Here is a 125,817-nt window from a genome sequence, read left to right on the forward strand (position 1 = left end):
GGGGTGAATCAGTCCTGCACCATGATGCCCTGCTAGTGGAAACCAACAGAGCCCTTTTAGAGTGAACTGAGAGTCTACGAGAGGTGTGCAGGCTCTCCTCTCAGAAGACAGAGTAGGGAATTCACCAGAAAGTAATAGACTGGAAATCAGGACACTGCTTCCAAACAGGGAGGGACACATCCCGCATGCTGGGGTGCAAATGAAACACTCCAGTGTGTCTGAGGCTCAGAATAGCACTATTTGTTTATTTATTTATTTTCATTGTGATGGCTCTGGTTTTGCTTGGAAGCAGCTGCAGTGAGGTCTTCCCAGCTCTGAGGTCTCCAACCTCAGCTGTAGCCCAAAGGAGGGCAGAAGGTTTGGAGACCATCCAAGAAAACATTTGAAGCTTGTGAGCCTTGCTTCGCACTAGCATTAGGAGCCCCCTTCACAGTCATACTTCATTAGCTGTAGGAACCAGTGCAAACAGACTTTAGCCTTTCCTGGAACCACTGTTCTCCATGAATGAGCAGTCAACATTACCAGTCTCTGCTTTTGCTTTGTTTTTCCCTTAAGGAGGAAAATTTTCCTACCACTTTCTTAAAAATAAAGAAATGCAAAAGCAACACACATTTGGGGGAAAAAAAAAAAAAGCAGCGCTTACCCTCATAAAGCAGCAAAGCCTTTTCATTTTTCTCCCAGAATCCCACAGGAAGCCCAGAACAAATCCAGTCACTTTTTCTTAGGAAGCACATCTCCTCTTCCTGATCTCATACCTAGGCAAGAGCAGAAAGTCTGTATTCAGGCTGTGTCAGCAGCATGGGGGTGGCTCGTCCATCTTCCAGCCAAGGTGCCAGCCAGTGACTCATCCACCACGGAAATCAGGGCACATGAAGCAGAAGAATGGAGAAAGCAGCGGTCCATGTCATTCCAAGTGCATCACTTTGCCAGGAGATGGGGTCACAGGTTCCAGCAGGCCCCATGGGCAGAGCTGGACCTCAAGCTGTGGGGAAAATTATGAGGAAGATTTGTGCATGTGAGGGCCATTGGGAAAGAGAGCATTGGTGGGCAGCTCTCCCCTGAAAGGCTTTCTGTGAGGCTGCAGAGTATCTCTTGGAGCTTTCTCTTTGCATTAGAACATCTTGAGTCAGAAGGGACCCACAAGGATCATCGAGTCCAAATTATAATCAAGTGTTGAGTATTGAATTTTTTATTCTGCTGTAATAGCAGGCTCTATATTCTGCAGGGAGCTTTTACCTTTTAGTACAAACCTGAACTCCTGAAAGCTGGGCAGTCTGGCACAATGCCCTCCCTCTTCCAGGCCTTCACTGTGAAGAACAAGGGCTGTCTCCTGGTCCCCAGGTCCTGCCCTACCAGACAATCCCCTGCCATGGAGACTCCCATTCAGCACCATGGCCATGCCACCGCAGTTTGTCAGCAGGGCATTGTGGCACACAGTGGGATCGGTGGTCCAGCTAGGGTGCTGAGCCTGCAAAAAGACAAGATGGTCATGAGCTACCTGGACTGTAGCGCCCAGGAGACAGAGCAGCGTCGATACTAGGTCTGTGTTTTAACCTCTCTCTCTAGAGGAAGGCTGGGCAGGCATCCAAACTGGGGTAATCCTCAGGAACTGCACAACCCCAAGTGGCTTTCACAGGAGCATTTGGCATCAGAAGAAGGACCAGATGAGATTTGGCTGCTGAAGTCCTTCTGCCCTCAACTTCTCCTCCACAGGGTGGCTCCTGACAGCTGTTTCTCCATCTTTTCAGCACAGCACTTTCAGTTTTGGCCAAGCCGAAAGATGAGCCTTTCCAGCCTCAAAGCTGGGAATCTGCCGAGGGAGCTAGACTTTAGCAGAGATCATTTGCCTCACAAGTTGAACTGAGAGCTTCTCCAAGGGGCAATGGCACTGCTAACCCACCATTTCTCTCCTCCTGCATATCCACAGGTGTCTGCAGAGCTGTCAGACCTGCGATGCTCAGCAACCTCAGGCGTCTGCTCCACTTTCTCTGGGAGAGACAGCCAGGACACTTAGCTGAGCTCGAGCAGCTCCCACGCAGCGGGCCAGCGCTCAGTGCCAGGGGATGTGTGTGCAGAGCCAGCCGGAGGTAGAATTTGAGCCTGCTTTCTCTGAGACACTCAGGGCCAAGTCCAGAGGAAAAGGCGAAGAAAGGCTTTGCTGTCAGAGTCAGGGTTTACAACCAGCCGTAAATGGCCTTGGTCCCTAAAGTTCCCATGGTGACAGCCCTGATGGGAACAGAGCTGTCTCCTCTGTCCAGTCCCCACCAGCCCTTCCCAGGTCAGGGGGTGCAGCTGCCTAGCACAGCCTGGGTGAGCTCACCCAACTCCGGTACCCCTGAGATGGGGAACGAAGTGCAGCCCCAGCTCCAGGGGAGCAGCAGCCAGGGCACCTTGCACAGCACCCCTCTAGGTATGAGCTGCAAATGCAGCAGCTTTGGGCCTTGATGTTTCTCCTCCAGCTGAGTACAGGGTGTGCTATTCACCTCCTTCCACTCAGGTTCCAACAGGCAAGAGACTGGAGACAGCAATGGATGGACCATCTCTCCATTGGACACAGGCACAGAAGACCTTCCACCAAGGTCAACAGCAAGCTTTCTGGAGAGAAAGGCTGTTTGCAACACATGGTCTTTGCTACAAGCTTACTAGCTAGTTTTCTTTGCTGGTGTCTGGCCAACTTGACTTATAATCTTCCCAAAATATGATATTCTTTGCTTGCTATATCAACTTGCTTACATAATGCATTCAGAAGGAGGAGAGGCCCTACAGAGGCATCAGTGTGCAGTGCAGATCAAGGTTTGCCCCCAGGGAAGGCTCTCTTTGACCTACTGGGAGGCCATGGGTGAATCACTTGGCTCTTCTGTGTCAAAGACTCCTGTGCATTAAAAAAAGACATAGCTTTTTGCCTGCTCTTGCTCTGTCTTCCATGCTCTTAGAGAAAAATCTTGTGGAGATAGATGGATGGACCACATCCCACCACGGGAGCTCCTCTAGATTCCCAGCAAGTGTGACTGCTCCCAGCAGACTATCCCTGCTGTGGACACTGATGCCTGAGCCTATTACCCCTGACTCCCCACAGAGCTGATGGGAAGAAAAAGCATTTTGAGGATTTGACCAAGAGATCCTGCTTGATTCATTTACTTGAGGATGAAACAACTGGTGCCCTGTAAGTGCTACTGGTTGTTCATGAAGTCCAGGACATCTTGGTGACATTAGGTGTCTCCACTGCAGAGCCTGAGACGTGGTCAGACAACTCACGCTGGCCATGGCAGCTGCAGTTAGGATGCACAGATGGTGTGGCTCCGGTGAGTGAAAGAGCTGACTTTCCCCAGTCATCTCTCTGTGTGTAATTCCTCTTAAGGCAGAAGGCCTTGCCTTGGCTGGTTATGGCATCACTGTGCAATGAACATGAGTCACTGCTCTAACAGGCTGAATTACGACTCCTTGCTCGCCGAGTTTAAAACAGAGGAAGGCAGCTTAAGCAAATGGAAGGGCCTAAGCATGTGAAAAATGTTCCCTTTTCAAAACTGCCATTAGCCAATTGGAAATCTCTGTATTTGGGTTGCAAGTCTATGCCAAGTCTGTGTCTGAGGCTCAGTTCAAACACTCAGGCTATATAATCCCTTCCAGTCTGGGCTCATAATGGAAATGCCAACAGACCGTTAAGCACAGCGGTATTGCCAGGTTTTGCTATAATTAAACACACACAGGAAAAGGTATAAATAACCAGGTTAAATTAAGGCAGGGGGCTGTGACTGAAGGGATCTCCGGGAAAGCCTGAAACCTGGTTGTGCCTGACTGGTTCAGGGGTGGTCCACAGGGGACTTGGGATTTGTGCCTGGCTCAGGTGAACCCTCTCTAGCAGATGCTGTGTATTAAAGTGAAGTCAGCTGGCAGCAAGCCCCTGCAGAGAATGATGTTGCAGCCCCCAGGTCTGTGCTCCTGCCCTTGAGGAGCAGCTAAACCTTGTCTTACAGAAAGCCAGGTGAGGGGGGGAAATGGGAGCCTTGCTGCCTTCTGAGTCACACTCGACCTTGCTGGGTTTATTTGCCCTGTTGGGGGCCCGTGTTTGTTGTTTGCCGGCTTGTCCTCATTTCCACAACAACCAGATGAAGTGGCCTGAGGAAATTATGATGCAGGAGCCATAGATAGAAAAGGTTAAATATATAGCAAAGAAAGAGTGGCAGAGGAGGCAGAGACTTCCTTCTGGGATGTTGGCTCCTGCAGACCACTCAGTCCACAGCCTGCAGGTCCCCCAAGGGAAGCACCTCTCTGCAGCACACAGGCATCGCAAAGCGGCCAGCAGAGACACGGCGGGTTCTGCTCTCTCCTCTCTGCAGAATGTTCCCACTTTCCCACTGGTTTATTGCCAGCTGTCTGGCAATAAACCCTGCTGTATGTAAATGCTGGGGAAAGGGGGAACACCCCCAAAGAGGACACTGGCTTAGGTGTGCCAGCAGACAAGTAAAGCTAGAAAAAAGGCAGATTCACACTCCCAAGCCAGCCTTTTTCCCTCTGATGATGTGTGTAAGTAACACCACAGGAATGCTGCAGGACTCTCAGGGAAGGCAGCGTAGGCTGCAGGATGCACCAATGCCACTGCACAGTCCCATCCTCACTCAGGGCAGCAGCGCCAGGTCCAGAGCTTTTCAGCAGAATTAGCTGCACGCACACATCCCTCATGGTTTTCCTCTTGTGACTCTAACTCAGTTTGAATGAGTTTTCTGGGCCAACTCTTCTAAATTTGTATCAGTATCCAGGGAGCTTTAGTAAATAGCACAGTAAATATTTGTTTTTGATATTTGTTTTTCAAAAAGACAATGAGGCAGCAGCCACACACCAGGACACGGCCACGCGGGCGACCTCAGGCGATCGCAGAGCTCACCCCGCATCCAAAAACCGAGGCTCGCTTTTCTGTCTAAAGAAATAACTTCCCTGGGATTAATGTGAAAAAGACCTCCTCCACTGAAACCAGATCCATGCATGTTCTAGCACATACACTTTATTGTGTACGGTCTTATATCTTTCTGACCAGAGTCGTCATGCACCAAATCTTGCACTTTCCAAAAAAAGAAAAAGCTCATTTCCAGCCTGTAAGACCAACTCTGACCTCAGCTTGTGCTTTCCCAGCTGAGCTAATAACACTCCCAACCCCCAAAATATGGAGTCAGCTCAGAATGGAAATGTTAAAGAGCCGTAATTCCAGAGGATGTGAATGGCTAATTCTGTACATTCAGATGAAACAGAGGGGAAATATACTGAATGGAGCCCATGTATAAGATCATATGAAATGTAAAAAGACTTGTTGTTCAGCACACACACTGCCTCTTCAATCTAGTTCTGTTTAAATGCCCATTCTTTTCGTTTGGCATCTCCTTGTCCCTCGATGGCTGAATCAAAAGAGGAACGAAATAATGACACAAAGATTTTTAAAAACTCAGCTCCAGCTGCAGCAGGGAGAAGCCTGAAGCGAAACGTGAGAGCGTACGGCTCTTTGTTAAGGCTTCCTTGGCTATAGAATATGGTATATGAAACGCCTGGCGGATCCCGTTTGGTCCTATGGAGGGAGAGCTCTTAAGGTGGCTCTCTTGGGTTTGGGGAGGATTACGGGAAGCCTTCCTCACATTTGCAGGCAGCAAGCGTCCCACCTGCAGAGACCCTAGGGCCCAGATGGTTCCCCCTCCCAGCACCCCGGGGGCCCAGGGCACTCTCTCCCCTGACAGTGGGTGGTCCAGCCTTTTTTTGTCTTTTTCTTCATTGTAGCTGCCACTTTACATCAGGAAACCAAACTCAGCACTTCTTGTTGGGAGATGGTTCCAATTTATACAGATTTCTAAGAAATAAATACGTTCTATTCCGTGCCTCTAAGGTATTTTTGCATGCCCAGCTGGCAGAGCCACACATACAACTGCTACAAAGTGTTGGTGCCAGCGGAGAGCAGCTCACAGTCCCCAGCCACAGCCTTTCCCAAACTCTGCATTTGGAAGTCGGTGGAACAGTCGATGCCCTGATGACTGCAGGGACCTCAGTGTCACCATCCCAGCAGGGCTGGGACCGAGCTGGTGGAAGGCTCCTGTCACCTCCATAACTCTAGCAGCCATGGGAATGTTTGGCAGGTCCTTCACCAGATGGCTCACCATGGCCTCCTTGCAATTGCTGCCTTCTGGGACAGGGCATCACCCAGAGCATCCACTTCTGGAAAGGAAAACCACCATTGCCTCAGCCCTCTGGCAGATGAGAAACCAGGGAGAGATGGTGTGGTGCAGAGGAGGAGGCTTCCAAGGGTGGAGCCAGCTCTCCTCACCAGTCTGCCACTCAGTCCCTTGGCCAGTGCCATGAACAGCAACACCAAAAACATCCAGTAAGTGCTGTGGTGACTGGCTCCCCACAGCTGAGAATCTTGGAGCCATATTGCTTAATCTAAACAAATGTTCAGTGAACGTCAACAATAATTCATTTTCCGTGGGCTGAATACTTTTCCTCTCCGAGGCTCTTCCAGCAGCTGTGGCTGATTTCTGCTTATGCCCAGCATGCCTTCCCCAGGACCCCACACCTTCATGGTCACCACGGTGGTTCTCAGCATGTCCACTCACAGGCACCAGCCCTTGGCACACGCTGGGAGTGGGCTCTTTCCAGGGGTTCCCTGGGGGAAAGCCCAGTGATGCTGGCATGCACTGAAGGCCCAGTATGCAACCTGTGCACCTGGATGGGTATGAAAATCATCCATCAGCATTGAAGGATTCTCGGTACTCTGTGTTACTTGGGAAGTGGAGTCCCTGAATGTTGTGCCTACCCCACTCACAGCTGCTGGCACCACAGGGACAGTACAAGCAGAGTGCCTTGCCTGGACAGGCAGCAGGACGCTTCCCTGCTGCAAGGAGCACAGGTCTGCCCTGCTCAGCTCTTTGCCCGGCACGAGGATCCAAAGCACCAGGGAGAAATTTCCAAAGGCATTTGGTCGCCTGAGTGCCCCTGGCTATCTTTACTGAATCCCTGAGAGGAGGGGTGCCGTGACCACTGCTGCCTGCTGCCAGGGCTGCACCCCTGGCCACGTGTGCTGCTGGGGGACATCAGGAGACACGTCACCTGCCTGTCCCGGGGCTGGTAAGGAGGAGCACGTTCCTCCAGAGCCACTGAAGGCACCTCATGACGCCTGCACGCGTGGCTGCCAGAAGGCTGTCATAGTGCAGGGGAGGACAGCCAGAGGGGCCATGTGATCCCCTCGCTGCTATTCCTGGTGCCCCGTGAGGCTGGAGGACTGTCACACGGATTGAGGATCACCCGGCTGTAGCGTACAAGCCAGGTGAGTCCAGCTGTGTTGACAGCAAATTCCTAATTAGTTCATTACATCAGACGGCCAAACACTCAGAGTCATTACAGTCATTACCCGAGGATGGCCTACGTGCCCAGCAGGGCATACTCCCCTGATCCCTGCTTCCCAAAACAGGACTGGGAGAGCCAGACAAGCTTACCCTGGAAAAGGGACATGCTGTGTGGTGTGCCCGGCAGGCCAACAAGCTCCATGTCCCGCAAACCACACCGGGAAAACCCAGCGAGACAAAGTGCCAGGCACGCAGCAAATGGCCTGAGTGTGGCCGTCCTACACGGCAATGTCTCATCCTGCCCGTGCATGGATGTGGAGCGGGTGTCCCTCAGAGCCACGGGGACCTGAGCGCAGGACGGTGCACAGCACACCAGCCGCCCCATCCTGCTCTCCTCCCCCTGAGGCTGCAGGCAGGCATTATCCCCTCCTTTCCAACCGCTGCCTGAGGACAGAGATCTGGGCACGCATTTGATGCCCCTCAGCAAAGGGGTATCAGGGCAAGCTCCCTGTGTGCAGGTTTGCAGAGGGATCCTCTCGCCGTGAGCTCGGCCGGGCACCGCGTGAGTGCCGGTCGGTGGGTCGGAGCCCTGCCGCACACCCACTCCTGCAGCACCACGGAGCCGTGGCACTGCTGCCTCAGAGGTAGCACAGGCAGGTTTGGCAGGGATTTATGTATCTTGGAGTAGCTTTCCCTGTGGTGGTAGCTGGAACTGATTCTGAATACTTAGCTGGTTTAATATGAAAACAAAAATCCCTGGATTGACAGCTTGTCCGAGCAAGGCACCGTTTGAGTGCCTGGCAGCCAAGCAGTGGGAACTAATGGTGGTCACAGGGTGGAGGTAGGAAACTGCAGGCCCAGCTGAGCAGCTGGACTCTACTCCATGCTTCATCTGGAGTTTAGATGCTCTTCTTTCCTCAAGCCAGGCTAACACAGGGTGGCAAGGTGTGCCCTCATTCTCCCAGGGCTTGAGACCCATCAAAGCCTGTGATGCCAGTGGCTTGGAGGTGCTGCAAAGTGCAAAACCAGGCAGGAACCTCCTGCCCACCACAATGTGGAAGCATCTATGTCACTACAGGCTCTCCTGTCCTCCTCCTGCATCCCCTCACGGCCCCAGGGGCACCTCACTCCACTGGATGGAGAGTTCTCCTCTTGCCTGCTCTGTGGATGAAGGATTGTGCAAGATCCAGGATGCCACTGAAGCACAGACACCTTCAGAGTAACCACCTCCCAGCAGCAATCCTACCTAACTGGTTCAGACAAGGGGTGAGGAAAAGCCCTGTGTCCTGCTGAAACCCCTGTGGGATTTAGGTCAGGCAGGTGGGATATCCAGGCTAGAGCAGGACCAATGTGCCTCAACCGGTGCCCAAACAGTTCCAAAGGCACCACCAGATCTGCATGACATCATTCCTGGGGCACAGCTGGCCATGCTGAAGGGGTCAGTGCTGCAGCACCATCCTTGCCCATCCCCTAAATAACATGGGTGCTGCTGAAAAATGGGGCCCAGCCACTGCAAGCACTGTTCTGGCACTTCTGTGGGGTCCCACACCTGAGGACAGCTCTGCTCCTGCATAGTGCCATGGGGGTGGCACATGGGTAAGTGCCCCCAGCAGGAACGGGGTCAATGTGCTATCTGGAAAAGACCTTCTCTCCTGAGGAAGCTCCTCTCTCCGAGTCTCATCCAGAGCTCCCCCTGAGTAGCTCTGCACCTCCAGTGCTCCCCAGAAGGCAACTTCACCGATGCAGGCAGACAAAGCTGACTCTGAAGGAAATTTCATTCCCCATGTGACAGAATGAGCAGGGTGCATAGGAAAGCAGCGATTGCCCCAGCTCACTCCCTGCTGGGAACAGCAAGGGCTGGTTCCTGGTGCATTGCAGGCATGATCCACACCCGCCCCAGGGGGAGAGGGAAGCTGTGGGGCCGTGCTCAGTCACTTCTTCTGCTCAGTCACCCGTCCCAGAGCTGTGCCAGTGAAGCTATTGCCCTGGTCCCTACAGTGGGAAATCCCAGATCCAGCTGGAAATGAACAACACATATAGTCCCAGGTGAGCCTCGGAGGCCCCAGAAACGAACAAAAAAAAGGGGCTTTTCCTCTCCTTATATCAAAGCACCAAGCAGAGCTCACTTCCTGCCTCTGTCAGCAAATATCAGGGAGTTACTCAGCTTCTTCTCCTGGATTTCCCCACCAAAGGATCTCTGATGCAAGTGGTGGGCCATTGGAGAGCAGGATGTGGGGCTGTGAACATGCCCCAGGGCACAAAGAAGCTGCAGGAGAAGAGGATGTCCCGGCACTGCCCTGCGAGGCCGAGCATGGAAACGGGCAGCAGGGAGTTTGCGCACCGCACGGGGCGGCTGTGCCCCCCAAAGCCCAGCCTGCTCCCGGCACCCACCCTGGCAGTGCCCACAGGGCACCGAGGGGCCCGTGCCGAGCAGCGCTGCGCCACGCTGGGGCCCCAAGTCACGGGGGCAGTCCGGCGTAAAACCCGTGCGGTCCCGCTCGCCCGGGGCGCGGGCAGCCGGCGGGGCGGCGGTGCCGGTGCCGGTGCCGGAGCCATCTCCATCTCCATCTCCTCGAGGACACCTTAACGGCGGTGCCCGCGGGCGCCTCCCGCCGCCCGCCCCGCTCGGCTCCCGCCGCTCCTCGCGGGGAAGCAGCTGACTCGGGGCGGCTGCCAGCGCTGCTGGCTGCTGGATCCGGCCGCGGCAACGTGCAGCCCGACATGTAAACCGGGCAGGCCTATGCTAATGGCGGGGGGAGGGCGCCTGGCGCAGGGGCGAGGGGGACGGAGGTGGAGGCCGGAGCACAGCCAGAAAATTCCCCCCCCTCTCCGCCCCCCCGCTTCTCCATCACCACCTCCCCGCATCCATCTGCCTCCCCTCCTCCTCCTCCATTCATAAAATCCGGGCGGCACTGCCACCTACCGTAGCTGAGACGGCCGGCCCGCCGCTCCGCTCGGCCCGCGGGCAGCCCCCAGCCCGGCCCCCTGCCCCCGGCACCCAGCCGCACCCCCGAGCCCTGCCCGCAGCTCCCGGCCCCACCGCCAGCCCCGTCCCAGCAGCGTCCCCAAAGCCCACACCAGACTTCCCACGGGGCAGAACGGCAATCCTGTCCTTGCCCTTAACACCAAGTTGGGGTCTCTCCGTCCAGCCCCTCACCCCAGCCTCAGGTGTGCCCCAGCTGTATTTGGGGTGGTCTCCTCCCACCCTCGGGGTGAGCACCGCCGAGAGCTGAGCGGTCAGCCCCACCGCCGCCCAACCTGCTGGAAATCGGAAGACAGCAGTATCCTACCTATGCTGTCTGGTTTCCCACCCATAGGGAAACCCCCAGCTCCTGTTTTCAAGCACCTCCTTAAAACCACAAAGCCCTCTCTCGGCACGGGGGAGATAGAGGAGATAAAAGCCTGAGACAAGTCATGGGCCTTAGGTTTCAAAAAAAGAGATTAAAGTAGCACATACCCGCCAGGAGAAGGGTGAGTGAAGCCGTCAGTCATAGTTCCTGCTCAGGAAGAAACCCTCCCAGGGCCAAGCAACCCCCTCCAGGAAGAGACACTGAGGGGCAGCCCCTTTTCCTCGGCAATCCCTTTCCAATTCCCCACTGGGGAGGGCCGAGACTCCCACCGCCCTCTCCTAGTGGCGTTCTACTCTCCCTTCTCAGCACACAATGGGGCAATCCCTGCTTGGGTCGTATTCCACATCCCTTACCCCAACACCCACAGGAATAAACTCCTGTGCTTTCCCACACCAGCAGACTCTCCCCAGTCCCGCATGACTTTCTTTTCCTCCCTCTCCCCTAACAAAGGATAGATATCCCCAGTCAGTAAAGATGGCAAGCCCACAGGCCAGTGGGAAGTGAGCAGCCCTGCAGGGCAGCAGGGGCCGCACCTCCAGGCTCATGGACGCATGAAAAGGAGCAGCAGGCTCTCTGGCCAGGTGTCCCTCCTGGCAGCATTTCAGCTCACACCAGCCTCCCTCTTTGTTCACCACAGTCCCCCCCGACTAGGACTAAAGCCTTGATGAAGTGGGAGAAAGGGAAGAGGGGGAATTTGGACAGGCCCAACAGAACCTGCACGGGGGTCAGCGTGTGCAGTGCCTGTGTAGGTGGAAGACCTTGCGCTTGAAGCTGAATGGGGAACACTGAGCATCTCTACAGGGAACAGAGGGAGGGAGGGAGGGAAGTAGGGAGGGAGAGAGGAAAAAAAAAATCTTGTGAGTGCAGAGTTTGCAAAATGAGCTGGTGGTAAATAGCTGGAGGATAGACAGCGTCTCTGTACGTGAGGCACAGCACGGAGAACTGCACCTGAGCGAGGCTGGGCCACTGCTCGCTCCAGCATCACACGTCACTCACTGATGCATCCTCCTCCCCAGCCTGCTCTCTCTCTGCACCAGCTCCCCCGCCTCCACCACGAAAATGCAGTGGGAAAAATGGGTTCCCCCCCACGCTCAGTGCAGCCACAAAGCAGAGAGCAGGGAGAAGCACAACTGAACTTGATTCAAGGTCCAGCAGGTGCCTGCCAAGGGAGATTCAGTACCACGAACCTCCTGATCCCTTTTTCCTACTGGGAACCCACAGCCCCTTGAGCTTAGTGTCTCCCCACACCCCCGCTCAGCTGCTTTCTTCCCTGAGCAATGGCAGCCGTGTTTGCCAACACTCCCTGCTCGCTAGTGCTGCTATCCAAGGCCCTTTGTTCCCCTCGTCGTGCAGCCTTCCTTTGCATTCCGCGGCCAGACGCTGAGGCCCAACACAACTCATCTCACCTGGGGTGCTCCAGACGGGAGACCGCCAGCTTTCCCCTCCCTCCTCTGAAAGACCAGGCAGAACTCACACAGCACCTGGAAAACGTGTCTCCCTCCCTACGCGGGAAATGGAAGAGAAGCCATCCTTTCCCTGGAGCTCAGGGGTGTCGGTGACAGCACACCCTGCCCCTCGTTTGCAGTTTTGCCAGGCGTGCTCCCCAGGCCCGCCGGGATCGCGGGTCCCACGGGCGGCAGCCGGCGGTCCCGCCGCCCGGCTCCTCGGAAAGGCAGCCCGGCACCCGCCTGACACCCTGTGGCCGCCTGCCGCCTTGCAGGGACGCGGAGCGGGACGGGGATGGGGATGGCGATGGGGATGCTGAGTGGGAGGGGGCACACAGGGTCTCTTAGCGGAGCAAAGTTGACAGGAGCAGGGAGGATCCACAGACCGGGCACATGCCTGACTCCTGCCACCCGCCATGCAGGGATGAAATGCTGCATACTTTAATAAAGCAGCACACACGTGTCCCAGCAGTTTCCATAAGTGCCCATGGATTCAGCCCAGCACGTCCAGGAGGAAAAGAATTTCAATTTACTGCTAGCCGATGCCACAGGCTCATATGAGAGTACAGGACCTCTTGCTCTATGGCAGCACGTTACAGCAGGGGCTGCTATATAATAATGCCCCAACAGATGGGAGGCTCCTAAGAACATCCACATGGGTTTCGAGCCCCTCAGAGAGTCTTCCCTAATGCACAGCAAGGCCTTTTCCCTGCTCCTCCCTGGCTTTACTCACCTCCTGCCAGAAGGATGAATTTCTATTTTCCAAAACACAAGAAATGGAGTCTCTGCAGGGGCTGCAGTAAAACATTGTTATTTGCACACCACCGACCGCACAGGGCGCGCACTTGTTGCAGCCGCATGTGAGGTGTGAGGGTCACAGTGACCACGTGTGGCGTGTGTCCTGCCCAGGTCGGGATGGGGGACACCCTCGTGCAAGAGTGCCGCACCCTGGCGATTCCCATTGCTGCAGCATGGCCGAGGCACCAGCAGCAGCTATGCCGCTGCAGGACCCCAGCCCAGGGAAATTCCTGCAGCAGCTGCGGGTGGAGCTAGCACTCACCCTTCTTAGGGAAGTGGGAGGAATAGCTCCATGTGGTGCTCCAGGGGAGTTAGTGATCCTGAGCAGCCTTCTCTTTTCTCATCCCTGGAAAAGCTGCCAGTACACTGGGGGCAGGGGGAGGTGAAGCTGTTTTTCTTGAGAGCTAAGCCTCCTTGGAGCAGGGGGCCCTTGCTCCAGGTGATCTCCTAGGTAACCCAAATGAAGCCCTGCAACCTTGATAGGAAAGCTTGTCTCCATTTAGGAGGGAATCCTTTGTGTACTCTTACTGACCTGCCTCCTGTCTCCGTTTTACAAATCCCAGTGGAAGTCCCACACTTTCTCCTCTCAAGGCCTTGGAAGGACTCCTCTAAACCCCACCAAGCATGGCACATGGCTGCCGGCTTGATTCTCCTGCAGGAACATCAGGAACACCGTGCCCAGGGAGCTGGTGATCCCTGCTCATTCCCGGCCTCCCCTGGGCATCCACAGCTCCGCAGCCTCTGCAGGAGAAAGGCCGTGCCTCATTCCCAAGCCTGCTTGGGGCAGACCTCCCCCTTGCTGAGAGCTCATTGGCAGCGGGGCAGTGAAGCCATCAGCTGCTTTCTCTGCCCTGACTTTCTCTGGCTACAGCTTGGAGAGATTTTGACCTGATACTCTGCCCCCGCGCGTCTCTCTGGCTGGAACCCAGCGGGAATAAGCGGAAACATTCAGATGATGCATCGCAGGGGAACCATTTTAATTAAAAGTGATGCTTTGGTCAGCGGGGTACAGACTTCTTTGGGAATATAGGGAGGAGAAGTGAGCTGGGTGAGTGATGGGGGGGGGGGGGGGGTTGAGGAGATGTGCCTTGTCAGGGTTAGCTCTGAACTCGGCAGCTTTGCCAGGGAAGTGGAAAGTGGCAGGGCGAGCTCAATCCTCAGAGGCCTTACCGTGGGGCTGGTGCTCTTGGCAATGCTTAACAGTGTCCTGAAAGCCTGGTGCATACTGGGGTATGGCCTCCCCCCAAACTCAAAGCATTTGCTGCTCCCCAGATACCAATCCCTTTCCCAGCAGAGAAGGAGGATGCCTGTGCACTGCTTACAGATTTTTAGGGGTACTCCTTGGTATATGTTAACTCTCTAGCTCTGCCAGAAAAGATATCTAAGAGCCCAGCAGGGCCCTGCACCAGGTGGATTAGTGCAGCAAAGTGGGGAGCCACTGCAGCCAGAGCCACCTCCTGTAGGTGGGAATCACCACAAGGCCCAATGTCCCACTGCAATCTCAGCTGCTGTGATCACAGCTCTGCTGGCAGAGGGGATCCATCACTGCTGGAGTGTTAAGACCAGAAATTACTTGTGAGGGTTCAAGGAAGAATTAGGCAAGGGGATTCTTCTTCACACAGAAGTGAGGAATCCCCTGGGATTGGGAGGCTTGAAAAAGGGCCAAACCCTGGTCTCCATCCTAAAAAGCCTCTCTTAAGCTGGTTTTCTAGCTAGAGTCTAGTCCATGCTGGGCATCTTCCTGCCTTCAAGAAGCATGCTCTGGGAAAAGCTCCCAGACACCAAACCACACAATTCTATATTATCAGGAATGGTTTTCCATTCAAACACCTACTAGGTCTGTTTTCTGCTCCTGGGACAGCCATGGTAAACCACATCCAAGCCCTGCATGCTGCACCTGCCCACAGCCATATCTCTGGAGGAGTCAGAGGTGGAGCAGCCTCCAGCCTGGCACAGAGGCAGGTGCCATGATGGTGAGAAGTACCACACTCCTGTCCCAGGAAGGATGTGTCCCACCACCTTCCCACCTTGGCTAGCAGTAGCCTGGCCATGCGGCCAGCACTGAAGCCAGCACATAAACCACAATTACATCTCAGGTAGCATGGGGAACATTTCCAGCCTGCACTGCTGGTTGTTGTGAAGAGCCGTATTTACCAATCAGCAATAGCAAGACAGAGGGAGCGTGGCAGGAGGATGGGTGGCATAGGATGGAGGTGGGGAAATTATGCCACTGAACCGTGGCAATCCCTGGTGAGACAGTGAGGAAAGGGTGGAGAGCGACTACGTGATGCTTCTCAGGGAGAACTGATCTTATTAATAAAAGCTGCTCCTTCCCAAGGCCTTGATAATCTCTCCTGCTGCAGATTATTTACAGCTGTGGAATTTAATACTCCAATGAACAAAGCTGTCTGAAGCACAGAGGGAGCAAGCAGACTGTTAACCCTTCTGCATGGCACCAGGGGCTTTTGGCTCAGGTTTGATGTCTCAATGCAGCTGAGCCACAGGCTGCCACAGCCCCAACAGATCTCAGCACCTATGAGACCGGCACCCAAGCCAGGCTGAGACTCGGTAGAAAGTCAACTCAAAGGCCATTCAAACTCCTGGATTCTGTCAATTAAAAAGGCAGACCAGTGAATAGTGGTCAGAGGCAGAACTTGGGCAGGGCTGGGGGGCTGTGTTGCCAATTAGGTGCTGCTGCATTCCACCACCAGGTAAGCACTTGACCTTACAGGTACTGGGTCAATAAACTCAACCCCAGGGTGAGGAGATTGTCAGCCCTAGGTAAGTTATCCACCCCTGACATTCAGTGTCAGGTGTGTGAAACTGAATCAGCTGAGACCTGGGAGCCTTGCTGCGAGTCTGCAGCACTGCTGGGGACACAACTGCAGCACAGCTCTCCTGCTGCCTTCCCTGGGACCACAGAGCCCATGGCTAAAGTAGATGCTAGTAGATGCTAGAAACTAGTATATGCTCTGCAATGTAACCCCTTCCTCGGAGTGTCTTGAAATCTGGTGCATCTCAAGAGGAGGGCATAGGAACCATCACCTGCCTTAAATACAGGTGATTTGGAGGGGGAGATCATAGGGTGGGCTTGAGGCACAGCCTGGCGAAATCAGAGGTGAGAGGGATGTACAGGAAGGACTGGGTAGTCCCACCAGGGCGTGCTCCTGGTTTGAGTGTATGCATTGCTGAATGGGATGGGCACAAGACAGCAGCTAGGGTAAGGGGTGGGCTGACAGATGGGGAAAGAAAGGCTAACACCAGCCTCACATGCATACTAAAATCCTCTGACCACCCATAACAAAGTGGCAGGTTTTGGAGCCATGAATGGTCTCCACCTCTCTTAGCATGCCTGTACTTCAGACATTCCCCAAGGACCCCACAAATTGTTGGTCTAGTTCTGCATAGCATCCTTTAAAGGGTAACAGTAGCATCCCTGCCATAAACTAGGTAACTATAATCCCTAGACGTGATAAACAGCCCCTATCCACCCCCCCTAGCCCATGTAGGAAAAAGCAGAATTCTTGTGGGATCTTTCGTCCCCACAGTCAGTAAAAGCCTGGCTGCTGAAGTGCAGGAAACACAGAGCTTGTGCACCAACTCTGGAGTCCTTGGGGTGGTAGTTCCTTTATATCTCAGCAGCACTCAGCCTTTGCACAGCACCAGAGCAGCACAGAATACCTGCCCTATAAACCTCAGCATATGCCTCCCAGGTTATGCAGCCCCATTACTCTGAACTTGAACACCTCTCCCTACAGTTCCTCTCCCTGCCCTGTGATGCCATCTAGCCAGGATTCCTCAGAGCTCTTCCCCATCCTTCAACCACCCTCAAAGGAGTAGCTGGAGGTTGTAGAAAGTAGTTTAGCTCAGCCTCAGGTGGCCCAAAATTTGCACAGGAAAGCCCATCAATGCTGCATTTCCCCATTCTTAAAAGTCTTAATGTTTGTTCAGCTTCCCACAGAAACACAAGGTACTGCCTGCCAGCCATCACTGCATTGGCAGTGTTTTGCCCTTGAGTTTTCGTGCAAGCAAGGCAGGCTGGCAAAGTGGAGACACCAGCAGTGAAGGGAGCACAGGGAGTAGAGGAAGGGTGTATCCCACCCCTCCAGAACCTGATGGGTGTTTGGAGATCCTCCCCTGCAGGCAGGAGGACAGCCTGGCTTCCCTCTCCCCCGGGTTCCACTGCCTGAGCTCTCAAGCCTTCATGAGGAAACTGCCACTGCAGGGCTGCTTTTGATGCCCTGGAGGTCCCCATGCCCTCAGCCCACCCCACTGCAGGTGAGGCCTCCTGGGAACCTATTCCTCCTCCACAAGGCAGAGCCGAGGCAAAGTGTGGGACTTGTGAAGCCAGTTAAACCAGCTATTTACAGATGTCAGCATTACAACACACGGATTGGAGGCTTCCTGGAGCTGTCTAGAGCCTCTGGAAGAATGTCCAAGAGCCAAGAGTCAGGCCCTGGAAACAAGGGCAAAGATAATATCTACCACCCTACCACTTCCTCTCCTCACTTTCTACTTCTCCAAGCAGAGTTTTCTGCTGCCAGTGAAATGGAGCCTTTCCTACCCTTCTCCAGACACCCACAGGGAATCTTGAGCATTGTTCTGAAGAGGAAAGTAAACATGATTAGGAGTAAAGCTCAGGTGGCTGGGCAGCACACAACCATTGTCTTTGCTCCAGTCAAGCACAAATACAAAACCCCAAAATCTTGTCCTGCAGAAGTATAGGTTGGTCCTCCTGCACTGGAGATGGGTACCACCTTCCCAAGCCTCCTGTGCATCCCAGGCAGATGCTCGGGGTGAAGTGTGACAGGTCAGGACAAAACAGCACCTGAAGGCCCTCAGCAAGGCTCCCTTAGGGATGGCCTGAAGCACAAGAGTTAAACACACATTCTGCTCTGTTCAGCTTTTGCCATCCCTGGTGAACCTAGGGCGGTCTGGTGTTGTCAGTGCCTCCAGGGAACTGCAGCTGCACCATCAGAGTGGACTGGGAATCTCTCACCCCCCTGTACCTCTCTGTGCCCCATCCCAACATGTGGTGCCTGTTTGAGTGAGCAGCACCAGGCTTGGCAGGACCAGGACATCAGGGAACACCTGAGCTCCTATCCCCTGAACACAGTGGGTGAAACATGCCCCCCAGCAGTACATGCCACCCCTAATGTTTGACTGCTGCTTTCCCAATCCATATTACTCATTTTGGAGCCAAGAAGGGAGCACCATGACTTCCAATCACTGCATCATATTGCCCCAGAAATGTGAGGAAGATTTACCTCATCCACGCTCAGCACCCAGCCTTACAAGCTAGAGCAACAAATCTTTTAATCCCAAGAGAGGTATCTAACATGGGAAGCCACACTGTGGTGCCATAGTCACAACTGGGGGCCGTCAGAGGAAGACATTTTTGTCCATGTCCTGGCCTTGGCCCGGGGGAATGACCGGTGCCCCTCATACTCCACACCCACAGCCATAGCTATGAAGAGCAGCTCATTTGAGCTAGAGGGCAAGCTGAATATGAGGTACAGCCTTGTAATAAAAGACCTTGGATGTCCTTGACAGGCTCTGCCTTAGGCCATGCTGTACCTTGGGGCTTGCATGTTTATTTTTAAGGAACTGCATTTGGTTCATGGAGTTTATCAGACACTTGCAAAGCAAGCTCATATTTCCAAGGGCCAAGGGACAGCCTGTCTTTGGTGTCTATGCCACAATAACTGGGCACATCACTGCCCAGTCTTCTGGGGAGGGTGTGTGTACTACTCACTGTAGCCAACATGGAGGTCAGCATCCAGGCTCATTTTGAGCTCTGTTGAGCAGTGAAGCCCTGGAGCAATGAACTTCATGAGGCATCTTGTGTTTTGGGTGAAAGGAAAAATGAAAAAAAGGTAATTTTTTTTCCTCCGACAGCCTGTTTGATTGAACACTGCCTCTACTGCACTCTCACAGAAGGTGAATGGATGTGCCTGATGTGTTTTCTCCACATCCTTCTTTTTATCCTTCTGTCATGAGCCCTCATTAATCTTTCTTCTTTCTAGGCTAGACACTCCTGAGCTTTCCAATTCTATTTTCTTGTTAGAGGGTGCCTCTGTGGCAGACCTAGGAAAATTTCCATCCTCTATCCTTGATAAGTTCTGAGATAAGCTGACTAGCCTGGCATGCTCACTTGAGGCTCCACCACTGCAACAGCATTCAGACTAGATTCAGTGTCATTCAGCACCCCATTTCTTATGCTGTAGAACAGGAGAAACTACTCAGAAAATGAGGTGGCGAGGCCGTAGTTTATGCTAATGCACTCAGGGGAGAGCCCTTTGGGCAGTGACCACACAAGCTGTAACCTTGGGGCTCTGCCCTAGCAGCGGTGCCAACCCCACCCCCCTCCCCTCACTCCCAACTCTCTGCCCCCTTTACCGCCTCTGCATTTCCCAGTGCAAGTATCCAGCCCATTGATTTTCCCTGATGGACACTCTTCCCCTGCCCTCGTCTATCTTGAACAGTAGCTGCATGATATAAACAAGTGTCCAGCTGTTTCCCTGTCCTTTTTGCTCTTCCTGGGTCATGTCAATCCTAGACAGCACAGCCACATTCAGATGAGATGCAGACACCTTAAAAAATGACAGTCCTCACTTGTCTCCTCAGAAGGGCTCAGCAGGGTCCTGCCACAGCTTCTCTGTGCGGCTGGGTGGAAAATGCTGCTCAGCCTGCAAACCTGAGGCTTGGCATGCCTTCCCCTCAGGGAAAGGGATCTGGCATCTGTCTCTAGATGGAAGACCCTAAGCAAGGCCTGACAATGCATTCTGAGGGCTTGTTTTGCATCAGGAGGGTGGCTCAGCTCAGGGCTTCGCAGGAGAGCCAGGCTGTGCCTCCCTGCTGCCCACCCCTGACTCCTGTTTTGCGGCTTCCTGCAATCCATGAGAGCATCCTGCTGCTGTCCCTCCTCTTCCCAGCCAGCTAGCAGCCCTACGGGAGTCAGAATGCTGCTCTGCACACCGATCTTCCCAGTGATCTCCCTAGACCCTGACGCCCCTGGTTACCCAGCAACCTTCCGTGGAGACAGGGCTCAAAGGCAGTGAGAATTCCCTGGCTCTCCCCTGCTCTTTTCCCGAGGGAGCAGGTCAGGCGGGGTCCCCCCAGAACCTTCCCGCGGCCGGCCGGAGCTGCGCTGCGCCGCGCTGCCCTGCTGCGGGCGGGCGGCCGGGGAACGCGCTGACCCAGGGGGATTTTGTGTGCGGCGATTCGGTGCCGTCAGTCAGGCTGAGGGGCCCGCGGGGCACGGGGCAGGCTGCCGGGCACACGGCCACATTGCCATCTAGCCTCCCGCTCGGGGATGTGCAGCTCCCCGCCCGCAGCCCTGCCAGCCGAGCGAGGCGGCCCGTCTCCGGCTGCATCACCCCCGGCTCGGCTGGGGTTTCAGCTCTCTCCCCCTCCTCACAGCCCCCAAAGTCACCAGCTGCTCCTCCCCAGCGCTGGGGTCCATCCATCCTGCTGGCACAGGGCCACGAGACGGGGCCGCCTGTCTCCCAGCCTCAGTCTCCGAGCAGATGGAAGACATCAGCTCCCTGCCGCATCCCCTTCCACGATAATCTGTCTCGCCCGCTTCCTTTCAGGGACACCTCTTCTCACGGCCAGTAAATCCCCAGTGCTTGCCTGTCTTTTTCCAGACCCCGGCCTCATCACGAGTCTTTCATGGGTAAGCATCTTCCCAAAGGCCATCTCTCCCTACCCATGCAGGATGCCCTAAAAAGGACACCTCTTCCCCAACTCCCATGGAAGAATGTCTGGGCACAAAGTCCCCACCATCACCAGCAAAGAGACACCCTCTTGGGAGCTTCAGCTGATGCAAATCTTATATCCAAACACATGGGAATGTACAGTAACCCAAAGACCCAGTTGGAACTGAAGGGGGGGCACATTTGTAATGAGGCAAGAAGACTCCAGGACTCTGCCTTTGGCTTCCCCTTCCCTTTGCAGCAGGTGGCAGCTCCCCCAGAAGCTGCACAGGAGATGAGAGAATTCTTCCTAAGCATGTGTCATCCTGAATTTTTTTTTTCTATTGTTATATAGAAGCACATTAATGCCAGAATAATAAACAGGGACCAGGGGAGAAAGTGACCTTCTGGCAGCAGCTGAGTTAGGAAGCGTTTTGGTTTTTCTTCCCTCCTCTGAGGGACTCATTCCACCTGCCTGTAGCCATCCTGTAAGAAAAGAACCTGCAGGAAGAACTGCTACACAGGGAGGAAATCACACCTGCTTTCCTAGTAGGATGAATGCAAAAGGAAAAGCCTCCCATAGTAGGATGAATGCAAAAGAAAAAACTCCCACTGAGTTAAGCCTCAGTGGACCCCAAAGAAGGATGCCCCAAGCCAGAGACCAGGAAACCCAGTAGCTGCTCCCAAGACAGCACTGGCTGACTGCTCAGAAGACTCTGGAACAGAGCAGAGCGCAGCCTGGAAGTTGAGAGCAAGCACGTATCATCCCCTGCGCAGAAACTAAAGAGGGGACCTGGAAATGAGGATCCTTGAGCAGGGTCTGCTCAAAGGAAAAGATGGAGAGCCTGGAGAACCCACATCAGCAAGGCCCCATCTGCCCCTGCCTGCACAGGCTCTGCTGCCAGAGCAGCAGGGCTCACTGTCCTGCAGCCCTGGCAGGGCCCACAGCGGTGGGATGGGTGGCAGCTGGCTATGAGCTCGTCCACAAGCTGGACTCTTTCCCCCTGGAGAGAGACTGCTACAGGCAGCACATGGAATTTGCCAAGCACAGAGCTGTCCACATAGGCTGGGGATTTCTGCTGAGATTGTATTCCTCATCAGGGAAGACAGGTAAAAACTGCAGGAGACGCACTATGGGATATGCTTAGCTTAGCTGTCTGCATGCCTGCTTATTAAGCTCTGAGATTAAGGATTTCGTTCCACACGTATCAGTTTACTTAGAACTAAAGCATCACTTCACATTTTAGTCTCAAGTATGCTGCATTGTCTTGCCCGCTTCCTCTCGTGCCCTCTCCCCATGACCTCTTCCTCAGCAAAATGCTGGAAAGTTATTAGCAAATATTATGTGAAATGTTTAATATCCAAACAGCAGGGTCTGGCATCCCATGAGAGATTCATAGCCCCTATGGTCAGGACAAGAAAAACAAGGATTGTTTGCAGGCGCCCAGGTCCTGCTGGGTGATGCTTTGAGGCTGGAGTTGTTGTTAAGCAAAAATCTCACAGTAAAGTGTCCCTCCAGACCAGCTATAAACCAGGCTAGGCAGGAATGAGGTATTCAGCTGGGGTGAACTCCGCTTCGGCTCTACCCACACACTGTGCACAGAATCAAAATACCCCGTACAAGTGCTACTTCAAATTCTATTCTCCAGCACTGTGTTAGTGGAAGGCATTTTCCTCTTCTGTTCTCAAAAGCACTTACATTAAGGAAGGCTGAGCTCCTTCTGTCTGCAGGAAGGCTGGATCAGACCTGCCAACTGGCTTATGATTTATTTTAAAATTATAAAAGTATTTGTTTATATGTTTATCAGGGTTGGAGGAGTTTCAAAAGTTGCAGGTTTCCTAAAGCAAGACGTCAGAGCAATTGAATGGCATAAACACTTTCCCTAGAAATGCATAAAAGCATATACCCTTTTTCTACTCCAAATACAATCCAGAAACAAATCTAACCACAAAAAAAGAAAAAAAAAGGCAAGGGACAATGTTTGAGACATCAGGTTGTGCCATGTCCTTGTGACACTGAAGCAAACCCTACCCATGGGAGGGAGGACAGTCACACTTTTCACTGTGACTGCTATGCAAAGTTTGCTCACTGTCCTACTTAGAAAAACAGCATAAACATCTCTGAGCACGCAGAGTTCCTCCTGGAAGTTGACTGCACTTAGATTGACTGGAAACACTGACTTCAACCAGGCGAGCATCTGCTCTGCTGCTGTGCCATTGGGCAGACACCCATGGAGGAGGCAAGCCCAGGGCATAAAGACAATGCCCATGGGGCACAGAGGACTTGGACCAGCAGATCCAACGTTCCCCTGTCCCCAGACAACAGCAAACAAGGAACATGCTGCCAGCAGCATGATTCTGCTTTCCCACAGAACTGAGTTCACAGGGAAGTTTTACTAAATGGGACGGTGTCACTACTTAAAGGTTAATATTGAAATTAAACCTATAGTGCAATCTTTTGTGTGTTACCTGAAGTAATGAAGTTGGAGGGGATCCAGGGCTCACTTTTTCCAGGGACAATGTGGATTTCACAGTGAGGACCATGGAGCAGATACATCTGCAAGGAGTAACTGGAGTGTGTGATAGCTCAGCACTGCATTCTTTAGATCTTCACAATAAGGCAATGCAGAGCCAAAGTAAGGAGCTTCCCCGGGAAGAGGAGGCAGAAGAGCAAGGAGCAGCCAGCCACCACTGCCACCTGACCTGTGAGGAACAGGCCTAACTGCTGCTGACTGCACCCCCTGCACCCTCTTCCCCAGCACTGCTATGTCTACAAGTGCCCTGCACTGATGTCCCTTCACCAGTCATGAGCACCAAGTTTCTCTGCTCAGCTCCACAGAAAAGCAGCTCTTTGTCTCCCGGATCCCAACCAATCCTAAAAGCAACAGAGTAGCATATGCCCATTGCTGTGTCTAAACTTAGGAAATTGGACAACAGCCAACCTCACCAATAGCCCACCAAAGATGATGTCTGACAGTGAACCCAAGAAGCAGCCCAAAAGGAAGCTTCTTTCTGTGGACCTTTCAACCTGAACCCAGCCCTTGCATTTATCTGAGAACACAGTTTTCAGGGGTTGGTCAAGTGGAGAGCACAGGCTGCATCTCAGCTCACCCTTTGGTTCCCCCTTCAGCTCCCCTTCCTACTTCACTTCCCCTTCCTACTTCTGCTTCCCAGTCTCTGGTATGCCCTGTTCAAGCACACACCACTGACACATGTTGCAGGCCAGCATGCCCTCCCGATGCTAATTGCTCCTAAATACTTCTTTTAGGCAAAGAGAGAAACTAGTCTTTTTATTGAATGTGCCAAAAGCACCCATAGTTCATTATGTATCTCTCCTACTCTATTACTTGTGAATCCATTTGGTAGACCCCCACTATCACTGGGCCACAGACTGAGTCTTGAGTTCCTGGGGAACTGGGAAAGGCAGAAAGAGGGAAAAGAGAACATAAGCAATACAGCACAAGGATTTTCATGTTCTAACTTTAATGATGACACACCAGATTAACACCACAGGAGAAGTAAGGGTGAAGAACCGTTTCCCAAACATATTGCAGGTATTCTGTGAAATAAATCACCTTCTTTTGGAGAAAAAAAAACTATTTCAATATTTAAATAAGTTGCTTGAAATTCTTATAAGGGAGGAGATATTCTTGATGAACATCAGCTTTTTCATGTTTCACCAGTTTCTGGAAAAGGACCAAGGAACAACTACTGCATGAAAGGATATAGAAGGATCGCTGAAGACCTCTCTTAGCATTCATACAAAGTTGCGGGCAATGGCCAATACTTTGGAGAACTCGCCTTCTCTTCTTCGCAGTGTATAGGGTATTGGTGTTCTTATTCTAGTCCCTATTGGGTTTCCATTATCTTCTATGAGTACCACATTGTTGGAATCAAATCTAGGCGTCATGGTGGGGCCAGGCATCTTGTGCCCTACAATTAAAGCCTTCTTCTTTTCTCCTTTGATAGCCAGAAGGATCTTATCTCCAACTTTGCCAACTCCAGTCTTGTTATACACATGGATACATTTTGGTGGCCGGTGGTAGGGCGTGTTCCCCAAGGCACTGTTGTCCACCACTCGCACACGGGTTAGTTTCTGTATTGCTCGGCACACTCCAGTGATGCTGCCAAAAGACAGGAGAGAATTACAGACAGGTCTCCTCAATCTTTGGGGAGCAAAGGCAAATCCAGAACAGAATCTTGTCATTACACAAGCCACTCAGAAGGCACCAGCAACGAATATATACCATATGGGTGACACACTGACTGCATTCAATGTGCTCTTTGAAAGCCAGATGCTACTTGGGGCTTTGCACACTCTTTACTAAATGTCAAATACAAAATGACCTTTCTACTCCAAAACACAACTAAAAGATGGCATGAAGAATGGCTTGCATACCATGGGCTTTTAACAAGTGCAGATGATGCAGCTTCAATCTACAAGCAAAAGAAATGCGCTCACTTCTGTTTCAAAAAGCCTGCAGGAAGCTAAGACTCAAGTCAGGCTCCTTCAATCTTGCACACAGTACCCAGCACTAAAGACTTTTATTATCAACCTTCCTTTCACTGAAGTCTGTGAGTCTTAGAGGTTTTTTTTTGTTCTCAGTAAGACATCTGAGGTCCTGCTGTGGCTGTCCTAAGCTGTTCCCAACTAGAATCTAAGAGATCACCACCTTCCCCACGTAGAAGGAATCCAGAGAGACACACTCTCTTTTGTATGCTTGCTTTGTGGAAATAAGAAACAACATAAATAAACTGCACAATACTAGTTGTAGGTCTGACTCTGAATATTCTCGGGAATAGCAGGAACATACTACCTTATAGAAACCATTATTCTTTTATTCAGTGAGCTCAAACTCGAGTGATTTATTGCTTGTCTTCAAATGACACCCAAACACAGCACTGGAAAAGAAGGAAGATCCTCTTTGCTGCTGAACAACTGCTTTGCAATGAGGTACTAGAAACATGCTGGCCAGAGCTGTGGGAATGCAAACCTCCTGCCAGATGAACTACTCAGTGACAGCATATGAAAGCAGCCTAACCATTCATCTTGTTTTTCCCAAGTGTGTAAAGTAAATAGGGACCATCATCCCTTGAAGGGGAAAAGCCTGTATTTGCAAAGCTACCTAAAAGATGAGCATGCACACCAAATGTGGTGTGGATGGACATCAGTTGAAGCAGGAATTTTTACACACAGCGAAGAAAGACAGTGGAGTCAATCTGCATTAGTCCAACTACCCCAGAGGTCAAGCTCTGCCTTTCAAGATCTATTTCCCACAGTAGAGGCCTACTATAGCTTTCATCTCTCTCTCAGAAGTCATTGATCTCTGCAACCAGGCCATGCCATCCTGTCCAGTCCCATCCTTGGCAGGGACTGTGGTACACCACACTCTCTCTCCTCTACCCGCCATCTGTGGCTGCACAACAGGGAAAGCAGAAGGGAGGAGGCTGGAAAAAGAGAAGGGTTGCCACAGGAAGGAGCAGGGAAAACCTCAGTGAGACCAAGTGTACAACACAGCAGTAGCAAACAGATATAAATGTGACCGTCCAGGAACCACTAGTCAAAAGTAACAGCACTGGGAGAACTTTTCTTTCCCTTTTTTCTTGATTTCTGCCACAGTCTTGGAGGAATACCCCACAAAGAAAAGGTCTCCCCATTAAGTTTTCTGAAGTCCTGTTCACCTCTATGGACTGGACTTCACCTCCCTGTCATTGTCACTTATACATGCTTTAAATGTATGCTGGCCAATGCTCTCATGCAGCCCACTTAAAGAGAAAGCCAGAAAGACCTGGATACCTCCTTGAGACAGCTCCCAGGACTATCACACAACTTAGCCCATATCTTAATCTCTAGGTCACTATCTTGGGAATGACTATTCTCATCCTTTAAACTGAAGCCCTGACCCTTCAAAAAGTTAGAGATTCCCCAAATTGGCAGAGCATACTGTGGGATTAAACTCTAAGATTTGTGCAAGGCATTGTAAAATATGAAGTCCATAAATTAAAAACTTTAAATGCCTAGAGCCTGGAGCAAGAAACAAAAGAAAAATAACAAAATAGACACTGTAAAAATATGAGAAAGTAATTTTTCAGATTATTATTATCTATTCTAAATAAATGATAAACTCTTGAATAATTTTGAGCATGGTAATTGGCTGTGCATCAGCAGGGGCTCACTGTTGGGTTTTTTTGCACTTGCATGAGAAACACAGACACTTTCAACTTCTACTTGCAGGCCCATGTATTGCTGTCAAAGGCCTAAAAGCCTCCTTACACACATATGAAAATGCAGAATGCTAGGAACCTGCAAACGGAGCGTCTGAGCTCACTTTTCAACCTATGAAAGGACAAGTGTAAGATTTTTTAAAAAATTATAACCCTTTTGAATTACAGATGCTGTATCTTATTCTTGCTTAATTTAACAGCATCTCTTCCAACCATGAAACATTCTGAAGAAAAGCAAAATTTGAAAGTTACCTGAACTGTCGTTGGATTACAGCACTGCTTAGATGGGTTAAGGATAAACCAACTCGTCTATTCAAGAGAGCCATTTGGTAGCCAACCCTGCGTAAGAAACAAAAGAATTATTAACTCTGGAAAATGGACAGAATTTGGTTTGCTTTCTTTCCTTTACATGAACCACACAATAGGGCCTCAGCACCTATTTAGATGCTGCAATCCACCGGACACAGAGTAGTAGCAGCAGCTGCAGCACACTACAAGCAGATCTACAACCCCTGCCTGAATTCAGGAGACAATGTAATTCAGACACATAGACTACAAAGCTGGATTCAGTATCACTGCATTGCAGTTTCCTAGACACAGAGGTAAGGGTCCTTCTGCCTGCACTGTGAATCATGTAACAAGAAGCAGGTGTGAAAATTTCAGATGTGAACTGGTTTAGAGGCTGCAATGCCCAGAAAAAGCCATCATGGTTACTTGGAAAAGCTATCAAGGTTACCTACAAAACCAAGCAAAAGGCCAAATAACCTACAGACTGGCATCACAGCTTCAGGAAACAATATGCCAGACCAGAAACAAGTCAGAGCTCCACTGGTGAGAGTATACTCTCTCTTAGCATAGAGAGGTGTAATCAGCCTGTTATGAGACACAGTTACACCACTGCCAGTCTTGCTCTGTTCAGGCTGCCCAGAGAAAAGAGTTCCCTGTAGCTTTACAGTGCTCACTCACTCCATGCCGCTGCACACCGCACACCACCCTGACTGCAGCAGAGGTGGGTTACAAGGGTAACCTCCGACTGAGAACCACACCCTCTTCCCTGCCTACGTCTGTGGCGGTTCCCTAACCTCATTCTGTCAGACTGACTGGGACCAGCTTGCGTGCAGTCACAAAGGCTTATCTGAACCCAGATCACTTTCCCAAACACCATTAGGGAGCGATGACCCAGGTGGTTATGCCGGCAGATCCAAGTGAAGGAAGGAAACAACACAGACCTAGAGCCAGGCCTCTTTCAGGCCAGCTCAGGTACAGCTAAGACTTTCCACCTGACTGCAACTACTACCATGTGACACAGCTCGCTGTGACCTTGGCAGTGTAACCAACACTGCTTCTCTCGTGCTCTGCTCTGCTTCTCTCCTTTCAAAGGCAAACACTAAAAATCCATTGATCTCATCTCTCTCTAACAGTTCTGATGAGTTTTGGGGCAAACTATAGTAATACACTGTAAAGTCATTTTTTTAAGCTTTATTTTTAGAATAAAGCTGAGCTAACTTCTCTAGGGAAAAAAAATACCCACAGAGCCTTCAAACAGACAATGCTACAGCTCTCAATACAACCAAGTAAAGTCCAGCCTAAATCTTAACTCCCTCTTTTATTATTTTTTTCTCCAATGTGTTTGCTTACTTGGGGATCTGAGAGCATGATGAAAAACACAGGACATGCACCACAGCAGTTTTGAGTGGTGCCACCTGAGCACAGCACAGGCAGCAAACCAACTCTGTCAAACAGGCAGGTTTGGAAAAGAACAGCAACAGCAAAAGCTTACAATTATTTACCAAAAAAAACACCCAAAAACCAAAAAGGCAAAAAAAAAAGGCCACTTTTTCATGGGGTAGATGATCATCAAATGAGTCGAGGGCTTGCCCACACTGTCTCCTCTCTGAAATGTGACTCCAAAAAGTCTGTGTTTATGCCACATGTCCTTACCTGTGTGATCCTAATGCCTAATGACAGCAAGGCCCTGTTGCATTTACAGTGCTGCTGGCAATCAAGGTCCAATACCTGGTCTTGCTGCTGCTGCTCAGATTTCTAAGCCAGTTCAACTATACTGACTTGCTTTAAGCCCACCGTCTGCCTGTGTCCTGTTCTGCATGTGGGCGTGCTGTCTCCCCATGTGAAACAATCACAATGAGCCTTTGGATCCCTCTACAAAACCCAAAAAAGCAGCAGCAAGTTGGCCTCTCTGTTGTCTTTCATGGACACTTCTTGGGGAGTTCAGACAGCACTGTCACCCCCATCACTATTTCCTAGCAGGCATGTTAGCCTTGGTGGATAGAAAAGGCATGTCTGCTTATCCTCACCACAACGATGTAAGACCAATAAGAGAGGTCTAGGGGTTCATGACAAGGCAGGCACAGCTGCAGGCTCTGCCTGCTGTCAAAGGGACGGCAGCATCAGGACCAGCATAGCCAGATGTGCTTGAAGCACATCTAAAATGTGCTGAAGTGTTATATAAACTCTGAACTCATCACTCCCGGGAGAAGTCACTGTTTGTTTCTACCCCGTGGCAGCAGTGAAGGTTTGAAGTTACAAAACTACCAGCGGAAGCATCAACAGCATTAAGTGTCCATGGACTGTTTATTTTTTCAGATGACTCAGTATCCCCTTCTCAGCTAAGAATTATTCCTCAGTACATTAAGATGTGTCACAAGCTAAGAAATTTCTCATGATTGATTATTTGGTATGAAGCATCCTGTTAGCAACCGAGTAAACAAGGGGGATGATGCCTCCAATTAGCAGGAGGGTTCAGGGTGGAGGGAAAAGAAGAATGCATCTGTGGCATGAAGAACAGCATTCAAGGGTGCAAGTGTGTTCACACACTTGAAGAGTGAATCACAACTTCAGCTATTGTAACATGGCAGCTTCCTTTCTAGAAAGGAACCGCCAATAGTCTGGGTCTGACTCTAGGTGCTCCTCAACCAGACCCAGTCCCAATTTGATCCCTCTGTGGCTGTGAACTTCATCTCTCCTGCCCTCAGTTTCCCCCTATGGAGTTGCTAATTACTAAACAATTAAACTTTGAAGGGCAGAGAAGACGTTCACTCTGGCACACTTGGCGCCACCACATGAACACTCCCAAGCTGGTGCCAAAATTGAAGAGCTGCTATAAATCGATGACAGCCATCAGCCCCAGTGCCCCCAGCACTTTTCTCCTTCCCAGCACACGTTGCCTCACATCAGAGGGCTTTAAAAAGGCTCAGAGGAAGCTGCACTTAAGCACGGGGAATGTATATGATCCAAGTTTGCTTCTGAAGGTGGCTCTCCCAGGTGTATGGGAAAAGTAACCCCATAACCTTCAAGCACAGCAAAATCTGTAGGAATTCCCAGAAGTGTGCCATCGGTACTACCCAACTGATACAGGCAGGAGTGCACTCCAAAATACCCTGGACAGACAAAACACCACCACTTGCTTAGTACTTAGTCACTAATACACTCCTGACCAAGGATTTATCTTTGAAGGGCATTTTGGAGGTCATCTAGTCCAATCTCCTGCTCAAGCAGGATTAATTTCCAAGTTTTCCATGCTAGGCAAGAGCAGTATTTAAACAGACACTATCCTAAAATGAGAAGCCTCAAATGCAACTATTGGCATAACATTGACCACTCATAGCTGCACCAAAGCAGCAATGAAGAACCATGCAGAAGAATCTCTTGCTGTTTCTATCCTGCTGCCCCTAATTTCTAGTAGTGGCTCTATCTCATGAAAATCACAGTCACCGAGACACTTTGCCCCTCTCCACATACCTGTTAAAAGTTATCACAGACCTCAGACAAGAGCTCAAAGTTAGATTCAGAAAAGGGTGAGGAATTTGTTAATCAAATATTCACTAAAATGACCCTATTTCTACTTCACTGAATTACTTTTGAGCATGCAGTAACTGGCTACTGCAAATACTCTTCTCAAGGGCCCTTCAGCCCTACCCCATTCAATGCAGCAGACTGACACAGAATTCTAACACTGCTCAACAAAGAAACTCTTCACCAGTTATAAATGTATGGAAGTTATTTACCCACTGCACCATTTCTAGCTATCACCTTCAGTGGTTTCCCTTGATATTAAAGAACTAACTCATATTTGCTGAAATCTTGAGTGGTTTTTGAATGGAGAAATTCTGGAAAGTTTCATCCCAGCTAATAAAATTGGAAAACACAAAAGATACATGTACAGTATTTTCATCAAATGCATGCAAACGCATGAGCAAACCACCTCAGGGAACTGAGACAGAGCAAGGACATGTGCCAGACAAGGAAGAGAGGATTACATATTCACTATAAATGAACATCAGGGCACACAGCACTAAGAAAGGAAGCCCTGCATCCCCCCAACACACACTTCCATCACCTCCCTTAAGCAGGCTTTAGCACTTATGTAAACCAGTCAGTTTTCAGCTAGCTCAGCCTAAAGGCACGTGAACACTGCTGCAATGGATGTGGTGCAACACCAGACTGGGACTTCTCCCACTGGCAACCCAGCCTTATGTGGTGACAGTATCTCCAAAGAAACACCAGGAGACTTGGACAAGAAAAGACTCTCTTGTCATTTCAGCAAAAACATCGGTGTGCCTCACAAGAATGGCCAACATGAATCTGCTCTACCAATAGAGCCATGGGAGCACTGAAAAGGTCTGCATCTGAACACTCCAGAAGCAAGTGCAACAGCTCTGACCAAGTTCTTATCAGTAGTGTACACCCTAAAAAACAGTCAAGGCACCATTCTTACCCTGCCTGCATCCTAGAGCAAATGTTATTTTAAAGAGTGCTGTCACCTGGCAATCCAGGAATACTTTCCTTTTTAAGTTTTGGAACTAACCCCTCCTCCCTATATTCCCAAGATCTCTATTTGTATAATCATTCAGCTATTCCTTTTCCTTCTCTCTGTTGGCAACTCATCCACACAGACAGGCCCCATGGAAAACCAATGGATGTTGCAAAGCAAATGCTGAGGCCAACTATCCAAAGACTGTTGTCAAAGCCAAAGAAACCAGGTAAAAATATTCTTTACTTTTATGGCAGTGACCTGATCTGCACAGTCAAACAGTGGGGACCAACATCACCTTTATTCTTTTAAAAGATCAAAACCGACCTGCTCCAGGCAGCATAAAGATTTGAACTGCATCTGTCATCCATCAATAAAATACAGGAAATAAACTCAAGACAGTACATGCAACGCAAATGCCTAAACCCCTACTCTGCCACTGCAGGTCTATTTATAGACTGTCTGCCACAGTGAGCTGCAGGAGCCAGCTGTGAACTAGGGGACTCAATCTCTTCACAGCTCTCCTCCTGAAGGAAACAATGTGATTAAGGGCTGTGTGGTTAAAAATAAACAAGATATTCATTACCAAGACATAATTGGTTTTACATTAAAGACAAACAAAAAGACGAGGATTCTCACAGAGGAATTAAGTCTTTTAAAATCTGTTTATGAATAGGATTAGCTATTAAACAGGGTATTTACTGATCCAAGTTACCAACAGAAACTCATTACAGGTACACCTGTTAACAATTTTGAAGCAAAACACACATCTTTTAGACCATGATCAAAAATGGCAGATAACAGAAGAGCTGCATAAAATAAAACTTACTTTTAACATTTTAAGTATCCAGAAGTCACAACTCTGAAGTACTTATGGTACTTATTATCCCTATATCCGAACACCTAAAATCATCCTACATATTCATATTCACAGCACTGTACTGAAATAGGGAGGGGTTATTCCCAGTGAACCAGCAGAAAACTAAGCTACAGAGAGTACGAGTATCTGTGTAAAGTCAACAGAAATGAGCAGTAGGGCAGGTACTGGATTAGCCCCAGAAATTCTCTTTGGTGGGCCTGTGGGGTTTGAGGTGAAGCCAAGAAAGGTCTCTCTCCTGTCTCTGCCTTTTGGGAATCATATGTGAATTCAGAGAACTGCCCACACCATTGTAATTTTACACTGCTATCACCTCTCAAATGTCTCTTTACTGGTTTTAGAAGTCTTGAGGTCTCAAGAGCAGGACAATGGTGGAAAGCCACAAGACGATACTTGGTTCCCAGCTCTGACCTAGGTGGCCAGCCCTCAACCGGTAAGGGCAATCACAACCCAGATAGCGGTAACCACGCTGGGGGGAGCTGTGGCAAGGAGAACAACACAAACAAGAAGGAAGAGAAGACGTGTAGCTGTGTCTCGACCATGAAAAAATGTCAGGAACAACTGACCTAGACTAGCTGTTCACAGAACAAAAAACCATAGTGGTTCTAGGTCATCCTGATAAAGCTGTACCAGAAAAGGATGCCTAATGCTATTGGAATTCTGGCTTAAGAGAAACATGACCTGGAGACAAAGACATGCTCGCATCACAAGGCAGTACAGAGCTACCTGTAGCTTTGGTGGCATGAGCCTCATCTCTCACGCAGAAACTTCCCTTAACTCACTCTCTCTCTGTCCAAAGAAGACCCTCTCAGGCAAGCCTGGAGCTCTGGAACCAGAGAAGGCAACAGAATTCAGATGAGTATCTGTGTCCTGCTGTTAAAAAGGCTGGCTTGCCAACCTGTTTTTGCTATTAATATTTAAGTTATTCATGCTTTTAAGAAATATGTCATACAGTCTTTTCCCCCAATTGCCTCCCCTTACTCACTGGACCTCCGAAAGAGCTTTCTGGAGAATAACCAGGAAAGCACAGACTAGTGCCCACACTTCCCGAGTCCCCATGACACACGCGAGTAAATGCCACGCTTGTCAGGACGCAGGAATTTTGGTCTAACTTTGCTGCATGACTACTCACACCCACAAAAGCCTAACCCCAGCATCGCAGCCCCACACGAATTCTGAGCAAAGATACTCTCTGAACGCGCAGGAACTTCAGAAGAGCGTTTTCCCTCTCTCCCAGGCCACGCTGCGGAGGCACGGACTGCACTCCAGTGGGAGCACAACGTGCAAGCGACACAAAGGCTCCAGCTCCCAGCTGCTTCCGCGCGATGTCACCACCCTGTGCCGCCCAGCGTGCCACGCCAACTCGCGCCGCGCATCTTCGGGGACAGAGCAGCAGCTCATGCTCAGGCCTGACACCTCCCGAGCCCTGGGCACAGAGCACCAGGGGCACCTGCAAGCGGCTCCCTTCAGGGCACGGCCGGCAGGCCCGGGACCCCGTGGCAGGGAGGGCCCAGCCAGCCCCGGGGCCCACAGGCGAGCACGGCAGCGGCACACCCCAGCGCCTGGGCGCTGAGAGGGGCCGTCCGCGCCCCGAGCCGCTCGGCCACAGGGCCGTGTGAGGGCCCGGCGCCGTGTCCGGGAAAAAGCCAGCGTGCCAGGAGCAGGCCGGTACGGCGGCGGAGCAAGGCCGGGTACCAGCCCTGCTAGACGCTGCGGTACCGAGCTAGGCTACCCTGCACTCCCAGAGTCCCGTCCCGTCCCGTCCCGTCGCTCGCGCCCCAGGCCCCGCCGCGCACCCTCGCGTGGAGCGCGCGCGTCCTACCGCCCAGCGCAGCCCCCGTACGCACGCGCGGCACCGCGGCCCCGCCTCCCGCCGTTGTGCAGAGCCAGCGGCTGCGCGCCCCGCCCACTGCTGGGGCCCCGCCCCCTCGCCGAGCGCAGCCGAACCCAGCCGAACCGAGCCGAACCCGGCCGAGCCCAGCGGTCGTCGCTCTCTGCCGAGGGCGGCGGAGAGGAGCGTGGTACCGCAGCGCCTGGCCCGGCCCGGCCTGGCCCAGCCCGGGGAGAGCCCGTCCGCGCTTGACACGGGGTAAGGAGCCGCCGGTAAGCGGGCGGGAGCTGGGGTACTGCGGGGCACGGCAGCCGCGGCTCTTCTAGGCCCGGAGGGTTTTTGCCGGCAATGGTGGGGGGGGTGTCCGCGGTGGCGCCTCAGGCCGTGCTGAGGGCGGGCCGGGCCGGGCCGGGCGCGCGGCGGAGACGGCCGGGGCCGGGGGCGCCGCTGCCATCTTGGGGCGGAGCGGGGCGGGGGGCGCGCCCGGCGCGGTGCCCATGGAGCGGCGTGGGCCGCCCGCCGCCCCAAGGCCGCCCGGGCTTTCCTTCTGTCCCCCGGGCGCTCGTCCTTTGCCATCCCTCGCCTCGCCTGCTGTTGGGTAACCGGGTTTGTCCGGCACCTCGGGGGTCGCCGGACCCCTGCCCGCGGCGCGCCCGTCTCTTCTGCGGTCGGCGCTTTTGTGCGTCGCTCCTGCAGGCACTGCTGTGAAGCAGAGCAGCAGGGTGGCAGGACGGATGTTCCGAGGGTGGTGGGAGTAGCGCGGAGTTTTCTGATACTGCCTTGCTTATCTTCCCCTGGAATACTTGACAAAGGGCTGTCGGATACAGCTCATGTCCACGGCCAGATAGTCAAGCCTTTTTGCTCTTGTCTCAATCGCCAACCGCTCCACATCAGCAAGCCATGTTTTTTTCCTCCGGCTGTAGAGTGCACCCTTTATGTAGCTATCTGCTGGAAGGGGCATCACGCCAAAAATCTGCAATGTGGCTGCAGTTAGCCCGGTGTTCTCAGCAGGTTTGGTAGCTCTCAGCTAGATGGAGAGCAGGTGTTTTGGTGATTTGAGGTTCTGGGCACCTCCCTCCCTTGCTCATCTCGATAGTAGAAGTTAGAAACAAAAAGCCTATCAATGTATGCTCAGGGTGGCTAATTTAGTTGTGCATAGTCCTAGAGGAATCTCTTCTCTCCTGGATTTGTTTGTTACTGTGAAAGTGTCCTACTCCATAGTGTCATTCTCTAGAGGAAGCACACGCGGAAGGCCATGGGCTGTGGGGCAGGAGGATCCGATTAGTGGCAGTACAAAGCTACCTTAGGGTTGCATGGCTCGGGCACCTTTTGGGTGGTGCCGCCGATGCCCCACCTGAGTGTGGGACAGAGCCTTTGCAAGTGCATGGCCGGGACCTGTGCCCTTCCCCTCCAAACAATCACACCGTACAGTCCCTAATAGCCTTTATTACTATTAATGCTTCTGAGAGAGGCAAAGCTGACTACTCAGCTCCTAACTGACTCCAGGAGGACTCTATTCAACCAGAAATAGCAAAGCATTACTTCTAATGACTGCAATTAGCTGGTATCTACCGAGGAAGGCCTTTTTCATCTTGAGCCTTTTAGTAGTAGGAATACGCTATCTTTATGGGGAGAGAAGTCCATTCTGCAGTCTTCACCGGGATACCATAAGAGCAAAATAAACATGAAAGAGCGTGCCTTTGAGGGGATTGGGAAGAGGCTCTGGTTTGACTCATAAGTATGTTTTGTTGCAATAAGTTTGCTCTATTTTTGTCTGTTCCTGTCTTTGGTAACCTTGGAAGGAACTAAAGCTACTGTATTTTCTGGGGGTGTCAGTTTTCATGTCAAGAAGGCATCGCCATGAGGCTTTCCAATGCTCCATTTTCTTGCCCTTTGACCAGAGCATAGTGTAACTGTCCTGAATTGTTCTGAAGCCATGAGTTGAGACAAGAAGAATCCTGAGTGTGCTTTGCTTCTAGTTTGCGTGGGGGTTTAAATTTTTTTTTTTCTTTCTGAGCTTAAAGTATCCTTGGTTATATTTTTCAGCTTTCTGCACTAATAAAGTGGGCTAGGAACTTGCTTGGAGGCATTTTTATATTGTTTACATGGAAAAAAAAAAATCTTCACAAAATCTCTTTATTCTGGGAACTAGAACTTCCAGAAAATCCCAGGTAGCCTGAGATTTCAATAAGAGCTTGAGAGCTGGCAGTGCCCAGGCCCTGTTTTTTGTCTGTTGCTACTTACCCTTCGTGTGAGCCTCTGGTCACTGGGAACAGGAGCATCCTGCCGGCAGCTCCTCTGTCACCCGCCCATCCACACCGAGGTGCAACCCCCTTTCCGTAAGCGCCCCAGCTCCATCCTGGTGGCCAAAGTGAGGCTGTGTGCTGAAAATCCAAGGACTGCAGGCGACACCTCCCGCTCCCACCCAAGACAGCTGGGACCTGTGTCGTGTGACGTGAAGCCTGCGCAGCCGTGTGGTTCTTGGGGAGGGAGGAGGCCCTGGGTGTAGGATACTCCGTGTGTGCTGTTAATTCCAGACAGCGCTGGTTATGGATCCTGTGGCTGATTTGCATATCAAAGCATCTGAGAGCTCTGCCGTGGGTAGGGATGGGCAAGGATGATAAGACTTGCTGGAGGCTGGGACTAGATCTTTCCCGTGGCTTTTTTTGGTGCACAGACAGATGAGACAAGATGATGGGAATGTTTGGAAAATGGAGTTTGTCTCCATGTCCTTGAATGGCAGGACCATAAAGGCTTTTTTAATCTAGCAGCTGCATTCCAGAGGGTGGGAACCAAGCAATTCTTGGTGACAGTCCCTCAGGCTGCTCCTTTCCTGCCTCCTCCTGCCACTGAGAGCTTGCTGGGTAGCCCTCAATGTTGAGCCCTGCAGATGCACACACACACACAACCCCCTCCCTATCATCCAGCGGCTCCTGCAGGAAATGGCCAGTATGCCAGCCTGCTGCTTTTTCTCCACACTGCCTCTCACACAAGGAGGCAGAGGTCCTGCTTGGAGCCTCAAAGCAAAGGGGCAGATTTCCTACTGCCTGAACTGGCTCTGCAGTGTTTCAGGTCTTTCGTGATGGCTCAAGAGGTGTTGGGGAGGGGGGACAGGGAATGGCAGAGCCTTGAATGGTCCACGGCCTCTGAGATACTGAATGAGTCAGAGGAAGGTTTGGCGATGTCTAATCTCAGTAAAGCTGTCTGTTCTTCCTCCTGACTCTGGAAATGAACCTGGGGAGTTTCAAGCTTGCCTGCAGGCTGAGCTGGAAACTTGAAATGCAGGTTTCCAGGAAGGGAGAGAGGTGGGGGTCCCTGTGTCCCTCTGCCACTTTGATCTCAGCAAGAGTGTTGCTGATGCTCTAGCCTCAAAGGACCACACCGTGGGGCAGGTGGCCTGTCCGAAGGTAGTTCTGTGTTCATTGTGGGAGTGCATGCTGCCCAGAACTGCAGTCCTCGTCCTCTTTCCTGTGCCCTGTACAGCTCAGGCTCTTACTGTCATGGACTCCTCACCTTCCTACTCATAGGGCAAGTTGATTTGTGCAGGACCTACCTTGAGCACAGCCTTCTCAGAAGGCACCTTTCTGCCTGCAGTCATCAGTCAGAAGCATTCTGGCTCGTCCAGGGTAGTGAGTTGGGGGGCAGGCCTGATGCATTGCCTAGAAAGTTGGTTAAAAGGAGAAAAATAAAGATCAAGGAATGAGAAAGAAATGCATCTGTATGTATGCATTCTGCAACAGAGAGAGAGTGAGATTGGCAAAGTCACTGCCAAGCCTGTAGAGCAAAGGCTTGCGGTATAAAATGGCTTTTCTCTGAGCCTGCAGGCCTGTGGTTGGCACTGCCTTCTCACTTCATGTCCTTCCAGCATGGAGCTGGGTGTCTGCCCTCTGCTCCAAATACAGATTAGCTGCAGGAAGCCTGAGGCTGGCTTGCTATGAGAGATGCAGAATCCTTTCCTCCATTTTTCTCTGCACAGTGCTCACTGCCCTTTACAGTGCTATGTTTGCATGCTCCCTATGTGTTCCTTGCACATGATTGCTAAACAGCCTTGGAAAGGCTTCTGTTCTCCCCATGGCTCTTGCATGTTGAAATTGACTGCCCGCAGTTCTCCCTCTTCTGTTTGCACCTCCCTTCCTTCGCTCCATTTTAAAGCCAGGTTGGGGAATAGAAACAGTTTCCCAGTATCCCAGTGCTCTTGTCAGGCCAAACTCTTGGGGTGGCTGCACAGTTTATATGGGCAAGATAGGCATCCTGTTGGTATAGCCTGCTACATTTGGGCAAGGTCTCCTGTTCTTGATGTGCTTTGGTCTAACTGTTGATGCCAGCAGCCTCTGCCCACATGGTTATTGTGCTGGGAAGAGAGAGAGCTTTTATGCTCGCTGCTTTTCCTCAGAGAAATTGGCTGTTGGTAGTACAGGTCTGGCTTAAAGCGAGGTTTTGAAGATTTCCATTTCTGTTGGCTGTTTGTGCTGTTGCATTAAAGAAAGGGCTGGATCTCTTAAAGAACTGTGTATTAGGAAGGCGACACATTGCATCAGCACAGGCAAAAGCAGTGACAGGCAGGATTCATGCTGCCTGTTTTCAGTGTGTTTTGCTATTGCTTTTCTGAACCACCACAGCCATGCTACCTCTGAGCACCAAGCTGAAAAATCTTCCTGCCTTTCTCTGTCTGGAAGAATGACTGCTGCAGACCTTTCCTGTGTGTCTGTTTGCCCTCACTCCCTGGAAGGACTGTATTCCCCCAGAGCTACCTGCATCCCTTCCCTGGGTGTGCTCATCACCTCTGAACCCCTATAATTTTATGTGCAGAGAAGTTTCTTGCTTTGACATCCCCTTCCCAAACAATGCTCTCTCATGTTTCTGTGCAGCTGCCACCAGTGATATGACCTCTGGTTCTGTCGCCGTGTGGTGTTGCCTGTGGGGAGGTGTTGTGCTTTCTCCTGTTGACCTGCGTGGAAGAACTGTTCTGATGGGCTCCCTTAAATCATCCACCTGTCCCCTGATGTGTTGCTGACATGGGTCAGGGGCAGCGTGCTGTTCTTACAAGTGTAATTTTGCACGAGAGTGCATTTGGTGGGAGAGTTGTGTGCTGGCCTGGCCCTTATCTGACTTTTGCCAGATAAACAGTGGCCTTTAGTAGACTTTGTTTCAGAACACTTCAAAGTTAGAGACAATCTTGGCATGATCTTGTACTTAGAGGAAACTCAGATGGCAGCAGGCCTTGTCTTCTGCTCGAAGTAATTATCACATCTCATGATTTCTGCTGGAGGGCAGGGAGCACATGGCAATGACACTGACTGGGGAGGGTCTCTGAAGATGGCCTCAGGATACTTGTGCTCTTGAAACAAAAATTTAATGCCTTTGGGTGCCAAGGAAGATCTTAAAAGGGATTCATCCTTCATCTCCTTGTGCTTATGGCGTACACTGTGAAGCCATTGAGTTTTGGAGGCTCTCAGGTGATGCTGGTCAAGCTGACATCAAGCATATACAAGTGGGTGGTTTGGTTTTCCTGGGCTCTAACTCCATGCTTGAGGCATAGACCTGGAAACTAATTATTGTTGTGTGTCCGCTGAGCTGCGGTTGCTGCCCAAGGACTCACTATTACTCACAACACAGAAAAGGCAGCTTGAGTTGGCATTAGTCACAAAGTTATAAATCTGGGAGGAAGGAACTGGGTTTGTGGTGGATGTGGAAACTTGGTGCGAGCTCCCAGCTATGGCAGAAGGAGCTGATGCAGCTTTTGGATAGAAGGACTTAGTTTCTGCAGGCATGGAGAAGAGGAACAAATAAAGTGTGACAGTAAGAGCTTTGTCTTCACCTTGCAAAGGAGATCAGGGTGATGAGTTAATTCTAAAAAGCAAATCCAAGCACAAATCATAGAATAGGTGACATGACTATTTTGGTAAATTGGATGTGGTCATATGGGCAAAGCATTATGAAATTTCCCTGACAGTACTTCCAGACTAAGGCAACTTTTGCATGGTGAGCAGCCACCAGAGAAAACATCTGGTGAAGGGACTGTCCAAGGTTTGATCCCTTGAAATACAGGGGAAAAGAATGGGACTACATCCAACCTGTCTTAATAAGGTAGAATAAACAGTTAGTGTTTATTCTGTTAGGGAGGTGGGAGAATATGCCACTTAAAAATCACCAGCATCCATTTGTCTGGAGCGTAGTGCATCAAGTTGGTCAACACCCCTGCCTTAGAGGATGGCCTGCCTGGTAGGTGAGAGGGGATGACAGATAAATGTAATAGGTCTTGACTTAAGTCAGCCTGTGTCAGTGACCCAAGTGTAAGCCTTGTACACAAATGAGAAAGGAGTAGGAGATAGGAAGCATGCCCCATGTGGACCCTCAATTAATGGCAAAACTGTATTCAAAAGAGTTTCTATCTGTTAAAGGGACCCTAGCTAGGCAGGGGGAAGATATTGGTATTGCCAGAATTTGAGGATTAGTTCTCTTCTGGGGAGCAGGAAGACACAAGGAAATCCTTGCGCCAGGCTGTGTGAGGAATGACACCTCTAAGGTGCAGGAAGCAATTAGTGCTCTGCAAAGCCTTGTGCCAGGCTGCATTAGGAGTGATGCCTCTAAGGTGCAGGAAGCAATTAGTGCTCTCCTGAACAGAGATGAGATGTTGCTGAAGGGACAGGCTCAGATATAGAGGCGACTCTTGGAGAAGGATGTGTGCAGGCAAGAGACTATCCAGCAAAGCAATAGAAATTAAGGTCTTTAGAAATATGGTGTGGGAGGAAGGATGAGAGCTGTGAGAAGGGCTGTGTAGCCTGAGTAAGAAAAAGGTGGAGGAGGGAACTTCATGGTCTTTAAGAATGTACAGCAATGTACATTTTTAGAAGACTGTAGTTGTGATGAAGATGGGGCAGGAAGTCACTTTACCTGTAATTAGGGAGTTCAGACTTTATGGTTCCCTGTAATATCAGTTGGGATAGTGAAGCAGAAAGGGAGGCTATCTTGAAGGGCTTTTTGGGGAGTTGGGGTGTGTATGTTAGTTTTGGAAGAAATTGGCTAAAAGTCTGTAGATGTGGAAGACTTGCAACTGGCTGTGCCTCAAGTAAAGAATCTTGAGGACTGTTAAGGCCCCTTCAAGGCTGGCAGTTGTAAGGAACATTTTACACCTGGAAAGGCAGCAATGAGTAGCCCAAAGAATGAGACTTTATTGCTGTAGATTATGCTGGGGAGATTGATACTAAAATACACTGTCTAAATCCAATGTTGATGCCCAGAAAAGGCTGCTGAAAAATTGAAGAAAATGAAGAAAAGTTACAGTATTAGTCTGAGGTCTGAAGAGATAGATAAGGAGATGAATCTGTTTATCTAATCAAGGCAAAGATGAAGGTGAGGCTTGGTTATCCTGCTTAAGCATAACATATCTTATGACATGTATCATTAGCTTGGTAGAGTAGAAATGCCAGGCTATGAAGAGTGGCAGAAAAAACTGTGGTGAGATGCTGGGATTGTGGTCACCTTCAGAGCCGTGCAGCCAACTCTGCCTTCTCCTCTTGTACATGTGGAGGTCTTCGCCTGTTACTTTTTCAGTGCACCTCTGTTCTCTGTGTTTCTTCTCCTTGCTTGTTGCCCCTTAGTATCTAAGGCCTTTTCTTGAGACTCCTCTACCTTATGAGCAGACAGCTCCAGTAAAACAAAGCAGAGACAGCACATATGCCTATCCATTTTTCTTTTCACCTGGCATTTACAGTCACTCACCTGGCCCCAGCTTATGTAGAGCTGTCGATGCCCTGACAAACCTGCACCCATTCTCTGTGCATCCTGTTATCTGCATTCTTACTGATTTATAGCATCCCTTCTCCCGTGATGCCCAGCTACTTTGCCAAACAGGTATTTGGGAACAGCCAGCACCTAACAACTCTCCAAACTCAGCACCCTAGCTGGTGAAAATGATTAATGAAACCAAAGATGACCCTTGCCTCTGGTTCCTGGCAGTCTGTAATGCAGTGCTTTGGCACTTTGAGCTATTAGTTTATTTAGGGTCATTATGCATGTTTTCAGTCTGTGAGGTGATGTTTCTTCCTTAGTCCAGTGAACAAGCCTCGAAAGGGAGACTGGGTGAGATACTGCAGCAGATGGCTCACTAAAATCTTGCTACATCCACAATTTCCCTTTCACCCACTAACACTGTAATGCTGTTAAAAATAAAAATGATCCAGTGAGCCTGACAGGATGTATCCCTTGTAAATCCCTGCTGCATAGTGCTCATGGAATTTCATGTTCTCTATCTTCATGTTTTATTACTGCCTGGGGTAAGAGGGGAATTTCAAAGCTAGTAGATAGCTCTTGACTATGGTTTCAAGTCAGGGAAAGCAAATGCTTTGATGTGCTTTAAGCAAAAAGGAGGGGAAACCCCCAGCATTTTACTTTTTTATTTTGTTTTCTTCTAAGCTTTGTTCCATTTGATGAGAGCAGAGCTCTGGTTTGTAGGAAATAACGCCAGTAAGCCTTTGTGTTTTCATCTGGGGAGTTGAGTGCTACAGGGGGAAACAGCTGAAGTTGCTCCAGGAGAGTCTTGTGGAGTAGGAGCCATAGCTCAGCTTTCCTCTGGTGGATATGGAGTGAGAGATGCACCTTTGCAAATCAATGGTTTAAAACCATGATAAGGTGGCAGTATTTGAGCATGGTCTGGGCCATGTCTCTGAAGTGCATTAGGTGTCTCCTCCAAAACACCTGCAGCTTCTAGCCTGCTTGATGTGTAGGACTGCCTGTTTTGATTGCTCTGCCAATACGTTATTTTAGTATTAAATGCTCCTGCTTCTAAAGTCTAGTTTTATTCCACCACCTTAAAACGCTGAGAAGCAGTTTTGCCAGTATAACTGTACCTCCATCAGCAGACTTATGCCTGTGGAGACATGTTGATTGCTTGGGTCTTTGCCTCTGTGTCTGACACAGCTGTGCTTGCAGATGTCTCTGGGGGTGGCTAGATGTGAAAGATCAAATAGAATCTTTAGATGAAACTTGCAGATCTGGGGAAGAGAAGAGATGGGGCAATCTAAGTAGAGCAGGTGGGTAGTTTTGTTGAGCCTCTTTTCAGAATGCATGGGAGTGAGTGGAAGTGTGTGTCTGGTAAATAGAGAACAAAGCAGGCTTATTCCGTCATTCTTACCATGCTCCATCCAGCTCCTCCTTGGAGCAGGAGTTGGATAGAGCAGCATTGGCTGTATCAAAAGGGGGGAAATGATGCTTTAAGTTTTAGCTTTTATATTTTTCAGATTCTGTGCTGCTTTAGTGTATAGTTCTGAGCTTCGTATTAAGCTTCATGTTAAGCTCCCTTCACAGAGTAGCTAGGCAAAACAATTCCTTTTCTACCTTGGGACCAAGGACAACCTATAGAAGTTTCAGGCCCAAGAGCATAAACAATGGTGGATTGAAGAGAGAAAACAAGAAGGATGGGACTTTATAATATGAAGCTGTAATTGGACAATTAACTCCAATATGCAAATGGACCAAAACTTATAAAAGTGTGAGACCTCATGATCAGTTGTCCATTTTGTGACCATTTTGGGTTCATCTCGGGTGTGGCCCTGGCCAGGCTCTTGTACTGCCCAAGGTGTATCCATTGAGGCCTTTTAATAAATAACTACTTTATTCTTTAACTCTCTCTAGCCTCTGTTCTTGGTCAGCCTTCTCAAGGTATCAGGACAGTGTAGGCAGAGGTGTCTTTGCTATTTGAACTACAGCATGCATACCCTGTCTTGTGTTGTTTGCACTGCATTTCTTGGAGCAAGAAAAGAAATTTTTAAACCCGTTTGGTGAAAGTAGACTCCAACCCTTCCAAGCAGTGGTACAGGTAGGGCTGCATGTTGTAGCTGAATAGGTGTGTGGGCTGGAAACTCCCAGCCTAGTCCTGAAAAACTGCTGCAGGGTGGTGAGCCTGTCTGGCCTGGGGCAAAGATGCCCACCTGCTCTCCCCTCTATTTCCTTCTGTGCCCTCTGGTTGTCTCCATCCTGTCAGTCATCCTTATCATCCTGTAATTGCCTCACAGCCTGCTCTAGCATATCAGAGCATCCTTTGACTTGCAAGGAGCATTTCTGATTGCAAAACCTGTGCTTTCTACCAACTCCTCCTTTCTGAACTGGCTCTGGAGACTCTGGGCCAACACCCTCTCCTTGTATCCCAGCACCAGCACTTTGCTGCCTTGTTATTCCTGCTCTGCCTTCCTGTTTAGACAGGTGTACATTTTCATACCCTTTTTGCCTGCAGGAGTCTCGTGGCAGGTGGATTTCAGGATAAGAGGGTTTGAGACTCAAATGTGGCTGGAGAGCAGTGGTTTGGTGTTGGGATTTTTGTTTCTTGGGTTGTTTTGTTGGGTTTTTTTATCTGCCTGTACTTCTTAAAGTATATGTGTTAGAGATGGCAGGACATGAACAGCTGTCCCCTTGCTTGGTAAGTGAATAGGCAAAAGAAGGTCCAGGAGGAAGACCTGCTGGTACATGTTGCTGCCTGCAGTGCTGGGGGAGGAACCTCCCATTTCTTTCTGTACTGTGGTACCAAAGCAAATACCAGAGGGAATAGTCAAGATATGGTTTCCACTCTTCTGATCTGGTGACTGTAAATGCCAGGTGAAAAGAAAAATGGACAGGCATATGTGCTGTCTCTGTTGGCATCCCCCAGGGAGCTGGGGACTGGCCTTTCCCTTACATAAACTTAAACCCTACCTCTCCAGGCAGGAGAGAACTAAAGGAGAAAATGTGACATGAAGACAGGTGGCAGATTGCAGGAGGAGACACTTGAGAGCTGCATGAGGTGTAGAATGGTGCCCATTGGTGGGGAGTGGCAGCTGGGGGCACTGGGCTGAGCAGCCTCGCTCCACCCAAAGGTGGATGCTGCCTGCAGACAGGAGAGGCTGTGCAGGGGCTGGCATGGGTCCTGTGACTCAGACTGGAGATGGATGAGGAGTGTTTTAGTTCTTCTTTCTCATTTTTTTGTGTTAAACTTGCATCTTGGTGCCACTGCATGCTCCCTGGAGGGCAGAGAGCATACCTGTTCCTGGAGGGCCTAAGCACTGGCTTTGGATGGAAAATTAAACTAGCAGTGGCAAAACTTTGCAAGGTGCACTGCTGCCCAGCTGGGCATCTTGCTGTCTGCTTAGAGCTGACCAAGCTGGCAGGGGCAGTGTGAAGCTTTTGTTCTTGCAGTTACTCTGTCAAGCAGGTGGGAGACCATCCAAAAACATCTTTGGTTTTAATCCTGTTGCTAATTCCAAGACAGGTGTTGCTCATCCAGGAGAGGGGTAAATTCACAAGTCAGAGCAAATAGAAGACAGCAGGGCAGTGACAGCTCCCTGCTGCTTTCCTGGACCTTAACAATGGGAGCAGAGGTCTGTCACTGCAAGACATACCCTTCGCTCCTAGTAACTCAACAGGGATTTCAGCTGACTGTGGGGGAGAGTGCAGGCAGCAACAAGTACTTGTGTGCTGCTAGTATTATCACCTGGAAAGTGGATTGTCTTTCCAGTGGCTGGAAATTAGCTGTGTTATCTCCCTGGGAGGAGCTATATGTGGTTCTGATGAACAGAGGCATGAGGCATATCAGCAGCATACCTGTAGTCATGCAGCTGTTCAGGGTGGGATGCAGAGCACAGGCAGGTTCCCCTGTGCTGTGGATCCATGCCGCTTCACTGCTACTCTCCAAAGTAGAGTGTTGGTTCCTCGCCCTGTGTCTCGGAGTGGTGGGGATGCCAGAGGCAGGCTGGATGCATGGTTGGTAGCAGCAGGGAGTGAGTCAGTGCTGGGGCGAGCGAATCGGTGCTGGGAGGAGCAGGTGGGTAGGGGTGAGGATGGCCGGGAGCTGCTACATGGATATGTGGGAAGCTGGCATAGAGTGGGCACCCAGCAGTGGGTACAGGGGGGAATCAGGAGGATGAAGGGAGCAAAGGATCATCCTAGGCATGGGCAAAGTTGCTGGTGCCTTCACCTCTGGTGGTGCATGGAGTGCAGAATCCTGCATCCCTGTTGATCCGTACTGAAAGGATGGTATACCAGGGTAAACTGAGTGGATGGCTTACAGCCAAAACTTGTTACACAGTTGTCCAGCAGTTCCTGGACCCTATGTGTCACAATGTCCTGTGCTCCAGTCATGCCTCTGGACTCCAAGCCTTGGCTGAACATGCCCTAGAAGTCAGCTGAGGCTTTCTGGTAAAGCCCCTGACACCAACCCTGCCTTGTCTGTTAGGAAAGGTTAAAAACTCAGAAATTGATCCAGCCCCTTAATGTAAACATCCATTCCAGTCAGCCCATTTGGGACTGGTAAGTGCAGTGGCATAGAAGACAAATGTGGGGAAGGGAGCCAGGAGGTCCATTATGAGTTTGGTAGGGTGGAAGAGATGTTGGCTGTTTGAGGGCAGGAAAGCAATAACTTTCTCCAAGATGGAGAGGAAAATGTGAGGTTCTGAAGATTAGCCTGGCATCATGAGATGGCTGGATGCAGCCAGGAAGGAGAAATGGAAAATGAGGTGGTGGCTCTAGAAAGAGTCAGGGTCTGGCACTGATTGTTTTGCCTGGAGGGGCTTCAAGAATCTGATCTGCCACCATATGGGTGTGCAGTTCAGTAACATCACATGGGATATGTTTCCAGCCATCCAGGATGGGATATAGCTTGGCACTGGAGAAAGTCTGCAAAATTCAAGGAGCCCTAGAAGGCACTCATTTCTTGCCTTCTCTTGCTCAGGAGCATATTCTTGGACAGTATTCCACGTGTGAGATGGTGCCTTGGGGAGTTGGGGTTGTAATCCCTTTCCTTCCCCTACCCTGCTTTGAGACCCATAGCGAACCTTGTCATGCTCATCTCTGCCCACAACTGAAGGCTGGTGTCACTAGTGCCTCAGCAGTCAGATATCCTTGCAGATCTTCCCAGGGGCACTGAGCAAATGGAATAACAGAGTGACCATCCAGAGCAGGCTGGGCAAGGGTGAGTAGTGGGGATTACTTCCCCAGCCACTGGCTGGAGAGGTTTTGTTTCCTCTGGAGATGGGCACTGCCTTAAGAGGTCCTGTCAAAGCACTGTAGCAACCAGCAGTGCTTTATTGAGCTGCTGCAAGAAGGTCTCAGAAACTGGCAGAAGATTTTCGGAGCCTTCATTTTAAATTGGTGCTTCAACACCTGCTGGCACTTAGTGCTTCTCAAGCCTGGAGCAGGCTGCAAGGGGATGCTGGCACAGTCCTTTGTGCTTGATCTGATCTCACACTTTCGCAGGAAAGTGTTCTCAGAGCTTAGGAGTCTGATGTGAAAGAATAAGTGTGCCCTTGAGTCTCCTTGCATTGGTGAGGGAACTGCAGGTGATCAGCTGATTCTGCAGCACCCATCCCTAAGTAACCCTCCCACGATCCCCTCATCTTCCCACGACAGAAGAAAGTTCCCTTGCTCATGCTTCCTTGACTCATCTCATCCTCCACTTCCAACAGGAGTGTGTTTGGTGTTAGTAAACATCATGTTATAAATAGGCAACTGATGCTATATTGGGAGGAGATTTCTGTGGCGACCTTAGTGGGGCCTGGGCCTGGAAGCTGGGAGTACAGCTCAGGCATGCAGGGGCATTAGTGATCCCTCATCAAGGGGCACCTGTGGATGTGGCTGAGGGGATGCTTCCTCTGCTCCAACTTTTTTACCTGGCCCCGAGATGTTATCCAGAGCCTCCCACCCCTACCAGCCCTGCTCGGCTTCTCACTACAAGGATGTTGAGATGCTGGAGCATGTCCAGAGAAGGGCAGTGGAACTGGTGAAGGATCCAGATCACAAATCTGGATCCTTCACCACACAAATGAAGTGTGGCTGAGGGAGCTGGGGATGTTTAATCTTCAGAAAAGGAGGCTCATGGGGAACACGTACCTACCTGCAAGGAGGTTGTAGGCAGATGGGAGACAGTGTCTTCTCCCACCTAACAAGTGATAGGACTTAGGGACATGCCTTTAAGTTGCACCAGAGGAAGTTTAAGTTAGATTTTAGGAAGAGTCAGGCATTGGAACAAGATGTCCGGAGATATGGTGGAATCCCTATCCCTGGAAGTATTCAAAACCCATATGGATGTGGCACCTGGGTACACGGTTTAACGGTGGATGCAGCAGTGCTGGGTTAACAGTTGGACTGGATGATCTTAGAGGTCTTTCCTAACATTAATGATTCTGTGAATCTGTGATATGAAGATTGATATTAGATAGGTAGGATTGAAAGCAGGTAGGATTCAGGAGGAAGGCGCGAGATGCAAGTGGCTATGTAAGGCTAAATTTAGCCCTGAGGGTCTGCAGGTGCTCCATGTAGGGACTAAAATACTGCTGGCCGGCAGCAGTGGAGTAAAATGGGAACTTGGTAGCTGTCAGCTTGCTTCTGTTGAGATGATCCCTGACTCAGAAGGTCTACAGCGAGCATCTCTGTGACTCTCTAAGATGAGCAGGTAACAGCCCTGGGATGCTTTGCAGTGTCCATTGGGTTGCCGAGTAGAAGGCACCAAGCAAGGGGATACCTCTTTGATTGCTGAGGAGTCGCACGTACACAATGCCTGTGCCACTTGGAGAGCAAGTGTTGACCCTAAAACACTGCTGGGGCTGTGGATTTCTGATGAGCTGCAGTAAACGAGTCACATGCACACGCCCAGTGTGAGTGCATGAGGTGGAGCCCAGCAGAGATGCATGTGGCAAAGCAGATCGCAAAGCTCCCAGGGTTGGTTCTGACGGGACATGTCCCTGCCACCCAGACCTGGCAGTCTGTCCCCAGCAGCCAGGGCTGGCGCCACAGCCTCAGTAGAGACTCAATTTCCATATGTGGGGATTCTTGAAGACTTTGACTGGGATGCTGGTCAAGTGGCATAAGCAGAGGTCAGGGTGCCAGTTGTGAAATTCCAGCCTCCTCACTTACAGAGCTGTGGCAGGATTACTGTGGCAAGTGGGCATAAACAGGTGGGCAGGGCAGCAGCAGTAGTGGGGCTAGCCACCCAGGACAGGAGGCTGGAGGAGTTGCTGCTCTCCTGCACCCTTGTGCTTTCCCGTTTCAGGCCCTGGAGGACTAAGCATGGCTGTCAGGTTTGCTCTGCAGGCTGCTGGTCACTGTCTAGCCTGGGATGTATGTTTCCAGCACTAGCAGTGTAGGGAGGAGATACAATGTACCCTCCTCAGGAGGCTGCGATTCTAGGAGGAGCTGTAAGTTGGCATGCCTGGGTGGTCTTAGGCAGGGGACAGCTTACTTTGCAGCCTTCTCCCTTACTAGATATGAGGGGGGCTGGGGGAGAGGAGCACCAGGCTTCCCTGGGAGCTCTAGGGAGGTGTGGTGGTGGATTGAAAAGTGCAAACTGAATCTGAAAGCTCTCCAGTTTGGGGGGAAGAGGTTTTGCTTGGTCTGCTGCTCAGGTAAGCAGTGTTGTCTGGCCTTACTCTGCATTGTCCAGGTTGTGTTTTAAGCCATGTAAACCTGAGGCTGCCTAGGGTTTTCCTGGGCTTCCTCCTCAGAGCTGATTGGGATGTGTTGGAACAGGCTTCCCAGAACAGCCTGATTGGCATGCAAAATGTGGCAGTGGGGCTACACTTTATCCATTGATAAAGAGCAAAATGTGCTGTGAGAGGCTTCTGCCTCATCTGTAGTGTGTAGCACATGTCTTTTCATGCCATAATCTAAAAAACAAATGTTAGGAAGCCTCCATTATGCATTAATGGAGTTTGTCTCTGCCGTTGGTATCTGTAGGTTGCCTGCCCCAGTAAGAGTGCAGGAAATTCTAGATCATACTGCTTGGGATTACTCTGAAGGAACTTGAGTGCTTCAGTGCAGGAGACCTTTTCAAAATACCCTGTAAGATCAGTGGAGGTAACAAAGGTTATGTTGTGTGTTTGCGTTTGCCGAGAGCTGATTGGCAAGCCGATTGATGTTGATGATCCACAGCAAGTCTGGTAACAAGGATCAGGTGTTTCCCACTATGTAAAAATGGCACAACTGGAATGTTTTAATGTTTGTTGATATAAATGGGAAAACTGAAGTTCTCCTTGTAGCAGTTGACAGGTATCAAAATACTGTGTTTATTTATTTTTTTTAATCAAAAGATAAAAACAAACAAACTTACTTTGCCCTCCCTCTGTGGACAGTTTGGGCACCATGGGAGGCAGCTGTGCCGGAAGGAAATGGGAAGTGAGAGGACAGGCTAGGATGACAGAGTGCTGGGATATATGTATATTTGGCCACAATGTGACTGAAAGATAACCCTTTGGCCTGTGCCTGTCCGGCTCAGAATGGGAAGGAGGTGTGTTGCAGAGCAAGGAGACTGCAGTACCACTCTTCCCTCTGTCCCTAGCTCTATCTATGCTTGGGGTGTTTGGGCACAATACATGTAGAAAGATGCTGACCACACAGAGAGATATCAGCTGTGGAAACAGTCCCACTGGAAAGGCGTGCTTGGAAAAATGACAGATGTACAGACTGTAGCTCGAGGAAAATGGAGACAGGTAAGAGATGTCTTCTGTCAGCAAGGAACCTTCAATCCCCTTGCTGAGAAGGGAGAACGGTATTTTTTTAAGAAGCAGTGAGAAGCAGAAGTAATGAAATTTGGAAGCAGAATCTGGAGAAATGGCATGCTTTTCAAGCCTGCCAAAACCATTTCCCCAGGAAGAGGAGAATGATCCTTCTGGTCTAGGATCATTTATTTAGCTGGTTGCTATGAAGTGTATTGCAGGAACCTATTTGTCATCATTAAAGAAAAATTCTACTTAAACTTCTTGGTCTTTGCTGCCTCTACCCTGAGGTACCCAACTGGGGCTAGGTTGGTAACTGCTGCACATAGCCAAAGTCCAGAGAATGGTCTTGGAAAACATCTGGTGCTTGAAGCAGAGCACAGTACTTAAGTTTGTCCCTTTTTGGGTAAACACTTTAATTCAGCCATGTACTTATGATGACTTCAGTAAAAGTGTTTCAAGATAAGTATGTGCTTGGGAGCTTTCCTCATATCTTTTGCAACAAGATCATTGAAGAAATACCTTAACAACTGTTACCCCACACAGTTGCTGAAGATTTGCATTAGGAGAAATACTAAGCAGTAATCTCATCTGGGTTATTAATTAGTAATTTATCTCAGAATGCCATAGTCTACTAATCGGGGTTTTTTTTTTCCTGCTCTTGTGATGTGTTTGGGAAGGCCAAGCAAACTTCATGCCTATAAAGAAAATGCCTCAGCCACTGTTTTGGATGGTTTCTTTTCATGCCAGACATGTGGTCTGTTGTCCCAGTTCAGAAATGGGTTATGGAGCAGCATGTTCATCCCTGTGAACCAGCAAAGAACAGGGGTTTTGTCTCTAGGTATCCTGAACCTTTGGAGTCCACTGGCTCCTTTTTATTTCGGTGATGGCCCCTCCTGCCCCCCTCTGTGATGCTGCACTTCACTTCAGTCCAGCCAGGCAGGTGCCCTTTCCATAGAAGGTGAACAGTTGGGAATGTGATTTCTTGGTAGAAGCCCATGGCATGTTTTAGTGCATCCTGGCAGTGTTGTGCTCTGTGCTGGTAACTGTGCCCAGCAGATGGTTAGGGTTGTATGGGGTGACCATCAAACGTCAAGACTTCACATAAGGATGGAGACATGAAGTCAAGAGATAGATGTCACCTCAGGTCTGGGGCACCTGGACCCACCACACTGTTTTCTTTTGACATTAGAAGTCATCTGTGGAAACGTGGAAATTGAAAGGCTTTAGGAGGGAAAGGTGGTCTCAGGAAATACAGTCAGAATAAGGATTGAGGTGGAAGGGCTTAGCAGCAGATGTGGTGGGATGGGAATAGCACAGCTCTTCTGAGCATGTCTCTTTCAGAGCTAACTGCTACAGCTCCCCTGAAGCTGTTCACCGCTGCTTTTTGCTCTTTTTAGGGCAGTGCTTTCCATGGAAAGCAGCCTCCAGATGTGCAAGCTGCCTTACAGCAGCTCCAGGCTATGATGCTTAGCTGCTCCTGGGTGTTCTCCAAACCCATGCCCATGGAATGCACCCATGTCTGTTTTCCTTTCAGCACCACTGCCTAGAGCAGCAGAGCCCAGGAAAGTGTGGCATACCTCAGGGGCTTGTCAGGTGTCTGCTCTTACTCCTTCTGTGTAATACTGGTCTGTCTGGGCTAGAGGGCCATTCCTGCCTTCACCTCCAGCAGAGAGGTGAAGGCAGGAATGCCTTAGTCCAGTGTTTGGTATGTTCCACATTGTTTTTTGAGGTGACCTCGAAGCCATTTCCTTCATATCAAGTTAGGATGTTGTTGGTCTTAGTAGATGTGAGCACATTGGCTTGAGCTGGAGCTCTGGGCAAGAGGAATTCAGGTTACTAAACTGCAGTCTTTAATGGACTCTCATAGGCTTGATATTTGCTTGTGTGGAGCTGTGCTCCATGGATAAACAGTGACTCAGAGCAGCTTCATCCAGTTAAAGTACTATTTCTTTGTTTGCCCTAACATTGAGATAGAGCCTGCATGACATGAGGCTCATGCTGCCGCGTCTTACCAAAAATGCAGTGCCCTCCTCCAAGCCCAGACAGCCACTTTATCTTACACGCCTTTATCAGTGGGTCTGGGAGCCAGGCTGCTTACCTTGAAGTACCACTTCAGTGTTCCTTGGTCTCTGCTGGATCTCAGTGCCCAGCGCCCAGCTGGCGCTTTGTTCCCTGTGTTCCCAAGCCAGGTCCAGATCCTCTTGCCAAGCCCAGTGGGGTGGAGCGAAACCATTGAAAAGAAGAGCCCGATCAGCATCTCTCAAGTGCCAGTAGCTGGCTGAGGGCCCAGCCTGGTGCATGCCAGTGACTCCTGCCTGCAGACCCCAGCCCCAGCAGTGAAAAGCAGGCAAGAGCTGCCCTGGAAACTCAAGGAGAGGTAGGTGTTCAACAACCCTCATTTTTTCCCAGCAGGTAAAGGTTATTGGGCACCTGTCTCCAGATTAGATCTCTTTGGCAGCATGAGAGCAAATATCACATAAAAATAGGAGTTGGGATATCTCTAGGTCCTGATGTGTTGAGTGAGGTCCAACAGATCTCTCAGGCTTTGGAGCAAGGACAGTCTCACTGCTCTGTTTAATGTCCATTTACCTCTGCTGTGACCTTTGTTATTTATTCAGGGCCCAGCAGGAGGTCAAAATTGGTCTCTTATAATATCTGTCTCTCTTACGGAAGTGAGTAGCTCCTGGGACAGAGTGCAAAAGGGGAACTGTGTGCTGTAGGGCCTCAAGATTTTTCCAGTGGCACAGTTGTCCTAGTTTGGACATGTTTGGGGCCAAGGTTGCCCTGCTGCACTTGGTTGTACTGGGTTCCATGCCAAACCTGTGTGTAGTGCGCTGGTGCCATGGGTTGGGTTGGGCTGTGCTGCTGTTGCTGGAACCCTGACTCTCTTGAGATTTCCCCAGTCGATGCAGAAATCGAATTCCTAGATGGTCTCCTATAACTGTCCTGGCTTGCTGGCCACATCCAGACCTCTTGCTGTGAGAGTCCTTTGCTGATATCTTCTGTTGTTGAGGAATAATTGAAGACTTTTCTCCTTCTGCTGTGGCTGCCAAATCTCTTTACAACTCAGCATGAAGTCATACAGGGAGCTCAATTTTGCTTGCTGCAGGGCTGTGATTACCTTGACCTTTGGTGTTCAGCTGTGCTGTGGGTCCTTTGTAGACCAACTCTGCAAGGCAAGCACTATCTTAGGAATGCTTTAAGGAAGGTGGGAAAAGGTGAGAACACCCTCAGCCTGCAAATTGTAAACACTTGAAGCTGCAATCTGCTGAAGGACCTTGGAAAAGAATCAGCTTTTATCTGTTACAGGAAGGGTGCCAGTGCCAGAATTTGAAGTAGATGTTCCTGTTTTAGGAGCATCACTGAGGCTGCTCCTGCTGAAGCTCATGCAGTACCCTGGCAGCTTGTCCCTCAGTGCCCACGAGGGAAGAGAGTTCCCTCTAGGCTTCCTGGTTCGCATTCTGGGTGTCTGCTGCTGGATGACAGAGCCAGGCTGGTGGGCCCTTCCCTGCTAGTGCCAGGCTTCTTCACCAGTATGTGAAGGAGGATTTTTTCTATGTGCCACTAAGCACCATCTCCAGGGATGCTGCTCTAAGCACATGGACCCATATTGCCACTTGTTCTTGAACTGATGCGTGGTTTCAATTTTCACATGTCCCTGTGGAGCAATTGCTCAAGAAGGGTGTAGGTAGTTGACACTGCCTGAATACCTGGCACCCACCAAAGCCACTCTCTTGCTCCCTTGCACAGCTGGACAGGGGAGAGAGAATGTAATGAAGGGCTCCTGAGTTGAGGACTTGGAGAGAGCACTCATCAAATACCATCACAGGCAAAACAGGCTCAAATTAGAGATATTACATTATTTTCTTGCTAACGAAATCAGAGCAGGATAATGAGAAATAAAATAACACCTTAACAACACGTTTTACCTAGACCTACCTCCTATCCCAGTAATGCAGGGAAGACAGGAAATAGGAGTTTAGGCTCAGTTCATCACCTGTTGTTTCTCCTGCTGCTCAGGGAAAGGAGTCATTCCCCTGGTCTACTGTGGGATCTCTCCCACAGGAGATAGTTCTCCATCAACTTCTCCAACGTGGGTCCATCTCATGAGCAACAGCTCTTTGTGAACTACTACTACGTGAGTCCATCCCATAGACAGTAACACCCCTCAAACTGCTGCAGCATGGGTCAGTCTTCCACAGGGTGCAGTCCTTCAAGGACAGGCTGCTCCAGCATGGTTCCTCTCTCCACGTGTCTCTTGCAGGTTCTCAGCCTCCTCTCAGGCATTCACCTGCTCCAGCGTGGGTCACCTCCATGGACTGGAAGGTGATCTCTGCATCCCCATGGACTGCAGAGGCACAGTTACTTCACCATGGTCTCTACCACAGGCTACAGAGGAATCCTTGCCCTGGTGCCTGGAGCATCTACCCTCCCTCGTTCTCCACTGGCCTCAGTGTCTGCATACTTGTTCCTCTCACATGTTCTCACCTCACTCTTCTCTGACTCCAATTTCAACTGCACAATAATTTTTTCTTTCTTTGTTTTACATATGTTATTGCAAAGGAGTTACCACCACTTCTTATTGGGCCAGCCTTGACCAGCTTTGGAGCTGCCAGGGATTGGCTCTGCTGGAAATGGAGGAAGCTTCTGGTAGCTTCTCACAGAAGCCACTCCTGTAGCAGCCCTTCTCTGCACCCCCCTTCCTACCAGAGCTTGGCCATGCAAACCAAATAGAAAGAGGCAGGAAGCTTTTTGAAGTACCATCCAGGAGAGGTAATGCCCCAATCCTGTGCATGCCTAGTTTGGTGGTGTCAGTTTAGGACAGGAGGACCAGGCAAGAGAGAAGTTTACCCCAAATAACTTCTGGCTGCTCAAGCAGCTTTCACACTACAGAATAAGGGATAGGGATGCTCTCAGGGCTGATGCACTAGGGTGTTCTGCCAGCCTCTGGTGAGGAATCAGCTGTGAAGCCCTGAGAGGTGGCTTGGACTCCTTAGAGCGATGGTCCTTGCCACTATTTGGTGACTTGTGTCACCAGGGAGTTTCCTTGGTGGGAAGTGCTGATCATACTTCATAGGCAAGTGATTGTAATTGCACCCAGTGAACAGAATTCTTGTGTCTTTGAATACTGTGCTGCAAGGAGGTAAAGATTTCTGTCATGCAGAAGGGAGGAGGAGGAAACAGTCAATGTGACCTTGAGAGACTAGATAAAAACACCGTTTTATGAGACACACACACATTTTTCACTCAAGAGGAAAAGCTGGGTGTAGATAAGAATACCCAGTCTGTGACTGGCCGGAAACAAATACGAGGCCTGAGGAAAGATGAGTGTGTGGTACTCCCCTCTACACAAGGGGATTAAGATCAAAAGCTTTAGAATGAGGTGAGGTTACTAATAAACAAAGGAAAAAGGAATGAGAGCTGCAAGAGTGCAGAGCTCCTGCTAAAAACATGCCCCTGTGCAAAAGGGATAAGATGGTATTTAGTCACTTGAGAAACAGGAGAGACGTGGAAAAATTCAGCGTAAATATGAAATCACCAGGGAGATTGGTTTGTGTTTATGCCAAGCCAGATGTCTTGCACCTGAACAGCTCTTCTTAATGCTTGAAAACCAAAGTGGTATTTGTGCAGTAAAGATCCTGTATGAATAGTGACTCTCACTTAAAAAATTAAGTATGGGAGAGCTAGCCTGGGGCAGGCCTACAGGTTGTAAGGAAAGTGCAGGTCATATGCAGGTAGTATAAATGATGATAATAGTCATACAGGAGATAATCAAGATGGCAAGCCACGAAGAACAGCCATTGTGCCAATGGAATCCATAAACCAGAAGCTGAAAACTACTGGTATTGTGAGGTTGTGAAGTCTCCATCCTTGTTTTTGCCAAAAGTCTACTGGGAATTGGTGGAGTTGCTACTGCTGGGGTGTTGAGTGACAGGTGAGGAAGCCCTGTTATCTGGGACTTACTCCCAGCCATATGATTCGGTTGCCATATGGCCACTGCTCTGCAGAATATACCATGGGTAGTCCAGCACCTCATCAGTCTTACTGCTCTAATGTTTATTTTTTACTGGCTCACTATCAGTGTATGCCTACAGGAAACAAGGGAAGCCAAACAGTAAGTGTTATTCCTTTATAAAGTACAATCTGGCAGGCAAACTTGATTTCTTTCTGAGATTTATAGCCTAGGAACTTGAAGGGAAAGTGACAGGTAGATATATTTGTAACTTAAGTATTTGATTTGGTAACTAATGAAACACTCAAAATTTACTGTAAACCAGGGTGATTCTGCAGTGCAAACAGAGCTGATTGATGTGGAGAACTGTTTGATAGATTGGGCTTTCTCTTGATGGCAGAGAATGAGTCCCTTGCCATGAGCTGGGATGCATGGATAGGTTCCTGTGAGACACCATTGAGGGTGTCTGTGTTATTGAAACTCCATAGTGTTTGTCAGTTAGCAGACAAGATGGGGCTGGGGACCTCTCCTTCATGGTACAGGAATGCCAGGTACCATGGCCATGTTGTTCCTTGTAGCCAGGTGGAGGCAGTCGAGCTGCCTTGGCAGCAGAACTGCATCATGGTGTTGTGTGGGTGTCACCGTTCCACCAAACCTCTTTGGAGGAAAAGGGGCCATCATCAGCCCTTCCCTGATGGCCAGGCAGGAACAGGCACCCCTTGCTCAGGAGCACCAAAGGGATGGGAAAATTGAGGCAGGAAGACAGCAGTGTGGGATGTGCAGCATGGGGGCAAAATGCAGAGCCAGAGAGCCCAGATTGCCCTTAGGCTGAGGACAGATTAGCCAGCTCTGATGTGAAGAGCATGAACCACAGCATACTGGGTTTCAGGCTGTGGTACAGCCCTTCTTGGCATGGTACATTATGTTCAGGGCACCATATGACTCGAAAGCACTACCATCAGATTGAAGGGAGTTCCTGTAAAAACGAGGCATAAAAAATACCTAGCTGGTTGGAGCTCAATCCATATCACTTGGCAAGGTAGAGAGTTTCCAGTGGGTGAAGACAGTGTGAAGTGTTTTGCTGCGGTTCAAAGGCAAGGCTTTTGTTATTATCCTGGGTGATTTTGAAAGGGACTGAGTTATGAAGTGGACAGGTTCCTGACCTTTGTGAAACTCAAACCTAGGTTTTACATGGGTGCAAATTCTCCCCACTGTTATAGTCTACTACCACTACCATCCGTGCCAGGCACTGTCCCAGCTCACGGTTACTTTTGTGGTTTGCAGTGCTTACAGTTGTGCTGGGAGCAGAGCCGGAGTTGCATGGGTGTCACTGTTCCACCAAACCTCTTTTGGTGGGCTCCTGAGCATTGGGATGTACACAGTCAGCAGTGTGCAAGCCACCACAAAATGGTGCTCTGAGCAGTGGCGTTAGGGCTGGCTGTGACAGTGACAGTACCTGCCAACACCAGGACTGGGAGCTGATGTGCACTAAAGAAAGGTGTGATGCCCTTTAGTGGTAGATATTTGAGGCCTGGTGCAAAGCCAGTTGGGAGGACTTCGGACCCAGGGCAAAGGTGCACTTAGTTTTTGCTTTGAAGAAGCCAAGCCTGCCAGACCAAAGCTTTGTAGGCCTGGTGTCTAGTTGGCTTATTCATAGAGGTGAAGTGTGCAGGGGGCTTTGTATTGACTGAAGGAGATGGAAAGGAGACAAAGAGTTGTAGGGTTTTGGCAGGCCCTCCTCCTTTCTGCTGATACAGGACCGTTCCCTGTTGTATGCTTGTCAGTGCTTTGCCCAGGCTTGTCGGAAATGCACCAGTAGCACATTTGCTTCTTGATGCTTTTTCCCTTGGCCTGCAGATCATGTTTCTCCTCACTGCATCCAGCATGTCAGCACTTCTCCAGCCCTCAGCTGCCTGAATGCTCTGTGCCAGGTCTGAGGCACAGTGCAGGACAGCTTTCCCACTGCTGTTTCTGCACCAATAGTGCTATTTTCCCTGTTTAACTGTTGTACTCTGGGAAAGGCTTTCAGCTAACTTGTAAGCCCCTTTCTCCCCATCTGTCCTGAGGTTATTCCCTACTTGCTTAACTGCTCTTACTAATAGAGTCAGACTGTTCTTCCTGTGGTCTGCTTGTGGCTGCTAGTAGTTTGCTCAGAGCTCTGATGGACTTAGCCACTTAGGTGCAGGTAACCTAGGTGGCTCTTTGAGGGGATGAGAAGGCTCTCTCAACCTTGGGTGACAGCTGCTGTGGAAGGGTCTCCAGGTGCCCAGTGCAGGCAGGTTTGTACTGGCCTGGCAGGTAGAGCCTCAGGGTGGCACATCCTCTGGGCTCAGGTCCCTGGGGTCGCAGTGTGGGTTACCTGTGGTACTTGGGAGACCAAGGGAACCCCAGAGGAGCAAGTCTGAAAGGTGCAGGCCATGTCCACAGCACCCTCCGTGTTTGAGAACCAGAGCACACCTCAGCTCCCTGAATGCCATTCCCAAGACATTTAAGAAGGATTGGGTTTCTTTTTTTTTAGTCTGGAAATTTGGAATTCTAGCCCCAGACCTGCTGGTTTCCAGTTGCCTGTCTCTGCACCTCCAGCCTGCTATGAGACTGTCACATTTCCATAAACAAATGTGTCTCTACTAGAGAACAATCTCGATGTTCTAATTGCTGATGGAGTTGTTAACATTTACTGGTGAGAAAACAAATGAACGTAGCTTGTGTGCTTACGTCGTTTGGTCTGTGAGCTCAAGCATCCGCTTTATTGATTTATATTTTTCTGCAGGCATTTCTCAGGTCACCTCCTCGTGTCTGGCTGACATCAGTGGTGTGGCTGGAAGAACACAGACACTTGCCCGTGTCAGTGCATCTGTCTGCCGGTTAGCTGGCTGTCCAGCTCCTGCGTCACTCCTGCCTGAGTCCCAGCACAGTGCTTCATCTTTCTTCTTTCCCCCTGGTGCCAGGGGTTTGACAGAGGATCTGAATGCTCAGTATGAGGGGCAGAGACTTCAGGGTGAGCTGGTGAGAATGGGAAATGCTCTGTTTGGGAAGACCCACAGTGCTGTTTATGTTGTCTGCCCTGGCCTTACAGTGCTGCAGCAAGAGTTCAAGGACAGGCAGCATCCTCAGCAGGCACCTCCCAGTCCCCTGCCTGCAAGTGGGATGACTCCACAAGCATCCTGATAGACACTTTGCAGCCACAGTCATAGCTGAGAAGAACCAAGGCATGTAATCTTGGCCTTACCAGCCTCATTCTGCATTCTTTCTTCTTTCTCTTTGTAGTGGATAGATGGGAGCATAGAAGCTAGCCTGGTTGCTGTTTGGGTCCTCATTTGGGTGCTGACCTGCAGGCCAGGGACAAAGACAAGGAGGAGGAGAAGTCCTACCCTGCTCTGCCGAGGCCACCAGGCTCTCAAAAACAGCAGTTCTCAGGGCTGAGTTTGCACAGGGCTTAACAGGCGGAAGCTGGGGCTACAACACCAGGCGGGATGTGCTTTTAGGGACTTCAGGTAGGAAGCTGTATGCCTCTGCTCCTGACACGTGTTGGTGAAAGCAGGGGACACTGTGGACATGCTGGTCCTGCTGGGGATGTAGGGAACAGGTTCCCTGCTGTGGAGCAGGGAACAGGTTTCTCTGTGGATGGGTAAAGCTGCCTCTCTTTCTCCTACCTACTGTTAATAGAGAAGGGGATGGAGTCCAGTATTGCTGAATAAGAGGGGAAAATGCCTTTCGGCAAGTCTGTCTTTGCTGTTTTGAGGAAGTCAGCATTAATTAGGCAGAATGCAGGAGGGGAAGCCTCTGGGCTTTGCATGGAACCTGGTTTGATGTCCTGATCTTACTGTGGCCCCACTATATTCTGTGGTGACAAGCCATGCTTGTGGTCAGGAAAGGGCTTGGTTCCTACCACTCCAGCCTCACAGCAGCTTCCCACCAACTCCCTGCGCCTTGTCTCTTGATGCTCAAGAGCTCATGCTGATGCTCAGGAGCTCATGCTGATGATCTCAGCCCAGGCTGCCCTGACCTACAGCCGTTAGGGAGGGGGAAGGAGGGACCAGCAAAGGCCATGTTCTGGTGCAGCACAGTTTGTGTGTTCAAAGATGCTCCTTTACCTGTGGTGGCAGCATAAGGTATAAGGAAACATGCAGGGTCCTTCCCTAGAGGGAGACCCTGGGTTCAAAACAGAAAGCTTTGCCTGCCTACCTCTCCCTTCAGTGTGTATTTGAGTTGGGGAGAGCAGCTGTTGCTAGAAAAATCCCCTTATCCCTCCCACACTGCTGGAAGGGATTTCCTTTCATAATAGGGAACTGTGCTTCCGTACTATAAGACCATGCATGCTGCAAGCACCAGCTTTCCTCCCTGCCTGTGCTTTGAGTGAAACGCCCAACATCAGCTGCCTGCAGGGCTGGCCCTGCACCTTGCAGTGCAGGACACTTTGGAATGTGCCCTGCCTGGCTGAGGATGGGGGCAGAGTTCCCTGGAGTGAGCATCTGAGACCAAGGTGCAAAGCAAATGCAAGGAAAGGGTATTGCCAGGCCCATGGGCTGTACTGCACTGTGCCTGGGAAAACCAGCCGGTCTCCTGCTCAGCTGAAAGACTCCTGGGAAAGGCCTTTGGTGAAGGGTACTAGCTCGGCACTATTGATAAAGACTGCAGAATTGGTTGCCAAAGCATTTTTCTTAGTTGCCTAAATGGTGTTGTAACCCCAGAAGAACCCTGTTAAGTCTTACTGAAATTGATACAATGGTAGGTCACCTCTAGCCTGCTGCCAGATATTCTTGCAGCTGGGAGAACTAGAAGGGCAGAAGTGTTCTGAACATTCCTGTGAACTTTACCCAGCTTCCCACACACCTGAAGCACCTCTGTCTCCATGGGGAGTTCCTTGTGATTACCAGCTGGGTGGGAGGTTACATAACTAAGGATGATGTGGACTGCTTCTGTGCCTCTTTACTCAGCTCATGAAAAGGCAGTGTAAGCCTTGGGCATATGCCACATCTTTTCCATTGCTGAGTGTTCTGGCTGGGTCACTGAACACTGAAGAGGCTAGGAAGGTTTATATCCAGTCCATCCTCTAGGTTTCAGGGAAAAAGTATATCTCTGGGACCTGTCTCTCTGAAATGTGTCCTAAATTGTCTATAGGCTTGCAGAACTTGTCTTCAGTATGTAATGGTTTGTATAAATAATGTTTAGATAGGGTTGTGGGCAATCTGAGCATATGAGCCTCATTTCTTTTAAGAAAGACAACTGGAAAAATGGGGCTATAAAACTTGCAAGAATGAGGTAAATAGTTTGGTGTCTGCATAGGAAAATCATAGTTCCCTCATCTGTTGCAAGTCTTTCAATACTGTGGTAAAATAACAGCATCTGGCAGACTTGTGTAACTTGCTTGGATGTTCAGAAAACCTCTGAAATTTCTCACAGAAAACTGTTAAGAAAACTGTCTACTGGAGTAGATGTAGAGTTCTGGCTCAAAAACTGGCTGAGGTTCCACAAAGTCAAGGAATGAACTAGCAATTTTAATATGACAAGAGCAGAGGGATGAGGTCCTTTGCTATTAATGATCCAGAAAAGGTAATGTGCAGCAAGGTTCCTAAAATCTGCCAATATCCTGGAGTCATTCAGATTTGTCAAGAGGAAGTGATTCCAAAGTGACACCATATGTAGTGAAGTGGTGTGAGAAGTTGAGAAGCATGCAGCCAGGTGTATTGAAAGTAGTGATTTGCTCTGGGACATGGCTGGCTTCTAATTTACCTTGGCTACTCAAGGCAGTGGGATTGCAGGCTGATGACAGACATGCTTTTCTTCAATTTGCAAAGATGCCATCAGAGAAGTAAATTGTGCTCTACCATGTGAAGAGCAGTGTAAGGAGAGATGCTGAGAGCATCAGAGTGCTGTTCTGACAATCAAGGTAATTTCCTTACCCAGGATGGAGTGTGTGGTTCTGGTCACCTTTCCATCGGGGTCAGAAGCGAAAATGTGTTAGGAATGTGTGGGTGAGTGGTTAGAGCTAGAAGACACCTTGTGTCCTGGGAAGGAGACAGTGCTTAGGAGTGTACTTAGTAGGTCTAGAAAAAGCAAATGCTTCTCTTCTGTCTTTTTTCACAATAGAAGGAAAACTCAAGGCTGTGGTGTTACAGTAGGATTGTAGTCTTTACAAAATCTGGAAGTTATTGCTAAAAGTTTACAAGGTTCCCAAAAAGAGGGTTGAGAGATATTTATTTTTTTCGTTCAGTTCATCTAGATTGCACTTACAGAGGGGTGGAACCATTCACGCTCCAAAGTGTGTGATATTCCTTTGAGTCTCATCCCATCATTTTTTCCCATCATTCCCCTAGAGCTTCCGAGTCTCTAGTTAATTCAGCCAGGATGTGTTATCCTGTCTTCCTGATTTATTCCCAACTGTGATCTCATGTCTTGGCTTGTTTTTCTCCTGCTTTTCTGCTCCCTTGTTCTGCTCTGGGCAGCCCTGCTCCACCTCTGTACCTGTGAATTATGTCTTAACAGGCTGCTTTGTGACTTTTCCAGTTTGGCTGACCCCCTCTCAATGCCTGTACCCAGCTGGGCTTTTGCTTTGCAGGCTGCCCTTTGTCATCCGTGCTTCGGCTGGTTTGTAGCTGTGCACCCGTTGGAGCTGAGCTGGGAGGGATCACTTTGTAGCAGAGCTCTCTAGGTCACCGCAGTGAATCGTTTTGTGGTCATTATCCAGCTAGCATTGTGCTGCGATGCTGATAAATCTCTGCAGCCAGGCAGGAGATGGCCAGGATTATACCCGTGAGCTGGAGGTAAGAGCCCTGCATCCCCTCTGCTCATGTCACCAAACAATGCAGAGCTTGAAGGACAGTGGTGCTGGCAGCTTTCTCATCCTTTGGGCAAGCCAAGGCTCTTTTGCGTAGCCCTGAGCAATCCTGGGGAGAAAAAAACCCCAGGCATTGCCCAGAATTGATAGTGTGCTGTTCATCCTTTCTGTATGGTTCATGGCTGTAGTGAAGGATTTGGGGTGGTTTGTGAATGCTGGATTAAGAGGAATGGTTTAGGGATCAAAAGCCTGTATAGATCTTCCTGTTATCACTGTTCCTTCTGCAACTGATGGGATTTTCTCAGCCCTTTTCTAAAAAGTGGTTGTGTTTCTGCTGTCAGCATGTCCTTCTCTGAGTTATTTAGTTCTCATTTTTCTGTTGCTACCGTAATCATCTCTGTCTTTCTTATGGAGCTGCTCTACACAGGAGGAGGACCTCCCCATGTCCAAGCAGTGATGCTGACCTCCATGCTGCTGTGGGTCTCGTAACCGTTTGGGGAAGGCACTGATATAAATAAAATATTTCACCAGCTAAATAGTAGAGTCTAAGCCTCCTTTCTACCCTGTGTGCTTGCATCTAAATGGTTTCCAAGTCAGAGGAAGGAGAAAAAACAAGCAGGGGGTGTGACCAGCCCCTGATGGGTGCCCTGGGAGCTGGAGGCTGAGGCCCGCAGTGAAGAGAGGGTGATGATTCAGCCTAATAAAGCTAATGGCTTTATGCAGCCAGGCAAAGGAAATTGTGGGATCATGATGCAGCAACTGTCCTATAGCAGTTTGTTTCTATCATCCAGACGTGACTTCATGCCCCATCCACTCCACCCTTTCACTTTTTCCTATACCTAAATGCTTTCCCTGCTGAGGAGTGGGAGCTGAGACACCATGTTCTCAGGAAGAAAAGCAGTGTGTGAGACCGCTGCACCTAAGTGGTGTGAGAGTGGGCAAACAAGGAAGGGAGTTCTGGGACTCCATGGTGGGACAATAGCTGCTGAAGCAAATGGGTTCTTCTGGCACCATTGAACTCAGCAGGCTTCTCAGATGACCTTGTCCCTAGACCCTGGTCCCAGGAAAATCCTGTAGCACAGAGAAGCCCAAGCTGGCAGGCAAGGGTGGCCCCCAACTCCAGCAGGGCTACATTGTCATTGAACTGGCGTGCATCTAACTAGCTCTTTTTCTCCTTTCCGCAGGGAAGACGATGAAGCTGTAGAGATGCTTCCCTACGTCATCGCCACCCTGGGCTCAGTAGGGGCCCCCTGCAAAACTCCCACATGCAACAACAACAACAGCACTACCAAGGACTACTGCTACAGTGCACGCATCCGCAGCACTGTGCTGCAGGGGCTGCCCTTTGGTGGGGTGCCCACTGTCCTAGCCCTTGACTTTATGTGCTTTCTCGTAAGTCTACCTACTGTCACTTCGACACTTTCTCCTGTAATTAACCATGAAACGAGGACAATGATCATATGATTAGAGTTGAGGGCCCTAAATGCTATCCCTGGCTTTGCTGCTGGCTGGCATTCTGGCCCTGATCATGTCTCACAGACCCTGTGGGCTTAGCCACTATTGGCTTAACTCCAATAACACCACACTGAGCCCCATGGAAGGGTGTTGCGGTATGGGAGTGATGTTGGGTGAGTCCTGCATCCCAAAACACCCACTTACATTGCCAAGTCCCTGCAGCTTTATCCACCCAAAGGTTTGCATGTTTCTGCTTAGAAGCTATGGGACCACAAATCATATAGCCATAATTTTTACTTACAGGAACCTCAGGGCCTGTGGGGCTACCTTAGCTATTGTGTGTTGCATCCTGGACCTGTGCTTCCCACAGCTATCCAGATAGTCTGATTTAACAGTCCTGGGGAACTTGTGCTCTCCTGTGCTCTTAGTGCGCTCTTAACTGAAGACTCTGTCCCCTCCTACCCTCCTTGTTTCTGTGGCTCTGTATGCAGGGGACAAGGACAGAGTTGGACAATGCCTTTTCTCACAGCTTCTTTTTTGGTCTCTTTCAGGCACTGTTGTTTGTCTTTTCAATTTTGCGTAAAGTTGCTTGGGACTACGGACGCCTGGCCCTGGTGACTGATGCTGACAGGTAAGCAAGGGAGAGTGGCAAGGGAATAAGATATGAGTAGTGCCCCTCCTTGCTGTGAGGCAGAAGGGATAAATCCCATTTTGTGTGCCTGAGCAGCTGGAGAGGAGAGGCAGATGTTCCAGTTGCATCCCCTGAGTTCCAGGAATAGGAAGAAATCCCCTCTTACTGGCTTTTTTGTTACAGCATTGTTCTCCCAACACACGGAGTGGTCCCCGCTGTCTCCATATCAGTTATGGTCCCTTCAGTGACAGAGATGTGCAGGGACCCTTACAGAGGAACAGCAGATGGAGGGAGGAGAGGAACAAGAGGTCACAGGAAGGGTGAGGGCTGCCACAGTAAAGGCTTTGTTAACCCTCCAAGGTGTCTTTGTGGCTCTGCTTGATGCAGTTCTTGTTAAGAGCACTTGAAAGTAGTATGCTGCTTTTCCAGGTGTGGTACTGCTGTGCTGATGCGAGCTTAGCTCCCATCCCAAATGCTGATGAATTGGTCTGGGAGTGGATCCTTCCTGCCCAATGCATTTGTGGGCTACCGTGTCTGTCAGCAAAAGCCAAGGCCCATTGGGGATGGCAGCTCCACAGCAGAGGGAGCATTCCCTGCACAGCAGTAGAAAAAGTTGTTTTTTTCCAACATCAAACCAGGAATTCTGGTTTAAATAAGTGGTCCTGGATAGGGTTAGATAAGCAGCTGGGTCCCTGTGGCTCCTCTGCCCATCATTTCCTGGTCTGGCTGGGGAAATCAACTGTACAGAGGTAGTGGAAGGGAAACAAGGAGAAGGAATAATCATAGGAGGTCTCAATGTGTAGAGGGCAGCAGGGTTAAGCAGTCTGGATCCAGGTGATGGCAGGAAGCCACAGGAACTGCTCTGTCCTCTGCTGGGGAGGGAGGGCTGGATTTTCTCTGAGGCAATGCTTGAGCACCTTAGGTGCAAGGGAGTGCCAGCAGTGGCTGTAGGCGGAAATGCAGAGGGGTGCCAGCTGTTTGGAGAGGGAGAGCTGGTGAGCACAGGGAGAGGGACAGAGTAGCTGTAGATCAATGGGACTGCTGTTGCAGGGAGGAGCCCATGCTGCTTGGCTCCTCCATGGGGTGGGATGAGATTTTCAGGAGGGGGGTGCATGTGTGTTTGTTGCCTGGGTGAGGAGGAGATATATGGAAGGGGAGCTCAGACGGCCACCAGGCAGTCACTACAATGTGTCCTACTCCCCATCACCCAGGAGCTCCCTTCTATGTCCATTGTCTGGAGCCAGGTCACCTTCCCAGTGAAGCTAGCTTCACTTCAGCTGGCAGGAAAGCATTCTGCCCCTGGACCAGTGGGTATTCCAGATGGCTGTAACTTGAGGTGTTGCTAGGCTCTGGAAGGAAGGTCTTTTCCAGCCTGACCATTGGCAGGTTTCTTTTCTTCAGGATAATGAGGAGCCATGTTGGATGCACAGTTCCCTCCAAAAAAAAAAAGGAGAACTCAGCGCCTACTCCCATGGTTGTAACCTCTCCCTTTCTGTTTCTGTGCCCCCAGGCGCCGACGCTGGGAGACGGAAAGAGAGGAGCGGGAATAGTATGTTGTTTTTTTCAGGGTCTCATCTCTTCTCTCTTCCTTGCTCACAACCTCTCTCTCCCTTTTTCTTGCAGCTATCTTGCTTCTGAACTAATCTAAATGGCTGAGAGTTTGGGCATGAATTTATGTCTCTCAGTGGATTTGTGCTCTTCTTTCCCTCCCCTTTGTGTCATCCACTACCACAGCTGAATGCACTCTGGTTTTCCCCTAGTAGCCCTTAAATGCTCCTTGAGAGCAGCAGTGCCAGGGAGCTCTCAGTCCTGACCAAGGCAGAGGGTGCTGTGTCATGTGCCCTGCTCTATCTGCTTGTGTCCAGCTATCCTGCTTTATGATGGAAGTAAACAAACTTGCTTGTCTGAGCCCATAGTACACTCAGGTCACCCAGGTGCAGGGGAGGCTACTTTGCCTGGTCCTTCTTGTGCCAGATTGCCACAAGAGCTGTTCCCTCACTATCTGAAAAGGTAGGCAGATGCACAAAGAGGATCTGGCAAGAGTACTGTCTTGCCTTTTTACCCCATGAGGCTACTGGGACCAAGGCAACCTTTGGCCCTTGTCCCTTGCCACCTAAACCCGCACCCAGCAAGGAAGCACCCTTGATTTTCTCTCTTCCCCTCTGGAAGAAACCTTTTGCCTCAGTGCTGTTGAAAGCATCCTTTGTCAGCTTGCCTGGTGGTGCCCATTAAGCCCTGCCATGGACTGTCCTCCCTGTTTGTACCTCTTTCTTTCTGCTTTTGTGCCTGAGAAAAGACCATCACACTTGCTGGCTGGTTGGGTGGTATGTGCTGCAGAGAGGATGACCTGCAGGCAGTGCACAGCCTGCCATGGTCACTCCAGCCACACTGATTTGTGTCTGAGGCCAGGACAGCAAGCTGCAGCCTCCTTTTCCCACTTGCAAAGCAGGGGCCTGCTACTGCCTTAAAGGGGGTACAAGAATCTGCCTGATTTTTGTAGCTGATCCTTGTCCTTGGGAGCAGAGCAGTTAAGTTGTTAAAACAGAACTAGTGGTCACTGTGGTACATGGCACAGAGGGGACCTCTTGCTCCTGCTTGACTGCTTCACTAGTGGTTGGCCCTGCTTCAGGTGTGTCTGGCAACTTTTCACTGCTAACATCTTGTGGGGGGAGTAAGACAGAGGTAGTAGAGCCATCATGCTCTGAGGACTTTTTAGGGGGCCACTTCGTTTATCCTCGCAAATGCTTGTCTCTCTCCAGGGGGCCACTTCTTCCTCCTCCTGTTTTTCATTTGAGCTTGCTGGAGCCATCTGTTCCATACATACCACCTCTAAAGCTACTATATGAGCTGGGACAGTCTTAGCAGCCAGAAGCCTCCAAAAACCTGCAGAACTCAGTGAGGAAGTCTCATTCTCTCTGTGCTCCTTCAAGGCTAATGGCACATTCCCATCCCAGCTGTTCTCTGCTGAGTGCAGTGACAGGTGATGGGTTAGGAACATGTATGTGTCATCTGGTGCTCTCAGCCCCTGAATGTACAACACTGTTCTTTGTGGGAGAGGGCATCCTCCTCTGATGTGTTCCCTTTCCCTGAGAACCAGCAAGTGCCCTTGTCCTGCAACTTGTCAGAGCTTGCAGTAGCCATCAACAGTCTCAACTGGCAACTCAGTCTGCACTGGGAGGTCATAGCAACCCACTTGCACCTCTGCGTATGAGGGAAATGATCACACTGCTCTGTGGGCTTGCCACCTGTGCAACCACCTCCAGCTTCACACCCCTGCAAGCCCTTTCCACAGCATGCTTGGCCTGCCCTCTTGGAGCCTGTGATTTCTTCAGCCTGAGGCTAGCTGTGCCTCAGATCCTGTATTTCTCCTTCCCTGGCAGGGCCTGCATCAAACCTGCATCATGCAGGGTCCCACCTTAATCTTAATTTGAGGAAATCTTGCTTTCACCCACTTGCCCTGTCAGTGCTTTGCTTTAAAAAGTCTCCATCCAGGTGCACTTGCTGTTGGAGCTCCCTATTCAGCTTTCCATCTTTGGCAGGGTTTTGCATTCTCTGTCTTCTAAACACTTCAGGTCATCTTGATTAATGTCACTCCATCCCCCTACACGGAGCTGAGGTATCCTGGTTATCCAAAAGCTCATGGTGTCATCATGCTGGGCTTTTCTCAGGACAGAAATTTCTCTTCAGCAGAAATTCACCCTCGCTCCCTGTGCCCAGCTGCAAGGCCTCTGTAATTATAAAGAGCTGAAGGCTTGGGAGCTGGTCAAAGCAGTTGCTGTCCCTCCAGCAGAGCAGACTGTGGGGCTGCACAGTGGCAAGGCTGCACACCACTGCTATAGTCCCCTGACCTTCAGCTAATCTTCTTTCCCCCGTCTCTATTACTTCCAGCTAGGAACTGGGGACTCAGCAGGTGCTACTCTGCTCTGAGAGAGGCCACGTGTCATCCACTTTCCTTCTGAAAGTTCATGAGGATCTCTGCTTGTTCTCTTTCCCATGGTGTCATCCACCTCCTCTCGAGCACTTGTCTCTCAGCAGCTGTTTCTCTGTGTTTTTGCTCATCTTACCCTCCTTGAGCCTGTACTGACTATAAGGAGACCACATTTTCATTTGGTTTTTTCCCCTTTCTTTCTAGCCTTCAGATCAGTCATCTCTCTTCTTGCACCTCCGAGATCCCAGCCTGCTGTTGTCACCTTGCAAGTGCTATTTAATTTAGATCTCTGGGCCATTTTCTTGCCTCCTTTTCCAGCTGCCCTCTGCCTCTGTTTGAAGTGGGAGCTGTTTTCAGCCTTGGATGCTTCTGCTGCAGGTTCTTCATCTAGGTCCCTGCCTCTGGCTGGAGAAAAGCAGTTTTGTGATATTCACCCCTTTTGCTTTCCTGTACTTTAGCATGGAGACATTCTGTTCTAGCTCTCTGTCCTGCTCCTGCTCAAGGGATTTCCAGGCTGGAGGCTCAGCTGAGGCTGGGAAGCAGGTTGCATTGACCCTGGCTCCAGGCAGGTGAATTTTTCCTCCTGCACTGAAGCACTAAGGATGAGGAGGACTGGTGTAGCAGGATGCAGCCCACCACATTCCTTCCTTCCTCTCCTGAAGATGAGCGAGGTCCTCCAGGACAGGATCTGCTCCCAGTGCCTTTCCAGCTATGCCAGAGCCAGAAGGGCTGTGGCAGCCTCCAATTCTCACTTCCTTTCTGCTGTCTAAACCCTGTGCTAAACAGACCTCACCTCTCCTCTGTGGCAGCCTCTGCCAGCCTCTCCTTGCAGGGACTGCCACGTAGTATAGGGTGCCTTTCAGAGGGTGCCTAACAAGTAGCATCCATGGGCTAAGTCCATGGGCTTTGCCTGGCTCAGCATGCCATCTGAGGAGGGTTCTCTCTTTACTGCTACCTCTGATCTTACCTCTCTCCATCTCGCCGGGTGCAAACTGACCTGAATTAACCTCTCGTCTCCTGGGTGCTCTTGGTTCCTGGCCAGGCTGCCTCTTCACATCTTCTAACTTTCTCCCTCACGTCCCACTTGTCATTTTAGCGTAGCCTCCGCCCTGCATTCTGACAACCATGACCGCTACGAGCGCCTCACCTCCGTCTCCAGCTCTGTGGACTTCGACCAGAGGGACAACGTGAGTAGCCACGAGAGTCAAACGCTTTGTTTTTGGGGGGTCAGGAACCCACAGCTTGGCTCAACCAAGGGCACTTCAGAAGAAACACTTTTGCCTGTTCCTGGGCCTTAAGTCCCACATCTTGTAGTGTGTGAGTGTGGTATAGAGCTCAAGGAATTATGCAGCTCTTAGACACGTGCTTAAATAAATAGGTTCTAGACCACTGTGGCTTAACAGACATCTGTCCAGCCTATAATGTCAGCATAACAAACAATACTTACTTGCCAGCTTTTCCTCATGCTGGGGCCTTCCTCTACTGGCTTTTTCCTTGCTGAAGGGGAGGATAATGGGTGTAATGGATGGGGGGTGAAGCCCCCCCAGTTGTCCTTTGAGGAGCACTGCCTTGGCCCAGCCTACCTTCCCAGTCCTTACAGTTTCTCTTGTCCAGCATGATGGCTGAAGTACCTGTATGCTGAATTTTCTGGGTGTGCCATGGCTTTGAAGAGCTTCCATATTAGCCAGAAGCCCGTGGGTTGCCCGTGGGCTGCCAGTTGGTAGGGGACAGCCACACAGCAGGGTCCAACCTGTGTTGTGCTTCATGGAGTAGCACTGTCACCTTCTTCACCTTAGCCCTTCTGTGGCTCTGCACATCTGGGTGCTTGTAGTCTGCCCCCCCCCCCCCCCCCCCAAAATATGTGGAGGTGCAAGGACACCAGCCTGATCCCTGGAACCTTTGAAGGAGGGAGCTGGGCTAAAGGAACACAGAGTGTAGTGAAACTGTCCTGTTTTCTTTTTGCACAGGGTTTCTGCTCCTGGCTGACAGCCATCTTCAGGATAAAGTGAGTGTCCCAGTACCTACATGGGGGACCCACATGGGGAAGGAGGGGCAGTGCAGGGTTGTTGGGACACCCAGTGCAGTACAGCTTCATGAAGTCACTGCCCTTGCTGCAGCCCCCTCTCTGAAGAGCACAAGTGAAATTTGTCCTCTGGAGACAACAAGCAAAGACAGGACTATGTGAGGAGTCCTAAAGACAAAATAAGGTCAGAGAGTCTGTGACAGAGGAGAGAACCCAGGCCCATGGCTGCCTCACCTCAGTCCCATCTCAGAAACTGTTCCCTGCTCTGCAAAGATACTCATCTCCCTGGCACTCTTGCTAGAGGCTCTGCTGTCGCAGGGATGGCTATGAGGAGGATGCAGGGAGACACCCTCAGCTTGATGAAGCAGAGGAGTAGTCTCCCAAGCACTTCTATTCAGAATGCTGTGGGGTAGCATCAGCATTTGTATCTTAGCAGGAAAGGCAAGGCCCACCCAGAGGGTATAAGGTGTCCAGTTGCCTCTCCTGGGAGACAGAGAGCAGGGCCATAGGGAGCAGGGCTGGGTAATCATTGCACAGGCAGGTTTCTGCCCAGGCTGCTTCAAGGCTGAGTGCTGGGCTCCCAAATCCAGAGTCTGGCTACAGCTCTGTAGGGCAGAATAAGGGGTGCTGTGTGTGCTCAGATCAGGAGGGCAGCTGGGACCCTGTACTTTTCCCCAGCACTTGAGGAAATGTAGAAAATGGCCTGACAGCTCTTCTCTCCTTGGCAGGGATGATGAGATCCGGGACAAATGCGGGGTTGATGCAGTGCACTACTTGTCCTTCCAGAGGCACATCATTGGGCTGCTGGTGGTTGTGGGCGTGCTTTCTGTGGGCATCGTGTTACCTGTCAACTTCTCAGGGGACCTGCTAGGTGAGAACAAGGAGCTTTTGGCTGGGCTGGGGCATCTGCTCTCAACACCATGTTCCATGTTCCGGACCACTGGGTAACAGTGATGGGCAGGACAGGACTAACACAGACAAGCCCTAACTGCTGTCTCACTTTGACTGTAGTGCATCCACAGCATCATCCTATGTAACTTGGGTTTTTAGGTATTCTGCAGGTGATACTCTTGCTGTAGCTCACTCTAGTGGTGCTCTGTCCCACTCAGTATAACTGAACACGTTTGTGTCTGCCTCTTTCTCTCTAGAAAACAATGCCTACAGTTTTGGGAGGACAACTATCGCTAACCTGAAGTCTGGGTATGTTTGGGCAAGGGTGGGATGGGTAATTGAGGCCCTCAAGGGGTGTTTTGTAAATGTTCACTTGCTGCAGAGCCTAATCTCCTTTAAGGTTGTATTTCTGCCCTTGCTGTGAGGCTGCTGTCCCTGCTCCAATTTCCAGGCTGAGCTCCTGGAATTTGGTTGTAGGGCATCTGTGTGCTATGCTGAATGCACTCATGCCCTCAGTGCCTTCAGGGCCTAATCAGCCATACACAGACTTGTAGTGGCAACTTTGCATTGACCTTTGTGGTCTCCCTTGTGACAGGAATAACCTGCTGTGGCTGCACACCACCTTTGCTTTCCTGTACCTGCTGCTGACAGTGTACAGCATGCGCCGGCACACTTCCAAGATGCGCTACAAAGAGGATGACTTGGTGAGCGGGATCTGGCCACTCTCCCAGACACATTTTCCCATGCCCTGTGGTCAAGCCAGGTAGCCTTGGAGACAATGCGGAGCACCTCAATTTCCACAGCTGTCATGTTTTGGCTGTTTTTATTCTGCCTGACCAAAGGCAGATCACCTCCAGAGCAGCAGCCATGACTGCCTGTGGGGAAACAGGAGAGGCCTCTGCTGGGTAAACATGTGGAAGGACCCCGTTCTTCCTTAGGGCTTGTTCCAGCTGCTTTTACCTTCTTCATTTCTGAAGGGTAGCTGTGTTTCTGTTCAGGTACCTGCAGTATAAGTCCCTAGCCTGTCAATCTGCTGTGCACCTGAGTGCAGAATGACTATAACCAGCGGAAGCACAGGAGAAGGGGAGCCCTACTAGCTAGAATTGATGGGGGCCACCCTTTTTCATCACTGACGCAGTCAGTGATGAGGGGGTCTTGCTGCAATCTGGTCTTTTACACCATCCACACCTACCTGTCTTCTCCCTTCTCTGTTCTTTCCAGGTTAAGCGTACTCTATTCATCAATGGGATCTCAAAATATGCTGAGCCAGAGAAGATCAAGAAGCATTTTGAGTAAGTCTCACTGTGTCCCTAAAGACTGCTCTGTAACAGGGATGTTTTTATTAGGGTAGTATTAGTGTTATCTGGAATGGCAATAATACATTGAGAGCAGAGAGCTAGGCAAAATCAGTGAATACCTTTATTTTGGGTTGCTCACTGTTATTTTTCTGCTTCTTATCTGAATTTGAACTATCCTTTGTTTTGTGCCTTGGGAAAGGCTCAGCCGTCTCTTGCAGAGCCATAGGGGGTCAGTGTGGTAAGCAATGAACAGGGCATTTCTTGAGTTGTAGTTAAGTTCACAGATGAGATACAGGCAGGAGGTGCTCAAACAATGACAGTGGGATGTTGTGCTGCTGCCCTGATCACAGTCCTTAGTGTTTAACAAGAAAATTAAATTCCTCTTCTGTCAGAACCTCACTGTCAGGACCATGTTTAGAAGCACCATGGTAGAAAAGAAATGCTTTGTGCCCTTTGGGAACCCTTCTGCCTCTTTCTGACCACAAGTCTGTGAAGGCAAAGGGGGGAGTGTGGAGTCAGAGAGGCTCCTAGCTGCTACAGGGCAGAAGTCCAGAAAGGCTCCTTGTTCCAAAGCATACAGGATGTAGCGTTTGCCCTGTATTTCACATCCGCTGTAAGGGACAGAACCTGCAGGCTCCCCTGCAAACTCTTGGTATGTATCACTGTACTCAACCCAGAACACTCTTCTCACAGCCAGAGAGAAGTCTTGAACACTTGGAGTTTGCTTGAGGGGTACTTTTGGTGCCAGTTGTGATGAACTGATGCTTCTCATCCACAGGGAGGCCTATGCCAATTGCACTGTCCTGGAGGCCCGTCCCTGCTATGATGTTGCCAGGCTGATGTTCCTCGATGCAGAGAGGTAACCTCTGTTTTTGGAGAAAAGGCAGAGTGGGTTGATGTTCCTGATACCCCCTCAAGTCTGATGCCACAGAGCTTTTATGAGTCACCCTCTTTCTTTCCTTTCTTCCTTCTCTTCCGCTCTCATGTTTCAGGAAGAAAGCTGAGCGTGGACGAATCTACTTCACCAACCTGCAGAGCAAGGACAACACCCCATCCATGATCAACCCCAAGCCCTGTGGCCACCTGTGCTGCTGTGTCATCAGGGGCTGTGAGGAGGTAGGGGAGTGCTGGAGGTGTTGGGGAGAAGTTGGGTGTCCAGTGGCTTGGGTCCCCAGATCATCTCTCTTCTGACCTCTGTCCTCCTGCTCAGGTGGAAGCCATTGAGTATTATACCAAGCTGGAGGAGAAGCTCAAAGATGACTACAAGCGGGAGAAGGAGAAGGTTAATGAAAAGCCTCTGGGAATGGCCTTTGTCACCTTCCACAATGAGACCATCACAGCCATGTGAGTCCAGATGGTCCTGCCCTCCCTGAGGAGGTGGCTTGTCCCAGGCTTTGCCTTAAATCAGAAGAACAGCAGCGCTAAGACATCCTCTCTTTTGTGTCAGCATGTCCTTCTTTCTCTTGTCCAGAATCCTCAAAGATTTCAACGCTTGTAAGTGCCAGGGCTGTGCATGCCGTGGGGAGCCCAAAGCCTCCTCCTGCAGCGAGTCCCTCCATGTCTCCAGCTGGACTGTCAGTTATGCTCCTGACCCACAGAACATCTACTGGTGAGCAGCTCTGTAGAGTTCAGTGACGCTACCAGTGGGAAAGGGGCGCACCCGCCTTTTCTCCATCTGCTCCACCAGGAGCTGAGTGAGTTGTTCTTGGTGAGGCCCAGCCTGGCTGAGCTAGAGGTCTGATCTGACTGGGAGGGAGAAAACCTTGGGCTGGTACCCCAAGTGCTGTTCAGCAGTCTGGGCTGTGGTGTGCATGCAAAGCCCCACACCTGGTATTCTGCCCTGTGCAGTCATCCTGATGTCCTTTTTCTCCCTCCCAGGGAACACCTCTCCATCCGGGGCTTTATATGGTGGATCCGCTGCTTTGTGATTAATGTGGTCCTCTTCATCCTTCTCTTCTTTCTCACCACTCCTGCTATCATCATCACCACTATGGACAAGTTCAATGTAACCAAGCCTGTGGAGTACCTCAATGTAAGGACTTTGGAGACTGGTGCAGGGTGGGTAACACAGGAACCACCCCAAGGCACAACTTCCCCTGCAAAGCTGGGGATAGGGAGAGATTGTCATTGTTCCATGGGTCCTGTCAACTTGACCATGAGGGAGATGCTGAGCTGGACAGGGTGTAGTGTCAGTCACAGTGCTGGGGCCTTGGCATCAGCAGAGGCAACTGTACCTTTGCCTGGCACAAGAGCTGGCTCACCATGTAACATGTGATTTCTTCTCTGCCTTGTTGCAGAACCCAATCATCACCCAGTTCTTCCCCACCCTGCTGCTGTGGTGCTTCTCTGCTCTTCTGCCCACCATTGTATACTACTCTGCCTTCTTCGAAGCACACTGGACCAGGTAAGGACAGCCAGCAGCTATTCTTACCTTCTTAGTGAGCTGATTGGCTGCTGGATGCTTCTGACTACATAAAGCTGTGGGCTGGATCTTTCTGCTTGAACTTCTGTCTTCCACTTCAAGCCTGGTGTTATGTTGCACCTCTTGGGCACCTGGGGACTGCTGTGGACAGTTATTCTGCCAGTCTTTAGCTGCTGTTGTGCAGCATGGTTGTCTGAGCAGAACTTGACAGGTCTACAAGAAAAAGAAAGCTGGGAGGAGTTGGGGCTGGTCACTAATAGAAATGCTAGTAGCGAGGGTGGTCTTGGCTCAGGTGAGAGCAGGCAGGGGTGGTATGCCTGTACCATGTGTAAGATGCAGCAATTCCAAGGGAAAATAATTTTAGCTGCCCTGGCTTCTGGCCACAGGGAAGGTACTTGAAGGGCAGAGCACTAGAAGCCTGCTGCTTGTGAGGCACATTCCCCACAGGACATACGATGTATTTGTTTTTTGTCTATGTTGCAGGGACTGGGGGGGAGGGTGTCACCAGCTCTCAGGATTACAGGTCAGGGAAGATGATTGCAGAGCCTATGAGACAAGGGGAAAGGAATAGAGACCTGATGACGGATTTCAAATATGCTGGAGGGAAAGGGGATGTATTCGTGTACTAGGAATGGACAGGGTGGGATTTAGATTAGACATTGGGAAGTGCTTACTGATGGAAAGCCATTGGGAGGACAGCTTATGTGGCTGGTGGGGTGAAAGGTTAACAGCCTCTCTGTCCTCAGGTCTGGAGAGAATAGGACAACCATGCACAAGTGTTACACCTTCCTCATCTTCATGGTCTTGCTGTTGCCGTCTCTGGGCCTGAGCAGGTAGGAGCTGTGGGAAGGGATGGCAAGTACAAAGATGTGGAGCACAGGGAGGGTTGAGGTGCATGCCTGATTGGTCTCTTCTTTTTACATCCTTTCCTCGCTTCACTGGTGCCCTGGCTGTCATCCCCTTGGGAGACTGGTATTTAATCTTAGTTGAGGAAAAGCACACCAGACCATACATGTCTGGGTCTTTAGGACTTTACTGACTCAATATACAGATGCATTGACACGTGCCATGATGTTACAAATAATGCAGCAAAATTTGGCACGATAGATGAGTACATGTGAAAAGTCTGCTTGATGTCTGGTGAAGGAGGCATTCTTCAGCTCTGTCCTCAGTGTGCAGTCCAAATTTTGCACAAAACTAGTGAATTCCCCCTTTAAGCCAGAACTTGAATAGGTTATGCTGTTTGGCTGGGTGGGGTAGTTGGGTACAGAAGTGCTCATATGTTTGAGTGTATGCCTCAAATCTTCCTGCAGAGTTTATAAATTGCTCTGTAGGAAACACTGATGCATCGCCTGTCAGCCATTGGTGTGAGCTCTAGCGCTGAACAGGGGCCAAGTAGGGGAACAGTGTGAGGAAGAAAAAACTGAGGAGTGGGTGAGGGAGAGGGAACTCTTAACTGTGCTAGTTCATTCTTTACACATTGTGGGTCAGGGATCTTTAAGATCCCACCTGAATTCGGTATTTGAGATACAACCCCTCAGTGATGATGTCAGGTAAATCCTGAGAGCAAGACAAACCATCTGATAGTAGCAGAACAATAGTCCTTCATCCCACTGGGTGACTACATGTTTGCAACACAGATAAATAAAGCCTTGTTGCATGTAAATTTGCATCTTGGGCAGGTGAATGCTCTCAGAAGGTTTGCATTTTGACCACACAACAGACCACACTTCCTTCTGAGGAGCTGATCTTGCTGTTGTCTGTTGAGTTCCGTACTCCACCTGTGCCAGAGGATTGGGTAGTTTTATATAAAAAAACAAAATTGGGGAAAATGGGATTTGTTTCTTCTAAGGGATTTTTTAAATCTATTGTTGGAGGGTACCTTGTACCTAACCAATTTCTTCTGTAGAGTCAGTCATCTATTTCTTACGTGGATGTTGTGCCCAAACAGAGGAGAGAGGAAAAATATTGAGATGATGAGAGTAAAGGGCTAAGAACACACATGAATGGGAAGCTTTACATCCCTTTTTGAGTGTTGCATTGTTTTGTTCCGTTTTATTTTTTTCCAGTGTCCAGTTTACATAATTGCTGGTGACACACTCAACAGGGAACAACACAGTCTATGGTCAGAACTTTGGATCCTTCTAGAGCAGCTTCTACATATGTGCATTTCTGTCTGTTGCTGCTTCTGATGGTTCATCTTTTCTTCTTGCCTTCTTCCCCCATAGCTTGGATGTATTTTTCCGCTGGTTGTTCGACAAAAAATTCCTTGCTGAAGCTGCCGTACGATTTGAGTAAGTGGAGTTGAGCATAAAGGCTTTGTTTACAATGGGAGGTGGTTCTTGTTGGCATCCAGAGATTATGGGGACTCTCAGCTGCTGCCCTGCACGGAGGGAGCACCCCTTGCAGCCTGCTCTTGCTGCATCTCCCCAGGTGTGTGTTCCTGCCAGACAATGGGGCTTTCTTTGTCAACTACGTTATCGCCTCTGCCTTCATCGGGAATGCCATGGACCTGCTGCGCATCCCTGGTTTGCTCATGTACATGATACGCCTCTGCCTGGCCCGCTCGGCGGCCGAGCGGAGGAACGTCAAACGAGTATGTAGCGGGGCTGAGGGATGGGTTGTGGCCTGCACCCAGGGAGGGCAGTGCTGCAGTGGGACCCTGATGGGGCTCGCCTGGTGCTGTGCATACAGCTGGGTGTGTTGCATATACCCACTCAGCTCTCAGGGTCCTCCTGCTGATGGGTCTCCATTCCCTCCCACAGCACCAGGCCTACGAGTTCCAGTTTGGGGCTGCTTACGCCTGGATGATGTGTGTCTTCACTGTAGTCATGACATACAGCATCACCTGCCCCATCATCGTCCCTTTTGGTAAGCGATACCCGTCTGCCTCCCTGTGCCAGAGATGGAGGGGAGGCAAGAAGACTGATGTGGGAAAGATATTCCCTCTCAGTCTTGCAAAGAGGCTGATGCCCCACTTCTCTGGCTTTCTTCTCCTTCTCCCAGGGCTCATGTACATGCTGCTAAAGCACCTGGTGGACCGATACAACCTGTATTATGCTTACCTGCCTGCCAAGCTGGACAAGAAGATCCATTCAGGGGCTGTGAACCAGGTAGTGGCAGCCCCCATCCTCTGCCTCTTTTGGCTTCTCTTCTTCTCCACAGTGCGCGCAGGTGAGCACTGGGCTGGCATGCCAGCCCTTAGCCTCCAATTGAGCCAATTCCCTGGCCAGGCTCTGACCCTGGCAGCCTCCAGCCACAGAGCATGGTCACAGTCCTTTGACACTGACACTTTGGTTTTCCTTTGCCCCAGGGTTCCTGGCCCCCACTTCCATGTTCACCTTTGTGGTCCTCGTGATCACCATTGTGATTTGCCTGTGTCACGTCTGCTTTGGGCACTTCAAATACCTCAGCGCTCACAACTACAAGGTGAGGCAGAATGGCTGGGTGCAGGACCTTTCTCCTTGGTAGCACAGCTCAACCACAAAGCAGCAGGGGCTCTGAGGGGTCCCAGCCTGCTCTTCAGCAGAGCTTGTCAACCCTGACTTCACAGAAGGGAGAGTCCTGAGGCTGTCGCTGCTGCCTGTATATTGCTGAGATGGGACTGCAGATACGTTGCCCTGGCAGTCTCAATTTCTCCTTTTCTCTCCAGATTGACCACACAGAAGTGGACGCCATTGACAACAGGCAGAACGGGAGACCTGCCACCAATCTGCCGGCTCCCAAATCAGCTGTGAGTCACTATCCCCACCTTTGTGCCCTGGCACACTCCTTGCCTGAGTTTGGAAAGGGGGAGGTAACTCCCTGTCTGAGTACCTCACTCCTCACTTTTCATTTTTCTGAGTCAGCACCTGGATCCTCCCAGTGAGGGTGGGAGGCAACTGTTGGGCACTGTGCCCCTCACCTGCTCTCGGTGAAGTGTAACCCCCACACACACACCTCTTTCCTGCTGCTCCTCAGATGCTGTGCATTTACTTTCCGTCTCTCTTTCGGCTGGGACAGTGAATCCAGCCGGGTCAGTGTCCCTTCTCATTCTGCATCTTTGCACGCTTGCACGCCAGCAGAGTCTGTCACCCACCAGGCTTGTCCTAGTGCCAACACAAAGGCATCTCCGTGGACATTGCCTTGAAGGCCATGGAAGTGCTTTGGGGACTCTTCTCTCCCCTGTCCAACGTTCTGAGACCCCCAGAGTCGGTTTTTGGAACTTCACCTTGGCTCAACTGGCTCATTCCAACTGCTTCCTTCCACAAGGTTTTTGTAGTGGGGATCTATGCAGGGCTGCAGAGATGGTGTAAAGCAGAGCTTCCTGCTTCCTCAGGAGAGCAGGATTGGGTTGTGCACATGTAATCCAGGCTCCCTCCTAGGCTCCAGACAGCGAAGAGCAGCAACATTTTGCCAAAAGGAGAATCCTTATAAGAGGCAGGCAGAGCTTTAAGACACGTCTGCTAGCAAAAAAGGAAGCGCAGTCTTCCAGTTCACATGGGCTCCAAAGAGCCTGAGAAGTCACATTCTTTCCTAGCCCAGATGCCCTGTCCCAGGCGGCTGGGGATTGAAACACATCCAGTGTTTCAGGGCCAAGCCCCACTCCTGGTATATTCCATGGAGGCTGGACACTTCCTTGCCCTCCCAGCATATCCCCACGCTCGGCCTCGTGCATGGTGCTTAGTGTGTTGTGCTCTGCTTCCTGGAGAAGTTCCCTAGACTCACGTGTGTTTCTGCTCTCTCCCTGCCCCTGACAGAAGTACATCGCCCAAGTGCTGCAGGACTCCTCGCCGGAGGGCGAAGTTACAGAGTCGGAGGAGCAGGTATCGCAGGATGAGGAGCTCATCAACGCAGATGGCATGAATGACACAGATTTCCAGTCGTGTGAGGACAGCCTGATAGAGAATGAGATCCACCAGTAGGGACCTCAAAGGGCGGGAGGGGAAGGAGGCCCAGGAGCAGGGCAGGCTGTGCACATGGAGACCTGGGAAGAGGCACCTGAGGGTGCTGGCTACTGCCCTCACCCTCCCGCCCCTAGGGCTGCTGCCTTCAGTGAGGGCAGGGGCCCTGCTGCAAGCTCTCCATCTCCCTGCCCCTCCACCCCTGCGCCAGCCCGGCTGCTCGGCAGGCATGCTCTTTACTAGCTACCTTCTTCAACGCATCCCTGGACCCCAGACTCCCAGAGACTGGGGAGGAGGGGGGCCATAACTCCTGTGGTGCTGCCCTGGACCTGCAGGGAGGAGGAAATCTGGGTGCTTTGTGGGAAGGGGCATAAGGGGAACATTTGGGGTCTTCTGAGCAGGCAACTGTATCCCCTGGTGAGAAACACTAATAATTTATTAGATTTACAGGAAGGTGATAAATGAAAAACTTCAGTCAGTTTATTGGAAACCCCACCCAAGGTGGGGTTGGCTTTTGTTGCACCTTCTCCCTGTGCCTGCGTGTGCCCTTTCTCAACTGCTTCCAGCATCCAGTTGGTGTGGCATCCCAGGAGCTGGTCCAGGCCCAGGGGTGGTGACAAGCTTCCCCCTCACCACAGGGATAGTGATAGCGACTCTGACTTCGTGGTCAAGGGTGGCATCACACCAGCGAACGGGCACTGGGTGACGTGAACTAGATAGGCCCTCACGGGGTGAGGGGTGCTGAGGGCATTTCTCATGAGCAGGAGGAGGCGCAGGCAGCCTCTCCCCCAGGTCCTGTTCCCTCCTCCCCCAGGGGCACAGGCAGGGGTTTGCAGCATCATTTAAAGTGGCATTTTTCTTTGCACATTTTACTCCCCTTTCAAACAAATCAACCTGACCTCCATGTGGTACTGCAGCCCCCCTTTTGCTGCCCTGTGTCTGCACAGCAGGTTCAGGCTTGGGGGTGGGGAGGCTGTGTGGGGGTCTCCTGGGTGCTAGGGAGAGGGGAGAAAGGGTCTCAGGCTACAGGCCCTCAACACCCTGCTAGATCAGCACTGCCTCGTTGCAGTGAGGCCCCATGGGCTTCCTTCCCTGAGCTGCTGCAGGGTCTTCCCCCAGCTGAGGTGGTGAGAGAGGGAGGGAGCCCTGGGAGAGCAGCCTCTTGGGACTGTGCTGACTTTCTTCACCTGCCCTGACTGGTGTAGGCTCCCCTGCCACACCCAGCCTGAGAGGGGGGTTGTTCCTCTCCTACCTCTTGCTCTTGCCCCCTTCCTGTTGATAGCTGTGTCCCAGAGGCAGGCAGAGAACAGGATGGGTGGGAGAGGTGACTGGAGCCCCTGGCACATGGAAGGACTGACCCTGTTTAAAGACATTTTGTGAGGTTGTTTCTGGTCAGTATCAGTTGCCCTCAATTGCTTCCCCCCTCCCCTTGTGTAAAATGTAAAGGAAAATAATAAATCCCTCTGCTATTTAGCTATATTTATTTCCCTCAGACCCTGCCACCATCCTGTTTGGTGCTCATTGCGGACACTATCACCCTCCCTTTGCCTGTCATCTCTGGGTGCTGTACCAGCTCCCTGGGGCTGTACCCTGCGGGGCCAGGTGAAAGGAGACAGTCATTTACCTTTTCAATCACCCCTGCTGGCCCAGGAGCTCCAAGCACTTTAATCGACCAGAACAAGCGAATTGTCAGCCCTGCCCACCTCAGCTGCCAGGAACGGTGGTCACATCTTATGGCTTTTCTCCCCTGTGCCTTCCACTAGAGGAAGGGAACCAGACCCACAGAGAGCAGCGGGGGGGACTGCTCCCGGGAGGACATAGCTGCCTTTCCTGTACAAGACCTATAGAAATCCCAGGCCTGGACAAAAGGGTGGATGGAACAGAAGAGGTGTAGGTCTTCAGTGCATAGGGAGGGCAGGTCATACCAGCTTCCAGGGCTCTGCTGGGGCTGGAGCACACATGGGTGTGAAGGGGTATGGTGAGAGTCACCCATCCCTTCCAGGTAGCGGCCAGGAATGACATGAGCATGTGAGCTGAGAGTTCCCGGTCCACTCGCAGGCTGGGCCAGGGGGGATGTTGATCCTGCTTCCTTTCTTCTCACACCCACCTACTGCCCTTGCTCCTGGTCCAGCAGGTGGGCTGGGATGCCATGGCCTCTGTAGGTACGGCCGTGCTCCGGGGCTGCCTCTGTGGCTGTCGGGGCCCTACCCACAGAGAGCTGTGTGTTCTGAGTGGCACTGTCTGTGTAGAGATGTGTATAATACCCTGTATATATTTGTGTACAAAAGAAAAAAGGAAAAAAAGGAGCTATTGTTTGCAGTCTTTTCTTTGTGGAGTGGGTTGGGGGCTGGGACCTGGGAGGAGAGGACCCCAGCTGCTGCAGGGCTGCCGGAGCATGCGTGGTGCGAAAGGCGGGGTGGGGAGTAGTGTGAGCACAAGCCCTGCCCTCCTGCCAGCAACTCAGTTATGGCTCACAGACTCTCACAGCATGAATGGCTTTGCCTCTGACTTGCAGAAGCATCAAGGACTTCGCTGCTAAAAGCATGTGGATGGGGAGCTGTGTGTACTGAGGCTGCAGTGGATGAAGATGGTTTGGAAATGATGTGGTAGTGGAGTTTCACTGGTAGCCTTATGCCACGTGTCAGCCCACCCCTACTGTTCCAGTAGCAAGTTACACAGCCACCTCTGCAATATCCGTTCCAAACCTGGCCACCTAGTTTGGGTGGACAGCTACAGCCTTTGGGAATGCCTGGAACACAGAGCATCACTTTCCCAAAACATGATGCTGCTCATATGTCAGCTGTGCCCTGAGTGCTGGGACAGACAGCAAGCAGCCAGCCCCCAGGATGCTCCCTGCTGCTTTCTGTGCAGGCTGGATCTGGCATGCTTCCCAGGAGCCTGCTGCGTGCTATGCTCCTTACGTTGTGCACAGTGGCTGTTGCTTGGAGGATGGCACAATGGAGAGGCAAGGCCTGGCGTGGGCTGCCGAGAGACGGACAAGTGACCCCAGCTCCATCCCCGCCTTACTGTGATCAGGCTTCGTGTGCCAGCAGTGCAGCACCAGCAGGGGACAAAAAACCCTCCTGTCCACAGCCAAAGGGCAAGGGAAGAGGCAATGCCAGAGAACCGCACCTGCTGCCAAGTCCCTGCAGCCATCACTACAAAGAAAAGCTTGAGGGAAGAAAACAAGGAAATTGCAGAGAGATTTTGCAGGTGTTTCAGGGAAACAGCTTCCAAGCATAGAGGGAAGGAGATAGGACAGCCTTTGTGACAGGATTATTGAGGAGCTATCTCCTGTCCCAGGAGAGGGATCTGTGAAAGCAGCTTTGGAGGCCACTGAAGGGTAATAAGGCAGGAGCTGAACAGGACAACAGTGTCACAAGGACGGGCACAAACCCAAAGCAGGAACAAGCCCTGGCCCTACAGGCCTCTTGCTCTTTGAAAGCACAGTGCTGCCTGCAGTTCCCTGCAGAGCTAAATAAAGACCCCCTTATGCAGGGACCCTCTTATGCTTCCAGCCTGTGGCAAGCCTGCCTGGGAAAAAGATGGAGCAGCCCTTGCAACAATCCAGAGCAGGGCACCCCAAGGCTGCCTCTGCACTAGGATGGGAACAAGCAGAACAAGCTGCCTGTAACAGAGTCCCCAAAGGTACAGGGCAGCTCTGGTGGGTGCTGGCCAGGACTGGACTAGTCGCTTGTGCCTGCAGCAGCAGGACCGTGTTAAAGCTGGTTTAAACATTTGGGTTGCCCTTCCCTCAGGCAAGGGACATGGCTTCTGGCCACACGTGCAACCGGCTCCCTGCTTAGGAAGGATTTATCCCCTGGGGCAAGGTGGGGTAAGGTAGAAAACAGGTGCCCTGTGAGGCCTGGGCTCCTGCAGGCTCGATGCCAGCTGCTGCAGTGAGTCTGTATGGGCACAGCCTCCCCAGCTGCAAACACCAGGCACCAGGGAAGGGAGAGGGAGCTCCAGGGCTGGGGACACCCATTAGGTTCGCCCTGTTCAGCCTTGGCACCGAAAGAATGGCAATACAAAGCCCCTGTCCTGAGATGGGGCTGGCCTGAGCTGAGCTGCGCATGCCAGGCCAGGCAGTGTCAGATATGCTGGGCTAAGCCACACCAGGCCAAGCTGTGCCAATTCATTCTGGGCCATGCCATGCCATCCAAAGCCATGCTGAGCCACACAGGACTCCACCGTATGGTGCCAAGCCGTGTGGGGCCAAGCCCGCTGGTAACAGCGCCACCCAGCATAGCTGCACCATGAGTCACCGAGGGCACGCAGGGGCAGCCCCGGTGTGGCTGTGGAAAACTCCAGGGCAGTGGGACCTGCCCAGAGAGGGCACCCAGCAGCCAGGGGCAGCTGGTGATGGGGGGTGCCAGCCGGGGCACGCAGGGAGCCCGGGGCAGCTGGTGGTGGCGGTGTTGACCGTGACCACCCGGACCACTGATTGAGGTGGCGCGGGCACAGCCCCCGCAGGCATGAGGGAAGGGAGAAGGGACACAACAGTCTGGGATATCCGGTGGGACCACCCTACTCAGCCGTGGCACCGAAAAGTCAGTAAGTCCTGGGGACAAAGGTGCAGTACAGAGCTTCGCCCAGCTACGCTGGGGTGCCGGCAGTATGGAGCAGTCCTCCTCAAATCCATTCCTAGAAGAAAGTTGCTTCCTCTTTTCCTTCCAGCCCCGGTTTCCCTGTGGACCCAGCCCTTTCCTCAGAACAATGGTGGAAGGAGCACGCCCATCCCGGCGGTACCCCTCCATCCCTGGGAGCTGGGAGACGGTAAGACGGAACCTCACCATCAGCCTGGAACAATAATCCCCTCCCACTGCCTGTAAACTGTCACTGCTCCTTTAATTCCCCCTCCCACTGCCCTCCCGGCTTTGCTCCTACATCCTGCCCGCCGAAACTCCACCTTCCGCGGGGCTGTACTGAGCCGGGCTGGGCTGGGCCGGGCCGAGCCGAAGCGGGCAGGGCGGTGGCGGCGGCAGCTTCCGTAAGTCCATTCCCCCCATCCTCACCCTTGTCCGACCCCCAGCTTGGGGTTAAGCACTGAGGGGGAGCTCGCCGCCAGGCGCACAGGGCTTCGGGTCCGTCCGTCTCCCCCTCCCCGGCTGCTTCCTCTGTGTTCTAAGCTTATCTAGGCAAGCCTACCCCTCCCATCCCCTTCTGTCTGCGAGGATTTTTGCATTACCTAACGCATCCGCGGAGACACAGCGGCTTCCCAGTCGGGGCGGCGAGTAAACTGAATACCGCAGCCTCCCGGGATGCGCTGCCGACCCCAAAGCCAAGCCCGCATCCCGTCAAAGGGATGCGGTAACATAAAGGGGAGCCTGTCGAAAACGAGGATCTTTGTAATCTGGAGGGCTGGAAAGGGCCTGAGAGCTGCTTGAGCACTGTGGGATGCCATGGGCGGCTGTGACGCCTTGCCCCGAGCTGAGTATGCGGCAGGATACCGTGTGTCAGGGCTGGTTTTGAGGAAGGGAACTCCCCACTTCCGTTGATTTGCGAGAGCAGCTGGCAAACCAGAGGTCCGCAAAGATTTTTGGCTGGACTTCAACAATGATGCTGCCCAAGGTTTTGCAGTATGCGCTAAAGTGCACAAGGTGTCAGGGACCCTGCAGGAACCAGTGTGTCTTTTCGCTCCCCCCTGGGAGGGATCAGAGGTGCCTCGAGTACTGGAAAGCATCATACTGTAGTTGAATGTCACCTGTGGTGGAAAACTGCCCCGGGGGCTTGGCTTGTCTCATCACACCCCTTCCTCCTCCGGGGAGGACCTGCAGTGTCCATTACCATAAGCCTGGGGAGGTGTCAGTAGCTGACCCCATTGCTTTAAAGACCCATGTGGTTGCTCTCCCATTCTGGGGTCTGAAATGCTTTTGCTCTGCGCTTGCGTGACCTCCGTCTGCCACTGAGCACAGCCTTCCCGAGTATTTTGAGCCACAGAGCTAAGAATAACTCGTACGGTGCCCGTGTCTGCAGAGAGCTCCCCATGTCTGCAGCCATGTCCCGTGCTGGTAGGTAGGGTGGGAAAGGGTGCAGGGAACCTGGCAGGGGCTGTGGGTAGGGAAAGTTCCCTGGCCACTGGCAGGTTGTGGTGTAAGTGCCAGGGAGGTGGTGAGGTGGGATCCGGAGGCAATGTGGGCAGCTGTACTTGGGATCCCTCCTCCCTCAGGGCCCCTCTGTTCTGGGAAGTGTCTGGGACTGGAGAAGCCATCCTGCCAGCTCTGCAGGCACCGAGGGACTTGCCACTGGGAGAGACTGCCAGGGTGCGGCTGTGGGGCAGGGGTTGTAGGAGGAGCTCCATAGATTTGGGACCATCGTAGAGGAGAGAAGGGCTGGCGCTTCCCTGGAGAAGGGTAGTGGGTTTAGAGCATCCCAGAGCAGGCGGAGTGATGGGAAAGAGTAAATTTTTTCTTCTGAAAAGCTTCTGGCTAGGACAGCCACATGCAGTAGCAGCCAAGTTTATGCCCTATGCATGTGCCAGGAGCTTACACCCTATTCACTGTTGCCTGCCTCCCCTTTAGCTGTCACAGCCCTTCAGGACAACAAAAGCCGCCTCTTTGGAGCCAGGCTGCGCCCTGCTCCCCTCACATAGGGTACTGGGGAGGGAGTGGGCCAGCGCTGGCATTCGAGTTTGCTGCTCTGAGTGGGTTGCTGGCTCCTGGCTTATTTACCCAAGGACTACAGCACTTTCTCACATGGAGAAACCTCTGAAGTATTCGGCACCAGCCCAGCCAAGCAGGAGCTGAGGTTGCTGGGGAGTGGGGCAGGATGAGCCGCAGATGCCAGTGGGCTGGGGGTGGTGGCACCTGCCCCATGGCCCTGCTGCAGGTGACACTGCTTGCATGGAGGCTTGGACCAGACGGTGCCAGAGGCCCCTTCCAGCCTGGGTGGTGCTGTGGGTGTGAGTGCTGGCTGCTGCCGTGGTGCCTGGACAGGGCTGAGGGCAGCTGGACACCGGGAGGGGAGCTGGGACTTGCCCACCGCAGCAGGCACGGTGGGGCAGGGCTGCGGGACCAGACATGCCTGGCAGCTGTGTCAAACTGGTTCGAAGCTCCTGGCCGTGAGCTGCTGGTCAGAGCCCCGGGAGGATGGCCAGGACAGGGAGAGGTGCGGGATGGGCGCTCTGCGGTGTCTGTCCTGCCTCGCTCTCCTGGTGCCAGGGTGCTCCCCTAAACTCCGCAATCCCTTCCCGGTATCTCCCAGCAAGCTGCTCCTCTGGCGGTAGACGAGCCTTGAGTCATCCTCGCTGTGTGTGTGTGTGCCGTCCCGCCTCTTCCTTCCCTGTCCTTCTCTGGCCCCATAGCTAGAACTATCTGCTGGGCTCCACCCTCCCCGGCCCTATTGACTCAGTGCTCAGGCAGCCGGGCCGGCTTTCGGAGAAGAGAGAAAAGGAGAGGGAGAGGCCCCTGAGGGTGGGAGAAGCTGCTGGCAGCCGCTGACGCCCTCCCCGCCGAGGCGGGTGAGGAGGAGCCGGGACAAGGGAAGAGCCCGGAAAGCTGCGCCGGGAGGAGAGGCTGACGAGGTTGGAAAGCGTCTGAAATTCCTCCGGGCTCAGCTTTTGGCACAGCGGGGACAGGACAGGACCCGTGACCTAGGTGCTTGGGGGTTGCCTCCTCCCAGCCCCCTCTGAATGCTGCTTTGCCCCCTTGGTGTCCCCTAAAGACAGCAGGGCTGAAACAGCCAGGCTGGAGGACAGGGCTCAGAACGGGGCTGCTGCTGGGGATGGGGCCTGGGAGATTCTCCTGGTGTGTGTGTGCCCACCCTGGGGTGCTCTGGTGGCACTGGGCTCGCTGTGCCAGGCCATTGCTGCTGGAGAAGGTCCCTGCTGTGGGAGTGGTGGGGAACTGGGGATTCAGCCTCAGAGCCTGGCTCTGTGTGGTGGCTGGTATCACCAGGGGAGAGCAAGGTAGCGGGCTGTGCCTCAGCGTGGCCGTGCCTGTTCTGTTCTGCAGGGAGTGGAGCGGAAGGTAGCGGCGCTGGTGCCGAGCTATGATGCCCTTTGGCGGCATGGCTGCTCGCGTGGAGAGAGACCGCCTGAGAGCCGAGGGGCTTGGTCAGCACAACAACGCCATCAAGTACCTCAACCAGGACTATGAGGCCCTCAAGCAGCAGTGCATTGAGAGTGGCACCCTTTTCAGGGATCCACAATTCCCAGCTGGCCCATCTGCCCTTGGATTCAAGGAGCTGGGGCCGCACTCCAGCAAGACGCGGGGAGTGGAGTGGAAGCGTCCGTCGGTAAGTGCTGGGCTTGCTTCTTCTCAGTCTGGGCTGGCATCCCTGTCCTGCACGTCTGCACTGATGTGGTGTGCTGAGCTGCAGACTGGCCCTTGCTGGCACTCCAAGTGCTCCAAGTCCCTGGAGTGCTGCAGAACCACTTTCCCAAGGGCCCAGGGCCATTCCCCATGAGTGTCTGCTCAGAAAAGCATTGTGTCTATCAGGCACTGCTTCCTCTGGGCGGCAGACTGTGGGCTTCAAAACAGGTGGGTTGTGTTCTTGCTCCTAGGTGTCTTGGCATGGATGTGTCACCCTCAGTAGATGGGGCATTTGAGAGTGCATATCCCCTGGTGCCATGAAGGCAAGGGGAATGTCATCCAGCCTTGTCCTCCCATGGATACGGTAGATCTTGCCTTGCCTTACCATGATGGCCTTGGCATTGCAGTTAAGCAGCCTTCCCTAGCAGAGGGCAGGTGGGGTACATGTCACAGGGACCATATACCATTTCTCTCGAGTCAGAGCTGCAGTGGGTGACAGCCCTGCTAAAGCCCAGGCCCTGCCAAGATCTAGCACCAGCATCTGATTCTGTCCTTCTGCAGGAATTAGTGGATGACCCTCAGTTCATCGTTGGCGGTGCCACCCGGACGGACATCTGCCAGGGTGCTCTGGGTGAGTGTTGAAGCTTTGTCCCTGGACCTTGGTCCAGGCAGCAGTGACTGGGGAGGGTTGGGAGGCCCTTTCCATTCGGTGAGGTGGGAATTGCAAGTCAGGGGGCATCCTGTGCCTCCTGGTAGCTCTAGGTTAAAGCTCCAAAAAAATGAGTTGATGGGTGCACAGCTTGATGGGTGCTGAGATCGGTGGAGATTCTGGGTGCATCCATGCCTCCTCACACATGCTGACAACGATGCCAGGAGCTGCTCCAAAAAGCTCCCTGCTTTGGTAAATGGTGACGGATGGCAGCTGCATGATAATAACAAACTGAGGTGGCAGAAAAGTGCTTATGAACCAGTGTGGTGTGGCAGAAGGGTATCGAGAGGTGTACAAGTGATGATTTGTCTTTTCTCCAGGGGTGTCTCCCAAGGCGAGGGCACTGAGGCAAGGAGAGAAGTGTTAATGGGCTGGGTAGGCTAGCAGAGTTGAACCACAACTGGGATTTTGTGGTCATCAGAAACAGATCTTGGTACCACACAGTGTTGTCCTGACTGGGAGCAAGTAGGGCACTTGATTGGGAGTACTGTATACCTTAGCACATTTAGCATGCTGTTTTCAGGGCTGACTACATTTAACATACCCAGTAATTAGGACAAACTTGAGGTAGCAACTGGAGTGCATAACAGCCCAAAGCACTGTGGTAGTGTTCACTTGGTCATTATAAACTTGGAAATGGCATTTTGTCAAACCACAGCTCAGTTACAGGTTATCCAGGCTCAAGGCTAAGGTGTGAAAGGCTTCAAAGGCAAAAGAGAAAAGAGAATCAAGTCAAAGAATTTAAAGCACAATTCTGGCCTGGAGCAGCACTTGTGGTTAAGATCACTCAGAAGGAAAAGTGCGGTGGCATTGCTTGCAATTTGAGAAGCTGGGGCAGCAGCATGAAACTGCTCGCTTGCTAAAATGGCTTTTTACATTCAAAGTGTAATTCTTCTGCAGAACTTGCTGTCTGTGATACTGAGGGCAGTCAAATTAATGAGTTCCAGGAGAGTACAGATAAATGGCTGCAGAAGGGGGCTGTTGGTGCTGTGTGTGGTGGTCTGGACACAGGCTCCAGGTGAGGGAGGAATGTTCCCTCTTGCCTTGAGCTAATACTTCTCTCTGTGGGCAGGCTGAGCAAGCCTGAATCCCTGAGTTCTGCTTGCTGGATCTTCTCTGTTTTTTCCATGGAGTTTTTGAGCTGGGTAGCCCCAAACATGTGCAAGAAGAGCACACCATGGGCTCCTAAACATCCATCACCTACCCTCCCAGCTAGGGAGGTGATGGGTACTCATACCAGCTTCCTCTCCTTCCCCAGGTGACTGCTGGCTGCTGGCTGCCATTGGCTCCCTCACGCTCAACGAGGAGCTCCTGCACCGCGTGGTGCCCCATGGACAGAGCTTCCAGGAGGACTATGCTGGCATCTTCCACTTCCAGGTGGGCTGGGAGCTTTTGGCCCTCCACAGCTGGTGGGCTATGGCAGAAGTGAGGGTGGGGGTGATGCCATGTGATGCTCTGAGCTCACCCCACTCCCTTCTCACCCCCCAGATCTGGCAGTTTGGCGAGTGGGTGGACGTGGTGGTGGATGACCAGCTGCCCACCAAGGATGGGGAGCTTCTGTTTGTCCACTCGGCGGAGTGCACCGAGTTCTGGAGTGCTCTGCTGGAGAAGGCCTATGCCAAGTGGGTATCCCCGTGGTGGGCACGTGGGCGGGCACGTATGGGGTAGGGCACCTCCCTGTGCGGGGTGGAGGGAGGGGAGTCTCCTCTGTCGCTGGCCCTGCTTGTGCTGGGTGGCAGGGCAGCTGCAGTGCGCTACCTGCTTGTCTGCTCCCGCGCCCCTCAGGCTGAACGGCTGCTACGAGTCGCTCTCGGGGGGCAGCACCACCGAGGGCTTCGAGGACTTCACGGGCGGCGTGGCAGAGATGTACGACCTGAAGCGGCCGCCGCGCAACATGGCCCACATCATCCGCAAGGCGCTGGAGAGGGGCTCCCTGCTGGGCTGCTCCATCGACGTAAGTGACCCGCTTACGGGCCGGGCTCTGCCACAGCGCTGGCCACAGTGAGGCCTCAGAGCCAAGGCTGTGTCAGCAGTCCCCTCACGGGGACACCGGGTGGAAGGTTACTTCTTTGCCCTCCCACCACAGCACCCTTTCCAGAGCCAGTGTGGCAGCCCTGCGGCACAACACGTGGCTCCTTTGGATGGAGCGGGTTTGTTCATCTCCGGTGCGGGACGAGGGACTGCCTATAATTCTGGCCATGTTTTGCATCAGCAAATTACCTGGAGCAGGGCTTTTAAATTCTGAAGTTTAGGTGGTTCCTTGATGGATCTTTGGGGTGCTAAGGAAACTGTCTTTAAATTGTCCACAACCAGCAATGTTTGAGCACAGGGAACTGCTACCTGCTACTTCTCTCGGCCGGAGCAGTGCAAAGCAAGGAGAATTCTCCACACAGTGGAGGAAAGGGGTAGGGATAAGACTACACAAATTCACTCCTATCAACTTGAGCATTACACATTCTCCTCAGATCACAAGCGCCTTTGATATGGAAGCAGTGACCTTCAAGAAGCTGGTAAAGGGCCACGCCTATTCTGTCACAGCCTTCAGAGATGTGAGTCACCTAGATTAGACTTTAATAGCAATATCAGCCTGGCCAGTGGCATGGACTCCACCTCCTCTGTCTGGTGTCTGGCAGGTGAACTACCGGGGTCAGCAGGAACAACTCATCCGCATCAGGAACCCCTGGGGTCAGGTGGAGTGGACTGGAGCCTGGAGTGATGGGTAAGCAGGACAGAAGGGATGGCAGTCTTGCTCTGTCAGGCCAGCAAGCGCTGCACATGCAGCAGTCGAGCACGGGGCAATGCTGAGGGGAAACTCACAGCGTGCAGAGCCCTTCACATCAGAGGAGATGAGGGCCAGCTCTGAATTGCTCTCAGGAGTCCTTATCTAATTGTCTCTCTCCTGCTATTCCAGTTCCTCTGAGTGGAACAACATTGACCCTGACGAGAGGGAAGAGCTGCAACTGAAGATGGAGGATGGAGAGTTCTGGTGAGTCCCGGAGCAAAGTGCTGCTCTATTTCAACAGCCTGTCCAGGAAGGAGCAGAGGAGCCAGGGAGAGATCCTACAGCCATGCTTCACCTGAAGCGCATGACCTGCCTTTATGAGCTGGCTTCCCAGCACTGGAGAGCTTGCCAGCATTTTCTCATCTGATCTAGTTAATAATTTTCCTCCCTTGAAGGGAATTCAGGCCAACTAAATGCAAAATAAACATGTAGGAAGAGTAAACATCCCTTCCTACCCAAACCCAGCACGAGGCTTTAAATAAGCTATAACTGTTTAGGGTAAAAGATTTTACCGTCATTTAACTCTCATAAAATGTTAGCTGGGTCCAGAGCTACCTGTGCTCTCCTCCCTCCCCACAGCAGTGCCCTGGCCTCAGCCCCTCCTTGCCTCCCACAGGATGTCTTTCCGGGACTTCATGAGGGAATTCTCCAGGCTCGAGATCTGCAACCTGACCCCCGATGCCCTCACCAAGGATGAGCTCAGCAGATGGCACACGCAGGTGTTCGAGGGCACGTGGCGCCGGGGCAGCACTGCTGGGGGCTGCAGGAATCACCCAGGTACCTCTGGCCTCCACTGGGCTCTTGGCAGTGTGATGAAACCAGGTGTCTCATCCATGCATCCCCTTCCTCCCAGCCACATTCTGGATCAACCCCCAGTTTAAGATCAAGTTGCTGGAAGAAGATGATGACCCTGGGGATGATGAGGTGGCCTGCAGCTTCCTGGTGGCTCTGATGCAGAAGCACCGGCGGCGGGAGCGGCGCGTGGGAGGTGACATGCACACCATTGGCTTTGCTGTCTACGAGGTAACCCCTGCCCGCCCCAAGGCTTCTTCCCTGGGACTGGCTCAGCCCTGCCAGTCCCACTTCAACCCCAATCCTCAAGAAAATATTTTCCACCAGCTTTGGCCAGCTGTGGGCTAACGTCCCCCATCCTGTGCTCCCTGCAGCTGTAAGGGATGGGGGAGGTACTGGGATTCTGATTTTTTCCCCTTTTCCCTCCTATCTGCAGGTTCCTGAGGAGGTACGTCCTGAGCTGTCAAAGCCTACCCCATCTTGGAGGGAAGCACAAGACTGGGCAAAAATGGATTGATGCTCCCACAGCACTGGCTGTGGCTGGAGTGCAGTGGGAGCTGGGCACCTCCATGTGGGAGGGAGGGATGGCTCCTACTGGATGGGCAGGGCAGGGCTGTCCTACCTGATGGGGCTGGCGCTGGTCCCACCACTCCCTGCGGGTGCTTCCCGTTGTGGTCCACAAGCACATTCCTTCCCCCAGGCCCAGGGCATGCAGAATGTGCACTTGAAGAAGGACTTCTTCCTGCGAAACCAGTCCCGGGCACGGTCTGAGACCTTCATCAACCTGCGGGAGGTGAGCAACCAGATCCGGCTGCCCCCCGGCGAGTACATCGTTGTGCCCTCCACCTTCGAGCCGCACAAGGAGGCTGACTTTGTCCTGCGGGTCTTCACCGAGAAGCAGTCGGACACAGCGTGAGTCCTGGCCCGGGAGGGACACCCCGTGTCTGTCAGCACTGGGCTGTTCCCCACTGCTGGCCGCCTGCTGGCTGAGGAGCCCGCTCTTCACTTTGTTTTCCCCTTTGTGCCAGGGAGCTGGATGAGGAGATCTCGGCAGATCTGGCAGATGAGGTAGGAGCTGCCACTTTGGATTGGCTAGTGCTGAGGCTCTGGCACTTGGGAGGGGGAGCCTGGGATATCAGGTGGCTGGAGAGGGGCTGGCAAGGTTTGGGTGATGGGGATGTGGGAATTAACGAAGAAGAGAAAAACAAAGAAGAGCTTCCTTTCCAGTTGGCGTTTATTGAGCCTGGAAGGCAGGGCAGAGCCTGGGTTTGACCACTAACTTCTTTCTGGTTTGCATCACCCCAGGAGGAAATAACTGAGGATGACATAGAGGACAGCTTCAAGAACATGTTCCAGCAGCTGGCAGGGGAGGTGGGTATGGCTACACCAAGCTCTGGAAAGCCTTCTGGGGAGGGGACAGGACTGAACCCCTGGCTATGGGAGTTCCAGCCCATGCCACGCTCACTCTAGTCCCATCATGCAGACAAGTCCATCTTTGCTGTGGCTCAGCCCAGCTGCCCACAGGGATGGTGTAATGACAGGGGCAGATTTGGGGAAGAGCACCCAGCTGTGACCAAAACTCTTCTGAGTGTACAAGAAATGTAATGGCATCCTCATGTTTTGTGACTAAGGCAGAGATGTTTAGGCAGGAGGGGGACAATGGCCACAAGTGGGGTGGAGGGCAGGCAAGGGGTGATCCTAACTCTGCTTCTGCTCCAGGACATGGAAATCAGCGTCTTTGAGCTTCGGACTATTCTGAACAGAGTCATCTCTAGACGTAAGCACTACTCTTCCTACCCCTGCTCCCTGCAGCCCAGGTTGCTCAGCACGTTGCGTTTTGGTGCATGTGCTCAGCCTCCTCCTTTCTCCTCAGACAAAGATCTGAAGACGGATGGGTTCAGCCTGGACTCCTGCCGCAACATGGTCAACCTGATGGATGTATCCTCTTGGTGCTGTGGGCCAGGGCCGGTTTTTGTGGTGCTCTGCCTGCAAGAAACAAGAATTGTCTCTTGGAGCTGGGGCTTGGCTCTCTGGCAGCACTGAAGCTGTTTAACTGGGGGAAGAAAGGAAGGGCTCCTTATGGCTTCAGGGCCACCTGCCCTACACTCTTCGACTTCAGCAGCAGGTTTTTGGCAAGGGCCATCACTTCCCCTGCTTGCTTTGGCCTTGGCTCTGCCACCAAAAGCCCAGCACGGTCCCACCCAATGCCTTCTACTTTCACCTCCATGAGGAAGTTCCTGTGTTTCACTTCCCATGGGCTCCTTAGCCTGATGTGCTGTTGTGCCACCCAGCCTTTGAGGCACTCCTCAAAGGAAACAAGGACTATTGGGTTTCCTTCTTCCAAACCATCCTGTCTAGCTGTTGTGGATGAGTCAAGAGACAGGAGCCATGGCCAGTGTCCTGCTTGTACAAGGACATGCAGCTGGGGAGTCAGGCAAGGAGCAGCTCTGAGCCCTTCTCCAGCCTGGCCCTACAACATTCCTTTTCGCTGCAGGCCAGCCCAGCTTTGGTCCAAGGACAGCACAGCAATGTGCTTCCTACGGCAGCAGCACACTGCTCCCAGGGAGTGGCACAGCTGCTAGTTCAAGTGTTACCCTTTCCTTGCTGGGTTGCAGGCTCTTATTTTGTTGATGCTGCAGGATAGAGGGGAAGGTTGGGGGACAAATTGGAGAGGCCAAGTGTGTCCAGGCTTTTCTCACCTTCTGTGGCTGGGATTTGGTAGCTTTGCCTTTGTACCCTCCCCCTGCTCCTTTCCTGGCTGCTTTGACCTCCTTGACCCTCTGCCCCCCAGAAAGATGGCAGTGCCCGCCTTGGGCTGGTGGAGTTCCAGATCCTGTGGAACAAGATCCGGAGCTGGCTGGTGAGGAGGAGAGGGGGCATGGTGCATTGCACAGGGGTAGCACCCCTCCTGATGCAGCAAGAAGGAGGGACAGCCAGCCTGGAGGTCACAGGAGAGCCCTCCCTTCATGTCCTCTGTGATGTTTTTGCAGACAATCTTTCGCCAGTACGACCTGGATAAGTCAGGCACCATGAGCTCCTATGAGATGCGCATGGCTCTAGAGTCAGCCGGTAGGTCTGGAGAAGGATGGGACTGGGCTGGAGGCTGGGGAGGGGGCTCATGCTGTCAGAGTCCTGTCCTAAATAGCAGGAGAAGGGTGTGACCAGCTTATATTGCATTCTTGAAGCCAACCAACCTGTTGTAGTGAGATGTGGCCCCTGTATGCACCAGGCTTTCTGCATCACAGCTGTGTCAAGTGTTGGAGCCTCAGAGTTAGAGATGCTCGCAAGATGGTCCCAGCCTCTGTCCTCCTCTGGCCTGCAGAATCCCATCCTGGCAAAGCAGAGACTGGGGTGGATCAGTGAGCTAGCTAGTCATGTGTGGCTGCAGGGAGAGCATCCCCTCTTCCTACTGAGGCTGGACAAGTGCCCTTCCTTGGGTGGGTTGGTGGACCCTTTGTGTGGGTGCATGGACTTTCACAACTCCACCCTGCTCTGCTGCCTCCCTGGGGGGCTGACTGCTCTCTGCCTTGCAGGTTTCAAGCTGAACAACAAGCTGCATCAGGTGGTGGTGGCACGCTATGCCGACAATGACATGGGCGTGGACTTTGACAACTTTGTCTGCTGCCTCCTGAAGCTGGAGACCATGTTCAGTGAGTGATGGCCCTGGGGCAGGGAGGACAGGAACAGAGAGATGTGTTGCTCACTTTGCTTGTGTCCCTGCAGGGTTCTTCCGTAGCATGGACCCTGAAGGCACTGGCACTGCTGTCATGAACCTTTCTGAGGTGAGAGTTCAGCCCAGTGAAAGCTGGGGTGGGAAAGAAGGGGACACGGCATTAGGGTGAATGGGGCACCTGGGGTGGGTGGTAGAAAGCCATCCAGCCCCCTGGGTAGGGAAAAAACCTATAAAAGATCAAGGTGAGTAAACAGGACTGCTGCAGGCTCTGTGTTTCATGGAGGGCTGTTGAAATTGACTGTTGAGGACATGCCAAGAATGGACCCTGCTCATTCCTTCTCCCTCTCCTTCCCAGTGGCTGCTGCTGACAATGTGTGGCTAGGAGTTACAACAGATCTGCTGCAGCTGGGACACCCCAATGGGCCAGGCCCACTCCAAGTGCCTCCCCTTGGATCTATGGATACAGGATACTCTTCCCCCCTTGCTCCATCCCACGCTGAGCCACCAGCCCTGCCTCCCAGCAAGCCTCACACCATCTTCTCCAGTGGACCAGGGGTCAAGGCAGGCAGAGGATTCCCTTCTCCTCTTCTGGGCTGGGCTTCTTTCCACATCCCCTTGCTCCCTCTCACCCCAGAACAGGAGGAAGGCGAGCAGCATGGGATACCTGTGAGTCCCTGCATGGTGGCAGGCCGGGGGCCAGCTGCAGAGCAGGGAGGGGCAGCTGCTGGGGCAGGAGGGGGAGGACACTCGTATCGCTTGCTCTAGTGCTGACCCACCCCTCCAGCACACCTTGCCTGTCTCTGCACCCACACCTGGGAGCATCAGCACATATTGCCTTGCTCAGGCAGCAGGTTCCCAAAGGAGCCACAGTGGCCTTCTTCTGGGAGGAGGGATGGCCACACTCGATATCCTGAAGCCCTTGCACCATACTTAGCACCACTAAGCACGACCAAAGCGTGGAGCCTGCTGGCTCTTTTCTGCGTGGCCTTCAACACATCCCTTCCACCTCCATGCTCTAAGTGCTGGCCTAAGCCCAGCACTGGGTCAAGCTCTACAACTCAAGCACTGAATGTTTCGGGGCTCCTCCATCATGTGAACACATGCAACCCTGTATTGCAGCACTGAAGCTCCTCTTGTCCACATAGGCACAGCTCTGGCATCACTGTCACAGCAGCCTGGCCTCCCCTCCCATCCCTGGGAGCTCCTGGGACATCTGCTGCCCTCAGTCATGGCCTACAGCAGGGCTAGGGGATACAGCACCCAAGAGGCAATGCCTTCCTCCAGAGAGCAGGGGGTGGTGGTCTATGGGGTCTGCGGCACAAAGTTGGGTTTTTTCTCCCAATCCCTCATCCTCCCGCACTGTAACACTCTCCTCTTATCTTGGGCTCCTTTGCCCAGAGCAGATGAACTCCAGTGCCAACATATTTGCACTTCTCTGTGCTACTTCATTCCCCTCACCTTTTTCTGGGGTGATGGGGTGGCTCCAGCCTGGCAGTGGGTGAGGGCCCGTCCCCTGCCCTGCAGAGGCAGGCAGGCAGTTTGCTCCCCCAGACCCCTGTTGTCACTGGAGGATGCACCTGCAGCAATAACCACTGCTGCCTGCCCGGCAGCTCTGCTTCCTCACCCTGCTCACTGTGCTCTCCAGGAATAAACAGATCTGTTGGACATGTGCTCTGGGAGGTGTCCTGGGGTCTGCGTCCTCCCTCTGCTCTCCGTGGGCTGGTGCAGAGCCAAGCCCGGGGCATGCTGCTTGCCCAGCCTGGGGCACAGGTGGAGCAGCACCATCAGGGCAGGTCTGGCTGTGGGGTTGGAGAACCCACGTTCCCTAGGACTTTATAAAACTTGCCTCTTCCTTTGCACGGGTGTCTCAACGCTTCCACATGGGGCAGCACCACATAAGAGAGAGGGAAGGGAGCACTGCTCTTCAGGAAAGGTGTCTTGTGGAGGCTGGGGAGGGGAAGGAGGATAGGATGGAGTTAACTATGGAGCTGGTGGAAGTGAAGGACAGCCTGGAACTCTGGACCCTGGAAAGGGACCAAAAGAGGTTTATTTCTTTTCTGGATACAGCCTGTGGGAAGTGAATGTTTTCCCCTGCTCCCTTTGTGGTCATGCCAGTTATAGCTAGAAGCAGAAGCCTTCCACAAAAAAGAGTGGAGTGCTGGATGGTGGGGCTTTTCACAGCGTGGCTCAGAGCAGGACTTGCTGTCGGTGTGTCCTGCTCCTTGCTGACACTGCAGAAGGACACTGCAGCCTGGATGGCCCAGGGGTGCTCACCATTTGTTAGAGGAGGGACCTTGTGTACTTTATCCATCCCAGCATCTCAATATCCCTTATATGGGTGTCCTTTGGACCAGCCCAGCTCTCTGGGACCAGCGTCCCCACAGTGCGGCAGCACCCCGTTCTGGGGCAAGCCAGCCTGGCTCAGAGCACAGAGGGGAGCTGAGGTGTGCCAGCAGGAGGAAAGAGCCCCCCAGTGCCTCACAAGGCTGCCCTCTCCTGCAGAGGCTCCCCAGGGCTGGATGGAGGTGGGCTACTTGTGCTTGTCTCTTGACTGGGAGCTGAGCTGCCTCCTCCCTGTGGGCTGGGAGTACCTTAGGGCTTGCCAGCCCAGGTTTCCTGCTCCTCCATGCAGTCCCAAATCCCCTGCAAAACAAGGCTCAGGTGGGACAGAACAGGGGTTCAGGCAGGCAGGGCCTCATCACGCACACAAAGGCCAAATTATAGGGCATGGTGGCACCTGGCTTTGGGATGACAGGTGCCCCTGGCGTAGCCTTACCAGAAGCCCCCTCCCTCACTCCCTCCCTCGCTCAGGGTGCCAGCTGGCAGATCCCTTCCCTCCCTGGCCCCAGCAGCTGGCAGGCCAGTATCAGCAGGGGGTTGGCAGGTGGGGGCTGCCCCAGCTAATGCCACTAAAAGTAGCCTGGCTCGTCCCCCCATTGCGAAGGGGACAAGGAAGATGCCCAGCAGAGGCCTTAAACCCTGAGGGGAGGTGAGTAGCAAGGGGGCCAGGTGTGACCAGACCTGCTCTGGGTTTCTCTTGGGACAGGCACTAGCCAGCACTTCTGCCTTTCCCACACCTATCCCATAGTGCGTGCTGGGTGGGCCAGCAGTGACCATGGATGCACGGCGCCACTGCTCCTGCTCCCCCACATCCCAGAATTTCCTGCACCTCATACGGCCCTGCCTGTCGCAGCCCCGAGCTGCCTGCCCTTCTGGGGGTTCCCCCTCTCCCCCAGCTGCTCATGTCCGTCCTGCAGGCACGGGAGGGGGCCAGGACCGCAGCCCATCCCCACCTGGCCCCACCAGCTGCCCCAGCAGCTGGGCTCTGGCATCTCCCCCTTGGCTACGCTTCACTCTGCCCCGGGCCCACGACTGCAGGAATGTCATTCCCGTGGGCACAAGGGGCCTTTGTGTGAGCAGGGATGGGCTGTGGGGGCCCAGCCCAGCATCTCAAGCTGGGGCTGGGGACAGGCACAGCTGAGGGCTCGTGGGTGGGCAGCAGCTGGCTGTGGCATGGCCCCACAGCTCCCAGCCAGGCATGGCGGCCTCCCCACTGCTGCAAGGGATATCAGGGAAGAAAGCCCTTTCCTCATCCTCCTTGTCCCTCCACCACCAGCAGCATCCTGCAGTCACTGCTGGCTCAGGAAGCAGCACCAACACCAGGACAGAGCCTCGGCACCTGTGCCAAGGGATGCTAAGGTCTCAGCCACCCCACAAGGGGAGCAGGAGGGCTGGGACTCGGGGCAGGGGCCAGGAGCGCCAGCCAGCAGCTGCTGGATTCGGCCTTTTTCAACAGCTGCCGTCTCAGCACCAGCAGCAGGGAATGTGCACGGGCTGGGGCTTTCCAAGGCCTGGCCACAGTGCATTAAACAACCTATTTATAGCATTTGCGTCCCTCCTCAGTAGGAATGGCCTGTGCTCCTCCTGCACAGGGCTGGGTGCTGGAGTGCCACCACTGTCCCCACCACCAGCGCCCTCCTGGATCTCTGCCAGAAAGGTGAGATTTCCTAAAACAAAATACTCTTGGCTTTCCTGACTCTCATCTTCCTCCCCTGCCACATCTGAGAGCTCCCAGTGCTGCCCAAAGCAAGACTTGCAGCAAATCTCATACATCTGGTGGAGATGCCCTTCTTCCCATGATCCCTGCTGAATCCTTTGGAGATTTTATCAAACAACAGCCCGTGCTGATGGCTGCTCTGTCCCCTGCCTCCGAGATGGCGTGAGGGTCTTGCCCTCCCATGAGCAGAGGTGCTGTTCTGGGAGCAGGCCGAGTGCTGGCAGGTCACTCCTGGGGTGGCCTGGCCTGTGCCAGATTGGCTGTTGTGGGATGGGGCACAGGACTGCTCAGAAGACATTCCCTCCACAGAAGGACAGCAGCAACCAAGGGGAGTTGTACTAGGAGGTAGCACAGCCATCTCCTGCCCAGATGCTGGCACGGCACACAGCCGTGACCCTCCAGCTGTGCCTCCTCTGAGGTGGCCTCCCAGTGAGTCCATCCTTTCCCAGAGGAGATGGAGGTGCCGGCTGGTTCCAGCCCCAGGATCTGCCCAGAGGATGTGCGGGCTGTGAGCTCACCCATGCTCAGCAGCAAGAAGGAAGGGGCTGGACTTTGTTCAAGCTGAATTCTCAGGGCTTTGTGATGGCAGGGAGGAGAAGAAAAGAGGACAGCTCTGTGCTGTCCTGCCACCACCCTGCGGATAGACCCCTGTGTGGGCTGCTTCCAGCCCTGCTATCTCACCAGCACTGCTCCACCCACAGGCTTACCAGAAGCCCACATCCTCCTCGTGCTGCCCGAGGGAATCTCCTGCTCCTTGATCACTGATGTCAGCTGTTAACTGCTCATCTGTGAGAAATAAGTACTATGGAGGGGTATACAGTCCCTGTGTAGGCTCGGGAAGTGGAACTCAGCCCTTCCCATCAGTTAATAGGTGATACAATGAAGAAAACGGATGCCTGAAAGGAAGTGGTCTTGACACATACCCAGCCAAACATCAGCCAACCATCTGGTGAGGAATTTGGAGTCCTCTGGTGAAACATAGACAAGTAAAAAGTGTTGGGAGACAGAGCAGTGATTGCAGGACCAGAAAGTCCTCCATGGATCAGAGAAGTTACAGCAAGGCTCTACGTGCTTTGGCCTAGGAAACACACGGCAGGACTCGGCTGCCCTGAATCTTTGGTTTCGAAGTAGATACTGTTGCGATTTTGTTTTCTTTCAAGGTTGCATTCTCTTCCCAGCTGTGGGCACTACTCGACAGAGGATAAAGTTTACATCCCTTCATCTCCCTGGGCTGTACTTTTGCCCAGTTGGACCCATACCTTCCAGATGGAGAAAGCGACTCAGCAACATCTCTGAATTTTTGGCAAGAGACAAAAATCTGCATTTCCATGAGTCCCAAGAGCTTGGCAATTAAGCCCTGCCCCACCTTCTTCCCAGTGCTGGGATGTTGCAAGCATCTGGCTCTCAAAGCAGGGTGAGAGCCTTCTGTACTCCCTCCCTGGGAAGGAACAGGTTTCTGCAGAGGCCACACACTACAGCCCCTTTGTTCCCGAAAAATTTTCCACCCGCTCCCCTGTGTATCTCGGCAACATTACACTCAGATACAACCTAACACTCAGAGGCAATGCTCCCAGGAATGTGTTGCAGATCTCTGCACCTGGTAAGCACCTCCCTTTCCCCGTGGGACTGGAGGACAGGATTCCTCCAGTAGGGATGGCAGGAAGATCAGTTCCCTCAGCCCAGGCAGGGCTTTTCCTAAGAAAAGGCTCCCCAGGGAATAAGATGTCCACTCTGCTCCATTACTGTCATCACTAACACTGACCTGGGATGCTGCATTTTCATCCCAGTGTTCCCCAGCCTGTTCAGAGGTAGGATGCTGCAAGTGCCCTCTGCACAAGGAGAGGATATTCCCAGTGGAGCTGTCCTGCTGGGGAAATCGAGGCACTAAGCGAGGCTTATCCAGCATCGGCTGCAGCACAGCGAACCCAGGAATCCCAACAGCAGGCCAAGCACTGCACCCGCTGCCTCCCTGATCGAAGGGGAGATGCTCCCTCCTGGGGGAATGCAAACCCTGGCATAGCTGCAGCAAAGCTTTGGCTCCCACTTCCTTTGTGGGAGCTCTTCCCATTTCTCCCGGCGGCCGGCAGGGAGCTGGGAGCAGCACACAGCAGAGCCCTGAGCCTGCGCCTCTGAGCGCAGCCCACCCGGAGCCCGGGAGCCTCCAGGAGGCCAGTCCCACGGGGCTGACGTCAGTCCTGGTCCTTGAAGCTCTGGGGCCATCGGGGAGCTGTTTCTGCTCTCAGCACATGGTGTCCCTGTGCTGAGGCATGGCCAGCCTGCTTTCCTCATCCATGGCTGGCTCCCTGGGAAGAATCCGTGGGGCTGGGAAAGGTCATCCTGGCTGAACAAACCACCCTTGGATGGGACTTACTGGGCAAGGGACAGCTTACAGCAGGCAGGCAGGGAAATGGAACAGTGGCTTTTGGTCCCTCATGTCGGTTCATTCTCCTAAATTCTTCTTGAGCGAGAGCCAAAAGTAGGGCCTTGGCAAGGTTTTGGAAGGAAACAAGGGGAGGAAATGAAAACAGACATCCACCAGGAACAAAACAAAGGTTCGGCACAGGAGGGAAGTGGAAGGGCACAGACATGACCATGGACCTTCCTGCCTGCACGCTCACTCTGGCTAGCTTGTGCTCCCTGGCTGCTTGCCCCAAGCTAACTCAGCTTGGGAACACTGGAACAGTGCAGGACACTCGTTACTATCCTGCTCTTGAGCCAGTCATGAAGCCAAAGTAAAGCTCTTTCTCAGGGGAATACCCAACTGCTCCTCAGTATATCACACCTTGGGCCATCCCTTGTCTACTCTCCTTGTTGGCTCACCTGGCCTGCATTCCTGGCCCTTTTAGGAGCAGGTGACAATTGCTGGCACTGGCAGGGAATGACAGGCAAGCACATTTTGGACTCAGCTGTCTGCTCAAGGGCTATGGCAAAGCCTTGCAGCGACACAGAACCCCACCCTGCCAGCCCACATTTCTGTGGTGGGCAGATGTTGATCCTCCCTTGCCCCCCTTATCTCCCCTACACTGCCACCCCGACAAATGGGGCCTCGGCTGTGAAGCAGTATCACTTTCAGGGAGTGTGTGTCGGCCGGGAGGAGGGGGCATTTAAATGAACAGCTGGGGGTTTTTGGTGTCCCTTGCTCTGGAGCTGTCCCTGCCATTTGGCCTGGTGGCAGGTTCATGCTGGGGAAGCTGAGCAGTCCAGGCTGCTCCGGGAGAAAGAGCTGAGCGGTGTCCCGGAGCAGCAAGGATCCCAAAGAGGGTAAGAGTGACCCGGGCAAGAGGCGGGAAGGAGCCCCTTCCAGTGCTTCTCCCTCGGGCCTGCCCCACGCAGCCCCCGCTCTCAGGGGCGTGCGGACTCCCAACTTCCCGCTCAGCTCAGACGTCCCAAAGCGTGAGGAGCTGCCGAACGCCCCCGCTACCGCAGGTCAGCCGGGGGTGTGCCGCTGTGCCCGCAGGCTCGGGGGCAGCATGCCCGCCCCTCCGCTGGCCGCCCCGCTGCTCCGCGCCCTGCTCGCCCGCCTGCTGCCGCTGGCCCGCCGGCGCCTGCTGCCGCCGCTCCGCCGCCTGGGGCGCCGGCTGCGCTCCCGGGAGAGCCGCCAGGCCCTGCTCACCTGCCTGCTCTGCCTCCTCAACCTGCGCAAGAAGGCGGACGACTGAAGGCGGCCGGCCACGGGCAGGGACGGGACGGGACGGACCCGGCAGGGCGCGGCGGCTCCTCCCGCCTGCCCGGCCCGCCGCGGGAGGAGGGACCGGGCAGGGGAGGGGACGCGCCCCGGCGGGGGCGGACGGCCCGCCCAGGCAGCCGAGGCCGGACGGCTGCCCGCGTCTCGCCGCTCCGGCCATGGTTGCTGGGCCGCCCCCTGCCCCGCTGCCCCCCGCCGCGGGGCCGCCCCGCCGCTGAGCGCCCCCGCCCGCCCCGGGGAAGGAGCCGGCGCTGCCCGGGCGATCTCCATCACCCGCTCTCCCGGGCGGTGGGGGCCCCACACGGCCGCTTCACCCCTCGGTGCCCGGGCCGGGACCTCCACTACCCGCAGCGGGCAGCGGGGAGGGCGAGGATGTCGGGCAGTACGGCGAGGAAGGTGCAGCCCTTCACCATCAGCACCAGGCTCTCCCTGCCCAAGTGTGCCGCGGACTTTCCCGGGGACGCCTGCCCCGGCATCGCCCTCGCCTCCGCGCTGGACAGCCACCGGGGCCTCCGTCGCAGCATCAACGAGCGCATCTCCCTCTACCTGGCCCACGCCCGGGCCGGCCCTGCCGCCCCCGCGGGGCAGCCTCGCAGCCCCAGCCCCGGTGAGGACGGGGGCCCCGACGAGGACCGGCTGAACCGCAGCTCCCTAGCCCGCTCCATTAAGAAGATCACGCTGTCCAACTGGTACGGGGACGCTGGCACGGGAGAGGCAGGGGGACCCGGGGACCCCGCCCGCGCCGGCGGCGAGAGGAACCACAACAACAACAACAGCAGGACAGGGAAAGCTCAGTTCAGGGTAAGCGATCCCGGTATCCTGTGCCCTGTTCTCGCCCCGTCTTCCCTGCAGTTCCCTATTCCTCGCTCCAAGGGATGAATAGGTCCTGGAGAGGCTGCGCCCATCCCTGTTGCCTTATGCCCGTGCCGTACAGGTAGCAGTCGTTGCAGGGCTCCTGGGGTAGTTGTTTTTCCTGCCATGTGCCCCCCCACGCACTTCTCTGTCCCATCAGGCTGGAGGGCAGGAAGTCTTCGCGGGTGAGCGGAGATGAGCTTTCCCCTGGGCTGAGATGAGCCAGGAAAACCCTGCTCCAGAGCCTGGCTATGGAGGGCTCAGCTTCGGAGATGCCTGTGGTGATGCGGTTGAGTGCGGGGAGCTGGGAACTCACTCTCTCGTTTACCAGAGGGGAAACGGAGGCTGGGAGAAGGGAAGTGACTCATGAAGGGCCACACAGCCAGGCAAAGCTGGGACAAGGCTAGGATCAGGACCCAGGGCTCTCGGCACCCCGCCCTCCAAGTCTGAGCGGTACCAGGCGCAGAGGTGCGAATTCAACAGTGCCAGAGCCCAGAAGACCCCCTGTGTGGGTGGGATGGGGAGGAAGGCATCTCGGAGATGTCACAGTTTCTGGCAAGAGCAGGCAGGAGCTCCTTGGGATTTAACCCTGACCTACAACAGCTGGTTTCCCGGCAGGATAGTGGTAGGGAGAGCCGCGCAGCCCACTGCCAAAGCCCTCATCTTCATTGCCAATAAAGGCCAGGCACAGCCTCGCAAGAGGTGCCGCTTCCTCCGGCACGCAATCAGCTCCTCGCTGGGCGGCCGGAGTCTGCGCAGCGCGGAGGGCATCGGCATGAGGGCTCCCCTCTTTCCTATAAGGCAGGGACACGTGCTGGGCAGGATGGTGTGGGACTCTCGGGAGGCTGCCAGGATCGGCTCCTCTTCTCTGTCCAGCATGAGCGTGTGGGGCTGAAGGAGGTGGGCATGCTGCAAGATGGAGCTTTGGGAGAAAGAGGGAGCCGGGGGGCAGGGGAAAACATGTGGGACGGCAGCTGGAAGAGAGGAGGGGACACTATCTCCTACACAGAGCACGGTAATGCTTTCCCAAGCACACCCCGCAGCCCTTGGATTTGCCCTTCCCTCCTGCCCCGTAGGAATGAGGGGCTCCTCTGGGATGAGCACAGTGCTGCCTAGGAGGGTCTGGCCCCGGCTCCTCTTGTTCGTGGGAAGTCACTGGCGCCTATTCTATGGGAATGCGGCAAGCATATGTGCCGTGATAATTTTGCTTTTAGAGGGGGAAAGAAGTGTTTGCAGAGGCGGCAGCTGAGGCTGCTGCGCTCATTTCACGTGTGGCTTTGCTCGTGTCACGAAGTCCTGCTGGGGAGCTTTTAGCACAGCACCTCATGGAGGCAGGCTCAGCTCCTTCTCCCGGACTTTGGTTGCTGAGAGTTTGTTGTTTTGCCGGATCGAGGACCCAGCTCCAGCCAGAGGGACAGAGAAGGGGGGGAGTAGTCCCGGTGGAGCAGCTCTGCGGGAAGGATGAAGTCATCGTTGTGCTGGCAGCCCTGTTTTCCTGCGGCTGACGGATCGTGAGACAGGGACTTTAAATAAAGCTCCCGTGTCACCTGCAGGCTTGTCTCCCACGGCTGAGCCCTGGGGGCCAGCCTGAGACATTACTGCATAGAGCTTTCTAGGGTCTTATGCCTCACAGGCACTTCACATTTAGCTCCTTATCATTCCCTAAATATGCATCCAAACCTCTCAACCCCGTAGTCAGGCAGGGAGGTATCCTCTCCTTCTGATGCCATCCTGCTGAGTTCTCACTGTGCCTGCTGGGCTGTGATTCAGCCTTGTACCCTGACTGTTCTTCCTATTTGGGATGGGATGCTGTGGCATGTGGCAGTGGTCTGTCCTCTGCAGCCATGGGCCAAGCTTTGCAGGCCCTTGGAAAGGTCCAGTGGTGCTGTTTTCCTAGAGGCTGTAGAGCTGCTGGGGTGTTTGTAGGGCTCTGAGACTTTTTGGTGGGAGCAGCTCTATGCTGACGGCTGCTATTCATGTCAGGACTCTTCTGCAGTGCTGAAGAGATGGTGGGAAGCAATGTTCTGTTCAGGAAGGGAGTTCTGATTTTCCTAGGTTCGTTTCCCTTGGACAGTGTCCTCAGTTTGGAGTGGCCTGAGCAGCAGTAGGCTGGCTCTGGCTGATCCGGCACCCAGCTTGCAGTGATCTCAGAGGAGGGGTTGTCAGGGCAGCACACATTGTCCACCACCCTGTTTCTGTTGTCCTGTGCCTGCTTGGATGGCTGTTAGAGAGACAGCAAGGTGGCCCCAGGAAGGGAGTGGAAGGAGGAGGTCCCTAAGTTAGCCTGTTACATCCAACGGCCCAAGAAAAGATCCATCTGCAGAGGATGAGGCTTAATGCCCTTGGGCATGATCCAAACAATCCCACGCACCTCTCCTCCTGGGGCTGTGCTGCATCAAGGATAAGGTAATGTGGAGTTCATCCTGGACATCCTCTCTGTGCCTGGCTGCAGTTCCTGGACTTCCTTCCTCCTGCCTCTCCTGCTTCTACCCTCACCCCTGTCCTTTGGAAGCCCTTCCCTGCAAGCCAGCTTTCCCCTTAACTCATCTCCCAGATAGGCTGAGATCAGGGATCAGCAGCTGGGAGGATTCAAGTTCATGATGTTGGAGCTAATGTCATCCTGTGCCCTCATGCCTCTGCCCTACTGTTTTGGAAGAGGGCAGGGGAGTCTCACTCTGAACATCCTTAGATGACCAGGGACCAGTGGTGATCACTAAATGGGTTTCTGCTGGCTTTGGAGTCAATTCAAGGAGAGAAAAGGGCACTGGGGTACTGGGAGCTAAAATGGAGAAGGCAGTGAGCAAAGCAGGCTTAGGAGCTCTTTCCACTTGCTGGACATGTGGTGGGAGCTGTGGATGCTGTTCGGAGAAGCCTGGCCTAGATGTGTAAGGAGGGGTGGGCAGGAGCGCAGCCAGGCAGCGTCTGGGTACTGCCAGGGCAGGGGGAGGTGGGTGAGTGCTCCTCTGCCCCCTTGGCTGCCAGCACAGTAAGCACTACCAGGTCACAGCTGTGCCTTCCTGCCTCTAGGTGTTCCTCAGGAAGGATGTGGATGCAGAGGACAAGCAGCAGGAGCCTGGGAGTGTTCAGGCCAGTGTTTTCTGCTCTCCAGTGGACAGATGTTCTCCCTTGTATGTGGTATGTGCCCCTGCCCTCAACATTAGGGGGGCATGACATGCAGCTTGGAGCTGAGCTGTGAGGCTGGTCGCTGGTGGTGTGCCCAGGTATGGATGGAGCCTTGCCTCTTCCAGTGAGTGCAGGAGCAAGCTGGGCATGATGGGGCCAGGAATCAGCCCCTCAGGCAGCACCCAGAGGTTTTATTGCTTCCAAGGGAGCCAGATTATGGGCTCCTCCAGCCATGGCTGAGTCAAGAGACTAAAGGTCACGCAGTCAAAGGAGGGCCTGAGAATCTGTGTTGCTATTAAAAAAAAAAAAGGAAAGAAAAAAAAAAGAGGATTTCTGTAGTTCTTGTGGTTAAGTAGAACAGGCATTGGAAAGTGAGTCCCGTGCTGTCAGCAGGGCAGCACATGCCAGAGTGCTTAGAGAGCCTGAAACAGTTGCCCAAACCCCCCTGCTCCACAGGCTCCTGGAAAATTGCTCCCTGGTGGGCTCGGGGGCAGCTAAGACTCTTTGAGGCAACTCACACCCAGCCCTCTCAAGGAGGAAGGGCTGTCCCGGGCTAGCCCCAGGAGCAATTTCTGCCTGCTGAGAGGAGGCAGCAAGCCTTGAACTTTTGGGTTCCTCCTGAAAATTCTGTTTCCTGTTTGCCACGAGTTAGTATGCAGTCAGCTCCCCATCCCTGGGCAGAAGGGTGGGAAGTAAGTGCCTGGGTGATGGTGCTGTCCCCTGGGCAGCGTGCAGCTGGGTCTATGGCTGAGTTTGGAGTAGGGCCAGCTCTTTCATTGGCTGACCTTTACTGTCACCCCTGGCAGAGCTGGAACCCTGACAGAGGGTTTCGTCAGCGTTGGCTGCCCATAAGGCCAAATCCCAAGGGAGATGCTGCGCTCTCTGCCCCCTCCAACCACTCACCAGGGATGGGGGTCTTGGGTGCCACCAAAGGAGTGCTGGGGCTTACCAGGAACCTGCCTCATGGCCTTCCATCCCATCCCCTGGCAGCATCCCCCTGCGTGACACCAAACAGATGCTGCAGACATGAATGCTCCTCGCAGGGATGCACTGCCTGAGGCTGGAGAGGCAGCAAGCACTGCATCCATCTCCAGTGTGGGTGCTGGGACCAGTCTGGGTGCTGGGTGCCATCCCAACAGCCTGGAATGACCTAGGGAGTGACCCACTTGAGGGACAGCCCAGCAACCCCCTGCTGGGGTTGGAAAAACCACCAGTGTGGCCTTGGTAGAGGGAAGTGGCACCTCAGTGTGCTGGAGGGGAACCCCAAATATGTCAGGAAAGCAGTGGAATTAAGAATAAGGCATGCTGACCTACTTCATTTGTGTTTCTGAAATGCTCCTGGGAGGTGACAGGGAGGGCTCCCTGGGGCAGCACACTGACACTCCCCACCCCGCCTCTGCTCCCCCCAGCTGGCAGCATCCCCGGTGTCATCACCCCAGAGAGAGAGCCCTAAGGGCAAGGAGTCTGCTGCAGCGCCAAGATGCAGTGGGCGAAGCGGCGTGGGAGCAGCCCCTCTCCTTGACCTGAGTCCTCTGATAGCCCAGTTCAACCGGGAGATGCTGCAGGTGAGGCAGTGGGGCCCTCTCCCGAGGGTCTGTGTGGGAAGTGAACGGAGGGCCACCGGCAGCCTTTCATGTGAGCTGTGGGGTGGGGTGCGCAGCAGGGAGGGCTGAACTCCCAGCCCGAGTGAAGCCATGGTTGTGGCATGAGATCATGTTTGGCTGCCTCTCCCTGGCTGTCAGCCCCAGGGAGAGGGGGTCAGCCCACACCAGGGCCCTGCTTCCTCTCCCTGTGCGCATGCTCCTCCCGTGCCCCATTCTCCTCCTCCTCCTCCTCTCCGACCCTGTCCCTCCCCAGCAGCGTGGGAACCGAGATGGTGGGAGGGCTGCTTCCATGCCATGGTGGGAAGAATGCACGGATGTTTGCACTGGGGAGCAGGGTGCAGCGAGGAGATGCTTTGAGCAGGGATGTTCTGTGCAGACTGGCCTGCTTGGGCAAGCCCAGCTTCTCCTGCTGGGCTGAGGCAGACGCTGGAAAGAAGTGAGGTGCTGCACACCTTCACACCCCCATCGTCACAGATGCTGTCCTGAGTGCCTGTGCTGGCCTGCTGATTCCCAGAGCAAATGGGTTGTCAGCTGAAAGGGTGCACTCCAGTCCCTGTCACAGCTGGGGGAAGGTTTGGGCTCGGGTCCCCAAAGCCGTGTCCTTGAGGCTCTGGTGGAGGCCCCAGCCACGTGGCTCTTTGTATGCTGCAGGCAGAGAGCTGGGTGCGAGGCAAGCTGCGGGACCTGAAGGACGGCTGTGACCTCCAGGACTGGGAGGAGGTGGCCCAGACCTTGCAGCGGGACATGAAGGATTTTGAGAACACACTGATAAAGCTCAATCAGGTGGGGCCAGGCAGGGCATGGCGCGGCATGGCTCCCGTTATTCATAGCACCTGTGTCCCTGGCTTCTCTGCAGCAGAGGGTCCCTGGGAACCCCTGATGCTGAGTGGGTGCCTTGGCCTCACAGATGGGCGAGCAGCTGATGTGGAGGGCAAGCCCCAGTGCAGAGGCCGTGCGGAGGCAGCTGCTGGCCCTGCAGGACCAGTGGCAGCTCCTGAAGCAGACGGCTGCCAGCCAGAGCAAAGCCCTGGGGGGGCTGCAGAGCCTGCAGGACTTTAACAGGAAAGCTGAGCGGCTGGAGGCATGGATCAAGCACAAGGTTTGGGGGATGGGAAGCATGGTCTGGGGAAGGGGACAGCCTGGTTGTCCCCCACTTTCTCACACCTTTGCCTGGCCCAGGAGGAGAAGCCCTCTCTGGCAGCCCTCCTGCAGGAAAGCCCGGATAAGATCCAGCTCACTCGCCGCATCCTTGACTTGAAGCAGGTGAGAGCTGCTGGGGGGCTGCCAACCTGTCAGGGACCCCAAACACCTTGAGGCTGGGGCATGGCACAGGTCCCTGAGGAGGGATGCTGATGTCTTTCCTCTCTGCTCGGGCCAGGAGGAGCAGCAGTTCCAGAGTCTGCACAAGGAGCTGAACAGCCTGGCCCAGAAGCTGGAGAAACAAGGCAAAAATGAGAGCAGAAATGTCTCAGCCCGGCGCAAGCACCTCAACAAAGCGTGAGTGGAGTACACACGGGCTGAGCAGGGCTGAGCCAGGCACCAGGAGCTGACCAGATGGGAAGCAGGACCCCCCAAACTTCCTGGCCTCGCTCTGCACAGCTCCCCAGACAGGCAGAGGCTGCCATTCACCTTTCCCTCTCACCTGTTCAGGTGGCTGCGGCTGCAGGGGACCCTGAAGGAGCACCACGAGGCTCTGCAGCTGGCCCTGGAGGTGGCCTCCTTCCTCCAGCAAGCAGATATCCTGCTTGGGGTCATCCATGCAAAGGTATCTGCACTGGAGCCAGGTTCTCCCTGGTGTGTGGGGCTGTTGCATGGGCTGAATGAAACTTGGTGGGCAGCACCCTGCTCTTGTCCCCTGCATGGAAGCTCCTGTGGTCCCAGCACTCTCAGCCTGGGCTTTGGGAAGAGAACCAGGGGATGGACAAAGGGAGCCAGGTTGGCAAGTGCAGCTTTGCACTGTTTCTTTCTGCTGGATCTGGGAGCAGGGCCCTGTCCTCCTCCCACTGCTGACCGTGGCCTCTTCTTACAGCAGAGCAGCATCTGCACTGCAGGGAAGCCAGGGGAGGGCGAGCCTTGCCAGGATCGGGATGTCAGGGACATAGCCAGCCAGGTGATGGTGAGTGCAAGACTCTGCCTCGTCCTCTGAGCCCTGGGGAGCATCCTGACAGGGGGAATGTAAGCCTTCCCAGGCCAGCTCTGCTGCCAGCAGCACTGTGGGCTCTGCGGGCACCCCCGCTGTGTGCGTGGCTGAGGCGGTGTAATGGATGGGGGAGTCTCCCCGGGGCAGACCGTGACCAGGAGAGGCACTCACTGCCTCTTCTGCCCCCAGAGGGCTGGTTGTCATCACACACCGCCCATGGCCATGGTGGTTCACCACTCATGAGCCCTGTCTCCTTCCCCACTGCTCTCTCTTCTCCAGATGCTGGATGTGACAGTGTCCCAGCTCCTAAACTTACAGCCCAGCCTGGCAGCCCGAGTCACCTCAAAGCACCGAGATGTAAAGGAGAGCTGGGCGCAGCTCCAGCAGGCACTGAGGTAGAGCACAGCTGGGCAGGAGCACCAGGGTCCCTACCCTGACCTCCCAGCACTGGAGCCAGAGGCTTGGGAAAGACCTGGGTTAGCTCCTAGCAAGCTGTCTCTGGGGCACCAGCCCCACTCAAGGTCTCTCTTTATCCTTTGCTCCCCTGGGCTTCCCTTGCCTTCCTTTCCCAGGACAGGGAAGGCTCCAGCACGGGCAGGCAGTTCCCCAGGGGGCAAAGCTGCAGCTCCAAATGTTGAGCCTCGAGGAGACGACAGCAGTCATGGGGCTGTGGGTAAGGAAGCAGCAGCCAAATGGACAAGAGGACTCAGCAGCATGGTAAGCACTGTCTTCCTCCAGGCATCTTCAGCTCCTCTGCTTCGAGAAGACAAGGGAGCCTGTGGGAAAGGGGTTCAGGCATTGGGCAGAATCCAAGCTGAACACTCTTGGATCTGGTCCCAGCAGTTATGGGAGGTGATAAGTGCCAGGCCTGGGGCAAAGCAGGTGTATGCTTTTTGCTGGCCAAGGAGGAATGGGAACCTTTGTGCCACAGGTACCAAAAGATGTACTGGAGAAGATGGCAGAGAACAAGAAAGGAGAGGAGAGCAACCCTGGCTCCCCAGCAGTGGGACAGCCCCCTCTTGGAGGGGACAACAAAAGGTACCAGCTTGTGGAGGGTGGCTGTGGGAGCAGGAGAGAGTCAAAGGGAACAGGGATGGGGTTCCCCTGTGCAAGGGGGAACCTTGCATTCCTGACTGTCCCTCTCCTCTCTCTGCTGGAGGAGGAGAGAGGCAGAGGCTGAGTGGGGGATGCGGCAGCTGGAGACCCAAGTGCAGGACGTCTGCCAGGTGGTGAACACGGTAATGTCTCCCCAAGAGCCCCCTTTGCTCCCTGCCCATCTAAGAGGAGACAGTGTTGGGGAAGGACTCACTTGGTTAACCCCCTCCTGCTGCTCATGGGCATAGAGACTTGTGCCCACTTATGCCTGGTCTGGGCACTAACCCAGCGTGTCTCCTGCTCCTCGGCAGACTGTGTCCCCATACAAGGAGACTGTGGGTATGGGAGTCCCCCCATGTCCAGTGGCAAGCCTGGAGGCAGCAAGGATGCAGCAAGAGCCCCTGGCCCCCAGCTCCAGTGCCAGGGCTGTGTTCCTGGTGAGCCTGCTTGGATGTGAGGTGGGGGGAGGACACCAGGTGGGGCCCATCCTGACTGCCCTCCCTGCCTCTCAGGAGGGGCCAGCACGAGGGAGGCCTCCAGGGAGCCCTCAGGTGGAGGCCATGCTGCGGGAACTGGGGGAGTTGTGGGAGGACCTGCAGAGGAGGCACCAGGAGAATGGTGTGGTGCTGCAAGAAATCGATAAGGTACGTGGAGTCAGGGCTAGGGTGGGCACAGGGCCACAGGGCGTGCTCCAGTTGGAGCAGCTTGCTGGGGATCACCAAGGGAGGCTGGCACCTATGGGGCCTGAAGCTGCAACGCTGGCACCGGCATCTCTGGCCAGCCTTGCAGAGGGCACACTTCTCCCACTGTGCTGCCTGTGCCCCAGGTACCCCCAGCGGGATGCCAGCATGGCTCCTGCCTCCTCTGGGTGGCTCAGAGCCAGGCTGATGGGTTCCCTGCTCTCCCTGAAGGCCCTGAGGCTGGTGGGGGAGCTGGACCAGGCTGAGCGGTGGCTGCAAGACGTGGCTGGGTCGCTCTTGGAGCCAGCTGCCATGAGAAGCCCGGCGGAGCTGCGCCAGGACCTGGAAGAAATGAGCCGGCTGGAGAAGCAGCTCCTGCTCTGTGGCCTCAAGCTGCAGGCACTGCGGGAAGAAGCGGCAGGCGAGGAACCCACTGAGCACGAGGGGGCAAGGAAGATGCAGAGGAAAGTGGAGATGGTGGAGGAGAAGTGAGTCCTGGAGGAATGCGCCTCTTCTCTGGTGCCCAGGTTGGGTGGGGAGGAGGGTGCTGTCCCTGAGGAGGTGCAGAAGCTGCCAGCACCTCTGATGAGCACCTCTGCCCACAGGTTGGCACACGTGCAGGCAGCCCTGCGGCACCGGGCAGCAGATCTGCGGGACTCCCTGGTGCTGTCTGAGTTCCTGCAGGACCTGCAAGAGGAGGAGAAACGGAGCCAGCAGGGATCTGCAGCGGTGAGCAGCGTGGCCAGGCATCCCTTGGGATCACACAGCACCTGGGATTGGACCGAGGGTTGATCTGCGGTTGGCATGGGGCCCCTGTCGGGTGCTCCCCCCCAGCCCAGCTGCCTGGGGTGTCACTCCCCATCTCTTACGTCTGGTGTTTCTGCTGGCTTCAGCCAGGGAGTGGGCGTTGTGGCTCGCAGGGGTGTTTTCCCCTGCTCTCAGCCCAGGCTGAGAAGTCTCCAAGCAGTGAGGACATGAGCCGGCCCTTGGGAGAGCTGCAGGAGGCCGTGGAGATGCTGAATGATGCGGCGAAGGAGCGGGAGCGGGTCATGGAGGTGGCAGCAGAGACGGAGAGCCTGGAGCGTCTGGTAGGGAATGGAGACTGGGGATGCAACAGGGTGGTTCATCTGCAGCCAGACATGCCGGCTGACTGGGACAGGGCATGCACTTCAGCTGCCCTCAGTGGGACACAGGGACATTGGGATTCATGGGAACCACTCTGTGCAAGGCTAGCATCCTTGGCATCTCTCCCCTGGATGGCAACTGCCCTTTTGCGGCTGCGTGGCAGGGTGTCCCAGGCTGTGGTGGGCTGGGGCTGTGTGGCAGGTGGTAGCACAGGGGCTTCCATCCCAGGGCTAATCTCCCTCTGTGTCCCCCCTGCCCATCCAGGTGGCAAAGATATCCCCACAGCTGAAGGCCCTTCAGTGCAGAGCCAAGGCGCTGTCTGAAGACATTGCCCTAGCAGAGAACAGCTTCACCACGGTGAAGAGTGAGAAGGACCTGCAAGGGCTGCAGGGCTTGCTAAGCTGCCAGCAGGAGATGGAGGTGAGTCAGGGGAGCACTGCCAGGGAGGTGTCCCAGTTGGCTGGGGCTGTCCCAGTGAGGCACTGGCCCCCCTCAGGGGCCCAGGTGTTGTAAGCCTTGGCACACTGTGGCAGGGCGGGCTGGAATTTTCCAGTGGAGCTGTGACCTGCCTGCTCTGCTCCCTTCTGATAGCATGGGCCAGGCAAGGGGCAGAGCTTGCATCAGCTCCCATGTACCAACACCCATTTTCCAGCACCTCACCGGTCTTCCCTCTAGTGGGAAAGTGACTCATGCACACAGGGCAGGGAAGCCAGGGGAAGCCAGGCAGTTCTGTGCTCTTCCTGTGCTCCCCACTGAGGCTAGCTCTGCCCATGTACTGTTTGCAGCCCATGTACCAGCATCCTCTCCTCTGTCCCTGCATCCCAGAATGCAGGGGAGTCCAGCCTGGGTTCAGAGGGGTTGGATGCATCTCGAACCTTTCTTGCCTTGTGATCTTTAGCATGCAGTGTCTCAGACCCTGCAAGGGCAGCTGGAGGAGCTGGAGAGGGCAGCTGCCCGCTTGCAGGAGCTGTGTCCCGCTCGGCAGTGCCCCATCAGCCGGGAGCTGCAGGAGACTCTGTGGGCCTGGGCAGGGCTGCGAGAGCTGCTGCGGGAGACCCGGCTCCGTGTGCAGCAGGCCAGCCGGCTCCGGCACTTCTTCAAGGATTACTTAGCCATGATGTAAGTGGCAGTGAGCTGTTGGGGTTGCTTCTGTGGTGGTTGAGGGGGAGCTGGCAAGAGCATGGCATTGGCAACTATGTGGGCAGTGCTGGAGCTGGAGCCAGGCGTGACCATGGGGAGCCTGGAATGCAGGGTTGCACCACAGCTGTCTGTTGTGAGGCAGCCCTGCAGCATCTCATCCTGCCCCAACAGCCTTGCCACAACCCCAGGGAGCTGCTTCCAGCTATCACTGAGCATGGGAATGGCTTCCCTGGGGCCTGCAGGGCTGGAGAAGGGTTGGGTTGTTCCTCAGCCTGTCTTTCACATGCTCACAGCTCCTGGACTGAGGACACAAGGGCTCAGATCTTCTCTGAAAGCCCAAGCAGCTCCAGTATCCCGGAGACTCCATGTGAGGAACTGGAGAGGAGAATCGAAGAGAAACTCAAGGAGTTTGAGGCACTAGCAGCAGCAGGGCAGCAGCTGGTGTCTGAGGAGCACTACCTGAGTGCAACAGTAAGGACAGGGGAAATAGGGTGGGGGGGGGAATTCTCAGCACTCCCTGAAGTCCTGTGGAGGCAGACCATGAAAGAAATAGCAAGGTGTGGGTGCAGAACCCCAGTAAGTGGGATGGGGACAGCTATGCATCCCTGGAGCTGCTCAGGGCAGGAAGAAGTTTCATCCAGTGGATCCTGAAATCTGAGCTGATGTGGCTGTGACTGTATCCCACTCGCAAAAACCTCCTAACTGCTCTGCTGTGAGATGTCCTGGTAGGGCCAGTGTCCCTGGGCCAAGAGTCCTTGCAGGCTGCCCAGCATGTCTCCTTCCATCAGATAAAGGAGCGTTTGGAAGAGCTGCAGAGCATGCTGGGCTGGGTGCTGGTGCGCTGGCGAGCACAGAGGCATCAGCAGCAGGATCTGGGGAGCAGACAGGAGAACAGGAGGGAGCTGGAGAACCTCTCAAGCACATCCCCTACTGGTCAAGTGAGTACCCAGCCGTGCTGAGACTGCCAGGGAAAATGACCATCCTTGAGGGTGAGGGTAGCAGAAGCACTGGATGGAGTGGGTGGTGCAGAAGGTGGGGAGGGATGCATGCCAATACCTCTGGGAGTCTCTAGGGCTCAGGCAGGGCAAAGGGAAGGCTATCCTGAGAAAACACCTGGCTTTAGCAGCCCTTCCTTCATGTTCCCTCTCTGGCCTTGGTCCCCAGGAGCAGCATGTCTCACGTGTTCCACCCCACCTGGAAAGCATCCACAGCCCAGTGAAGTTCATGCCCTCCTCCCTTCTCGAGCCTGTGCAAAGATTAGAGCCAAAGCTTCCAGAGAAAACAGCCATCTCCCCACCCACATCACCCCTCTCAGATGCCCCGTCAGGAGTGGAGCAGAGCTGGGGGGAGCCCAGCAGCAAAACAGCCCGTGATTTGGAATCCCCCAAGGAGGCTGGCACCTGGGATCCTGCTGAGACCTCCACGCTGCTGCTGCCACCACGGGGCCCCTGTGGTCTCGGGGGCACGGTCAACCTCATCCTCAGCATTGGCAAGAAGGGCGAGAAGAAGAAGGCACAGCTGCTGGCCAGCAGCGAGCGGCCAGGCGAGGAGGCACTGCCAGCGGTACGGGGGGCTGGGGGGAGGCTTCGGCAGAGCCACGGGCGAGCGGCCACACAGCCAGGGCAGCTCTCTGGAGCTGTGCCCCATGCAGACTGGGAGGCTGCGAGGGCTGCAGGGTGATCCCCAAGCAGAGACCCCTCAAGGCCATTTCTGAGTGGGCTGCTGGGACTGTGTCAGTCTCAGGAGAGGGGCCTTTGGCCGTGCTGATGCTGCGTGATGCCTTAGGGCTGAGGCCGGCTTGCGCCACTCACTTTGCCTGTGCTCTCCTGCTGCAGCTCCTTGCCCACTCTGTCCTCTCTGTGTGTCTCTTTCTCTCCCCTTGCTCAGCTTCCTGCCACTAAACACTCGGGCTGTAAAACCTTTTGGAAGCGTTGCCAGGGGCTTTTAGGAAACACTTGGGGTAGCTTAAAGAGAAAAAGAAAGCCACCTCGCCAGCTGGTGGAAGAGGTAACATCCTGGGGAAGGCTGCATGCTGGGCTGAGTGGCTGCATGGCGTGAACCTGCCTGCCACCAACCCCCCTGGCCATGCCACAGTGCCTGGGTGGCAGTGGTCCGCTGGGAGAGGGAGAACCCTTCTGGTGCTGTGGGGTCCAGAGTGTGGCGGCTGGGACATGTGAGGAGGGCACTCAGGCAGGGCTTGCTGCAGTTTCGCCCCCCATTCAAGTAGTTTTGGTGGCCATGGGACGTATGGCTAGCTGGTGACCAGTTGGAGAGCCTCCCTGCTCCATTGCTGGGGGGCAGCAGCAGTTCTTGTGTAGCCAGCTGAAGGGGACAAGGATGGTTGGGGCTGTGTGTGGTGCACATTTTGTTGGGGTGGGGATCTCACTCCAGGTTGCTTGGCTTGTAACTCTGAGGCTGGGAGCTTGAAAATTTATAAGGGCTCACATCTCTTTGTTGCTCCAGAGCTTGTGCAAAAAGGTCTGTGTGTGAGGAGCCCCAAGGGCAGCCAGGCTCAGTAGCCCAAGGGAGAGGGAAGAAGGACAGAGAAGCTGGAGGGCATTGAGGCAGGGGGAGGGTTTTGGTAAAGGGTGCCATCCAACCTAATGGATACAAGGGACACTGCTCCAGCTCCTGCAGACTCTTGCAGCTGTGGAAGCACAGGAGAGGGTCTGCAAGGAATGGGAGGGGAAGGTTCTGCACTCAGTCCCTGCCCTTGCATTCGTTGCTTTACTGCCTGGAGCATACAGGGCTGGCAGATTTGGGCTGCAGTGACTGCTGTCTCAGTAGTCACCCAAAAGTGATGGCTTGGAGGTCAGCAGTGCCAGGGAAAAGCTGTATGGCAGTCAGCCCCAGCTGTACCACCCCTGGGGGACTCCATCATGGGCAGATTCCCTTGTCTGCCTCTACCCTGCCTGCACCAGTGTGGGAGCAGCCCTCAGGGGACTGAGGTGAAGCTCTGTCATTCCCAGCACTGCATGTGCTGCTGGTGAGCATTTTTGTCTGCCTGCCCTTGCAGCTCCCTGCTTTCCCAGATGCAGCATGGAAAGGGGGGCAGTTGGCACAGGCTGGTGGAAGCTCCAGCGATGGGGATCACGCCTCTCTCCTTCTGTTTCCTCAGGTGCAGGTGGAGGCCAGGAAAACCTGCAGCGCAAAGCGGCCGCCCGCTGTTGTCCGGCGCCCTGCGGCAGCCGGCGGTGGGATGGCGGCCGTGTCCCACACCCTGCCCAAGGCCGGCGCTGGCTGTCTCTTCAACAGCCTGCAGCGGCGGGAGCAGGCCAGGGCAGAGCAGGCTCGGCTGCTGACCCTGCGGGGCATCATGGGCGACAGCTCCCTGCAGCCCACGCCTGAGGAGTGCCATGGCCCCAGCAACACGTGGCCTCAGAAGTGTGGCTGGAGGAAGGGGGGGCCGGGGGCAGCTGCTGCTGGACCTCAGCTTGGGGAGCTGCTCCTCTACGTCAGGAACCCGCTGGTGCAGGACATCGATGCCGAGTGCGGGGCAGCCCCTCAGAACCCCTGCCTCCCTCACCCCAAAATCGCATGCCCCCGTGTTTCCCTGGGCTCTGTGCTCAGCCTGGAGCTGCCGCGGGATGCGGTGGTCCTGGGATGCCACCGAGGGGCTGAGGCACGGCAGCAGGAGGCAGAGGGGCAGGATCAGGGGGTGAGGCCATGGAAGCCCACGGGCACACATGGAGTTGGGTGGCAGGAAGATAGGCACAGTCCCCAGAGGCCCAGCAAGAGGCTGGGGATGTCCCCCAAGAGCGAGCAAGAAACGTGGTTCGAGGAGGTGAGCTTCAAGCCCAGCTACAGCCAGCAAAGAGCACACCGTGCTGGGAGGGAGCGCTGGAACCCGCAGCCCCCCAGCAGCGCCAGTAAAGACCTTCTGGACTCGAGGCCGAGCCGGCCGTCCCGTGTCGGCATGGGGGATGAGCTGAGCACCCGCTTTGGCAAGGACGACAGCCCCGCTGCCTCTGGCAGGGCCAGGCATCACAGAGCCGCTTGGCTGGAGCTTGGATCATCCCCTGCCAGCACCCCAGGCAGGGCTGGAGCCGTGCCCAGCCCTGCCTGTGCACAGCAGCCAGCCGGCAGCAGCCAGCCCAGAGGGTCCCCAGCTTCCCCTGCCGCCCCCACCCAGCTCTCTGTCTTTGAGTGGGCACTGGGGTCTCCACAGCCCCAGAGCCCTGCACTGGGCACTAAGGAAGTTTGCCACCCTGCCCACAGGCAGTTTGAGGAAGAGGAGGAGGAGCTGCAGGCCATCTGGGATGGGGCACACGAGCGAGGGGCCCAGAGCTCGCCAGGAGGCAGCTGTGCCAGCCACAGGACGGGCAGCAGGGCAGGCAGCTTGCCCAGCCCCAGCGCCACAGCTGGCGGGCCCCTCATCCTCTCATCGGCCAACAACGTGCTGGTGGCCAAGTTCACCCTTCCCACCGCTGCCAGGCTGCTGCACAGCCCGTCGGACGAGCAGAGCCCCGGGGTGGTGCACAGTGGCAGTGGCAGTCCCAGTGGGCTCAGGGTTTCCCCCCACGTGGAGGAGCTGGTGTCTGCAGCCCCCTTGGATGCCTCCAGTGCCTGGGATCAGCGGAGGCATCAGCAAGAGGAGAGAGAAAACAGCAAGGTGAGATCCACAGGCCAGGGATTCTCCTTCAGGGTTAGGTAGGGGGCTGGGGAACAGCCAAGGCAGCAGCTGGGTTATCCGCTTCAACAAACATAACCTGTATTTGGGGACTCCCTGACTCCAGTGGCCCCTTTTCTTCAGCTGGTGGGGAAGGGCTAGGTGTGGTATTTGGGGTCCCTGCAGCACACACACCCCCCCCACCAACCCATAGCCTCAGCAAGGTGGCACTTCACCCTTAAAGCTGAGACACAGCCCAGCCCCTGCCCACATGAGAAAGTTGTTCCTCGTTGTCATCCCACTCCCACTTTGGCATCGCTCACCAGGGATGGGTCATATAGACCTCACATGCATGGAGGCTGAGCTGGCCCTACCAGTCCCAGAGAAGTTTTTGCTCACCCTCTGTGCCCTTGCAGGTCCTGCCTGGTAAAATGGAGTTTCAGATGATGGAGGGGACACTGGAAAGGAAGCACGTATTACAGACAGGAGGGAGAAAGGTACAGACATGGCTGTGGGGCTCCTTTGGGACAGGGGTGCTGGGACATGGCAGGGTGGAGGGAAGCCAGGGATGTTCCTGGAACTACCACAGCAATGCTGCTGGCCATTCTGGAAGGGCAGAGCCTCAGAGGGGCTGGGCCGCATTTTGAGCGCCATGAGACCCTGTGTCTTCTTCCAAAGCTGTTGGCATCACAGCTGTCCCCTGCTTGTGTCCCACAGGCCAGCTGCCGGGCTTGGGGCCTCTTCCACGCCGTGCTGATGAGGCAGACACTGTGCTTCTACCAGGACCGCAGGGACAGCCTCAAGGTGCCCTGGGGAGATTGGGGTGACGTGGGAGGGGGCTGGCGGCAGGGTGATGGCTCTGGGCCCTGTGGCCAGGGAAGGCAGAGCCCTCCAACCCTGCTCTTGCCCTCGCTTTCCCTTGTGCTGCAGAGCTCCGTGGTGGCCCTTCCCCTGAACCTCTCCGGGGCAGTCTGCACCCCAGATGCTGAGTACACCAAGAAGACCAACTGCTTCAGGCTCCAGTGAGTCCCCCATCCAGGGCAGTAACCACGGCCGTCCCAGGAGTGTCCCTACTGGGGCAGACACATACCAATATCCCCAGGCAGAACCAGCTCAGTGCTTAGACGAGAATTTCCTTCCTTCCTTCTCACCTGCTTATCTTCTTTTCTGGTCTGGTGGGGGCGGTCATATCTTCACCCTACATTGTTCTTCCCCTCTCCCTGCAGGCTGCAGGATGGCTCTGAATACCTCCTAAGGGCTCCCACCCAGCCCCTCATGAACGAATGGGTTTCAAAGCTGCAGCAAAACTCAGGTGAGCAGCCCTTGCAGGCAGAGCAGGGGCACAGCTCTATGTGGTTTGTTCAGCCCCCACTGAGCCCTTTGATACATGGGGGGTCAGAAGAGAAGCAGCACAACATTTTACTCTGATTTATGCATCCTCCTAGCCTGCCTTGGGAACAGCAGTTCTCTGCCAGGCAGGATTTGGAGGCTTTGTTTTCACACCACATACACAGCTATAAATCAGGAATAGCACAACTGACGTCAGTGGTGCCTCAGCAGCAAAAAGCCCGTGTCAGGAAAATTATAATTGTGCCTTGGTCTCCCTCCATATCCGCTGGGCTTGGAAATGCCTTGCTTGCCCTTGAGGCAAGGAGACTTGTAATACTGAGGTCTTCCTGTTGCTGTCCCCACACCTGAGGAGTTCAAGCCCTGCTATGAAATCCTAGGCTGGTTGTGAAGACCAAGAGCAGGTACTACAGCAGGAGGTTGGAGGAGCCAGCCATGCAGCATGGGCAGTCTGGTCAGGGCCTGGCTCTGTGTGACAGTCCTGTGCACTGCCAGCATCCCAAGGATGTTTGCTGTGCCCCCAGGTTTCCCCAAAGTGGATTACTTCCAGGCAGCAGCGCAGCGTGTCGAGGGCACTGGCGGTACTGGCAGGTGAGTAGCCAGGAACTGGCCAGCTGGCTCTTGTTATAACTCTATCCCACATTTCCCAGAGCGTGCTGCTCCAGCAGGACATTGGTGGGCCAGTCTGGTTTGCTAAATCTCTGCTGCTTTCAGTTTCAGCAAGGTCTCCAGCCCTGGAATCTCCCACCTCCAGGGGCATCATCAGGTCACCAGCACCAAGAGCCAGGAGATTGTGGTGTTACCCTGCGCAAGCCCACTCCTGCAGCGGCCCCTGGGCAGCCAGGATGGCCCAGTCGATGGGACTGTGACAGCAGCAGGTGACTTTCCTGTCTGGCTGGGTTGCCACTGTCCCCCAGCTTCTCTCCCCAGCCCAGACAGGTACATGGGAGATACCTGAGGGAGGCTGAAGGCTGCCAGCCAGTCTTGGTGGTATCTGGGCTAGGAGTCCCAGGGCTTGGGACTTGGGGAAAGGAACATGGACTTCACTTCCTGGGATACTGAGATAGTCATACATTTCCCTCTTCTCTTTGGGGCTGACACAGGGGTGTCCTGTGATGGCCTTGCCTTGTGACATGTCTCCATTCTCCTTCAGAGAATGCTCAGGGGACTGGGCACAAGGAGCAGCAGTGGTCATCCAGGGCATCCCCCGGGCTGTGGGACAACATCTGCCCAGAAGATGACTATGGGCTGGTGGCCAACAAGAGGAGGTCCTACTCCTTCACCTCAGGTACAGTCCTGATTTCGCTGTCATAGCCAGGAGGTGGCACCACTGCCTCTGTCCCCGCAGACAGCCAGGGACCAGATGCGATGCTGCTCTAGCACACACCTGGTCCTACATACCTGTGCCCTTGGCTGCAGCCCCCATTTGGGGAGGGCTCTAGGGGGCTGCCAGGGCCTGCTGGCATGCTGCTCCTTGCACTGACTGCTCCCTCTTGCAGCCACCTACCAGAAGATCAGCCCGCTGGCCGTGCCCCGGGAGCCGGCGGAGGCGGGGAGCAGTTACTCGGTCACACTGTACATAGGGGAGCAGCTGTCGGCCGTGCCCCGGGCTCGCTGCCACTCCTTCGTGGCCCCAACAGGGAGCCCCCGCGACACGCCAGGGGAGAAGACCACCAGCCCCCCTCGCACCAAGAACAAATCTGTCTTCAAGAAGTTCTTTGGGAAGAAAGAGTGAGCCCCAGACAAAGGGAGAAAATGCCCTAACCTGCCTCTTATCCTCCTCTGGGGCCCCTCTGGCATGGTCTCTACTCCCAGCAGTAGTTCATGGCTCACTGCCTCCCCAGGGGCAAGAGGCTGTGCCAAGGGGCTCTGCTTCAGCCAGCCTGGGGCTGCCCTGTGCCCCAGCCACTCCAGCCCCCAGCCTCAGCCTGGTGCTGAGCACCCCTCCTGCCCAGTGCTCTCCCTGGGTGCCCCTGGCTCCCCAGGCAACCTAATGACACAGCACAAGCAGAGGGGGGTGAACGATGGTTTTTATTAAAAGATAAATAGACACTTAGTGTGGGAGCTTCTTTGTCCAGCAGCATCCACCAGCACATCTTTCTGCAAGGTGGTCCTTGCTAAGGAGTCAGGGGAGCTTCAGATGAGGAGAGCCCTGCAGTGAGGTTCAGTCCTGCTTGAGGGGAAGCCTGAGCTGTTTGGTGCCTTTCACAAGGATGCTTTGTCCCGTGCTTCCTCTGTGCCTGCACTCAGCCCAGCTAATCCCAAAGGCTATCTGGGCCCCTTTTCCCTGCCCTGGGAGCTTAGCAGGGAAGTCACTACCTACAGAGTAAATACTCCTGCCTGCACAGTCCTGCCAAGCCTGCCCAGCCTTGATCTCTTACAGGATGGCTGCCAGCCTAGGTCCCAGCAGGTGAACGCTGCATGACACAGACTGGGGCAGGGGTGTGTGGATAGACCCCTATTCCTAGAGCCCAGATATTTTTGCAGTAACTGCACCAGACTGTGCCAGTTTCAACTGCCCCCAACTGCCGCCTGTACTGGGAAGAGAGAAAAGCAGCTGCTCCAATCTGCCCTGAGCCTGCACCAGCCCTAGAGGGAGAAGGGGAAGTTTCCAGGGACGTAGGTAGCAGGGCCTCTCCCTGTCGGGCCGCGAGGCTCAGCTGTGCACACCGCTCGCCTCCTCAAACACATTGTGGGGCTTAAAATAGAAGTGCTGGCTGCAGCCCAGCTCTGCAGCAGAGCTGGGAGAGCAGAAGTGCTCCTGCCACCCCATCTCCCTCCTGCGGTTTTCCTGGGGCTGGAGGCAGGCACTGAGGTAGAGGCAGGCACACCGGGGTCACCAGCAGATGGACTTTCTCTACATGCCCAGCAAGGGGTGGGGAATGCCCCGGTGTGGGCGGGGGTGTGTTTTCTGAGCTTCCCCTGTGTCTTACCACTCCCCACTTGGCTCCATCACTCTTGGCTCTTACACCTGTTTTCCTCCAGCACCAAAGCTCAGCTGCCTGCACTTCCTTAATGGGAAAAGACAAGCAGGATGGTAAGGCTGGGAGGGGAGATGCCCTGGGCAGGGGCCAGGCTTGTCCAGACCAGTGAGGAGGTCAAGGCACAGCATTCCGGCTC

General features: G+C 53.4%; 4 protein-coding genes across 13 annotated transcripts; 3 read left to right on the forward strand and 1 right to left on the reverse strand.

Moving 5' to 3' along the window:
* Window positions 1-24,081: 24,081 nt before the first annotated feature.
* MRPL14 (mitochondrial ribosomal protein L14) lies at window positions 24,082-34,347 on the reverse strand. Of its 7 annotated transcripts, none has more exons than XM_084202366.1 (4): window positions 34,330-34,347; window positions 33,209-33,308; window positions 27,087-27,173; window positions 24,082-24,733 (listed from the first exon to the last, which is right to left on the reverse strand). In XM_084202366.1, exons 3-4 carry the CDS (start codon window positions 27,158-27,160, stop codon window positions 24,367-24,369), a joined length of 441 nt encoding a protein of 146 aa, XP_084058492.1. In that variant the 5' UTR covers window positions 27,161-27,173; window positions 33,209-33,308; window positions 34,330-34,347; the 3' UTR covers window positions 24,082-24,366. The 7 variants fall into 7 exon arrangements, with proteins under 7 accessions (XP_084058492.1, XP_084058490.1, XP_084058491.1 ...); XM_084202364.1 differs by lacking the exon at window positions 34,330-34,347 and adding an exon at window positions 34,279-34,324; XM_084202365.1 differs by lacking the exon at window positions 34,330-34,347 and adding an exon at window positions 34,305-34,323.
* Window positions 34,348-34,413: 66 nt separating this feature from the next.
* On the forward strand, window positions 34,414-83,294 carry TMEM63B (transmembrane protein 63B). Of its 4 annotated transcripts, none has more exons than XR_014616009.1 (25): window positions 34,414-34,571; window positions 64,686-64,893; window positions 65,508-65,587; window positions 67,098-67,136; window positions 70,612-70,702; window positions 71,483-71,520; window positions 72,267-72,409; window positions 72,687-72,738; window positions 73,025-73,133; window positions 73,651-73,721; window positions 74,506-74,586; window positions 74,720-74,843; window positions 74,938-75,071; window positions 75,199-75,336; window positions 75,606-75,759; window positions 76,025-76,131; window positions 76,896-76,982; window positions 78,378-78,443; window positions 78,583-78,745; window positions 78,915-79,020; window positions 79,156-79,323; window positions 79,463-79,578; window positions 79,802-79,882; window positions 79,998-80,164; window positions 80,889-81,011. XR_014616009.1 is itself a non-coding variant. In XM_084202124.1 (25 exons), exons 2-25 carry the CDS (start codon window positions 64,708-64,710, stop codon window positions 83,062-83,064), a joined length of 2,430 nt encoding a protein of 809 aa, XP_084058250.1. In that variant the 5' UTR covers window positions 34,414-34,571; window positions 64,686-64,707; the 3' UTR covers window positions 83,065-83,294. The 4 variants fall into 4 exon arrangements, 3 of the variants coding, with proteins under 3 accessions (XP_084058250.1, XP_084058248.1, XP_084058249.1); XM_084202124.1 differs by lacking the exon at window positions 79,998-80,164 and adding an exon at window positions 83,035-83,294 and having other exon boundaries at window positions 80,889-80,954; XM_084202122.1 differs by lacking the exon at window positions 79,998-80,164 and having other exon boundaries at window positions 80,889-83,294.
* A 2,613-nt stretch (window positions 83,295-85,907) lies between these two features.
* CAPN11 (calpain 11) lies at window positions 85,908-98,905 on the forward strand. The gene is made up of 22 exons (XM_084201684.1): window positions 85,908-86,022; window positions 88,985-89,267; window positions 89,846-89,915; window positions 91,252-91,370; window positions 91,482-91,615; window positions 91,779-91,947; window positions 92,459-92,542; window positions 92,627-92,712; window positions 92,905-92,979; window positions 93,392-93,552; window positions 93,629-93,798; window positions 94,004-94,015; window positions 94,268-94,479; window positions 94,596-94,635; window positions 94,873-94,938; window positions 95,287-95,344; window positions 95,441-95,505; window positions 96,359-96,427; window positions 96,558-96,636; window positions 97,101-97,217; window positions 97,291-97,349; window positions 97,596-98,905. Exons 2-22 carry the CDS (start codon window positions 89,022-89,024, stop codon window positions 97,620-97,622), a joined length of 2,118 nt encoding a protein of 705 aa, XP_084057810.1. The 5' UTR covers window positions 85,908-86,022; window positions 88,985-89,021; the 3' UTR covers window positions 97,623-98,905.
* Window positions 98,906-105,096: 6,191 nt separating this feature from the next.
* Window positions 105,097-124,737, forward strand: LOC311152489 (uncharacterized protein). Its single transcript, XM_084203645.1, has 32 exons — window positions 105,097-105,783; window positions 108,862-108,969; window positions 110,367-110,522; window positions 111,213-111,344; window positions 111,469-111,660; window positions 111,741-111,824; window positions 111,940-112,058; window positions 112,212-112,326; window positions 112,591-112,677; window positions 112,981-113,096; window positions 113,274-113,418; window positions 113,633-113,739; window positions 113,861-113,939; window positions 114,108-114,233; window positions 114,309-114,440; window positions 114,708-114,964; window positions 115,082-115,205; window positions 115,370-115,564; window positions 115,866-116,021; window positions 116,500-116,720; window positions 117,035-117,212; window positions 117,530-117,679; window positions 117,906-118,304; window positions 119,860-121,353; window positions 121,767-121,847; window positions 122,068-122,154; window positions 122,281-122,372; window positions 122,577-122,662; window positions 123,222-123,288; window positions 123,412-123,575; window positions 123,851-123,985; window positions 124,197-124,737. Exons 1-32 carry the CDS (start codon window positions 105,355-105,357, stop codon window positions 124,430-124,432), a joined length of 6,249 nt encoding a protein of 2,082 aa, XP_084059771.1. The 5' UTR covers window positions 105,097-105,354; the 3' UTR covers window positions 124,433-124,737.
* Window positions 124,738-125,817: the final 1,080 nt, after the last annotated feature.

Source organism: Fringilla coelebs (genome assembly GCF_963513975.1).
Source record: "Fringilla coelebs genome assembly, chromosome: 3".
NCBI classification, from domain to species: Eukaryota; Metazoa; Chordata; class Aves; order Passeriformes; family Fringillidae; genus Fringilla; species Fringilla coelebs.

Coding starts and splice junctions, on each gene's coding strand:
- MRPL14 (XM_084202368.1), bottom strand. CDS start 27,160: ATGGCTCTCTTGAATAGACGAGTTGGTTTATCCTTAACCCATCTAAGC. Junction 24,734..27,086: donor GTAATCCAACGACAGTTCAG/GTAACTTTCAAA, acceptor GTCTTTTGGCAG/CATCACTGGAGTGTGCCGAG.
- TMEM63B (XM_084202122.1), top strand. CDS start 64,708: ATGCTTCCCTACGTCATCGCCACCCTGGGCTCAGTAGGGGCCCCCTGC. Junction 65,588..67,097: donor CTGGTGACTGATGCTGACAG/GTAAGCAAGGGA, acceptor CTGTGCCCCCAG/GCGCCGACGCTGGGAGACGG. Junction 71,521..72,266: donor ACAGCCATCTTCAGGATAAA/GTGAGTGTCCCA, acceptor TCTCCTTGGCAG/GGATGATGAGATCCGGGACA.
- CAPN11 (XM_084201684.1), top strand. CDS start 89,022: ATGATGCCCTTTGGCGGCATGGCTGCTCGCGTGGAGAGAGACCGCCTG. Junction 92,713..92,904: donor ACTGGAGCCTGGAGTGATGG/GTAAGCAGGACA, acceptor CTGCTATTCCAG/TTCCTCTGAGTGGAACAACA. Junction 97,350..97,595: donor CTGTCATGAACCTTTCTGAG/GTGAGAGTTCAG, acceptor TCTCCTTCCCAG/TGGCTGCTGCTGACAATGTG.
- LOC311152489 (XM_084203645.1), top strand. CDS start 105,355: ATGTCGGGCAGTACGGCGAGGAAGGTGCAGCCCTTCACCATCAGCACC. Junction 111,345..111,468: donor CACTGATAAAGCTCAATCAG/GTGGGGCCAGGC, acceptor TTGGCCTCACAG/ATGGGCGAGCAGCTGATGTG. Junction 123,986..124,196: donor GTCCTACTCCTTCACCTCAG/GTACAGTCCTGA, acceptor TCCCTCTTGCAG/CCACCTACCAGAAGATCAGC.